At 46.8% G+C, this 138,368-nt stretch overlaps 2 protein-coding genes across 6 annotated transcripts; one reads left to right on the top strand and one right to left on the bottom strand.

The window, feature by feature from the left end:
* Positions 1-9,859: 9,859 nt before the first annotated feature.
* Positions 9,860-46,514, bottom strand: adar (adenosine deaminase RNA specific). Of its 5 annotated transcripts, none has more exons than XM_084336813.1 (17): positions 46,380-46,514; positions 40,541-42,239; positions 39,745-40,013; positions 36,682-36,877; positions 35,105-35,286; positions 31,443-31,578; positions 29,169-29,407; positions 28,878-29,034; positions 26,546-26,575; positions 23,788-23,956; positions 22,100-22,193; positions 21,827-21,943; positions 21,010-21,137; positions 20,355-20,537; positions 17,154-17,266; positions 14,315-14,442; positions 9,860-10,223 (listed from the first exon to the last, which is right to left on the bottom strand). In XM_084336813.1, the coding sequence occupies exons 2-17, from the start codon at positions 42,170-42,172 to the stop codon at positions 9,863-9,865; spliced, it is 4,134 nt and encodes a 1,377-aa protein (XP_084192939.1). In that variant the 5' UTR covers positions 42,173-42,239; positions 46,380-46,514; the 3' UTR covers positions 9,860-9,862. The 5 variants fall into 5 exon arrangements, with proteins under 5 accessions (XP_084192939.1, XP_084192936.1, XP_084192938.1 ...); XM_084336810.1 differs by having other exon boundaries at positions 40,541-42,311; positions 46,380-46,494; XM_084336812.1 differs by having other exon boundaries at positions 40,541-42,274; positions 46,380-46,469.
* A 13,812-nt stretch (positions 46,515-60,326) lies between these two features.
* LOC311246646 (neuronal acetylcholine receptor subunit alpha-7-like) lies at positions 60,327-130,566 on the top strand (the record flags this gene model as incomplete). Its single annotated transcript, XM_084336815.1, is given in 11 exon segments — positions 60,327-60,378; positions 66,590-66,729; positions 80,174-80,218; positions 80,447-80,556; positions 84,321-84,400; positions 85,278-85,445; positions 111,444-111,602; positions 111,605-111,637; positions 115,800-115,886; positions 119,073-119,182; positions 129,643-130,566. Coding segments are annotated over 11 exon segments (1,908 nt in total).
* Between the last annotated feature and the right edge of the window lie 7,802 nt (positions 130,567-138,368).

Genomic DNA, 138,368 nt, shown 5'->3' with positions numbered 1-138,368 from the left:
TGTTTGAGCCGAATCTGGGTTTAACATGATTTGTGGAGCTCCCTCTGGTGTTGTGATCGTGGTATTCTTGGTTCGTGGTATCTTGTAGACCAGGTCCATTGCAAGTTGCTGTACTCTGTCGTCTACTCTAAGCCATCCTAGGTTGTCAAAGTGTGCAGGGGTGAGGTGGGTTCTAGGAGTCAGGTCAAGCAGTAGTCTGACTAGTTTGTTTTGAGATGTTTGTAATTTGGTTTTTAGTGCCTTTGAGGTGCTTTGGTACCATGAGGTGCAAGCATAGTTGTAGTACCCTTGAATGAGTGCTCCTGCCAGAGTCTTCAGGGTATTCTTATTTACCAGAGAGGAGATCCGGTACAAGAATCGAGTTCGTTTGTTGACTTTTTTTTATTACATTGGATGCCATTTTGTCACAGGAAAGATTAGCCTCTAGGATGGAACCCAGGTAGGTAATTTCATCTTTCCTTGTGACAATATTGTCACCCACTGTAACTGAGAAGCCGTCGGTCTTGCTGAGTTTGTTATTTGAACCGAAGAGAATGGACTCTGTTTTGCCCATGTGTAATGATAGTTTGTTATCGGCGAGCCATATGCAGATTTTGCCTAGTTCCGAGCTGAGGGTTTTTTCAACCTGTAACTTGTTCTTGTCAGAGACCAGCAGGGCTGAGTCGTCCGCAAACAGGAACAAGTTGTAGTCACAAGCTGACGACATGTCATTTGCATAAATTAGGAACAGTAGCGGTCACAGTATGCTTCCTTGTGGAACACCACAGCTCACTGGGAGGGGGGGGATAGGGTACCGTTTACCTCCACCATCTGTTCTCTCCCCTCCAGGTAGGATTGTATCCAGCTCACTGATAGACTATCAAAACCAATTGCTTTTAGCTTGTCAATCAGAATGGTGTGATTGACAGTGTCGAAGGCCTTTTGTAGGTCCAGCATGACCATGCCGCAGTATTTGCCCGCATCCACCTCTTGTTTGATGTGGTCGTTCAAATAGAGAAGGCATGTGTCAATGGAGTGGGATGTTCTGAAGCCAGATTGGAATTCGTAGATTCGATTTTTTTCCGCGAGGTACTTTTCGACCTATTCGTCGAAGAGAGAGAAGAGCAGAGTTTCAAGTTCAAGTTTCTTTAATAGTTGTCATACAGAAGTACAGAATACTTTTATACAAAATGCTTCTTACTGTTTCGCTCCAGAGACTGTGTTAGACAAGATAGTATGAAATAAAATAGTATAGCATGTAAAATAGAAGTAAAAATAGAGGTCACAGTGTTCAGTATAGACATATGTACAATGTTCGATGCAGAATAGAAGTAACTGAGTTACCATACAATATACTATGCAATGTACTAATATACAATACTATATAGTGCAGAGCAGAAATGGGATGAGGTACAATTTACAGTAAGGTGGGCGAGTTGTAGTGCAAATCCTTTACCAATAAATATAAAGTGTAAAGTGTGTTTAGGTGTTCTAAAGTGTGTAAAGTGGGTGCTGCAGTGAGTTGCCCGTTTAAAGTGAGTGTGTGCGTGTGGTGTGTGCATTTGATGGTTGCTGCATAGTGTTTATTGTTCGTTGAGCAGCCTGATGGCCTGGGGATAGAAGCTCCTTCTGAGTCTTTCTGTGCTCGCCTTAAGACTCCGGTATCGCTTGCCTGACCGCAGCAGGCAAGGAAAAGAGATTGCATAAAGTACAATGGAACATCAATGCAAAGTGAAAGAAGGCAGAAGGGGGCCATCCTCAGAGGGGGATTTAGCATTGCAGTGTACTGTACATCTTCTACACTTAATGTTATACACATGGGGGCGGCATGAAAGATGACGAGGCCAAAGTGATGAAAGAGAAGAAAAGGCGACGGAGGGAAAGACTGATGGCTCCATTGTAATTGCAAAGGTTAGACCCATGGTCCTGGCCCCCGAGCGCCGACATCAGACGTATGGCATGTGAGAAAGATGTGAACGAGAAAGTGAATAGAACAGATTGAGGAATAATGACTAGGAAGGCAGTTGCTATGCCAACCTCAGAGTATACAGATGCAATCTCCCTCCATCCCGCCAATATCTCTCTCTCTCTCTCATGATTCAAGAGGTTTATTCATCACATACATACACAGGACATATCGTGAAATGAAGGTGGCCATGCGCGCCTTGATTGTGCAAAAAATACAATAATAGAATAAAATAGAATAGATAATAAAATAGACATGAAACAGAGTTCAAAAGGCACATAAACGCTTGATTGACACGTCCAACTTGGGAGCAACACCAACATGCGGGTGGGTGGAGGAGGGACGATATAGGTGGGCAGCTCTGGACAGAGTGAGATAGAAGAGATGATGACCTACCTGGGTTCCATCCTAGAGGCAAATCTTTCCTGTGACAAAATGGCATCCAATGTAATAAAAAAAGTCAACCAACGAACTAGATTCTTGTACCGGATCTCCTCTCTGGTAAACAAGAATACCATGAGGACTCTGGCAGGAGCACTCATTCAAGGGTACTATGACTATGCGTGCACCTCATGGTACCAAAGCACCTCAAAGGCGCTTAAAACAAAATTACAAACATCACAAAACAAACTGGTCAGACTACTACTTGACCTGAACCCCAGAACCCACCTCACCCCTGCCCACTTTGCCAACCTAGGATGGCTTAGAGTAGACGACAGAGTACAGCAACTTGCAATGGGCCTGGTCTACAAGATACACTATACGACCGGGGTGCCCATGTACATGTCAAAATACTTCCCAAAGGTCAGTGAATACCACAACCACTACACCAGAGGAAGCTCAACAAATCATGTTAAACCCAGATTCGGCTCAAACAAGGGACTAAACACGTTTCGCAATTATGCCACAACAATGTGGAACGCCCTACCCAAAGCTGTAAAGGAATGTGAATCCCTGCCCACATTCAAAACCGCCCTTAAAGAGCACCTACGGGAGGCTGCAATTCGAAACTGGCCACCGTAAATGCCCAAAACCCCCACCACCTCCTAATAGACAGTCTCCTCCCCACCGCATGTATATATTCCCTCCCCGCCGTATGTATATTCCCCTCCCACCCACCCACCCCCTCCTAATGTACAGTCCCCTCCCATCATATGTATATACTCTGTCAGGATCTAGGGGTAACAGTACTGTATATTTGAATACCGCCTATGTCACAAATGTATCAGTACTAAATACCTATATGTCCCTATGCCATAAATGTCATGTATGTTATGTATGTCATAAATGTCTATATGAATTGAAAATGGGGGACCCTGATGGAAACAAGACAAACGTCTTTCTCAGGTCTGCATCCCCTTAACAATTGTATGTATTGAGCCGTACTGTATTGTACCCATTCTGCAATCTGTTAAATAAAGTTTTCATTCATTCATGATGGCGCGAGTCATAGAGGGAGAGTGAGAGGAGAGCGATTGATTCAGATAATAAAACAATAAAACACCCTCACCCCCCCCACACTCACATCAATAGAAATCAATACATCTCCCAACATTTCTGCTTCCTCTCACTTCTTTTCCAAACCCATCCACTTGTTCAGTCTGCACTCCCTCAGAGTTAGAACTGTTCAGAAGCAACGGGTTAGCTATAGCATCACCCTCTTTTTCCCTCTCGTTCTCCCCTATACAACCTTTAATGACGACTCCCTCCTCCCAACACACACACACAGTGGCTCAGAAGGTAGAGCGGTCGTCTGGTAATGGGAAGGTTCCCAGTTCAATTCAGTGTGAGTGAATGTGAGGCATAAGTTGTAAAGCTCCTAAAAACGCGATAAACACGCAGTCCATCCATTTTATTTACACACACAACTGTATGAATTGTATGAGGAGTCATTCAGTCCTCCCCCCTTTTGTTTTTCTTCTTCAGAATCAGATGCACTTTATTCTCAAAATACAAGGAGTGTACAGGAATTTGTCCCGGTGACAACATGGTACAGACATCAATAACATGGTACAGAGACATCAATAACATGGTACATAACATCAATAACATGGTAAAAAGACATCAATAACATGGTACTACACACACAGGGAGAGCGCCACAAACAAGACCGTAGACCGCTCTCTCAGTGTGGCACTGTGCAATGCAGTAGTCTATGGTAGCAGCTGTGGACAGAAGAGAAGTTGAGTGTCCAGTAGTGCCATGAATGAATGAAAACTTTATTTAACAGATTGCAGAATGGGTACAATACAGTACGGCTCAATAATACACACAATTGTTAAGGGGATGCAGATCAGAGAAAGACGTTTGTCTTGTTTACATCAGGGTCCCCCATTTTCAATTCATAGTGAATTGTACCATATTTTTGCCATATAATTGCCAGTGGTAGTTATACTGAAGAGAAATAGTAGCCAAGCTCTACACTATACAGCACTGACTGACAGGTGGGCAACTTGGGTAGTAAGTATTGATTGATTGATTGATTGAAAACTTTATTAACAGATTGCAGAATGGGTACAATACAGTACAGCTCAATACACACAATTGTTAAGGGGATGCAGACCAAAGAAAGACTTTGGTCTTGTTTACATCAGGGTCCCCGATTTTCAATTCATCAGGACATACATGACATACAGATAGACAGTACTGCTACATCTATACATTTATGACATACCAGATTTACAAATACAGTACTGTTTGTGATACAAAAAGAGTCTAAAAAAAAGAGAGTATATACATTTGACGTAAAAACTACATTGGAGGAGGTTGGATAGGTGGGGTGGGGTTGTATATTGGAGGTGGTTGTGGTGGGGGTTGGGTAGGAGGGGTGGGTGGGGAACACTGTACAACTGTACAAGCAAAACTGTACATTGGAATATTGACAATATTGATTTTGAAAGTGGGTAGTGATTCACATTCCTTTACAGCTTTGGGTAGGGCGTTCCACATTGATGTGGCATAATTGCGAAACGTGTTTAGTCCCTTGTTTGAGCCAAATCTGGGTTTAACATGATTTGTGGAGCTCCCTCTGGTGTTGTGATCGTGGTATTCACTCCGGCAACCATCCAGAACCAGGTTGAAGGCAGGAGGCCTACAGTATGGAGGATAGTAGCAATTATTAACCTGGCACGGCGACTGGCTTCGCAAGATCAGCGAGAATCCATCTGATCAGGCTTCAAGTTATGCACTTGTGCCCCGAACACACGAGCAGTTCGAAAACCGAAATTTGACGAGCCACCGGCAGCCAGGTGGGTTGTACTGTAAGCATAAAGTTCAGCGCAAGCAGCATCCATGTGCCTCTGGCCTCGCAGCTCGAACGCACATAGGCTGGAGACGACGTGTTCAGTACAGAAACGATAGAAGAGAGGCCGGCGAGTTCAGTGCCCCTCGCATAACAAGACGGCCATCATCGTGGAACAGACTTGATGTAGTACACCAGATGAGAAGTGATGAGTGAGTGCATGGCGTAAGTCTGCACGGGCTCTCCTAAAGAGAACACTATGGCTGGTGCCTCACTCCATCAGATCAGACACTAGGTAATCTCTGCTCTACACCAAGGCTCCATCATATCCTGATGGCACAGATCACATTAGAGTACCGGGAGGAGCTGTGTGGGCTAACCCCACGGCCCTGAGAACCAACCGCTGTATGTAGATGGATCCCTCTGCCCGGTGCACAACGATCTGCTCTAACCATCGGAGAGAGACTAATCAAATAGAGGGAATGAGAGCCTGCGGGGGATACGGGGAGAGGCGGGAGGATGGAGGCGGGCAGGGAAAAGCTGGAGGTAATGTGTCCCCTCTCCCATTAAAGTAGCGAGCCAGCAGTGCAGAACAGCTCGCCTCCAAACAACTGTGCCCTTTTAATGAAAGGACACACACAAGTACACACACAAACTTCAAACCGTACCGTCATAGCTGTAGCTCAGCAAAATTCAATGCTCATGCGGCTTATATTGTTCATCAATGACGGCTAGTGAAATTACAAAAAAACTGGGGGGAAAATATTAATCTGATCAATTGGGATTGCGGATGACCTCCCGTGTCAGTTCAGGGCCGACGCCGAACATCAAACCGACGGCCGCTTCAAACATTTTGGATTTGCTTTTATAGTCAGTCAATACAATAAAACAGTGGGTGGTAGATAATTTGTTTCAGAGAAATAGGTTCTACAACAAATTCACAAGCTAAATAGTTTCCCCAAGAATGTTTTCCTGGGGCCCTCAAGCAGAACACGATATACACACACATACAGGAGGCACAGTAAAGCATGGGGGAAGGCAGCAGTAGTCCAACATTGACGTAAATTCAACCATTGAACCGAGGTCATGGGTCACCAAGTACTCACAGATACAGGTCAAGACCTTATAAAATGTAATCGGTCACTCCAGTATAGACTTTCGCTAATCATCACGCCGGTAAATATACTACCCCTCTACTTTTACGTACGAGTGTGTGTATGTATTAATGACAATCAGTGTATGTGTGCCAATATTACTGGGGGGGGGAGCATCTTCCATCTAATCAAGTTGACGGGGCAATTGGGAGAAAATGTGTTTGCAAGTGTGTGCAGCTGTCAAATTACCCACACTGTCAAGTGTTTGAGGAGTTCAGAGGCCAACTAGTTTCAGTGTCGGCGGGGTATAGGTGTGTGTGTGTGTGTACGTGTATCCGAGATGGTCTTCCTTAGTCAGCCGTCTGCTACCCATCGGATAACTGACACGGACAGATTTCCACTCATACACTTAACCATCTCACATTAACTCTTCATGCGCTCTTCTCACTCCTTGGCTTCTGTGGTCTCTCTCTCTTCCATCTCTCCCTCCCGAGCCGCCACAGATGAATTATAAACTTGTCCCGTACTTCTCATCCTCTTTGTTTGTTCAGTTTCTCTTCCAAACCCCCTCTCCACTCGGCCTCTGTGTATTCCCTCCCTCCCCCCCCCCCCCCCCCCCCCCCAGTCTCATTTATTTTTATCGGAGAACATCGATTGGCTCATTTAAGCCCTTTGCTCTGGTCTAATATTTCACTCGATCCCCCTAGCTCACCTCTCCCGGCCCTTTATTAGGCCTCCCCGCCATCGCTCTTCACCCCTCTCACTCCATCATTAGTCCCGCCCTCCAACCCTCTAAAGGTGACTGATTGGATTGGGAGTGATTGATTGACAGACTGAATCCAACTGACAAGTCAAGAGATGGTGATTGAAGCGGGGGGCCCCACTATTGCACACATACGACTAAGGTAGCCCGTGGCCCGCTCACACGGACCCACACACCTGCACTGTATAATAAGGAATAGAAAAGCTGCGGCGAGCAACATTTCATATGCGCCGAGAATATATTTCAATTTAGTGCAATTTGTGTAAATATCAGAGAAAGCCAAATAGCTGCATACTAATACGCTGTATTATTGACGACAAACTGAAGCTGTAAAGATCCCGATAAGACAATTTCCCAGAGGATTTTATTTGGCTTTACCGTGACTAACGGGTCACCTGGGGCTGATTTGCACACACACATTCTACCATCCTTGTAGGGACTTCCTGTTGATTTACACAAATTCCCAAACCCGTTACCTTGGACCATAACCACCACATGCCCAACCCTAACTGAACTCTGTGTCCAGTGTCCCCACAAGGATGGGAAAACAAAGACACATATACACGCACCCCCCCCCCCCCTCTGGGGCATCAAGTGTTGAGATGACTCCACCTGGTGGTGAGCTGGAGCATTGCATCACGCTCAGATGAGGGAGCCAGACGGAACACCCAATGACTTCTGATGTAGGGAAAAGATGAATGCAGCAGATATGAGACCACATCCAGCATACAAAACGTCTTTCTCGTTATTGCATCAGTATTGTAAGTGGACACCAGTGCTTCCACCATGAATACAAAAACATTCCTCTTGGAAGACAGAGGATGACTCCCCGTCTTCTGACTTGGGAATCCCTTAAAATGATGGACGTGCGCACGTAATTGAACATTAAAAGGAAGCTTTTGCCACAGTTTACAGTGAGAATGACACTTTCTTAATTCATGTGAACCGCACTACTTCCGGGAAAGGGCTATATAGAAAAATGGTGGGGAAATTATAATGGGCCCGTTTCAAACCCTGCCCTCTTTTCTTGATCCTCCAATCACAACTGTTGTTTCCCTCGGACAAAAGACAGGAGAGCGGGGCTTGAGATAGGTCAAAGGTGACTCAAATTCGTGCTGGTGTGCTCTCTGATGAGATTTCATCATTGCGCTCATTCATTGAGATGAAACGATCTCTGTTGAGAAGAAATTGCCACATACCCGTCGTTCAGGATGGTCTTTTAATCTTTATTCAACTTTCCAGACTCCCATCCGTAAAAAAAACATCAAATCTCTCCATCGCACTGTCATTAATACATTTTTGGAAAAAGAAGACACAATAGAAAATCAATCAATTCAGGTATGATTTACAAAATATATACATGAAATATATACATATACATACACACACAGACATATATACAGTGCACTCACGCAAACATTCATACTTGCATATACATCTGTGTGTTCATGTATTTGTATGTACATGATGTATATATTGCATCATCCGGGGGCTGTAGCCATGTCAATAAATGACTAAACTAACAAATCACCTTTGACAACCAAATTGTCCCCTTTGCCTGTGGTCCTCAGGACCTGGCCATGCGAGAGAGGACGAAAGCATGCCTTTTCAGCACAGAGCCAGTTTAAAACATAAATATAATGAAATGACTACATGGAACGCCCATGTAAGGAGTTCACAGGACTTTCTAGCATGGCCAGCTAGTGATTAACCTCAGCGAGGGAACCATAGATAAGAGGAAAAAATAGGAATAAAAGACAGGCAATAGGAACAGAAACATTGTACTCTAGCAGTTTTATGACATCAGCAACTCTATATAGTACAGAGAAATTATGGGATGACTGAGGGGGGGTGGTAACTGTGGGACCATAGCAACGACATGTGGACAGAGCAGTGGATTCTAGTCTTTGCACAGCTGGTTGAGTCCTGACAAGGGCCAGGGTCTGTCTGAAGGCTGAAAATATGGACAGCAGTTAATGGCTCAAATATTGGGACAGTGAACGCATGGCTAGGCATATGATCAAGAATGAAGGTTGGCATCGATGTGCTCCTTTGTGTACACTGAAAAGGCCGGGATTGTACTGGTTTAGGAGGACCGTTTTGCTTTCCACGTTTGCTTACTCATGACATCAAATCTAACTGGGGAGATTCTATAGTGCAATTTCAAACATCAATGCTTCAGCTCAGAGCCCACCCGTTCCAGAGTTCCTCTGTCCATCCTCACAAAAGGAGTTTGTTTGTGTCCTTAAAGGGATAAATTGGATTTTTGGACATTAAGTTGTATGAAATACTTGCCAGTAGTGTAGTGGATGCAAAGCTACTAGCTGAACTTATCGAGTCACGTGGTCGGGAGTTCTGGCCTGAATGCGAGCGAGAACCCGTTTTCTTTCCGGTTAGCTCGTAACCCGGCCAGACCTCCGACCACTCTGTACGTTCAGCTAATAGCTTGGCCTCAACAAACGCCACAAGTATTTCATACAACTTAACATCCAAAAATCCAAACTATTCCTTTAAGCAGCATCATTCTATCCCCCTCCCTGCCATTCTGTGTTGCTCTGGGACCCTTCAGGCGAACCCCCTCGCTCCTCTCTCCCGCCTCTCTTCCCGTCACTCCATCCATGTGGCCTCTAACCCCCCCCCCCCCCCCCTCTCTCTCTCTCTCACAGGAAAATACAGTAACGTCTGCTGGCTACTCTCTCATTGCCTCTCCCTCCCTTTTTACTCCTCTCCTCCTTCCCACCCGCTCCATCCACCCCAGCCTTGTGCTTTACTCCCTCCCCCCCCCCCCCCCCCCCCCCCCCCCATCACCCCCTCTGCCTCTACACGGGTTGTGTACCATACCAAGCCTCCGCCTGCTTGATATCCGGAACGGCTGAGCCGCCGTTCTTGTTGTTGGTGTATCGCATGGCGATCTTCCCTACGTCCGGCGTCAACGTCCCCGAGCTCTCCTTCTCCTCGAAGCTCTTCTCCTCCAGAGGCTTGCCGATCCAGGAGCCGTAGCCATGGACGTTGAGGGCCTGGAAGAACTGCTGCTTGGCCAGCTGGAAGGACATGGCCGACAACTTGGCCTGCGCGTAGGAGGGCAGGGAAAGGAGGTCCTGGCGGTCGCACCGCTCGCACAGCGAGTGGAACAGACGGAACAGGTTGGACTTGGACACCCGGGACACGTCGAGTTTAGGCCTGCCGGAGAGAAGGCGGTGTTGTTGTGAAGTGACTATATAACTAATGATAACTTGGTCATTATCTATATAACGTACAACGTACATCATGCCAGTTAGGGTACCTTGTGTATACTGCACCGGTGTATACTCCGTTTACTTTACTCATAGTATATATATTCAGATTCTAATTCTTTATTGCCCATATTTATTGTAACATAAAATAACTGATAAGAGCATACAGACCCTCATCTGCCCCTTTGATTACAGTTTACTTTCTCATATTCTTATATTCAGAGTTAAGATTGTTTACACCGTTTATCTTTTTTCCCCCTTCTCATTTATTTTATATTCAGATCAAATTTGATTGCCTATATTTATGTCTTCCACTATTACCACGCCCATACCTGTACCTCCCCTCCACCCTCCCGCTATGAGGCCTGAATTTCCCCAAGGGGATCAATAAAGGAATATCTTACCTGAAAAAGAGAGTCTGTGGATTTTTGTCAAGCTCTAACCTACCGAAGATCAACAGAGGATCCAAATATCGTTTGTAGCGTGTTTGTAGCGTGTTTGTAGCCGCGTGTTTAACCCTCAGCCCACACAGGTTATCATTTGAATCGCTATTCAGCAGACGACACCGCGACCGCATATCAAAACAAACGCTTTGCCGGATTTCCCTCGGGATAAATAAAGTACTTCTATTCTATTCTACAGAAAAGCACCAGAGTCAAGTACAACACAACAAAGCTGAAAGATGAAGCCATCCTGAAGACTTTTACCATCAACCTGAGAAACAGGTTTCAGGTGCTGGAAGATGAAGGGCGAGGAATAGAAGACAACGAAGAGGTGGAGCGTGACTCTCGGGTTCTGGAGAAAGCCTACACAAAAGTCGCTGAAGCAATCCTGGGTAGACCACGGAAGAATAAGAAGCCATGGATCAGTGAAAAATCATGGAACCTTGTAGACCAGCGGGAAACAATAAACAAGAGGATCCTTGGCACACACTCAGAAATAAATCAAGAAACAGCTAAAAGCAAAGTACACAGAGAAGGATGGAGAAACAAAGAGAAGTATAAAGACAGACAAAAAGAAATGGATGGAGAACATTGCAAGTGAAGCAGAAGAAGCTGCAAGGAAACAACAAATGAAGACACCGTACGGTCTTACGAAGGCACTGTGCAACGAGAGACCTAGACAGAGCACAGCAGTACTGGACAAGAATGGCAACCTCATCAGCGGAAAAGATGCAGTGCAGGCAAGGTGGACAGAACACTTCAAGGAAGTACTGAATAGGGATCCACCAGAAAACCCAATAACTGATGAGGAAGAATGTGAACTCACTAACATGATTGAAGAGATTCCTGTACATGAACCAACACTAAGTGAAGTAAAGGAAGTGATTAAAGGACTTCAGAATGGGAAAGCACCAGGAATCGACAACATCACAGCAGAGTTATTAACAGCAGACATCGAGTTTTCAGCAAAGAAGGTACATCAATTGTTGGAAAAAATATGGAGGCATGAGAAGATCCCGAAGAACTGGAAGAGGGGGCTTATCATCAAACTAGCAAAGACAGGAAACCTCAAAGAATGCAAGAACTCAAAAGGCATCACCCTACTTCCAGTCGTAGGCAAGATACTTGGCAGGATCATCATTGACCGAATCAGAATTGGAATCGACTCACGGCTAAGAAAAGAACAAGCCGGTTACAGAAGTGGAAGAGGAACAACAGAACAAGTCTTCATACTGCGGAACATCATTGAGCAAGTAAACGAGTGGCAAGCAACACTCCACCTGAACTTTGTGGATTTTGAAAAGGCTTTCGACTCAGTCCACCATGAAAGCCTATGGCTAATTATGAAGAAATATGGAATCCCAGAGAAGATTGTCCAGATAGTGAAAATATTCTATGAAGACTTCCAGTGTGCAGTAGAAGACCAAGAAGAAATATGCGAGTGGTTTAACATCAACAGCGGTGTCAAACAAGGATGCAACATGTCAGGTTTTTTATTCTTAATGATCATGGATTGGATAATGAGAAGAACAGTTGGACAAGGCGAGAATGGAATCAGATGGAAGTTGACATCAAAACTCGACAATCTGGATTTTGCAGATGATGTAGCATTACTCTCCTCTACCAAACACCAAATCCAGGAAAAAACGAGAAGAAGCCAGACGAGTGGGACTCAAGATTAACACCGGAAAGACAAAAACCATGAGAATGAATGCAAGAAACCATGACAAAATCAACATCAACGACCAAGAGATTGAGGATGTAGACCAATTCACATACTTGGGAGCCACCATCTGTAAAGAGGGAGGAGGTATGAAAGACCTAAAGAACAGACTCTCCAAAGCAAGAGGTGCATTCATCAAACTCAAAAAGATCTGGCACTCCAACAGCATCTCAAGAAGAACAAAGCTGAGATTGTACAAAACACTGGTTGTGCCAGTCCTACTGTATGGATGTGAAACATGGAAGATGAACAAGGGAGACAACAAATCAGTCGACGTGTTCCATAACAGATGCCTCAGAAGAATCCTCAGAATCCAGTGGCAAGACCGCATCAGCACCGTAGAGCTACTAGAAAGAGCCGACATGAAGCTGTTGAGCAAGGAAGTGAAGTGGCGAAGATGGAAGGTGATAGGACACATACTGAGGCAAGACCACAACAACGACTGCAACATAGCAATGATTTGGGCACCAGAAGGGAAAAGAAGAAAAGGAAGACCAAAGACTACCTGGAGACGCACAGTAGAGAAAGAAAGAAAAGAGGCAGGGTGGAGCTCATGGCCTGAAGCAAGAACGGCAGCTGACCGAGAGAAGTGGAAACGCTCTGTGAAGGCCTTATGTGCCACTAGGCACAAAGTGGATAGGTAACAGGTAGGGCTGGGCGATATGACCAAAAACGTTATCGCGATAAAATTATAAAATTATTTTCATATAATTCGATATCGATAATTATCGTCGATATAATGTCTGTCAAGTTTAATTAACTTCTTATGCTGCTGCGAATGTCTCAAGTCGAGTTGATGTCGTCATCAGTCCGCGCACGTTAGCCGACAAGCGGAGTATCTCATGACAATAAATATGACACTAAAATACTCTCTTCCGCCACAATATATTGAAACGAACTGTATACCCCACACTACTATAAACGTGGCCTCAGAATTCAAAACACACACATACTCGGCACGTAAATATATAAAACAGTGCCGTGCAAGCTAGTTATCCTAGCCAGCCTGTTGTATCTAAGCGGTGTATTCCATGACAATGTGCTAAATATGACACTAAAATACTCTCTTCCGCCACAATATATTGAAACGACGTCCACTGTATACCCCCACTACTATAAACGTGGCCTCAGAATTCACGCCACACACATACTCGGCACGTAAATATATAAAACATCGCCGTGCAAGCTAATTAGCCTAGCAAGCCTTGTTGTTGAGTGAGTCCTACCTCCTTCCGGGTCTACTTCGCTCTCGGCCATCTCCTTCACTGATTGGTTGTTAGCTGTTGTGCATAGCACGTCATCACGTAACGTTGGTTGTTGTTAGTGAGTGTGCTGAGCCGAGGCTGAACGGAGCCAAGCTTGGAAAATCGATATATCGAAACTTTGCGACCACGTTTCATGTTTATTTCGAGGAAATAATTTATCGCGATAGTTATCGTTATCGTTTTATCGCCCCCAGCCCTAGTAACAGGTAACATTCTATTCTATTTAAGGGACTGTGAGCAAGTTGGACGTGGTGTCTAGGCATGGCCTCAAGTCATGGGGTCTAGGCATGGCGTCTAGGCATGGCGTCTAGTCATGGGGTCTAGGCATGGCGTCTAGGCGTGGCGTCTAGTCATGGCGTCTAGGCGTGGCGTCTAGTCATGGCGTCTAGGCATGGCGTCTAGGCGTGGCGTCTAGTCATGGCGTCTAGTCATGGCGTCTAGTCATGGCATCTAGGCATTGCATCTAGTCATGGGGTCTAGGCATGGCGTCTAGGCGTGGCCTCTAGTCATGGGGTCTAGGCATGGCGTCTAGTCATGGCGTCTAGTCATGGCATCTAGGCATTGCATCTAGTCATGGCGTCTAGCCGCGGTCTGCGCTGCTAATTACCCGTCCATTTTGCCTTTGGTCCCGTCCAGCACCTCCACTCCGAATTGGTCTGCGTAACACCAGTTCACACTGGACTCCTTGGTTTTCCCCGTGTGGCGCGTGGAGTCGTAGACACTCACTCTGCCCACCTGCAGCACAATAAGCAGATTTAGGCCAATCAGGGTCATTTAGCTCAAGTGAGTCAGCCATTCCGAGCACGTAAAGGAAGATGGCTGTCAGAATGTTGCTGTGATTACAGGGGGGAATTTAGACACTAAAATGTAAAGACAGAAAACCGTTTCAACAACTGAACCCTTGCACTGAAAAACCATATACCGTAATTTTCGGACTATAAGCGGTGCCCCCCCCCCCCCCCCCCCCTCAGCTCTGTGACTGTCAGATCAGACTCCTAAATCTGCTGCAGCAGTGCACGCCTTGCCCCTCCTCCTCCCCCTCACAGACCCACGTCAACAAACCATTACGGCAAGAGTCTAGTGTATGAGCAGCTCAGAGCTCCTCTTTCAACATAACTGAAGCATTAAACAAAATGACCCAGTCAACGAACTATTCACTTTAGTTTATTAATGCATGAGGCGTTGTCTAATGTTATCTAGCTACTGATAGCTCCTGATATCATCAGTTTGGCATTGGATTTCGCAGGTGCTGGCTAACTGGCTATCGTTCTGTGAGCTGGCGTTAGTACCTAGCTGGCGCTGGCTAACTAACGTGGCTATCGTTCTGTGAGCTGGCGTTAGTACCTAGCTGGCGCTGGCTAACTAACGTGGCTATCGTTCTGTGAGCTGGCGCTGGCTAACTGGCTATCGTTCTGTGAGCTGGCGTTAGTGCCTGGCTGGCACTGGCTAACTGGCTATCGTTCTGTGAGCTGGCGTTAGTGCCTGGCTGGCACTGGCTAACTGGCTATCGTTCTGTGAGCTGGCGTTAGTGCCTGGCTGGCGCTGGCTAACTGGCTATCGTTTTGTGAGCTGGCGTTAGTACCTAGCTGGCGCTGGCTAACTAACGTAGCTATCGTTCTGTGAGCTGGCGTTAGTACCTAGCTGGCGCTGGCTAACTAACGTAGCTATCGGTCTGTGAGCTAACGTTAGTACCTAGCTGGCGCTGGCTAACTGGCCATCGTTCTGTGAGCTAACCTTAGTACCTAGCTGGCGCTGGCTAACTGGCTATCGTTTTGTGAGTCAACGTTAGTACCTGGCTGGCGCTGGCTAACTAACTGGCTATCGTTCTGTGAGCTAACGTTAGTACCTGGCTGGTGGTGGCTAACTAACTGGCTATCGTTCTGTGAGCTAACGTTAGTACCTAGCTGGCGCTGGCTAACTAACGTGGCTATCGTTCTGTGAGCTGGCGCTGGCTAACTGGCTATCGTTCTGTGAGCTGGCGTTAGTGCCTGGCTGGCACTGGCTAACTGGCTATCGTTCTGTGAGCTGGCGTTAGTGCCTGGCTGGCACTGGCTAACTGGCTATCGTTCTGTGAGCTGGCGTTAGTACCTAGCTGGCGCTGGCTAACTAACGTAGCTATCGTTCTGTGAGCTGGCGTTAGTACCTAGCTGGCGCTGGCTAACTAACGTAGCTATCGTTCTGTGAGCTAACGTTAGTACCTAGCTGGCGCTGGCTAACTAACGTGGCTATCGTTCTGTGAGCTAACGTTAGTACCTAGCTGGCGCTGACTAACTGGCCATCGTTCTGTGAGCTAACCTTAGTACCTAGCTGGCGCTGGCTAACTGGCTATCGTTTTGTGAGTCAACGTTAGTACCTGGCTGGCGCTGGCTAACTAACTGGCTATCGTTCTGTGAGCTAACGTTAGTACCTGGCTGGTGGTGGCTAACTAACTGGCTATCGTTCTGTGAGCTAACGTTAGTACATGGCTGGCGCTGGCTAACTAACTGGCTATCGTTCTGTGAGCTGGCATTAGTACCTAACTGGCGCTGGCTAACGTGGCTATCGTTCTGTGAGCTAACGTTTGTACCTAGCTACCGTTACTGTTTTAACAATGTTAATAAATGGGAGCTTCCTCAAACAGCCATCTCTTTCCCGACAATCCCCTCTGTGCACGAACCCTTACATATAGTAATTAAACATTAAAACACCTGCGGCTTAATAGTCCAGTGTGGCTTATATATGTACACAGTTTCAATTTAGCTGCTGCGGCTTATATTCAGGTGCGCCTTATAGTCCGAAAATTACGGTAAGTCTGTTTTGTCATTTCCTTTGTACAGCCCATGTATTTGCAGTTCTCAACCTCTACTGTCTTTAACTATGAGTGAACACAACACTAACTTACCATCTTTAGATAATAAAGTTTGAGATATCTCAATGTGATTTATCAAGAAATATCTACAGCAAGAATTCTGGGTCTCAATGAATCCAAAATGTCAATGTGGTTAGAAGTGGTGGAGAGAATAAAAGCTAGCTTATAATGGTAGTGTCTGGTTAGGAGCGAGGGATAATGGAGGTACTATCCAAAGAGGGGTCCGGGAGGGGGGGGTTCGAGCTGGAGCATATGTGTGTAGGTTTTTAGATAACAGGTATTAGGGGTATATCCTATATAAGACAATTAACTAAAATGTGATTTCATTGGATGTGCACTGACAACTAATGCTTGTATATCTTATCGTGTGTTGTCATGTTTGTTTATGTGTTTGTTTAAAAAAAAATAAAAAAAAAAAAAACAAAAAAAAAAATTGAAAAACAGATTTATATGGTTCTTTGTCTCAATTAGTGAAAGAATAAAGAAAAGGTAATTGTTTGACAATCCAAATCAACTTCTTCTTCAACCAAATCCATTTCTATTTCCATAGCTCTCTTGTTGACCCTAAAGCTCTCCCGTCACCACGTGTGGATGATACCTCTGGATGGTTGAGGGTGAAGGGAGGAGGAAGACTCTTGGAGAAGGCGTCTCCGTCTCTGGCCAGCCGGCAGCACACAGCTCGGGTCAGGTGCCCGTGACTATACAGGTAGCCTGATACAGCACAGTGAAAGACAAGACACCTTCAGTACAATCACTCCTGAATATTCACGCCAGTGTCTGTTCTATACATACATCTCAGGAGAGCGGAGGGGAGAGAATGGGGTTCATAGTCTCTACTAGTGACATCATGTCTAGATAAAAGATAACGGACTGAGGTTCATAGTCTCTACTAGTGACGTCATGTCTCGATAACGGACTGAGGTTCATAGTCTCTACTAGTGACATCATGTCTAGATAACAGACTGAGGTTCATAGTCTCTACTAGTAGTGACGTCATGTCTAGATAACAGACGGAGGTATATAGTCTACTAGTAGTGACATCATGTCTAGATAACAGCATGCAGGTCTCTAGTCTGTGGCCACATTTGTGAGAGTCCTTTGTATTATTGTGTGTGTGTGGAGGGGGGGGGGGGTGTCAGTGGTTATTTAGAACAAAGAAACTGTCATGTAATCTATTTTATTGCGAGTATATCTCTGACTGGAGAACTGTAGGCTACTGGATATGTGTAATCTTAAAAATAAAAGCTCATCCTCACTCGAGAAAACAATGCGGATCGGAGCTGAAACAACTCGCATTCATTGTTCAAGAGATTCAAGATTATTGCCTAACTCAACCCATTCAAGTGCCAAAAATAAAGCAGTCTACAGCCGATTCTTTTACAAAGCTAAATAAGGGGAGAGAAGAGAATGATGAGGGAGACACACTGAGCAACCGAAGGGTGTGGATGATGGAGAGAGCAAGCAGGTCTGACACACATGGGTTTAGAGACCCGTCTCTCATATCCTCCACTGAGGCACTCTCTCATCTTGTCCCAACCCAGTGGCTAATTTTGGCTCTTGCCTTGTTCTAATTCTGGTCGAAATTAATAAAATGACACCTATCCCGTGCATACGTCTAAAGGAACGCGTTGCTAGTGCAACAAACGCAAACCATGGCCTCCGTCTGGCAGGACGCCTGTTCAAGTGGCATCCTACAGGGAACAGCTGTATAGACAGCGAGACTCCATTGTAGGCAACTCTAAACGAAAAAGGGCAGCGGCACAACGGTCACAAACATAAACCTGTAGTGACAGATGCATCACTAATCACTGAAGCCCCAGACTACTGCTCAGTGCTTAAAGGGGAACTCCACTTTTTTTTGGAAATTAGCTTATTTAACATCTTCCCTGGAGTTAGACAAGAAGATGCATACCTTTTTTGTCTCTGTGCGTGCATTTTAGCTTTGGGAATAGACGCTCCGTTAGCATAGCTTAGCTTCATCACTGGAAGTGAGGCAGGACAGTAGCCTTACAGTGCCTTACAGTGTATTGCAAGGTCTGACATTGACCAAACTTGATATGCATGACCTTGGTGGGCTCTAGGTCAACTCCTGAAAAGGGGGTCAATGTCAGACCTTGCAATCAAAAGTTAGGGGGGCACTGAAATTATGGCAAGGGTTATTAGCCCCCTAACTTTTGATTGCAAAGTCTGACATTGACCCCCTTTTCAGGAGTTGACCTAGAGCCCACCAAGGTCATGCATATCAAGTTTGGTCAATGTCAGACCTTGCAATACACTGTAAGGCACTGTAAGGCTACTGTCCTGCCTCACTTCCAGTGATGAAGCTAAGCTATGCTAACGTAGCGTCTATTCCCAAAGCTAAAATGCACGCACAGAGACAAAAAAGGTATGCATCTTCTTGTCTAACTCCAGGGAAGATGTTAAATAAGCTAATTTCCAAAAAAAGTGGAGTTCCCCTTTAAGATTTAAATAATGACCCAAACCACTGAAGCCCCAGACTACTGCTCAGTGCTTAAGATTTAAATAATGACCCAAACCACTGAAGCACAGACTACTGCTCAGTGCTTAAGATTTAAATAATAGCTCAACGGAGGAGAATTAAATGGTTTTCCAGCTCAACACCGAAAGAGTCACTCCCCATTATTTCTCTAAAACGGTTCACCTGTAATATAAGTCACCACTCATGGCAGAACATAAAAGAACAGAAAATAAAGAAATAATGTGCAATTAAGGACCTGAATAACTGTGCAGCAAATAAAAAAGAAAGAAAGTTGGTTGCATCAGTGCTACTAGTGGAAAAGTTAGTCTAGAGCCCTGGCTAATAGGGATGGGACCGAATATTCGAATATTTAGGGCTGACCCCTATTAGTCGAATAGTCGACTAATCGATCGAAAGGAGCCGTAGTCGACTGATAACCTCTTAGTCGAATAAAAAAAAAAAAAAAAAAAAAAAAGTATAATTTTTTTCTTTTATCATGCTTTCCAAAAGAAAAGAGGCCTAGAAGCGTGGCTAACGCTAATGGCACGCATACCAGAGGCTAACTGCCTAAGAAAACAGGCACAGAGGCACTGAAAGAGGATTTCACCCATCTAATGAACACACTAGACTAGACAAATATCAAGATGTATCCATCAGTGGAACAATTGCATACTTTTGCAGAGGACAAGAAGCCTTCAGTCGACTCCTTCAGACATTAAGCACCCCCACAGCCCAAATGGAATGATAATTTTTTTTATTAAAAAATATTTTTCCTTTTCTTTTTTTTTCATAGTAGATAGTCGACTATCTGCTAATTTCGGCCAATCATAGTAGACTATCCAAATCCTTAGTCGGGGACAGCCCTACGAATATTCGATCCCATATCTACATTGGATTTTCATATCAGAAAATCTAAAAAGAAATTATTATTATATATTTTTTTTTAAGCAAACCATTCTTATTTAATTCCTTTTTATATTTAGAGGCAGCCTAATTTTCATAGCCTAATTGATCTAAAAGATGCACATGCTACGGTTTGTTTGTTTATTAAAACCGGTTGATAGAAGTGCCTATTTATGTGCAATACTCTTTGATTTTAATTATCCATTCTATTAAAAAGAATAACTGAATTTAACTGAAACTGAACATTTTAACTGAATTCAAACTGAAACAAAAATAATATACTTAAAAAAATAATATTCGATATTAAGAACCAGCAATTTTCGAATATCACCTTTGCTAGAAAGTCCCATCCCTACTGGCTAAGTAACCCAGAGTGATTGACTTCAGGTAGACATCGTGACATCGTGTCTAACTAACCCAGAGTAATGGACTTCAGGTAGATGGGATGCAGGAAGTGGGTGAGCAGCGCCCCCTGCAGGCCCAGGACATTCCAGCGCATGATCTTGTCGCTGCAGCTCATGGTGCGAAGCCTCTCCCCGTGCTGGATGCCGTCCCAGGTCGGCACGATGGCACTCGACTCCACTGGGATGGTGCCCTCGCCTGACGCAGCACCACGCGGACAAGCAAACAAACAATGCAGAACAAGCATACACACACACAGACAGATAGACATAAGAAGCGTACACATACACACAGACAGACATATGCGTAAACATACATACACACACACAGACAAGACATAATAAGCGTACACATAGTATACACACAAAGACAGACAAACTCAGGTTATTTCGTATAGCCACTAAGGTGGAGTCCCGTACAGCCACGCATAACGCTGATATGCGATTGTCTTTTGTGTATGTATGTATGTATGTATGTATGTATGTATGTATGTATGTATGTATGTATGTATGTATGTATGTATGTATGTGTGTGTGTGTGACAGACATACAGTATCTCAAATACACAGCACTAACATTTTAAGGAGAGAGGGGGGCGTTGGTCTGCATATTGGCACAAGCAGTTATTTAGCATTAAGAACACCCGTGTGAAAAACAAGCCGACGTCTCACCGTTCTCCACTTTGGTGCGGAGTTTGCCCTGCTTGGCGTTCTCAAAAAGAGGCTGGTGTCCGTCCATCTCGTCCCCTGTCTCGCTGCAGGACTTGTCGAACAGCGCCCCGTCCCCACACGGCGCAGTGCTGCGTGGGACAGACGGGAGAGAGGAAGAGGAGAGAGGAAAGATTATTGATATTTGATTTGGAAAAAGGACACGACCGAGGGGAACGGTGTGGCTGTGAGGTGTTCTGAATATATATTTTTATATTATTAAAAATGTGTTCCTCACATTTGACCCGTTCACTCACACACTACAGATGGCGGAGGCGACCATGCAAGGTGCCAACCTGCTCACCGGGAGAAGTTAGGGGTTAAAAGTGTCTTGCTCAAGGACACTTCGACATGCAGCCCGGGAGGAGCGGGAATCGAACCAGGAACCTCCGGATTACCAGACGACTGCTCTACCTCCCGAGCCACTTTTTATGCTAAAAACACATATTTTTGTATTTGATCCAATAGCACAATGTATATTATAAATCACATTGCAGCTGAATTATAAAAGGATGTGATGGCAATTTTGAATTAAGTAGCACAGTGACAATTGTATTATAACAGGACAAGGAATTTGCACTGAAAAATTAAATACAGTCCAGTGTGAAGAAAACGACACATTGATCCAAAAACATGACATCGATCCAAACGCGCAACATCGATCCAAACGCACAACATCGATCCAAACGCATGACACACAATCCGACAGAGGCAGGGGGAGTAGGAGACAGCGGGAGGGACAGAGGATAGGACACAGACGGGGGACATCCGATAGTCCCACCTGATGTAGAGGTGAAAGGTGATGTCCGATTTGACCCGGAGTTTGTTCTCCTCCCCGGCCTCAAATATACTGTCTTCCGCGCCGTCGCAGTGCTTCACCAGCTCGCTGTACAGGAACCTGAGACGGGGAGACGGAGAGACGGATGAATAATGTCCTGGCAGACACTGGAAGTCAGAGAAGCAAGGAGGGTATTTATAGAACTGTGGGGGAGGGGAAGGGGGGGGGGGGGGGGGGGTTTGGGAGAAAAAAGATGAATGAACGATCTGTTTCTACCGAACAAATCCCCGTCTGGAGATGATTTCTGCGTGGCAGTCGTTAACCGTATCCCCTTTAAGGCTCAGTTCCTCCCCTTTAACACAGCGATTCCCTGGATGAAGGGGAAAAAACAACAACAAAAGAAAAAAAACAAAAAAACAAGAAGACAAGATACAAACCATTCAATGTCAAATAAGAAACTCATTGCGTAAAATACCTCACGGCTCAACCAGGAGGGATGGGTGGGTGTGTTGGCGGGGGTTGGGGGGGGGGGGGTGGGTAAGAGGAGGGGCTGGGTGACCTAGTTGGGTTTACTGCGGTTTTCTGAGAGTGCCTTTATTCAATAACCTCTCTCACACTGTGTTGCAAACGTGCAGTATTAACAAATCCTCCCCGCCACCTCTAGCCTGGGCTTACAATAGAGGCCTTGCTTACTGAGAGTGTACTGAACGGTGTGTCTCACTGGGACTCTGTACTGAACGGTGTGTCTCACTGGGACTCTGTACTGAACGGTGTGTCTCACTGGGACTCTGTACTGAACGCTGTGTCTCACTGGGACTCTGTACTGAACGGTGTGTCTCACTGGGACTCTGTACTGAACGCTGTGTCTCACTGGGACTCTGTACTGAACGCTGTGTCTCACTGGGACTCTGTACTGAACGGTGTGTCTCACTGGGACTCTGTACTGAACGCTGTGTCTCACTGGGACTCTGTACTGAACGCTGTGTCTCACTGGGACTCTGTACTGAACGCTGTGTCTCACTGGGACTCTGTACTGAACGCTGTGTCTCACTGGGACTCTGTACTGAACGCTGTGTCTCACTGGGACTCTGTACTGAACGCTGTGTCTCACTGGGACTCTGTACTGAACGGTGTGTCTCACTGGGACTCTGTACTGAACGCTGTGTCTCACTGGGACTCTGTACTGAACGCTGTGTCTCACTGGGACTCTGTACTGAACGGTGTGTCTCACTGGGACTCTGTACTGAACGCTGTGTCTCACTGGGACTCTGTACTGAACGCTGTGTCTCACTGGGACTCTGTACTGAACGCTGTGTCTCACTGGGACTCTGTACTGAACGCTGTGTCTCACTGGGACTCTGTACTGAACGCTGTGTCTCACTGGGACTCTGTACTGAACGCTGTGTCTCACTGGGACTCTGTACTGAACGCTGTGTCTCACTGGGACTCTGTACTGAACGCTGTGTCTCACTGGGACTCTGTACTGAACGCTGTGTCTCACTGGGACTCTGTACTGAATGCTGTGTCTCACTGGGACTCTGTACTGAACGGTGTGTCTCACTGGGACTCTGTACTGAACGCTGTGTCTCACTGGGACTCTGTACTGAACGCTGTGTCTCACTGGGACTCTGTACTGAACGGTGTGTCTCACTGGGACTCTGTACTGAACGGTGTGTCTCACTGTACTGCACGGTGTGTCTCACTGGGACTGTACTGAACGGTGTGTCTCACTGGGACTCTGTACTGAACGGTGTGTCTCACTGTACTGCACGGTGTGTCTCACTGGGACTGTACTGAACGGTGTGTCTCACTGTACTGCACGGTGTGTCTCACTGGGACTGTACTGAACGGTGTGTCTCACTGTACTGAACGGTGTGTCTCACTGTACTGCACGGTGTGTCTCACTGGGAGCGATGGTGAATATCACTGGGAGTGTAATGAATGGTGTGGAAGCGACATTATACCGGTGCCCAGGCTGACAACCGTCCCCAGGCCCTCCCCTCTCCTCATGATGACGGTGGCCAGGATCTTGCGTCCCAGCAGGCTGTGCTGGATGCGTGTGGTCAGGGCATTGAAGCGCTGGTGGCTCAACATGGCAATTTGGTCGTGCAGAGTGCTGCCACTCACTGGTAGCTAGAGAGAGAAAAGGGGGGGGGGGGGGGGGGGAAGATGATCACTTTTATTTGCCTATACACATACACCCTTGTCCTAAGTGAGCCATGGCTTAAGAAAAGAATAGTTGATTCAGATATAGCTCTAATGGGCTACAATCTGTACAGGGTGGATGGAGCTGGGAGGGGGTGGTCGTATAAGTCGAAGCAAGTTTATCGGTATCCGTTTTAGATTCATTCAGATATTATGATTTGATATTGTTCAGTCCCATCTTACCCAGCTTAAGCTCATGTTAAATGCTAACAAGTCAAAGTTTATGCTCTTCTCAAATTGGAAGAGACTCTCAGCTGATCTTCCCACACTCGTTACTGCTGGAGGGACCGACATTGATAGGGTTGCCTCCTACAAGTATCTAGGCATTATAGTGGATGAGAACCTTACTTTTAAGTCTCACATAGACAAACTTGTATCTAAGCTGAAACTCGGTTTCTTTTTCAGAAACAGGTCCTGATTTTCACTTAAAGTGAGAAGTCTCGACCACCTTCTTACCACTACTCGATTATGGTGATTTACTCTACATGCATGCAACTGATCAGTACCTCAGAAAGCTGGATACTGTGTACCATTCTGCCTTACGCTTTGTCAGAATTACACACTGGGAAGTTGAGCGTCGTCTTTCGACACCCCGCCTCGGACTCCTATTCTTCGGCGCTACACTATGTTATTATTGATGCTAACGTTATTAGGTGGAGTTACGCGCCCTCTTGGGGTTTTGTTTTGGGGAAGAGTGGGCATTAAACCCATGCAGTGTGCAGTTACTGGTATCTAGAATGCTGGCTAAGAACAAATCATTCGGCTGAGGAAATGAATCAAAGCGCTTGCGCTGCACACATAGGAAACGGAAATGCTGCAAATGCTGCAATAATAATAACGAATTATTCTAAAAGTTTTAAAATTAAGAGATATTTCAGCAAGATTTTATTTTGTAAACTACATTTTGTGTCGTAGTTTTTAGTCAACGACATTTCATGAATCATTTAGTCACGTTAGTGTCACATAATTTCCATTAACGTGACGTCTCGTTGTCAGGGGAAAAAGCTTCATTGACGACCATATTTAGTCATCATTCTCGTTGACTAAATTAACACAGTTCACAAGTATTAGACACTCTCCAATCCATAGATCCCAGGACCTACTGGTGAGGATAATTCTGACTTTTTCCCCCCTCAAACTGGCTGCTCCTTTAATTGCAGAGCAATTGACGCATATTTTTTTTTATCTTTCTATCTCAACGGGAAGATGTCCTAGTGTCTGGAAATCTGCCCATGTGATCCTGTTGCATAAAGGTGGTGTTAATGAGAGATTTAAATAATTACTGTCCTATCTCCAAGTTACCCTCCTTAGCAAAAGTCACAGAGTCTTTAATGAATAATCAACTTAAGTCACTTACCGTAATTTTCGCACTATAAGCCGCACTGGACTATAAGCCGCAGATGTTTTAATGTTTAATTACCATATGTAATTAGCATTGGGACACAATACTGTCGGACAAATAACAAGAATTAACTCATTTACAAGTTGTATTAAGTTTAGCAAATAAGGGAACAGATATATAACATTTCAATGCAGTCAAAAAAGCAATATTTAGATTTTTACATTTTCGGGTTTGGTCACGTCGAGTCACATATAAGCCGCACCGTTATATAAGCCGCAGGGTCGAAAGATTTGGGGAAAAGGAGCGGCTTATAGTTATAGCGGCTCTTTAGTTACTAATAGCATAATCGGCTTTAGACAAGAAGAAACACTGTGCTGCCATCTTTATTTATCAGTCAAAAGCTTTTGATACAGTAAATCACCATTTACTCCTAAAATATCTCCAAGATACTATTGGCTTGGATAGAAATGCATGCAATTGATTCCAAGATCATCTGTCAGTGTGTAAAGTCTGGCTATGCCCAATCTGAATTTTTATAAATAACTAAAGGTTCAATTGACCCAGTGCCTTGGTGTAATAAGAGTGTGTGGTGTGTAATAAGAGTGTCAGTGTGTGGTGTGTAATAAGAGTGTGTGGTGTGTAATAAGAGTGTCAGTGTGTGGTGTGTAATAAGAGTGTCAGTGTGTGGTGTGTAATAAGAGTGTCAGTGTGTGGTGTGTAATAAGAGTGTCAGTGTGTGGTGTGTAATAAGAGTGTCAGTGTGTGGTGTGTAATAAGAGTGCCAGTGTGTGGTGTGTAATAAGAGTGCCAGTGTGTGGTGTGTAATAAGAGTGCCAGTGTGTGGTGTGTAATAAGAGTGTCAGTGTGTGGTGTGTAATAAGAGTGTCAGTGTGTGGTGTGTAATAAGAGTGTCAGTGTGTGGTGTGTAATAAGAGTGCCAGTGTGTGGTGTGTAATAAGAGTGTCAGTGTGTGGTGTGTAATAAGAGTGTCAGTGTGTGGTGTGTAATAAGAGTGTCAGTGTGTGGTGTGTAATAAGAGTGTCAGTGTGTGGTGTGTAATAAGAGTGTCAGTGTGTGGTGTGTAATAAGAGTGTCAGTGTGTGGTGTGTAATAAGAGTGTCAGTGTGTAATAAGAGTGTCAGTGTGTGGTGTGTAATAAGAGTGCCAGTGCCTACCTCTAGCTGGACAATGGAGCAGGGACCTGACTGTAGAAGAAGAGGACATTAACTGGGACAGTGTGGGAGAACATATTTCGCTTGTCAAAAAATCCGAACCACCAACTGATTCACTTTAAAATGTGTCAAAGAGCATACCATACTCCATTGTTGAGATACCATATGAAATATGTACCTAGCCCGAATTGTGATCTATGCACTCAGAATGTACCGGGCACATTTATGCACATGGTGTGGGACTGTCCAGAAGTAGGAGAATGTTGGCGAGTGTGGCCGTGGCTCTATCCAACCTCACTGGCAACACAATCCCCAAATGAGCTGCCGGGGGAGCGAGGGGGTTGGCCTGTGCAATATCTCTGCTTTTTACGCGTACCCTATGAGGTAGGTACCGATAGGCGGGATGCGGAGACATGCTTAATGTTATAATTGTACATGCCAACTTTACAATGAAACATTTTACATGTAATGTAATAAGTGTCGGTGTCTGAGTGTAATAAGAGTGTCAGTGCCTGGGTGTAATAAGAGTGTCTGTGCCTGGGTGTAATAAGTGTGTCTGTGCCTGGGTGTAATAAGTGTGTCTGTGCCTGGGTGTAATACGAGTGTCTGTGCCTGGGTGTAATAAGAGTGTCTGTGCCTGGGTGTAATAAGAGTGTCTGTGCCTGGGTGTAATAAGAGTGTCTGTGCCTGGGTGTAATAAGAGTGTCTGTGCCTGGGTGTAATAAGAGTGTCAGTGCCTGGGTGTAATAAGTGTGTCTGTGCCTGGGTGTAATAAGAGTGTCAGTGCCTGGGTGTAATAAGAGTGTCAGTGCCTGGGTGTAATAAGTGTGTCTGTGCCTGGGTGTAATAAGAGTGTCTGTGCCTGGGTGTAATAAGTGTGTCAGTGCCTGGGTGTAATAAGAGTGTCTGTGCCTGGGTGTAATAAGAGTGTCAGTGCCTGGGTGTAATAAGTGTGTCTGTGCCTGGGTGTAATAAGTGTGTCTGTGCCTGGGTGTAATAAGAGTGTCAGTGCCTGGGTGTAATAAGAGTGTCTGTGCCTGGGTGTAATAAGTGTGTCAGTGCCTGGGTGTAATAAGAGTGTCAGTGCCTGGGTGTAATAAGAGTGTCAGTGCCTGGGTGTAATAAGTGTGTCTGTGCCTGGGTGTAATAAGTGTGTCTGTGCCTGGGTGTAATAAGAGTGTCTGTGCCTGGGTGTAATAAGTGTGTCAGTGCCTGAGTGTAATAAGTGTCTGTGCCTGGGTGTAATAAGAGTGTCTGTGCCTGGGTGTAATAAGAGTGTCTGTGCCTGGGTGTAATAAGAGTGTCTGTGCCTGGGTGTAATAAGAGTGTCTGTGCCTGGGTGTAATAAGAGTGTCTGTGCCTGGGTGTAATAAGTGTGTCTGTGTCTGGGTGTAATAAGAGTGTCTGTGCCTGGGTGTAATAAGTGTGTCTGTGCCTGGGTGTAATAAGAGTGTCTGTGCCTGGGTGTAATAAGAGTGTCTGTGCCTGGGTGTAATAAGAGTGTCTGTGCCTGGGTGTAATAAGAGTGTCTGTGCCTGGGTGTAATAAGAGTGTCTGTGCCTGGGTGTAATAAGTGTGTCTGTGCCTGGGTGTAATAAGTGTGTCTGTGCCTGGGTGTAATAAGTGTGTCTGTGCCTGGGTGTAATAAGAGTGTCTGTGCCTGGGTGTAATAAGTGTGTCTGTGCCTGGGTGTAATAAGAGTGTCTGTGCCTGGGTGTAATAAGTGTGTCTGTGCCTGGGTGTAATAAGTGTGTCTGTGCCTGGGTGTAATAAGAGTGTCTGTGCCTGGGTGTAATAAGAGTGTCTGTGCCTGGGTGTAATAAGTGTGTCTGTGCCTGGGTGTAATAAGAGTGTCTGTGCCTGGGTGTAATAAGTGTGTCTGTGCCTGGGTGTAATAAGAGTGTCTGTGCCTGGGTGTAATAAGAGTGTCTGTGCCTGGGTGTAATAAGTGTGTCTGTGCCTGGGTGTAATAAGTGTGTCTGTGCCTGGGTGTAATAAGAGTGTCTGTGCCTGGGTGTAATAAGAGTGTCTGTGCCTGGGTGTAATAAGTGTGTCTGTGCCTGGGTGTAATAAGTGTGTCTGTGCCTGGGTGTAATAAGAGTGTCTGTGCCTGGGTGTAATAAGAGTGTCTGTGCCTGGGTGTAATAAGTGTGTCTGTGCCTGGGTGTAATAAGAGTGTCTGTGCCTGGGTGTAATAAGTGTGTCTGTGCCTGGGTGTAATAAGAGTGTCTGTGCCTGGGTGTAATAAGAGTGTCTGTGCCTGGGTGTAATAAGAGTGTCTGTGCCTGGGTGTAATAAGTGTGTCTGTGCCTGGGTGTAATAAGAGTGTCAGCACCTCTGCTGGAGTGAGCTCCCCCGTGCGCGCCGCCTTCTCAGCCTCTCCAATCAGAACCCTAAGGGCGGCATCTGCTGCTTCTTGTTTACCCTGCTTCTTATTGGACGCGCACACCGCAGGAAACCAGCGCCCACCGAGCTTGGCCTGGTATGTAAATCTGTGAGAGAGACGGAAAGTGACGGCGATCAGAAAGACACTACATATCCAGGGGACGGGACGTGAGAGGAGATGTTGATTCAGCAGCGCATGGCTAGAAAAGTATTTCTACGTTGGTGATCTCGACACACGTACTTGGGCTCGTGCGGAGGCCCGGACTGGCCCACGAGCCGGATCTCTGCGGCGAAGCCCCGGGCCCTGGCGTACTCCAACAGGCCCGACACGGCGTTGTTGTTCAGGTGGTTGATGAGGTCTCCCACCCCGGCCTCGTGGGCGGCGCGCAGCTCGTCTGCCGTCAGAGGGGGCAACGAGGGGCACATGGGCAACTCAGCACCCAGCTCGCCGTCAGCCGATGAGCCCAGGGGCAACTGCGGCTGTGGAAAGAGAGGAGAATGGAAGCAGGGTGTCTAAATGTATCGGCTAATTCTATTTATACCTTTTAATTCCAACGTTTCATTAAAAGCAAATGCAATAAAAATAATCAAATGTGAAAATATAGGCATAATCTTCTGAGTAAATACATATGTCAGTTCAAAATGAGCAGTAAGGTAAAATGACAATAACTGGTTGAGTTAAAGGGGACCTGCATTGCTATTCCTAGCACTATTTGGGCAACTTTACACAATTCCTGTGAGTCTATGGAAGACATCTGTAAGGTTTATTTAAAAAAAAAAAATCATTGTTTTATATTTCTAATGGAGTACTCAAAAGCATCATTTTCCAGCCTCAAGATTTCAGCCTGTTATTGGCCTGGCTCCGCCCATATCCACACAATGAGTGAGTGGCAGAGAGAGAGAGAGAGAGAGGCAGAGAGAGAGAGAGAGAGAGAGAGAGAGAGAGAGAGAGAGAGAGAGAGAGAGAGAGAGAGAGAGAGAGAGATGGAGGAGAGAAAGAGACATGTGGAGGAAGAGAAACAAAAGGTGGAGGAGAGAGAGAGAGAGAGAGAGAGAGAGAGAGAGAGAGAGAGAGAGAGAGAGGGAGAGAGAGAGGGGGAACTGTGTGTACGCTCTGCGTGCGACCCCTTCTCTGTCTCTCTCTCTCTCGGTTCGGGAGCATGGGCTGTGGCGCAGCGGTGGACTTCCTCGAGCGGGAGAGAGAGAGAGAGGGTGAGAGAGAACTCTGCGTGCGGGTCCCCTTCTCTCTCTCTCTCTCCCGTTCGGGGGGGGGGGGGGGGTCTGCCACTGTGCCGCGCTGCAGCTTGTGCTCCCAAATCGGGGGGGACCTGCGCGCGGAGTGTTTGCACAGTGGTCCCTCTCTCGATTCGGGAGCAGCTGTAGCGTGCGGCACAGTGTGTATGTGTGCTCTGTCACGAGGGTCTATCTGATTCTCTCTCTCTCTCCCCCCCCGTTTGGTGCGCTACAACCACAGAGCCAATCGGATCACTATCCGCTCCATCCTCGCCTCATTACGTCACGATGCGAGTCAAATCAGAATGACCTAATTAAATCGAGCAGGAAATGGTCTAAGCTGAATGAGAGCAATCCGCCTATATGGTATTTAGACACAAAAACATATTGATACTAACTCCTATTACTATAATACAATGCTAGAGACTCAAAAAAGACATTTATAATGCATGTCACCTTTAAAGAACATCTATGCTGAACGTAATTTAGACCACAGTTGTATTATTATGGTGGTTCTCCGTTTCATAGTTCATACATGGCTTTTAAATAAATAGGTAAATGTCTCTATTGTCATAATGAATCTAGTCAACATCTTCCTCAACTTGTGACTGCCCCACTATTTACAGCTAGTCTTTTGCCCAAATATAGGTGGAATTGGACAATTATTTACCAGGCAATGTTTCCCACACATTCTTTAGCCATTGTTCCTCACATTTATATTCTGAACATGGGAAGCATGATGCGAATGGCCAGTTCAAGTGGAGGAGAAGGAGGAGGAGGAGAAAGGGTTACAACTAGGTAGAAGATAAACCCAGAGGAACAGGAGTGTTTGCAGGTCAACTAACTAGCTAGCGCCTACATGCCACGCAGACAGACGCTGGTGGTCACGAACAGCACAGACCTAAAGACTGCAACGTGATAACGAGGCATTGTTAATTTCGTCAAAGATTTATTTTTTACAGGCACTTGACAATTGACAAGTTAATTTTGCATTCAATACATTTATATTTAAAGACCTTCCCAAACAGAACTATTTAATACTTTTTAAAATGCCTTTTATTAGTAAATATGAATTTAAGGCACTTAAGAGAAGACCCACGTCGGCCACCCTGTGGAGGTGAGAGGCCCCGGGGAGAGTGAGCAGAGTAGAGTCATGCAGCCTCAGGATCCTCTGGCTGCCCTCGGGCGCCACATCCTTCTCTCCTCTCCTTCCATCCCATTGGCTCGGCTTAATCCGTGTGTCTCTCCCTCCCTCCCTCCCTCTCTCAATCGCTCTCCTCACCTTGTTGAGCTGGAGTCTGCCATCAGCCATCAACTCTTTCACTGCCTCCTCAGCCGCTAGCTGGCGGGCAGCCTTCTTACTGGGCGCCGAGGCCTCTGCACACAGGCCCTCCCCCACCTTCACCCGAAACATGAACCTGGGGGAGAGGAAGGAGTGGTGGAGGGAGGGAGGGAGGGAGGGAGAGAGGGGAGGAGAGTCTTGAGTTTCCTAGAAACGCGCTGGGAGGTTATTTGAGGGATCAGAGGGAAACTCACTTAACACCAGTAGATTCCTCACCAGGAGGCACCGTTAAGATAATAATATAATGCAGGACTTTTTTAGAAGTCTTTATTCGGCATGCAACAACACACTTGCGTTGGGCGGCACACACACACACACACAGGAACACACACACACGCATTGTTTTATGGGTCGCCGATGCGATTGAGTCTCTGCGCTTGACCCATCCCGTCGTCCTTCCCCCCCAAAGGCAGCCGGGAGCAGATAGGGGCGTCGGCGTCGGCGAGGTACCGCGCCCGGGGACCAATCCAAGTGCTCCTGCCCGTCTTCGTCAGGGACGCGACAGCGGTCTGTTGTGCATGTTTTTCCATTGGATTTCTCTTATCGGGGGGGGGGGGGAGGGGGGGGGGCCTGCAAACTCCACACAGAAAGGCCTGGGAGATACCCCACCTGGGTACCTGGCAACGCGGAAACCTGGTCCCCAAGCAGGGGAATCGAACCCTGGACCAGGACCTTCTTGCTGTGAGGCGAAAGTGTTAACCACTACACCACCATGCCGCCTAATGATGGCCGTGGTTCCAGCAGTGTGTCACCTCTACAGAAATACAATAATGTACAGAACGGAGATTCCCAAACACACCCACTCTCTGAGCCGTGGGAAACATACACATCCACTCTCTGAGCCGTGGGAAACGCAAAAACAGGACATAATCAAACCACGGGACCCGTTTGATGCGTTGGTTTGACGCGGTACCCCGTTCGATTCAACATCCGTCTCTCGCGACAAGACACTCACTGGCTGTTCACATATATTGAATAATACAGCTAGTGGACTGGAATACATACAGTATATACATATATTATACAGGCTCTAACCTGTGTATACTGTTCCCTGTTTCCCCTGTGGTTCTATGTTCCTGTGTATACTGTTCCCTGTTTCCCCTGTGGTTCTATGTTCCTGTGTATACTGTTCCCTGTTTCCCCTGTGGTTCTATGTTCCTGTGTATACTGTTCCCTGTTTCCCCTGTGGTTCTACGTTCCTGTGTATACTGTTCCCTGTTTCCCCTGTGGTTCTACGTTCCTGTGTATACTGTTCCCTGTTTCCCCTGTGGTTCTATGTTCCTGTGTATACTGTTCCCTGTTTCCCCTGTGGTTCTACGTTCCTGTGTATACTGTTCCCTGTTTCCCCTGTGGTTCTACGTTCCTGTGTATACTGTTCCCTGTTTCCCCTGTGGTTCTACATTCCTGTGTATACTGTTCCCTGTTTCCCCTGTGGTTCTACGTTCCTGTGTATACTGTTCCCTGTTTCCCCTGTGGTTCTACGTTCCTGTGTATACTGTTCCCTGTTTCCCCTGTGGTTCTACGTTCCTGTGTATACTGTTCCCTGTTTCCCCTGTGGTTCTACGTTCCTGTGTATACTGTTCCCTGTTTCCCCTGTGGTTCTACGTTCCTGTGTATACTGTTCCCTGTTTCCCCTGTGGTTCTATGTTCCTGTGTATACTGTTCCCTGTTTCCCCTGTGGTTCTACGTTCCTGTGTATACTGTTCCCTGTTTCCCCTGTGGTTCTACGTTCCTGTGTATACTGTTCCCTGTTTCCCCTGTGGTTCTACGTTCCTGTGTATACTGTTCCCTGTTTCCCCTGTGGTTCTATGTTCCTGTGTATACTGTTCCCTGTTTCCCCTGTGGTTCTACGTTCCTGTGTATACTGTTCCCCGTTTCCCCTGTGGTTCTACGTTCCTGTGTATACTGTTCCCTGTTTCCCCTGTGGTTCTACGTTCCTGTGTATACTGTTCCCTGTTTCCCCTGTGGTTCTATGTTCCTGTGTATACTGTTCCCTGTTTCCCCTGTGGTTCTACGTTCCTGTGTATACTGTTCCCTGTTTCCCCTGTGGTTCTACGTTCCTGTGTATACTGTTCCCTGTTTCCCCTGTGGTTCTATGTTCCTGTGTATACTGTTCCCTGTTTCCCCTGTGGTTCTACGTTCCTGTGTATACTGTTCCCTGTTTCCCCTGTGGTTCTACGTTCCTGTGTATACTGTTCCCTGTTTCCCCTGTGGTTCTATGTTCCTGTGTATACTGTTCCCTGTTTCCCCTGTGGTTCTACGTTCCTGTGTATACTGTTCCCCGTTTCCCCTGTGGTTCTACGTTCCTGTGTATACTGTTCCCTGTTTCCCCTGTGGTTCTATGTTCCTGTGTATACTGTTCCCTGTTTCCCCTGTGGTTCTACGTTCCTGTGTATACTGTTCCCCGTTTCCCCTGTGGTTCTATGTTTCTTTTGTTTTTTCTTTCTGCCTACCGTCGGCGACTTCTGGTTACCGAGAAGCGCTCTATAAAATAAATGTATTATTATTATTATTACTCATCTATTAATTATTCTACAACGATGTTTCGCACCTATGGGGGGCGTGGGGACTAACAATCAACACTGATGGATAAAGGGAAGTGACGAGAGTAAAACAGACTTATTGTACAAGCAGACAGAGTGGGGCGGTCAGGTGGCGTAACGGAGATTGCGTTCGTCACCAAACCCCGGAGCGGCTAGATTCGCCTGTTCGAATCCAGCTCACAGCTCCGGGGTTGTCACCAGCTTGGCTGGCCGTTCACACTAATACAATTGGCAGTATTAGAGGGTGGGAGAAGCTGGCGGGGTGGGTCCGGGTCGTTGTAAACAGAGACTCCTACAGTTCGGTCGGGGCGTCTGCTAAGCGCGGATAGGACTTGAGTGGGGTAGTGTGATCCTTCCACATGCTACGCCCTCTCAATGAGAATCCGCGCTGCCAGGTGAAAAGAAGCGGTTGATTGGCTGGACGTGTGTCGGAGGAAGCATGTAGCCTCCACTCTCCCAGACAGACTGTGGGGGGTAAGTGCGCAGCGACCAGGAAGGGGATTGGGAATTGGCATAACGACTAACATTGGGATGGGAGAAAAATCAGAGGAAAATGGAGGGGAAAAAAGATCAATAATAAAAAATAAAAAAAACAAGCAGACAGAGTGGGGGGGGGGGGAGAGAGAGGGGGGGGGGGGAGAGAGAGACAGAGACAGAGAGAGAGAGAGAGAGAGAGAGGGGGGGTGAGGGATGGACAGAGATGGCATTGTGCCTTTGTCAGCAGCCTCATGGGTTGAGGCCAGCTTGGACCGAAATAGCTTATCAACCACGTCCCCTCGGGAGAGAGATACTGTATGGAGATGGATGGACAGATGAAAGCTGCTCCCACGACCTGGTGAAACACCAGCCAAACGCTGCCATGCTGCCGTCACGCTGTACAATTTGTCTACTCTTGCCAGCCACTTTGGCAGGTAACCAACCGCCCTTTTGAGGTTCTCTTCTAAAGATTTAACTCTGCTAGAAGAAGAAGGGGAAAAAAAGGTCCCAAGAGGCTGGTGGATTTGGGGAAGTGACCACCAGCTGTGTCCAATGGACAGGTCGGTGTAGGGCCGTGGGTACCGTGGGTCGTGCGGAGGGCCCTCCTGGCCGGTGTTGATGAACTCGATGGGGTTTCCGGTGCGCTGGCTGTACTCCATCAGCACGGAGACGGGGTTCTTCCCACCAGGCAGGGAGCGGGACAGGGGCTGACGAGGCACCATTCCAACGCCTTCCGGGCTCACAAACATGCCCCCCTCAGACCCCTGGCAGAGAACAGAGGAGGAACAGGATTTACTACAGGCTGCTTTCTTTTAGGGATTGTAACATAGTGTCTCTTAAGTCTTTCAGAGTAATAACACCAGGAAATGTAATAACACCAGGAAAAGTAATAACTTTTTCCTTTAGAATTACTTTAGAATGCAATAACACCAGGACATTTAATAACGTTTCCTTTAGAAGGACTTTAAAATGTAATAACACCAGGACATGTAATAACTTTTCCTTTAGAAGGATGTAATAACACCAGGAAATGTAATAACTTTTCCTTTAGGACTTTAAAATGTAATTACATCAGGAAATGTAATAACTTTCCTTTAGAAGGACTTTAAAATGTACGTAATAACACTGGGAAATGTAATAACAAAATAGATATGTGGAACGGATAATGCAAGAACTTTGTTACATTAGCCGGTGAGAAAAAGAATGTGGATGTATAATGTAATAACATTACCAGATAATGTAAGCCGAGTGTCCACTGATTAACGCATAAGTTACTTTGTTTATTATTTAATTTTATTCCTGGAAATAACTTGCAAATATCTAGCTGTTATCAATGACAGCAGCCAGCGCGCTCGCTTGATTATGTCACATTCACTGTCGAGCAAAAACAAAATCATGTTAGCAGGGGGGGTGATTTTCGATTAGTATTCGAATAGTTCCCAGTGACTATTGTATTGAATAGTAGTTTTGCCCATCCATAACAACTAGGACTTTCACTGGCAGAGCATCACGCGCCACGGTTCACTCCATCTCCCCCAGATACCCTCCCTTTTGAACAGGCGCCCTGACCGAACAGAAGGAGTAATACCAGGACTCATACCCCATTCATTTTTCATATCAGCAATGCACATTGAACATTAAAACCACTTACGAGTTTCCCCCCCCAAATGTGATCACTTTTCTGAAAGTATAATCACACACAATATTTTTTATGTAATTATGACATACAGTACTTGAATGTACTTGAGAAACAGACGTTTTATTTATTGTTTTGCTATTGTTTTGACAAGAGTACCTTGACATTAAACTAGGATTCATCAGATTCTGGAATTTGAATTGACGTATTAAGTCTTTCTAAAAGTATATTGGGAGTCTGCCTCCTCCTAGTCAATTAGTTGTCTTTATTGGCTCTTAGTCAATTACACACAACCCCCCCCCCCATGCTGAATGAATTATTAGTCATTAGTGAAAATGAAAAGCACATTTCTGGCATCGCAATAATATTCACAAATGCACTTTAGTCTCAACTAAGCACTCGATTTAAAGAGGTCCTTCTGTATAATTGCATTCTTTTGTGGGCCACCTAATTAACTATGCGATCCGCCTACAAAATGCTACTACGTCTAGGACAGCCGAGGCCACAGGGTCGATGCCCTCACCGTGGTCTCAGGAACATGATCCATGACTTGGTCCGTGCTGGCAGTGCTTCCCTCCTCCCCTGCACCCGCACCTCCCTCTGACCCCTCCAGGAGGAGGCGCAGGGTGGCTGCAGCGGCGTCCTTCTTCGCCACCTTCTTACTAGAGGCCTCGGCCACGGGGAACAACCTGCCGTCCAGCATCACCTGCATGCGGAACCTGTTGGGGAGTGAGAGAGTGGACAGATGGACCCGGTTCCCTCTTTTAAAAAAACAACGTTAATTTAACGACTAGATGGGTATGTAATTACTGTGCTGTGATCACAGCACTACTAGTTTAGAAGCTATGTTGCCCCGATAAGGTGCTATATAGATAACATTCAGCCTCTAGATGTTGCACATGAGCACCAGCATGTCATTTATCCAATCAGGTGCGTTCCACGCAGGGAAATGGGAAGTAGGGAGGGGATACATGCCTGCAATATGTATACCAGGGTTCGAAATTAACGGGGGCTTGGGGCAAAATGCCCTCGAAAATTGACCAAATGCCCTCGAATATCAGTTAAGGGGGGCAAAAAAAGCCCCAGACAGTTTACTAATTATATATATAATTATATATATGCTCTACAGTGCGAGCATTTCCCTCGTATTGCCCCTAATAATATGTGTGTGTGCAAACCGGAAAAATCATTTACTTGCAGTGTGCGAGACAGACGAGTGATTGTGAAGATTACAAAACAGCTCCGCTGTTAATAGTTCAGATTGAAACTGGACTGAAATTCAGTTTTTGGGTGGAATGTTTGTTCCAAGGAGGAGGGAGGCGGGGCCCGCTGCGTGTTACAGGCACTTGAGAGGTGCTGCGAACACAGAGAGAGCGCTCTGCTCTCATCAAGCATTACACTGCTATCTTAACGTTAGCAAGCTAAGCATCTGCATAGCGCGACCTGTGTAACGTTAAGTAACTTGTGTTCGGCGGGGAAAGACCATTCCATTTGTAACACAACTCCAAAAGAATAACATCCAAATCCGATCCCGATGCGCATTTCCTTCATTCCACAGCGCTGAGCGCGCAACGTATTTCATTGATCGATCTGGCCAGAGCCTATACTCACAAACGTTGCGTGTGTGGGGTTTTTCATCAATTTGAAACAAGCCTCTTGACTGTTGGAATTAGGGATGTTAAAAATAAAATATCTAATAATATTATTCAATATTAGACATTCATTGATCCAGAGGCAACCGGTTATTATATCAAGACAACAACACAACTTGCCCTCACTCAGGGACAATAATATTTAATCTATTTAGATAAGAGTATGTATGTATTATTTACAGATAATTGAAGGTACCTCAAAACATGAAACCAAGCCATGATGTCACACATCGTGTGCGTGTGTGTGTGTTACTTGAACAATTGTCACTGTGCTCCTAAATTTCTGTGTGCTCCTAAATTTGTATTTAGATTTTATTTATTAACATTTTATTTAGGAGCACATGTGCTCCTTGGGAAAAAGGTTAGCGTAGAGCCCTATATATGGAGACATTAACATTACGTTATCAAACATAGGGACGAAGACTGTAAAAAAAGTGTCAAGAATGTTTTATAATCTTTATGTTAATTTTCATTATAAAAATGTTGTGCCCCCGAAATACAAAAAAAAGCCCCCGAAAAGCAATTAAGGGGGGCAAAAAAAGCCCTTGAAAAAAAATGTTAATTTCTAACCCTGATGTATACAACAACATTCCTTTTGGACAATAAGCCAAAAAAATATATATATGATCAATTCATTAACCTCTTAAGCCCAATGGGTCCGGTACCGGACCCACAATGACATCACGCCATAAATCCTGTATGAATTAATGTTGTGTTTCCCCCCCCCAAATGTAGCCAAGAGTAAAGAACCTAACCCTGTCAAAACAGCAGTCAAATTGTATAATTTCAGCATTATGTTTGTTTACCAATTAGTTTAACTGTTATCAGTGAAATATACGATTATAGAAATCTCACGGCATTCGGTCGGAAACCCGGCGCATATTGACGGGAGGTGGCGCAGCCAAAAGTGAGTGTAGTCTTTTGAAGGAAGAGACCAAGGGCTTTCGAATTTCTAAACCCAGCTCATGCCAGCCCCTATCAATCATCCGACTTCTGGATTAACTTTTTTATTTCTGTTATTTTTCAGGATTATCTCCCACAAACCTGAACATTATTGCCATTAAACAGAACGTAATTCGTCTCGCTAACTTTCTGTGAAAAAAAACATCTAGCAAAAAACTGTTGCATCTGATGAAAAATGCCAGAGAAATGTACATTATAAAAAAGTAACTGTACTTACAGATTTCATTCATGGTTTTTGCTGCACGCCTGGGGATACTAAATCCAGATTGAACTCTGCCATTGGAAAGAGGAGATTTGGCCAGATCCATAGATGTGCGACTTGGCCACAATAGGGTAATTTATAGGCCTGATATTCTATATTCTATAATCATATTTCAAAATGTGTCCGGATGGCAGAATTCAGTACTGTATCTACAAAACCTTCTGTTTAATCATCTTCCCTTTATTAATTTGCTTAGATTTGTACACATCAAGAAGGTGCTGAACAAGCTCAGTGGCAGTTTTTCATGTCTGTTTTTTTGCATGGAAGACGAAAAATTATTATTATATATATTTTTTTAATATAATTGATATTCTCCTTTGGTTCATCACAATGAATTTACTCAAGCCTAGTAACAGACACACTATTTCTGACACTGGGGATACATTCCCTGAGATCCATAGATGTCCCTAGATACCAAGAACATGCAAATGGACCTTGTAGAAGTGGAGCAATCTTCCATTTACTAGGTTTATTTTTAGGCAGATTTTCAGAAAATAGGGCTAGGGCTCTAGAGGTGAATGAATACATTTCTGGGGGGCCGGGGGGGGGGGCAATACTTTTATTCCACATGTTTCTAAAAGCTCTGTGAATGTTTTTTTCTTTTATAAATGATTACTCTACATAAACATTTGTATCTATAGCACCAAGCATTTGGTGCAGAAACATTATTCACAACTGAATGTGCATGCGAGTTACCCTTGTGACTGACCTTGGATCATGGGAGGGCCCCGACTGGTCGAGGAGCTGGAACTCACAGTTGTGGCCCACGTACTGGGCATACTCCATGAGTCCACTGACGGGGTTCTTCACCCTCACCTCCTGGAGCTTGGCCCACAGGTTCTGAGGGGGCGGGGCAGCCAAAGACACAGCAATCGTTCCCATGGTAACATCTTTATCTGTATCGGTCTCCCGGCGGATGGCGTTGAGGAATTCTGGGATGTCATCCGTCGCCCATTGCCCTCCGTTGGTCTCGTCCTCCTGACAGTGAGACGAGGGATGGAGGGAAGAAAGAGGAGGAGGAGGAGAGGAAGGGGGCAGAGCAGGTGGTGGCAGAAGAGGTGGAAGGGTGAGTAGGATCAGTGATGAGCTCCAAGCCTATTTTATTTTATTATTCAATTTTATTATTTGTATTTTTTCACAATTGAGGCGGACATGGCCACCTTAATTTCACTACATGTCTCATGTATGTTATGTATGTGAGAAATAAAACTCTTGAATCGAAATTTTTAAGACTTGGGCAGTGAACTCTCCCATGGTCCTAGCTTGGACATCTGCCTAACTACACCACCGCTGTACATTGCCCTGAAGTTTAACCCCTTCACTGCCACACTACAGAAGGTCAACCTTTCCCTACCACACTACAGACGGGTAACCTTCTGTAGTGTGGTAGTGAAAGGGACCGGGTTAACCCTTTGGCATGTGGCTGTGAAAGGGTTAACAATTATGTATTGTCGCAGTGAAAGGGTTAACCATTTGGTAGTGAAAGGGTTAAAAGTCCACCTTACCATTGCACCCGGGGCCCGCGGTGGCTGCCGACCCTCCCGGAGGAGTGCACTCGGCTCGAACCCTGCGGCCGGCGGTGCCGGCAGGAAGGCAGCGGACCCTGTCATCCCGTCTCCGGCGCCGTCCTCCTCCGCCGTCTTCAGGCTCTCCACTGGGGCGCCCTGTGCGGCTTTGAGGCTCCGCTCCATCCTCTCTCTGCGGTGGTCGGACAGGTCCCAGAGGATAGGGGTGACGTCGCTGTTCTTCGTGACCTCGCCTTGCTTCTCCAGCGCATAGAGGGTTGGGTTGACCTGCTTGGCGCTCCTCAGGCCCAGGTTCTTGGCTATTACCAGGGATGTGGCCTCTTTTGACGCCAGGAGGTATTGCAGGACTGCGTCCTTCTGGTCCTTGCCTTCAGTCATGGTGGTGGGAGGTTTGAGTTCCTGGCTAGTAGGGCTGGTAGTGATGGGCTGTTGATTTGCTTCGTGTTGTTTGGCTGGTGATCGAGACTCTTCTTGGTCCGAGTCAGAGGATTCTAAGGAAGAAGAGGAAGAACTGGATTCAACTTCAGAATCTTCTTCGTGTGGTTGTCTGGCTTGTTCTGTCCCTGCCTTCAGCTCCAACCCAGCCTTTAGTTTCTGAACTGTGTTCTGAGAATGTGAGACTCCTGGCTTGGAGTTTTGATTTTCCTGGTCTCCGAGAGGTTCTCTGTACAGAGTCCACCCTGGAGGAAGCTGTCCTTCTTTGGAAGCTTTCCGCGAACGTTCGAGAGAGTAGAGTGCTTTGTTGACAATTTTTTTGGGCAGACGCAGCTTCTTAACCAACAACTTTGCAGGAATGCTTTCACTGGGGCTCAAAGCCTTCAAAACCAGTTCCTGGATGTCAGATGTGAGACTGAGGTGAACGTTACTGAAGTTCCTGCTGCCTGAGTCGCTGGAAACAGAGGCTCTGTTCACGTTATCTCCTCCTCTATAGGGCCTCTCTCTGTTTAGGGATAAACTCTGAACGCTGTCAGATAGACAGTCTGCTTGGACACACCACTGTGTATTGGAGAACTGGTTGTGGTTTCGAGCTTGTGACTGGTTCTGATTCCAGTATTGAGGGCCTGTGGTGCCTCTAGAGGCCCCTACGATGGGCGGCAATGCTAGGCTCTGGTCCCAGTTGCAGCCCCCTCTACCTCCAGAGCTGCTGTTTGGGTAGGGGTATCTGTTATACCCCGACAGGGGCTGCTGCTCCTGTGGTCCGCCGGGGGGCCTGTTGGGTGCTGCTCCAGATCCTTGGGGGCTGCCTCTGAACAGTGGGGCTTCACAACTCTGTCCTCTTAAGAACAGGGCCTGCTGCTGCTGAAAGGAGAGTGGACCGGAGCCGAGGTTCTGACAACCGGGTCCGTTTGAGGCCTCGGGCTTAGGGGTTCTAACTAGGCTGTGGCCTGGCACGGGTGGGGCCGAGGGGGTGAGAGGATGAGCTTGGGAATGGAAGGGCACTACAGGGTGGGGAGGGCTGGAGTAGTCGTTTGGATGTGGGGCGTGCTGCGGGGGAGCTCTGGATTGGAAGGTGGCAGGGCTGGGTCTATAGTGATACTGCTTGGGTTGTAGGTTGGGCGGTGGAGGCCTGTGGTAGTGCTCTTTGGGAGGCCCTCCTCTACCTCTGCTCATAGCGCAGGGGTCGGGCTGGAAGGGGGCCGGTCGGGCTGGCTCTGCCGCTTACGTCTGGGTGCGTCTCCTGTAGCACAGCAAAGAAGGCAGACCGTTGAGGAACTGCTGGTGCAAAGCGGGGGTTACACACTGACAGCACCTGAAGAACAGAAGTCAGAATTTAGAAATCTTAAGCAAACACAACTAAACTACAACGAGTATAAAAGAAAAACATAAACTAGATACACTGGCGAGAGTGCGCAGGTCACAAAGATAAAAATGCATGGATGGTGAAAGGGTGAGGAGTGCAGAGGAAAATCTCTATCAGATAGGCTAACAGAGCTAGGCACTGTCATTTGCATCTCTACATTGTGCGCTATATCCAGTCTACAATTATGTCACACAGGGTGACATACTGACTACCCTTGCAAAACTGAAACTCAATCCCAGGGTAAAAGGCTAGTGATAAATAATTCAGTCCCATCTTGTGACTATTCTGTTTTATTTCTGGCATTACGAATTATCACTGGATCTGGATCCATAGCAGAGGGGAAAGTGAGACATCGATGCAGATAGAAAGGAATATTCCAAGGACACAAATCAAGGACACGAGGGCTTCCTGGAACCGACTGCTGCTGAGAGACAGAAAATGATGCAGTAGCTAGTTGGATACTATACACCAGATAGCAAAACAGAATCTTTTTACAATACTATTTTTTACCCCTCCTGCTTTCCACAAATGATTAATTAGCTATTTGGGCTGGGCGATAAGCAAGAAATTCATATCAGGATGATCAAATAAAATTTCATCCGACATTGATATAAGATATCGATATATGCAAGAGATATCACAGTCATCTGCATTATAAGCTAAACAAATAATCCACACAAAAGTCCAATTGCTGTTCATTACATTGAACTGCATGTGTAGGTGTGATATCAAAACCGAAACTGAGTACTACATTTCAAATAACATTCTCAGTTACTCTCATTTTGAGATAAATGTGATGGAATATGTGGTTGTTATCATTCATTCAAATGACAGAATTGTGTGCAACAAGATCACAACATCATAATTTAAACAATATGATAATATTATTGACTGATCGCCCCAACCCCATTATCAATTGAACTTATAATTTTTTTTTTTTTTTTTATAAACAGACACAGGAAGGGGCAGTAAATTCATCAACTGTAACGGATTTCCAAATTCCATAAGCACTCCTCTGAAACAAAGAAGATTGATTAAAGCCTAGTGGGTCATATCTCTCAAGTCTCAACATAAACATTACACCCTAACACAAGCCATTCAACACTCACTCAATAATGTCTGTACCACTGAGACTGATGGGATGCAGACACCCCGTGCAGTGGTAGGTTTCAGCCCCCCTGGGCCAGTCTGTCACACAGTGCTCTGCCCACCACCATATTAATATAAAGAAGAACGATACGAGTGGACGGTGCCCGCAGCCCCCCTGGCTGAGTCACCTTGACCCGGCCTAATGCAAGGCAACACTTGACAGCCAAAATAACAACCCCAGGTTTTCTTGTGTGTCCTAATACAAAACGCCAGGGCAAATGGGTGGGTAAGAGATGACCCTTTTGACAAGTGAAGACTAATGCCTGACATGACAGTAGTATTGTTAAGTGTGTGTAAGCCTACTACTAATATGTTGCAGTCGTACGAATTGGATATCAGTGTCCTGTTTTTAGTGTCCAAACCAATCCCACTCATTACTCACTGAGAGAGCTTGTGGATTTAGCGGTGCACAAACAAACAGCACTAATAATGAGTTGCAAACATACAGTCCTAATCTGTGGCCTGTAAAGGCCTAAAAACTAAAGCATCTCACCTATTTTAAAAGCGATGACGGAGAGTGGTGGTGGATGGCGGAGGTTATTGCTCCCTTCACTTCGATGTCGTGAGGAGATGAATAATGCAGTTGTTTAGGCAGGTGGTGTCTCCGAATAATAAAAAAAAACGTCAACAAGACAACACTGTATTGCGCTGGTGTTTTGGAAATATAATTTACACGTTTTTAGAATAGCAAACCGGTCGTGTTGTTGTAGTGTCCTACGTCTTCCTCTTGTAATGAAACAGGTTCGTTCTAATATATACACCAAGCAAAACGTTACGTCTTCGTATCTATACTCGTCTCGTATTGTTAAAAACGTGTAAACGGAACACGATGCTATATAGACAGACTGCTGAACACACGTCACGGGAGCGAGTCGTGGTGGAGAACAGTTTCGTTTTCCTTTCTTCGGAAAGTTTAAGTTTCTATTGTGTCATCGTGTGACGTGACCCTCCGCTGCCATGAGAGCGGACAGATGGGATTGATTGAAAACTTTATTAACAGATTGCAGAATGGGTACAATACAGTAGTACAGCTCAATACACACAAATTGTTAAGGGGATGCAGACCAGAGAAAGACTTTCGTCTTGTTTACATCAGGGTCCCCCATTTTCAATTCATCATAACATATATGACGTACAGATAGACAGTACTGCTACATCTATACATTTATGACATACCACCAGATCTACAAATTATGTATTATCTATGAAGCATAATAATAACCGGTCATAAACTCTGAGGATCAGTCTGTTTTCCAGGGTCATGTTTCAAGTTCCAACAGATCCTAAACTAATATATCTCAGTTCAAGACCATTTATAAAGAAAGAACATTTAGACTTTATGAAGTTTGAGGGGTAATAGCTTTCCCTATGACTATTTTTATTTGTATATTTCAATTCTCCACTGTATTGTAAGCAGGGCATTGTTAAATATTCGTAATTGATAAGACCATCTATTTCTTATTTAACGCAATGACTGTAACGGGCAAAAAGAGACCAGCTTACCATAGATTTAAAACCAAAAAATATATCACTGCCTTTTTTTTCCAATTGATAAAACGTTTTGGTCAACGTTACGTACGTTTTACAAACGGAAGCACATACAGCAGTACACAAAAAAAACATTTCTTTACAGCACCCCTGCTGCCCTGACGAAGACCACTGAGCTGAAACACGTCTGCATTGTTGTTGTTTTCCTTACTTGTTCTCCCCTCCAAACAAGTGCACACTGGACCAGTTAAAGAGACCAAACAACGTTACCCTCACCAGGTAAAGTCTCTTCGACCATCTTTTGTCAAACGTGAAGCCACCAAGAGCACCGTGTCACTGCAAACGTAACATTCGACCCACACTGAGCACACTCAAGTTATTTATACAGTACGGCTCAATAGACACAATTGTTAAGGGGATGGAGACCAGAGAAAGATGCAATTACTGTATTATTATAGGGGACATATAATATAACAACTAGAATTGTAGGCTATATTGTGAACGCGGTTACTTATAATATCCCATGCTCAAATCCAACGTGCCCCCCAAACGTAGCTAAGATGAGAATGATAACAGCATATTTTCGTGCATCGATTCGTGATCAGGACACACAATCAATCACCAGGGGGAAAGAACAGGGACACACAGGAAAGTTAAATATGGGAAATGTTAACTTAGCTGATGTCCACAAAGACAAACCATAAACTCCTGTTAATGAAAACAGATCCTCGAGTGTTAGCAGCCAAATAGATCCCCGGTGGCTTCATAATGCTTTCCCGCCTTTGATGGATTTTCACATAAGTTACAAATGGCTAAACGAGATACGGCCAATTCGCTTCTTTTAATGGCATCGTTCTCAAATTACATTAATCAAAGTTAACGCTATATTTTCTTTTCGTACACACACACACACAAACAGAATCTTCTCTGGAGGGAGGGAGTGAGAAGAAGGGGGAGATAGATGTACGCTAACGTTAGCCAACCCACCGTTGACCTGACCATCAGCAGCACGTTTTACTTTAGAACCGCGCTGCTGCTGCTGACGCGAAAGAAGCGAAAACAACTCGCACGCTAGTAGAACCTGCTCGTCAACACGTTTATTATTTACGTGCAACAAGCATTATTAATAACGCAGGTCCACCGGCCAGGAGACGAGCCAGTGTGCAGCAGCGTGTGTTAGTTAGTTAGCCGAGTTAGCTTAGCTGTGCTCCCCATCATCACCGCACGGGTCTGGCAGCACTGCACCATTCCTGCAGTCCGAGCACAACCCGCACAAAAGTGGCTGCTAACCGCATGATAGCTAAGCTAGCTGCGCCCCCTATTTCGCTTCAAACGAAACAGCTTAATTAATTGACAGTGTTAATAATTCAATTCAATTACCTTCAATCGCAAATGTTTGATTCCAAACGCCGGTTCTGGTTAAAATGTGTTTTTTTTTATGCGGCGATACAAACAATCAAACGAACAACGGGGGCTAGAATGAGTGACGTCATGTACTCGCGACCGTCCTCCGCGACCCACAGGCAGCGCAGATATATGACGTGTACACGTGTTTACCACGTCGTTAGAATACTTTTTTGAGATCCATCCTTAACGCCGTAATTCATAGTGAGTGGGTGATGATGATGCTCACTCGCCTAAAATTGTCTTATTGCAACCTGTCACCAAATGTGGCTGTCACCAAACAAGAAGGTAATAACCATAGATATGGTTATTACCTTCGCCCGGATAATCATTCGTGGTCTTTTTGTTTGGTGACAGCCACATTTGGTGACAGGTTGCAATAAGACAATTTTAGGCGAGTGAGCATCATCATCACCCACTCACTATGAATTGAAAATGGGGGACCCTGATGTAAACAAGACAAACGTCTTTCTGAATGAATGAATGAAAACTTTATTTAATAGATTGCAGAATGGGTACAATACAGTACGGCTCAATACACACAATTGTTAAGGGGATGCAGACCTGAGAAAGACGTGTGTCTTGTTTACATCAGGGTCCCCCATTTTCAATTCATATAGACATTTATGACATACACAACATACATGACATTTATGGCATAGGGACATATAGGTATTTAGTACTGATACATTTGTGACAAACGGTATTCAAATATACAGTACTGTTACCCCTAGATCCTGACAGAGTATATACATATGATGGGGATGGGACTGGGAGGGGGTGGGAGAGGAATATATACATGCGGTCGAAAAGTACCTCGCGGATAAAAATCTAATCTACGAATTCCAATCTGGCTTCAGAACATCCCACTCCACTGACCCATGCCTTCTCTATTTGAACGACCACATCAAGCAAGAGGTGGACGCGGGCAAATACTGCGGCATGGTCATGCTAGACCTACAAAAGGCCTTCGACACTGTCAATCACACCATTCTGATTGACAAGATGAAAGCAATTGGTTTTGATACCCCTTCAGGGTATTCTTGTTTACCAGAGAGGAGATCCGGTACAAGAATCTAGTTCGTTGGTTGACTTTTTTTTATTACATTGGATGCCATTTTGTCACAGGAAAGATTTGCCTCTAGGATGGAACCCAGGTAGGTAATTTCGTCTTTCCTTGTGACAATATTGTCACCCACTGTAACTGAGAAGCCATCGGTCTTGCTGAGTTTGTTATTTGAACCGAAGAGAATGGACTCTGTTTTGCCCATGTGTAATGATAGTTTGTTATCAGCGAGCCATATGCAGATTTTGCCTAGTTCCGAGCTGAGGGTTTTTTCAACCTGCAACTTGTTCTTGTCAGAGACCAGCAGGGCTGAGTTGTCCGCAAACAGGAACAAGTTGCAGTCACATGCTGACGACATGTCATTTGCATAAATTAGGAAGAGTAGCGGTCCTAGTATGCTTCCTTGTGGAACACCACAGCTCACTGTGAGGGGGGGGGGATAGAGTACCGTTTACCTCTACCATCTGTTCTTTCCCCTCCAGGTAGGATTGTCTCTGGTCTGCATCCCCTTAACAATTGTGTGTATTGAGCCGTACTGTATTGTACCCATTCTGCAATCTGTTAAATAAAGTTTTCATTCATTCACTTTGAGGGCTATCTATCCAGCAATTAATGTCATACTGAATATTGATACTGAATGACGTGTTAGAAACGAGCTAAAACAGTACTGTATATTTGTATATCTTCTTTGATTGATTGAACACTTTATTAACATATTGCAGAATGAGTAGTTGGGTACAATACATAGTACGGCTCAATACACACACAATTGTTATGGGGTTGCAGACCAGAGAAAGACTTTCGTCTTGTTTACATCAGGGTCCTCCATTTTTAATTCATAATGACATTTATGACATACACAACATACAGATATACTGTATATCATGACATTTATGACATACAGGTATACAGTACTGTTACATTTGTGACATACAAGATATGCAAATATACAGTACTGTTAAACAGAGATCCATCCTTAACGCCGTAATTCATAGTGAGTGGGTGATGATGATGCTCACTCGCCTAAAATTGTCTTATTGCAACCTGTCACCAAATGTGGCTGTCACCAAACAAGAAGGTAATAACCATAGATATGGTTATTACCTTCGCCCGGATAATCATTCGTGGTCTTTTTGTTTGGTGACAGCCACATTTGGTGACAGGTTGCAATAAGACAATTTTAGGCGAGTGAGCATCATCATCACCCACTCACTATGAATTGAAAATGGGGGACCCTGATGTAAACAAGACAAACGTCTTTCTGAATGAATGAATGAAAACTTTATTTAATAGATTGCAGAATGGGTACAATACAGTACGGCTCAATACACACAATTGTTAAGGGGATGCAGACCTGAGAAAGACGTGTGTCTTGTTTACATCAGGGTCCCCCATTTTCAATTCATATAGACATTTATGACATACACAACATACATGACATTTATGGCATAGGGACATATAGGTATTTAGTACTGATACATTTGTGACAAACGGTATTCAAATATACAGTACTGTTACCCCTAGATCCTGACAGAGTATATACATATGATGGGGATGGGACTGGGAGGGGGTGGGAGAGGAATATATACATGCGGTCGAAAAGTACCTCGCGGATAAAAATCTAATCTACGAATTCCAATCTGGCTTCAGAACATCCCACTCCACTGACCCATGCCTTCTCTATTTGAACGACCACATCAAGCAAGAGGTGGACGCGGGCAAATACTGCGGCATGGTCATGCTAGACCTACAAAAGGCCTTCGACACTGTCAATCACACCATTCTGATTGACAAGATGAAAGCAATTGGTTTTGATACCCCTTCAGGGTATTCTTGTTTACCAGAGAGGAGATCCGGTACAAGAATCTAGTTCGTTGGTTGACTTTTTTTTATTACATTGGATGCCATTTTGTCACAGGAAAGATTTGCCTCTAGGATGGAACCCAGGTAGGTAATTTCGTCTTTCCTTGTGACAATATTGTCACCCACTGTAACTGAGAAGCCATCGGTCTTGCTGAGTTTGTTATTTGAACCGAAGAGAATGGACTCTGTTTTGCCCATGTGTAATGATAGTTTGTTATCAGCGAGCCATATGCAGATTTTGCCTAGTTCCGAGCTGAGGGTTTTTTCAACCTGCAACTTGTTCTTGTCAGAGACCAGCAGGGCTGAGTTGTCCGCAAACAGGAACAAGTTGCAGTCACATGCTGACGACATGTCATTTGCATAAATTAGGAAGAGTAGCGGTCCTAGTATGCTTCCTTGTGGAACACCACAGCTCACTGTGAGGGGGGGGGGATAGAGTACCGTTTACCTCTACCATCTGTTCTTTCCCCTCCAGGTAGGATTGTCTCTGGTCTGCATCCCCTTAACAATTGTGTGTATTGAGCCGTACTGTATTGTACCCATTCTGCAATCTGTTAAATAAAGTTTTCATTCATTCACTTTGAGGGCTATCTATCCAGCAATTAATGTCATACTGAATATTGATACTGAATGACGTGTTAGAAACGAGCTAAAACAGTACTGTATATTTGTATATCTTCTTTGATTGATTGAACACTTTATTAACATATTGCAGAATGAGTAGTTGGGTACAATACATAGTACGGCTCAATACACACACAATTGTTATGGGGTTGCAGACCAGAGAAAGACTTTCGTCTTGTTTACATCAGGGTCCTCCATTTTTAATTCATAATGACATTTATGACATACACAACATACAGATATACTGTATATCATGACATTTATGACATACAGGTATACAGTACTGTTACATTTGTGACATACAAGATATGCAAATATACAGTACTGTTAAACAGAGATCCTAACAGAAAATATATACATACGAGGGGGAGGAAACTGTACATGACAGAAATGTCTGGAAGTAACAGTACTGTATGTTGTGTATGTCATAAATGTTATGATGAATTGAAAATGGGGGACCCTGATGAAAACAAGACGAAAGTCTTTCTCTGGTCTGCATCCCCTTAACAATGGTGTGTATTGAGCCGTACTGTATTGTACGGTACCCATTCTGCAATCTGTTAATAACATTTTCAATCAATCAGGTTACACACAGTTGACCCATGATCACCATTACTAAAACTATCATGGTATTTCCAAAGAAGTATCATTGAATTTCCATTAATTCTTGGACGCTACCATGATGGCAGTGGATACAATGGCCAGTACCATTGCCATTGATTAAAGTATTTCTATTCTATACTATGGTAAAACTGAAACTACCATGATACTTCTTTTTAGGGTTTTGGCTATGTACCTCAGTTACCAGCGTTTTGGTAGGCTCCAGTATGTATGTTGTTTTTTATTGACTTGTGGCCACAGGGTGCTTGCAATAATAACATACTACACCGTTATTCCCAGTGCATCTAAGTGCAAATACTTGCAAGTGATTTCATGCACTTTACAGATACATCCAGTGGGTGTCAGCAGCACTCCATGCACTCATGGTGAATGCAACTTGCTGCATTGAGACACCAGATATACATTTAAACAGGGCTAAGGGAGACTGGAGATGAACCAATGGGTAAATTGACACCCCAGGTTGTATCTAGGCAAACATCTGTCATTTAGGATAGAAGAACAGATGCTACTCAGGTTTTGATGGAGGGAACCACATAAGGAAAGCATATTGTTAAGAATAAACTGTTAAAGCGGTTTTGTGAAAATAGCCTTTTCCTTGTTGCATTGTTTTGTTTTTTTACAGAATGACGGGGTGGCCCAACAATGCAACCCTTTCACTACCATACTACAGACGGTTAACCGTCTGTAGTGTGGTAGTGAAAGTTTAACCTTCTGTAGTGTGGTAGTGAAAGGGTTAATGAACTAACAACGTTTAAAAAATAAATAAGTAAAAAACGATGTGAACTAATTACCAAAACCCTGTGGGGTAAATGAGCCAAAATGAGTAAAGATGAGTTAAGACTGAGACACTAAGAGGATTAAAGAGGAATAGCTTGCTGGCCAAATTAAACTCTTGGCCTGACCGATTCATAAGAAATGCAGTGAAATTCATAAAGTCCTGCACATTAAAATGTGTAGATATGGTTTACATAAAAACCTTGGAAATCATTTTTCGTGCTAAGAGTAAAACCCGACCAGTTTGTATTCAATGTCTCTTTAAACCAAGAGAAGGAAAGTATAATTTAAGAGGGTTGTGTATTCTTAAAACATGTAAAAAGGTAAGAACTAATGTAAAAGCTAGATGTGTTTAAATTTTGGGATTATTATGGAATAGCCTTAGTGACGGGTTGAAGTTGTGTACTTCTCAGGGGAGATTTAAAAAAAGCCTTAAATGATAAAATACAGTTTTGAGTAAAACATCAATTTATTATTATTATTTTTTTATTTTATTATATCTTGTATTAAATATATTTCGTTTTTAAGAATTTGTAAAGGATAGGCAAAAATAAGCATGTGCTTCAGCCTATTCCTTTTTTTCTGTCATTGATTTTGGATTTTGTGTTTGAGCTTTCCTTGAATATGTACATTTGTGATTTTTTTCTTTTCTTTTTGTAAGTCCACACGGGTGTGTTTTTGATAATAAACTTCATTCATTCAAATGAGCAACATACTGTATTGTTGTTGTAAGTAGGCTATAAGACTGTTTCGAAAACAGGATAATGTGCCGTTCAATTGTATTTGATCGAGAAATGGATAATATTTTTATATTATCACGTCCATATTTTTACTTGGAAAAAATCAATTGTATACCAACAATGCCCTTTGGTGAGGATCAGCCTACCGCTAACGTTAGGTTATGACTATAACCAAGTTCTGTTAGTTAGGGGCGATGCTTGGCATCGCTACTGCACTATCTCGCGTACGTGCACGCGTACTGAATAAACCACAAATGTACCTCTAATACCAGTATTAGTCTGACCACACCCCTCATCAGCTTACCTTCATAAGCAGGTGTGTGGTCACCTGCTCTCCTCCTTCCCAAGCTTTCACCACAAGGTGAGGACAAGGGCTGCAGCGGCGTCCGATGCCAAGCATCGCCCCTAACTAACAGAACTTGGTTATAGTCATAACCTAACGTTCTGTATCGTTAGTGGCTTAGCTTGGCATCGCTACTGCACAAGGGAGGCCAAGCGGAGCCACTTGGCTGACAAATACACCCCGCTGACAGCCCCCCAAAACCATCAGAACAGGGAGGGCCGAGCCCCCCCGACCCCCCCTAATGGAGGGTAGCCCCCCTATTAGGGACGTCACGGGAGGGCGACGGACCCGACCGTGCGAAGAGGCACTCAAGCAACTCAACGCACAGGGTGAGCAGACCGTGGCCTGACCCCACGACTACACACACGCACAACCCGCATGCCACCCGGGAACGAACGGAGGAACAACCTCGTTACTGCCCCCAGAATCACGGGGTCAAGGGCAAACCCAACCCCGTGGCAAGGCCGTAGCAGCGGAGCACGAAGGAAGACCCAGACCCACCAAAAGGACTGGACTCCCTGGAATGGGGGCCCGGAGAAGTCCATGATGCCAGCATCAAGACCCCACCAGGTGGGCACGTAGTGCCCCGCCCCCCACATCGCCAGCGTATTCGGACAAAGGCCCCTCAGTTACTGCACCTGGTATTCCCAGGCGGAACCAACCAGGCCAGAACCTGCCCAGCTTCCGAGATCGGACGAGACCGGGCGTGTTCAGGTCGGTATGGCCGTAAGCCGAGCGGGCCCCGTCCCCCCAATAGTACACCGCCTGGCACACTGACCCTGCAGAATAGGCAGTCAGCATGGCCGTAAGCACACAAAAAAGGTTAACCAACGGAAGCAGGCAGCGCACCGGGGAAAAACCAGGCAACAGGCTGTTAACCCTAGCCTGGAGACTGCGGACGAGACAGGCGCCAGAGGGGACAGCTGAACACAGCCGCCCCGGCGGAAGGAGCGTAAGCTGGCGGTGTTGCATGACCAAGCCTCCATTTAACAACCCCCACCCCGAGGGGTCGAGGCAGAGAAGGCTGACACGATTGGCAGACGTCATGAACGTGCAGGGGCACCCTCAAACGGTGAACCCGGGAGTTGACACTGCTCCAACACACCAGGGAATCAACCACCTCGGTGTTACCCAATGCGGTGGTTGTTCCTATAACCCCTCAAGAAAAAACTCCAAAACACACCTGCGGGTATACACCGGCTATACCGCAGTACAAGTGTTTCAGTTTCCAAAAAGGGTTAACCCAGGCCTACGGGTCGCAAACATCACTTCGGACCGGGCCTGGCGGTACGGGAAGCACAGGGTCACCAGAGGAGGTCAAAAAACCACCCCCACAGGCCCCTCTTCGCCATGCGTGAGAGAGGAGCGAAAAATAATGGAGAACCAGCCCCTAAGCACACCGTACCTGGTATTCCCCGGCGGTCTCCCAACCAAGTACTAACCAGGACCAACCTGTGTAGCGGCCGAGATCCGACGAGATCGAGCGCGTACAGAATGGCATGGCTGTAAGCCATGACGACAGTGCTGAGTAAAAACATACCCAACCAGGGTCTCCATAGCGCTTAACCCTGTGACACCCAGACCGACCTGGCATTTTTCCCCCTGAAAAAAGCCCAAGTCCCTCAGGGTACCAGAACAGCAGATCTGCATCCCCGGCGGACAACGGGTTCAACTGATCTGGACCAGCGTGACCAGAACCAGTCCCGTGCCCTAACCACGCCGACATGCCTACTCCAGGAGAAGGGCAGATATGCGTGTTGATCTTAACATGAAAAGAAGGCGCCACCCAGACGTTGGGACGAACCGCGCCTGGTGGCCCACCCCAAGGGCGTGAGACCCCACTACATATGTTCAGATCCATCCCGTCATCATCCCCCAGACATGAACGAGAATCCGTCGACAACCCACCCAGGTCATGGGATGTGGTCGCCGGAAGAGGAAAAACCCCCATCTCAGTTGCTTTATAAAAACGCTGTTTCAACCACAAGCAACTAAGGCGTGCCAGTCAATCGCCTGTTTACAGCGAGCTAGCACTATACGTGCGTCGGGACACACCCCCATCAATGAACAGGCTATTTAGACCTGTCATTGAATCCCCAAGGCGCCCAGGGGAACGACAAGAGGGGTGTGACACTCCCTAACTCCAACACTTCTGGAATAGAAAGAAGGAAGCATCAACAGTATGTATCCCAGTCTACACAGCCGGGGTAAAAAATGTTCACATTTTTACATCCCACCACCCTCCCATAGGAAAGAGACGGGGATCCCCAGAGAGACTTCCCACGCGAGCTGTACAGATTGAAAAGAATATATTGCACCTTGAGCCATGTAAAAAACTGGTTTTAGGGCCTCCGGGAAGAGGCACCGAACCCATACACACTCAATAAACGAATTGAATCGAATATACATACAATAGAAAAGGACCCTTCTAGAGGGTCCACTCACTTTGACAATCTGAGGAGGAAGGCTCTGTACTCTGATGGAGGCTTCCTCACATGGAAGAAGGAGTCCGAACTCACAGAAGGCCTGAGTAGGCGCTTGGTGAGGAGGAGCCCTGACCACCCCCCCTGAAAACAGATCCATCACATGGACCTGAACAGCACACGGAAGTCCTACCAACAGAGACGCGCACGGTGACGTACTCTATGGCGGGGGAATTCCTGCGGTGCACACGCCCAATATACCAGGCCGTGGGACCAGGAACTCCCTCCCCCCCCCCCCCCCCCCCCCCCCCGTAACGTGCCGAACCGCCACGTGACGGGAACCTTGAAGGACAGGGGGTGTACCCCTGACCGACAGAACAATGGGGAGAGGAAAGGTTACCAGTTCACCCCTTTACGACCCCACACCCATGATACGACGTAACGACAAAAAGAGAATATGACACAGTCATAGTCAGCTCTATGAAGCGTTTCACAGCTCCACACAGCGCACGAGCTAACCTGCTATCTGATTTTTACTAAGGAAAAACACAGAATAGAGAGGGCTCTAAGAACCCCGGTCCAACATACACATGTGCTTCTGTGGCCAGTACAACCCAGTTGTAGGTCACATGACACACACAACCCATCATCACCTACAAAAAATGGCAAAAACACTCAACAGAGGAACGCCGTTTTTTTTCACAATGAGAGAATACATCATTCTTGATTAGTATCGACCACAGGCCTTGCTAAGCACACATGACAGCAACCAAACCAATTTCCCTTTAGGAAATAAGTTTCTCCAGCAGATTTAGCACAACCTCAGCAATCAAGCTGAGAGTTACATCGTATCCCTACCACACAAAAGACACAATTAATGCACAACATGTCTGATAGGAGGTGATAAAGTCCCCAGGGAACCGGGGGGGGAAACACAATCCTCCTATTTTACCCTCAATACGGCCAGTTAAAACAGGAAAACCTGTTAATGTGTGAACTCACTGTTCATTGTCATTACAGTCTGAGAAAGAACATTCTTTTACTCACTCGTCACCAAGCATAGCTTCATAGGTTAGTTGCCTTAGTAGTGAGTACACGGTACACATAAACACCATGATGTTTCTCACACAACAACCAGATCAATACATCACGATCTGCACGGAGAAGCTAACTGCCAGTGACAAAAACAGCTCACACACAACCCGCAACGTATCTCAAATGCATTGCAACAACACACGTTTTGGGAAAAAACACCGTTATTCACAATACATTTAGCAAGGTAAAACCAGAAGACGTGTTATGAGGTCTGGCCAACCCCGTACCTGCCCGGAACGCAGATCAGCGAAGTGCAGTCACAAGCCACCGTAGAACACAACCGTCCCGTGTTGTTCGATCCGGGCAGCGTCGCCGCTCCACCAGTCGCTACAGTCCTCTTTGTTGACGCAATCCCCGTCTAGGCTCAGGCAGGGTCGACGAACATCCCCTGTCAAGGATGACGTCGTGGTCAAGAGTGTAAAACATGTTAAAAATCAAAGCACGTTCAACAGAATAGCATCAAGCTAACGGCTGCTCCAACCGTTCGGGTGCTATTGCTTCCGCTCGCGAGACGCCGATCTACGACGCACGCGATCAGGAGCGAGCTCCCGGCGGCGCGCGAGAAGCCAAGCTACCCCGCGCCAGGCCACCGACCGGCTAACCGTAAGCTATGAACATGTAAACAATGACATAACACTCACCCAGACAGGCCGCCGTTCTGAACCCTCCTCACTTTTTAAGAGAAAAGAGAAAACAAGACGTCAACACCGCTTCACAACGGTGACATTAACACGTCCGGCGGAATCAGCACAGTACCAACTGGCCTGTATAGCTGACTTTGAACATGAATCTGCCGCTATCGCACATTACATGCACATATCCCCTCGTGAAGGAATACTCTCATTTGGATATGAAAGATGGGGTCTTAACACGGTGACAGAGAGAATCCACTCGTCCAGAACACACAGGGATCACCAGTGTCAATGGTCGCGGCCCACTAGTTAAAACTATAATGGTCGCCAGACCAAGGCCTTCTGTCGCCTAGACGGCTAAACAAAGGACCCTAGCCTGGGGCCGGTTTCCATAAACTTTGTCAAGTAGCCCCCATAGCACTAACAGACAAGTGGAGCCCGCCAGCAAACACTACTCACCCAACCTGGAACGCACCGCTCCTCACATGTCCGACAGTTCAGCTGTGGCCTGACAGGTTTCACCCCAACAAACACAGCAAGGAACTGCAGTTGAGAAGCATGCAGCGGCGTGCTCCCAATACGAAAACCGGTGGAGGGTTTGTAGAATGATCATCATCTTCTAGACACTCCAGTACGAAGACAATATCGCCGTATTTTCTCGAAAATAGTGAGAGAGAAAATAAAGATATGATGTCAACGTATCCTTGTTTCCCAAGCTGTTCCTAATCCAATTTCTTCCATCATGGTGTCAAGTGTGGGGATCTACCGAGGCACCTCTTCCTTGTGGTGAAAGCGAGAAGGAGGAGAGCAGGTGACCACACACCTGCTTATGAAGGTAAGCTGATGAGGGGTGTGGTCAGACTAATACTGGTATTAGAGGTACATTTGTGGTTTATTCAGTACGCGTGCACGTACGCGAGATAGTGCAGTAGCGATGCCAAGCTAAGCCACTAACGATACAGAACCTGGAGCCTTTTTATACTTTTCTATTCTCAAATATTAGTATACAGTACTGTATGTCCTCGTTTTACTTCGGATTACATTTTGTATCACTTTATATAAATATTAGCTCATCTTACCCCACCCTCACATATTTAAATAGGGATATTGCGCATGAACTGACTGTGTATAACCAGAAAGAAGATGAGTACAATTATCCTTTAATTTCATGTGATGTCATTATGCCGCTTTGGAGACATTATCCGTGGCCATTTTGTGTTCCTCCTAGTAAAGCACACAGTTTGAGTTTGATTGAATTTTGGACGAACGATGGCGGATGTGAAAACAGCCCAGGGAAAGTGAAACGACTGGTGGTTTATCGTTACTGTAACTTCTCTCTATAACTGAGGTTGAACGGCTCAGCAGCTTCAAGTTCCTTGGTGTGCACATCAATTGGTCAAGAAAGCATTACTTCCTGAGGAGACTGCGTTCGGCATGAACACCAGCATCCTCACAAACCTCTAGGTGCACCATGGAGAACTCGCTGGTGGGCTGCATCACGGCCTGGTACAGGACTCGCTGGTGGGTTCTGCCCACAGCCGCACATCAGAGAGGAGTGGAGGCGGAACAGCACATCACTGGCAACAGACTCCCAGCCATCCAGGATGTCTTTCATCAGCGGTACTTTGCGGAAGGCACACGGCATCAACAAGGACCACAGCCACCCAGCACGCAGACTGTTCTCCTTGTTACTGTCTGGCAGACAAAACCGGAGCAGGGCTGCGCATACCTCCAGACTCGAGGACAGTTTTTAACCACCAGGCCACCAGGCTTCTCAACTCAAAAACCTAAATATAGGCCTATTACTTTGCATACCTGCTTACCTGCTGTCTGCACTGTTAACATCAACCGTCGCTGCTGCTCTTGAGCCTGGACTGCTACATACAAGTCAAGTCAAGTCAAGTCAAGAGTTTTATTTGTCACGGCATACAAGTATACAATGAAATGCGGGTGGTCTTGCCCGCAACGATGTGCAATACAGTGGTACAACATATAATAGAATCCAATAAAAACAACATTGTGCAATAACAGGTAACAGGTAACATGGTGTGACATCTCGGTATCTGTACATAGTTATTTACAGAGCATATAGGACATGCTAGGTCCTTTGGTAGTGCAATACACTGTTCCTGTTGCTATACTAATTTAAAGTGGCCTTTCCTTTTGGCAATAAGTGTGGGTGAGTGCGGCATGAGTGTGTGCCCGCTCATGTTAAAGTGTTAAAGTGGCTGCTAGTGCACAGCGTGCGTGTCGTGTGTGTGCTCATGTGTGCTTGTGTGTGGATAGTTCAGTGTTCTGTGGCACTCAATGTTCATTGTTCAAGGCTCTGATGGCCTGGGGGAAGAAGCTGAGCCTAAGCCTCTCTGTCCTAGTAGCTGGGGTTCGCAGGCGTCTGCCTGACCTCAGCAGCTGGAACAGGCTGTTATTGGGGTGGTGGGGGTCAGTACTGTTGTATACAATTTTTACACACAAATCCTCATCGTCATACTAGTGCAGCGTCTCATTCAAAACATGCCCGTTCGGAGCGTGTGCCTATGTGGAATGCGTTTATAGTTCATTGTTATTGGCACCACATTTGACACTGCACTCCCTTCGGTCCTCAGTAATAAACCCGCCAAGTGTGAGGTCGAACGAACAGTTCTCGAGATATGCATAAAGTTCGTTGTTATATGGCACCAAATTCGACACTGTGCTTCCCTGTTTCGTCAGCAATACACCTGCCAAGTGTGAAGTCGATCGGATGAACGGTTCTCGAGATATGTGTAAAGTTCATTCTTATACCACCACCATTTGGCCAAATGGCACCAAATCTGACACTGCACTCCCCTGGGTCCTCGGCAACACACCTTGTCGAGCATGAAGTTGATTGATGAGCGGGTTTTGAGATATGTGCACCACAGACATGCAGAGGTTCGTTCCTTTTATAGTTAGATATATATAGTGTCATATTTTATTTTTTCTCATTCCATTCTCTCATATCTCATTCCATTTGTGCAAAACTGTATACACTTGTCACTTTCACACACATCTTACTTTATTCTACTTTTTTATATGGCTAGTGCTCTAATGCCTCTTGTGCTCCTACTGCCGAGCTGACCTGTTCTCTCGTCCAACACATTTCATTATACCGTTGACCATATAAATATAATGATCATAATACATATGACCAATCAAAGAAAGTTGAACTTGAACCTAGCTCTGGTGCCTCAGTCTAGATCTGTATGTCTTTTCTCAACCGCTGTATTTTCTTCTCCACCAAGAAGTGCTAATCTACATACCTCATCTAATACCCCCTCTCCCAACCCCATTGAGTGTTTGACCCACAGAGCAACCTAGAAAGAAGGACTGTAGTTAATGAAGGGAGAGACCGAGGGGGTGAGACTGGGATGAGGTCACTGTTGAGTGTCTGATCCACTTCCATCAATTCTCTCTCCCTGTTCACATGTCTCTTCCTTTTCATTGAAACATGCTCAATGCATTTTTATCACCCCCTCTCTCTCTCTCTCTCTCTCTCTCTCTCTCTCTCTCTCTCTCTCTCTCTCTCTCTCTCTCTCTCTCTCTCTCTCTTCCTTGCTCCACTCTCTCCCCCACCCTGCTCACCCTTTGTCTGTATCACACTCTCTCTACAGTACGTCCTCCTCTCTACCCTCTCTCTCTCTCTCTCTCTCCACCTCTCCGCTCCCCCTCATCTCTCTCCTCCTCCCTCTCTCCCCATCTCTCTGTTGATGTTGAGGAGTGCAGCATGAGGCAGGCTGTGGCTCTATGGCTGGTGACACTCGCAGCTTTGCTCCACGGTGAGTCAATTTCTTTATTGACGCGTTGAGTGAGTGCGTGTTTTCGAGCGGGTCATTGTTTTAACCGTGTCACATCTATGTTGAGCGTGTGCATGGTAAAGGACCACTGTGTGTATTCTAATCTACACAGCGACACACACACACACACACACACACACACACACACACACACACACACACACACACACACACACACACACACACACACACACACACACACACACACACACACACACACACACACACACACACACACACACACACACACACACACACACACACACACACACTGTAGAGTGGATGTTTGTGTGTGTGTGTGTTGGTTTATAGCCAAAGATTGATTGGCAGCACGATGAGCAAGCAGCAGTATGAAATATAATAGTGTTTACTACTGAGTGCATTTGGATGTAGATGATGAAGGAATGCAATGTACCATTAGAGTTAGAGTAGAATGCGATAGATGGTTACATAAATAAATGGATTGATAAAGAGAGAGGTGAGAAATGTATTAAGCCGGATGTTTTTCATTTTCAAGGCAAACGGTATAGTTGGGAATCTTTCTTTTGCAGTCAGCTACAGTAACGGGTCATTTACTGTGACATCAGGGACTATTAGTCGGTTACAGACTCACTATCTATAGACCTGGGGAGTCGCAATATATTCCGAAGACCTGCCTGATTCCGGACTAACTTAACTTACCATAGGAGTTTCTCAAGGCTATACGGTTCCACCTATTCAATTGGTCTGACATTTGACGAGAGCAGAGTTGAGCATAATTAAATGAGATTTGCATTTTTTTTTACATTTGAGGAAAAATGGACAAAACAACAGATGGAATACACTATTGGAATTATATACTCATTATTACCTATGCTCTTGCGATTGGTCAAAGTTTGGCAAGGCTTCTGGGGAGTGGACTGTAGTAGTTGCCATGGAAACGAGTAAAGATTACGATATAAAACACATTTTTACCTTTCATTTGTAACGGTATAATAATTAAACAATATATACCTCCGTCAAGGATTATAAGGATTATGAACCTATAATACGGGTTGGCTGCAATACTTACAATTTGATCTTCAATGGGTGGCTGTAACGGGGGGAAATCACAGTGGAACCTCACTCCCCAGGTCTATAGCTGCTCTAACCGTATTGTAGTAGCCTACTTCATCCATTCACATTATGTATTATTCAATAATAGTAAATAGTGATTTGACACTGTTCAATGTGTGTATTCATTTTTTTATTATGAGTTTTTATGTACTATACAGATTTTGTAAAGTGATGATGGTGCATTATATGGATACTGGCACAGTACTATTCATTGTACAGCACACACTACAGCACAGCTCAGCAGTAGTAACCTACAGTATAACACAATGCTCCATGAAACAATGTCTGATTCACCTTCACAAACATTCGATTGCTTGTAAATACAGCACACATGGTATTAGGTCATAGGACTTTAGATACACCACAAGTAAAAATGGAGTTTGTAAAAAAAAAAAAAAAATTATGTGTTAATAATAATAAATAGCTCTACATTCCAACAACCATCACTGACATAGAGTGTTTGGTCAGTAACATGGGTCTCCCAGTCCCTCCACTCTGCAGTAAACAGATAATACATTTATGTAGTGTGGAGATCTCTCTCCTGATAGGATAAAGTGGGAACGGGATGCCAGAAAATTTATTTTGTGTTTACTGCAGAGTGGAGGGACTGGGAGACCCATATTACTGACCCAAACACTTTTTTAACAACAAAATAATACCACCTACTGTTAGGGTTTGAAACCGACCTCAAACGCACGGCACAGACAGGTAGTTCAGAGTTAGCCAAATACTAGGCGTATTTATTTACAGAGTCAAAAAGGAGTCAAGTAACAATTTCGAAACAACAAAAAAGGAGACTGCCTTCGGCAGAGTATCTGCGGCTCTGCAGATCCTCTTGGTGTTAGAGGTGGGGAATCGGCGTTGACGCCGTAGCGGCTCTGCAGATACTCCCAGCTTCAACTCGAGGTGGAAACGGAGAGAGAGAGAGATCAACAACAGTCCAACAGTACACAGAGGCAGTGCAGTTCCCTCCTCCCTTAGCTGAGTCCAGAACAAACAAAAACGATAATCTTCAGTGTTCTCCACAACACACAATTTAGCTGAGTCCAGTGCAAACAAAAACGATACTCTTCAGTGTCTCTTTTAAACACACAATTTAGCTGAGTCCAGTGCAAACAAAAAATGATACTCTTCAGTGTTCTTCAGTGTTCCAACTCACCAAAGCGCAAACGCGTAAAGCGGGCAATGTATATGTGTGATTTTCCATTCTAAACCAATAAACTATTCAATCAATCAATCAAAGCTCCAAACGGGGGAACAAGGTATTCACCAGCGGCAATCCAAAGATGTCCTGGAGGGAAAGTAGACGAGGCACAGCAACGGGGGGAAAGCAGGCAGAAGCAGAAATATTCAAAGCAGTAATACTCAAAACGACCCGACAACGATTGAAAGGAGGTCCCAGTATATGAAGCCTCTGGAGCGCTGATTAGAACACACATCAGGTGCGTGATGGTAATTGATACTTGACCTAGAAGTGTGCGTTCGGCAACGGGCCAATCCTCACAGAATCCTCACAGTACCCCCCCCTCCACGGGAGCCACCCGGCGACCCACTCGGCCCCGGCCTGCCCGGATGGGACCGAAGGAAGCCGGTAATCAGGGGCACTGGAGAGGGGGACAGAGACAGAGGCCCGGAGAGGGGGACCGGAGACGGGGACAGAGGATCGGTGAGAGGGGCTGGAGACGGGGACACGGGCCCGGTGAGGGGGCTGGAGACCGGGACACAAGGGGAACCCCGGGGCGAAGGACTGGACGGCACCTGAAGACACTGGGCATGACAGGAGGGGCTCCACCCCCTGATGGCGTCGGAGGACCAGGCGATGTGGGGCTCATGCAGCGCGAGCCAGTCCCGACCCAGGACTACCGGGACAAGAGGGGAGCTGGTAATAAAAAACTGGAGTCTCTCAACGTGGTTACCAGCCACGGTGAGGAGGACAGGACAGGTGCGTTGAGTGATGTCAGCCAGGCGGCGATGATCCAGCGCGAAGACCTCCAAGGGCCTCTCGAGGTCCTCAAGCGGAATGTTGGCCCGGGTGACAAACTCAACGTCCAGGAAACTCCCATCAGCACCAGAGTCAATGAGTGCACCCACCGTCACCCGCTGGTCCGCCCAGGCTAGGGTGACGCTCGTCAGACAGTCAGGTGGTGCACGGGTGTGGGAACAGGAAAAACGGCTCACCAGGATCTCCCGGGGTCCCGGCGAGCCTGGTCTTCTTGGCCGGGTAGGGCAATTGGAGACACGGTGTCCATCCCGGCCGCAGTAGAGGCAAAGGCCGGACCTGAGCCTGGACTCCCGTTCGGCCGGGCTAAGGCGGGTGCGTCCCAGCTGCATGGGTTCCTCCTCGGTCACAGCTCGGGAGGGAAAAAACCCACCAGTCACGGAGGGGGCAGGACGGTCAGCAGAACGGTCCCGAGGACGGGGGGTCTGGGGAACGTCCGCGGGTCCTAGTCGTGCTCGCTCACGCCTTCTCTCCCGGAGGCGTCCGTCGATGCGGATAGCGAGGCTGATCAGGCCCTCGAGAGAATCGGGCTCCTCTTGGGTCGCGAGCTGGTCCCTTACTGCGTCGTGGAGCCCCCTCATGAAGGTGAGACGAAGCGCTTGATCGTTCCAACCGCTCTCCGTTGCGGCCAGTCTGAACTCCAGCGCGTAGTCTCTGACACTGCCACTGCCCTGCCGGAAGGTGCCCAACCGAGCTCCTGGGTCCTGGCCACGAGCTGGGTGGTGGAAAACCCTTCGGAGCTCTGCCACGAAGTCTGGGTAGGAGAAACAAAAATCGGCCCTCATAGCCCAGGAAGCAGTGACCCACTGTGCTGCTCGGCCCGTGAGCAGGTTAGTCATGTAGGCTACTCGGGCTCCCTCTGACGAAAAACGGCTAGGTTGATGAAGGAAGACCAACTCACACTGCATGATGAATGTGGCACAATCCTCGAAGTTACCCTCGAACAGACGTGGTTCGGAGAGACGGGGCTCCCGAGGTGCGAGGTCTGCCGCGGCTGCGGGTGGTGATCTGGCTGAGACTCCTGGGACAGGTGGGTTTAAAAGCAGAGTGTTTAATGCAGTACTGAGAGCCTGTAGCTGGTGCAGAATAACAGCCTGCTGATTTCCCTGGGTAGTCTGCTGGGTGGCCAGAGTGTCAAGGGCATCCAGAATGAGCTGGACCTGGGCCCGGAGGTCCTGTAAAGCAGCCGCAGCCGCACCCAACTGTTGGGTGTGGTCGTTGACCACCTCGATCTGGACCGCCAAGGCTGCCCTGACCCTGTCTGTGTCGGCTGAGGTCGTCATGGTCGGGTCGTAATGTTAGGGTTTGAAACCGACCTCAAACGCACGGCACAGACAGGTAGTTCAGAGTTAGCCAAATACTAGGCGTATTTATTTACAGAGTCAAAAAGGAGTCAAGTAACAATTTCGAAACAACAAAAAATGATACTCTTCAGTGTTCTTCAAACACACAAAACAGATAATCCAAAAAGGGTTTGGTTCCAACTCACCAAAGCGCAAACGCGTAAAGCGGGCAACGAGGCGCAGCTCCAAACGGGGGAACAAGGTATTCACCAGCGGCAATCCAAAGATGTCCTGGAGGGAAAGTAGACGAGGCACAGCAACGGGGGGAAAGCAGGCAGAAGCAGAAGTATTCAAAGCAGTAATACTCAAAACGACCCGACAACGTTTGAAACGAGGTCCCAGTATATGAAGCCTCTGGAGCGCTGATTAGAACACACATCAGGTGCGTGATGGTAATTGATACTTGACCTAGAAGTGTGCGTTCGGCAACGGGCCAATCCTCACAGAATCCTCACACCTACAGCACCTTTTAAATACTATGCTCCGTACAAATGGAATGGACTACAGAAAACCTTAACATTTGAAAATGTCATTCCGTTAGAATAATTGAACTAGTGTTGAACTAGATGTTGATTGTAATAATTTCCTTTGATTTCCTTTTGATCTACTCGTTTGTCTGTTGTTCGACTACTGTATGGTAATCTATGTCTGAACTGCACTTGCTTGTCCAATGTGGTTGTATATGTATTTTGTATACAGGTCTCTTGGGAAAAGAGATCTCAAATCACAATGAGACAACCTGGTTAAATAAAGGACAAGAATATATAGCCCAATGATGGCTTTATGGAGAGACTGAGTGGAGAACCAGAGAGAGGAGTTGAGGCGGACAGAGAAAGTTCTTTCCTCATCTAGGGGAGTGCTGTGCGTGTTTGCTTCGAGTGTTTCAGTGTTTAACAGCCTCAGTATTTCCTGTGCGGAATGAAACTGACATTTTTACGGCTGCAGAAAGACTTGACTGTCTGTCGGCGATCGATCAGAGAGACGTAATTGATTAGGTCAGATGGATTCTTTCCTTCCACTCTCTTTATTCCCACCCCCTTTTTCCCGCCACTTCTCTCCCTCTCTCTCTTTTTCTCTATCTCTCTCACACACACCTCTATATCTCTCAGTCCCCCTCGCTCCCTCTCTCGCGCTCCTATCCTATTCACACATCAATATATCTTTGTTCTCCTTTAGAGACCCACTCCATCTGAAACCCATCCTCTCTCTGCCCCTTTCTCTTCGTTATGTCCTCCGTTGGCCCTCCCGTCCTCAGTCATGGCGTTGGTCCTCTAACTGTCCCTAACCCCTAATCACCCCTCGTTCCTTTCCCCGTCTTCCTGAATCTAGCTGTCTTGTTTGTAACTTGTCACTTTTTCTCTTGTTGTCTCCACCCCCCCGGAGAGGCTGTCCTCTTCATTCCCTTCTCCACTTCACTTCTCCTGACCCCCCCCCCCCTGCCACATCTCCTCCTCTCCTCTGTCACACCCCTCCCCTCTCTCCCCACAATTCCTCTCCCCTGCGTCCCCCCCTCTCCCTCTCTCTCTCTCTCTCTCTCTCTCTCTCTCTCTCTCTCTCTCTCTCTCTCTCTCTCTCTCTCTCTCTCTCTCTCTCTCTCTCTCTCTTCCCCCCTCCTCTCTCTCTCACCCCCTTCTTACACTTTCCATCTCTCCCCCATCACTCCTCTCCTTTTCCCCCTTCACTGTCTCACTCCTCATGCCCCGTAATCTCTCGCCCTCCTGCGTCTCCCCCCCCCCCCTCTCTCTCTTTCTGTCAGTGTCGGAGCAGGGTCCTCATCAGCGCTCTCTGCTGAGGGAGCTCCTGAGGGACTACAACCGCATGGAGAGGCCCGTGGCCAACGACTCCCTGCCACTCACTGTGCGCTTCTCCTTCACCCTCATGCAGGTCATGGATGTGGTAGGTTCTCTAGACGGGCTACATATATGTATGTATACAGAAGATGTGAACATGCGTCACATTTGAACACTGCTTTATTATTATTATATATATATTTTTTTTTTTACATCTGACCTGCAAGCATGTGATTATTTATTATAGTAGTTAGTAGTTAGTATTTATTTATTTATTATTATACCTCGAGCCGCGGCTTTGTGTGTGTAGGAGACGGAGCCTGGAAAGGGTCCTTTGATCTTGGTCGACAAATCCACAATAAAAAAGTGACTGTGAGCATTGGGAATTAATACACATTTCACTTTTAGAAGCATATGTCACATAAATCGATACAGCCTGAATAGAGAATATTACGGCAAACGTTGCAAAGAGATTCTAATATGGAAGGTGGAAGCCAGACAAAAAGTACTGTTTGGTGGACACAGTGTCGGTACAGGTGCATCACCAATGCCAGAAAGGCGTCAGAGTGGCAGAATATTACATACAGTAGCTCAGAGGTGCGACTGTGGCAGTGCCCAGTTCGGCACAGAGGTCCAACAGAACAGCCCTGGGTAGTCTGAAGCATCTCATGAGCCACTCGTCGTCATTGGCCAGTAGGTCTTGTCAGTAGGTCATTGGTTAGTAGGTCTTGTCAGTAGGTAATTTGTCAGTAGGTCTTGTCAGTAGGTCATTGGCCAGTAGGTCTCGTCAGTAGGTCATTGGCCAGTAGGTCTTGTCAGTAGGTCATTGGCCAGTAGGTCTCGTCAGTAGGTCATTGGCCAGTAGGTCTTGTCAGTAGATCATTGGCCAGTAGGTCTTGTCAGTAGGTCATTGGCCAGTAGGTCTTGTCAGTAGGTCATTGGCCAGTAGGTCTTGTCAGTAGGTCATTGGCCAGTAGGTCTTGCTGGTCCCTGAAGATTCGCTCTCTCCAAACTCCTTCATCCGCCACATCATCCAACATTAGTACCAATAAAGCGGCAATTGTGCGTCATTACGCATTGGAACTGTATGCCTTTTTATACCAAACCACGAACATGACATATGGAACATGTGCGAAGCTCAATGACATTATATGGAACAGGTGCGAAGCTCGATGACACTATATGAACCATGATTGATTGATCGATTTAATTTAAAATCAATATAAACTATGCCCAACTGAGGCATCGATCAAGGCATCCGTTTAAATGGAGCCCTAAATGGAGGATGTAGCCTACCATCCAGAATGTCACAGTATTTTATTGATCAATTATACACAGTGATTTATAGATGGCCTATAGCCTTTAATAATGTACACGTCCTATGCAGTTGGATTCCTACATCAAACAATGAGGCAATTCTCTTTCGATTGCACAAAATTGTGCCATTGATTTTCTGATTTAGACACAAACACCACCACCACCAACAACCTATTTCTGTGTAGCACAGCTTATGGTGAATCATATTATCCATAAAAATATATTAGCCTACACATAGCCTAAGTAATCATGTCATGCACAACAGTCAACACATTTCAGAGATTGCTTTGAGCAATTACGCTGTTGCATCGCTCCTATCAAGTATCACAGAGAGGCACCCTATCGGCCCCCCGCCCCCTACAGATGGGTGTCCCCCAGGGCTCGGTCCTTAGACCCCTCCTCTTCTCTCTCTACACCAAATCTCTGGGTAACATCACGTCTCATGCCTTCTCATATCACTGCTATCCCGATGACACTCAACTCTTCCTCTCCTTTCCTCCCTCAGATACCCAAGTATCTGAGCGGATCTTGGCCTGCCTGACATTTGGATGGATGACGACCAATCACCTCAAACTGAACCTAAGCAAAACTGAGCTAATTCACCTGCTGGTCGGATCCTCCCTGCTGACCAACCTTTCGATCACAGTGGATAATGTAGCCGGTGCTCCCTCCCCGACTGCCAAGAACCTAGGTGTAGTCCTTGACGAAAGGCTGAACTTCTCTGCTCACATCGCCTCAACAACCAGAACCACTGCTTACAACCTGGGCAGAGAGACAGGAAACATGGAAGAGTACAAGGCAACAGTCTATACTCTGCGCAAGGCTGTTAAACTTGCTAAGAGGACGTATGCTGACAAGATGGAGGCACAAATGGCACAGAATGACACAAGAGGCTTATGGCGGGGACTGCGGACGATAACTGACTACAAAGTCAGCGGCCCCTCAATGGGGAGCGACGACGCCTCTCTCGCGGACAAACTCAACTCCTTCTACGCACGGTTTGGGGCAAACAGTGGCGACGCTAGCTCACCAGCTAGTGACGTCACTGGCGCGCCGGCTGTCGTGGAGGGGGGGGGGGGGGGCATCCGCAGGGGGGCGCGGACGCTCTCTCATTGACGGAACACAGTGTGAGAAGAGAATTTATGCGGATGAACACCAGGAAGGCTGCTGGCCCAGATGGGATAACAGGATGCATACTTAAGTCCTGTGCTAACCAGCTAGCCCCTGTGTTCACCACCATATTTAATCTATCCCTGGTGGAGTCAGTGGTCCCTGCCTGCTTCAAGATGTCTACCATTATCCCAGTACCAAAGAAATCCTCCCCAACAGGTCTCAATGACTACAGACCGGTGGCACTCACCTCTGTGGCCATAAAATGTTTCGAGAGGCTGGTTAAGGATCACATTTGTGCCTCCCTCCCCAGTGATATGGACCCTATGCAATTTGCATACAGGCCAAACAGGTCCACTGAATGATGATGCGGTCTCCCAAGTACTGCACAGCACCCTCTCTCACCTAGACCGCCAGAAGGGGGGCTATGTGAGACTGTTGTTCATTGACTACAGCTCAGCGTTCAACACCATAGTCCCCACCAGACTGGTGGACAAGCTGATCAAGCTGGGTCTGAGCTCCGCTCTGAGCGCCTGGATACTGGACTTTCTGAGTGAAAGGCCCCAGGCGGTCAGGGTGGGGGGTCAGACCTCCAACACCATCACCCTGAGCATGGGGTCCCCCCAGGGCTGTGTTCTGAGCCCCCTGCTGTACTCACTATACACACATGACTGTGTGGCCAAGTTCAGCTCCAACTCCATAGTGAAATTTGCGGACGACACAGTGGTGGTGGGGCTGATCTCGGACAACGACGAGAAGGCCTACCGGGAGGAGGTTGAGATACTGGAACGCTGGTGCCAGGACAACAGCCTGCTCCTGAACATTGGTAAAACCAAGGAGCTGATAGTGGATTTTAGGAGAAGACAGCAGGGGACACACACACCACTGAGGATAAACAGGACAGGGACAGGGTGAGCAGCTTCAAGTACCTGGGGGTCCACATCTCAGAGGACCTGACATGGACAACACACATAGACTCAGTAGTAAAAAAGGCGAAGCAGCGCCTCTACCACCTGAGACAGTTAAGGAAGTTCAGAGTATCTGGGAAGATACTCCAGTCCTTCTACTCCGGAGCTGTAGAGAGCATCTTGACTGGAAACATCACTGCCTGGTATGGAAACAGCACGGCACAGGACAAGAAAGCTTTACGTTTCCCTGAAACCTAACAACCAGTCTCTACTTAACAGTCTCATGTCCTGCCTGGATGACGTTAAATGTTGGATGGCACAAAACATTCTACAACTAAATAAAAAAAAATGCGAAATAATCCTCTTCGGTCCCCCAGACGCTGTCACCACCCTTACCAACAGCCTTGGCAACCTGTCCTCCCTGGTCAAGCCTTATGTCAAGAACCTAGGTGTCATTTTTGATCCACAATTTAAATTCGACAGACAAGTGAAATCAGTGGTAAAGGCATGTTTTTTCCAACTACACACCATTGCCAAACTCAAAGCCCTTCTCTCCCCTGCAGACCGGGTCCCCCCAGGGCTGTGTTCTGAGCCCCCTGCTGTACTCACTTTACACACACGACTGTGTGGCCACGTTCAGCTCCAACTCCATAGTGAAGTTTGCGGACGACACGGTGGTGGTGGGGCTGATCTCGGACAACGACGAGAAGGCCTACCAGGAGGAGGTTGAGGTACTGGATTGCTGGTGCTAGGACAACAGCCTGCTCCTGAACATTGGTAAAACCAAGGAGCTGATCGTGGATTTTAGGAGGAGACAGCAGGAGACACACACACCACTGAGGATAAACGGGGCTACCGTGGACAGGGTGAGCAGCTTCAAGTACCTGGGGGTCCACATTTCAGAGGACCTGACATGGACAACACACATACTGTAGACTCAGTCGTAAAAAAGGCGAAGCAGCGCCTCTACCACCTGAGACAGTTAAGGAAGTTCAGAGTATCTGGGAAGATACTCCAGTCCTTCTACTCCGGAGCTGTAGAGAGCATCTTGACTGGAAACATCACTGCCTGGTATGGCAACAGCACGGCACAGGACAAGAAGGCCCTACAGAGAGTGGTGCGCTCAGCCGAGCGTACCACGGGTATTGCACTTCCAACCCTGCAGGTCCTATACAACAAGAGGTGCAAATCCAGAGCCTGCAGGATAATGAAAGACCCTCACCACTCATGCTGCTGCGGTCAGGCAAACGCTTGCGAGCACCAGTAACGAGGACAGAGAGACTTAGGCTCAGCTTCTTCCCACGGGCCATCAGAGCCTTGAACACTGAACTCTCCACGCACAAGCACACATGAGCACACACACAACACACACACTGTACACGCTCACACACTAGCAGCCACTTTAACATGAGCACACACACACTCATGCTGCACACGCTCACACTATGGACACTTTACAGAAGGAAAGATCACTTTAAGAATAGTATAGCTTGAGATCGTATAATATAGCATTGTATAGCAGTGTACATAAAGACCCAATGCCTCATCCGAAGCTAACAGTGTACTGCACTGCCACAGGACCTGTGGCATGCTCTGTAAAGAGGTCATGTACAGATACCGATATGCCTACTTTGTTTACTTGTTTATTGCACTATGTCGCTCTATTGGTTGGACTCTTATATTATATTATTACTGTATTATGCACATCGTTGCGGGCGAGACCCCCCGCATTTCACTGTATACCTGTATGCCGTGACAAATAAAACTCTTGTATCTTGACCTTCAGAGAGTCATCCACACCTTCATTTCATCTAGATTAGACTACTGCAACTCCCTCTATATAGGCATTAACCAGTCTTCCCTGTCCCGCTTACAACTGGTACAAAACGCTGCTGCCAGACTGTTGACCGGAACCCGCAAGACCACATCACCCCTGTCCTTGCCTCCCTTCATTGGCTTCCAGTATGCTACAGGATAGATTTTAAGGTTCTCCTATTTGTTTTTAAAGCCCTTAACACATTGACGACCAGCATGTAGCGCCGATTTATAGGCCAGAGGACAGAGGTTTGTTTACAAACCGATGTACTTTCTAACAGCTATATATATAATTTATAGTATTGCTATCTGTCCATTCTCATTGTCACTTGAGTGCATAAACCGTGCCTTCATAATGGCTTAAAGAAAATAAAAATCCATCGGTTGGTTGTCATTTTATAGCTCCATGAATATAAGGTTTATCGCGATTTTCGCCTCGTCTTTTTTCTGGGAAGCTAGATATGAGGCTAAAAGCTAGTCACGTTATATCAAACGCCATTTCTGCTGTATATATACGAATGAAATAAAACAAACTGCATAGCATCCGGACTATTACAGAGCATCTATGGATGAAATGGGGGCGGCGGGGAATTAGTATTATTATTGATTAGCAATACAGTGTGCGTTCAGGTAGCCATTTTCACTGATCGATCACGTTAGGTCTTAAAACAATGTCCAATCCAGCTGTAATTTGGGGGAATAGTATCCTACCGTCAGGCCATGTGATCGCCGGCAGCATTTCATCATTAGTCATCGGAATCTGGTAGATCGATATGTCCATTGGCTAATCATAAATCCCATTATTCCAGGCTGAAATATGCCGATCGGTAACGTGATCAAAGATGGAGGGTGTTCGTTTGGAACCGAGGCTCATATGAAACGCCCACATACAGTGAAAATAAATTTTTTTCCAAATGCCCTCAATGATACTGCAGTGGAGCGATGGAGCCCCTAAGTGGATCTGGCCGGTATTGCATGTTTCGAAAATCAAATATGTGGGTAGGTCATGCAAGTCGATTGCGGACGTTAATAGTGTTATTAATATGGAATAAAACAATAACAACTCGCCACGAGTTAACTCGTGGCTCTGGTCCTCAACGGGTGGAATCGAAACACGTATATATACGTGGACGGTCCACATAGTGTTAATGGTCACCCCCCCTCCTACATCTCAGACCTCCTATCCCCCTATTCCAACACTAGGTCCCTCATGTCAGCCGATCAGAGGCTCCTGACAGTCCGGAGGTCTAACCTCAAGCTCAGGGGGGGCCGTGCCTTTGCTATCGCAGCCCCTGAACTGTGGAACAGAATCCCCACCTCCATTAGGCTCGCCCCCTCGATAGATGCCTTCAAATCGAGGCTCAAAACCCACTTCTACCTACTAGCCTTTCCCGTTCACTGACTCATGCCCTGTTTTCCTATGTGTTTGCCTGTGTGCCCTCCCATAAAACGGAGTGTGATTGTTGTCAATATGTATCTATGTGTATCTACCTTCTGTACAGCACTTTGGTTGACACGTGTCATGTTAAATGTGCTATATAAATGAATCTGATTGATTGATTGATTGATTGATTGATTGATTCACGTGACCTCACTGACTCACGTGACCTTGCTGACTCTCTGCCAGGCACTGGGTATGCTAGGTATGCTAGTCAACCTAGTTACCTGTGTCCTGTACAGCAGGAGCAGTCTTCACAACCTAGTCTAATGAGTGGCAACCATTTTGATCGTGACGAAGTTGATGTGTGTGCCACCATTTTGTGTCATGACGATGTTGCTGTGTGTGCCACCATTTTGGCTCGTGACGGTACAGATTTTTCGGACACTATTTTGTTTCATGACGAGGTTATTCTGACTGACACCATTTTGGATCCTGACCATGTTATTTTTTGTGACGCCATTTTGAATGGTGATCCAAGTGCTTTTGTGACCGATGTGTTGCTATGTTCCAGGGACGGTGAAGATGTACCTGAGGCGGTACATCCTGCTCTGGATGTTCGTGAATCGCAGTCTCCTGTACAGCTAACGGGGGTACAGCCCTCAGTACAGTCTCCTGTACTGACAGTGCAGGGAGGGAAGGAGATGGGCGCTGTGATGGTACCAGGGAAATGTGCTGATTTTTGTTTCCCTGTTTGCTGTCCTGGGCCCCGTTCCCCGTACCTGGATAACTGAGTTAGCCGGATAATTTCCAGTCTAGCCTGACTTAATCCGGACCTTCCTGTTCCCCGACGCTCGATTGTCTAAATCACCATGACAACAGATCAAAAAGTTTGAGCCTGGTCGAGAGCAGGGTTAACTTCAGTTAGCCGGATGAACCATGGCCACGCCCCCGCAAATAAATGACAGCTCGCTTCCTGAAATGATTCTCACAGTCTAGAGATCCCATTTATACCATTCTGAATTATGTTTCTGTGCTTCGTTTTCCTAGAGGGGGCTTTTGAAATGTATAATAATAGAACTAAATGCTGATAATAAATCATATTCAGCCTATAGATTTACTTTGTCCTAAATAAAATAATGCACGTCATATACGGCGCTCGGAGTCGCGATACATGCTGCATGTGGTTATTTTAATAACGGCGCATTGCAAATGTGAATCCCGGGGGGATATTTTTAATGAATGAAACCTATCGGCCGTTTGGCTCTGATTAGTTTCATATATTCTCCGCTGTAGATTTGCTTAACGGAGCGCCCGGATTGTGTTTCATTCAAGCATAAAATTGAAGTGTCTATGCGTGGATTGTGGTTTTTGTGTGATATTGTAACTGGGATTAAAATGTCTGATGAGATGCGCTGTTTGACGGATTTGAGAAATTGAATGAGCCGTTGACGTCACATTAATGCATTTGAGAATAAAGAGATAAAACTTCATTCAAAAGAAAAATATTCTAAACACGGGTCTCTCGTCCATTAATGGATAAACAATGAATATATCCCGTCTGGCACAGTGGCGCAGCGGCTAGTTCTCAATCCTGGCAACCGGGCGACTGGAGTTCGAAACCCTGCGTTTCCAATATAATTCTTTTGGAATATAATATTAATGATTATACGCAAAAGTAGCCTAGTTTTAAGTTAAAATATTATAAATCTACATGCATTGAGGATGTCATTCTTTATATAGCTCTCAACATGCACCAAATTGAATTATTCCTACATTGCAAAAAGAAGAAAAAGACTAGGAGAAGTGGGATTCGAACCCGGGCCGTCTGCGTGAAAGTCAAAACCACAAACCGTCACACCACAGTGCAGATAAGTAAAAAATCCACCATACATCAATCAATGGGTAAGAGAGCCGTATCCTTATTCTGTATAACAGTTGAACTAATTATTTTCGCTAGCAAGATCTCATTTGATTATTCAATCCATAAACCTACTGCCAGCAGGCAAGTTTAAAGAAATATAATCTGATTGATTAGGGTAATGAGGGACTTAAAATTAGCCTATAGATTATGCATTTAACTTGTCTGCGAGGCTATTGAGCCGTACTGCAATCTGTTAATAAAGTTTTAAATCAATTAATCAATCAATGCCGTTAGAAAATCAGGATTTCTGCTATCGATACGTGCTGGCTTTTCAACTGAAGCGGCCGCGCGCACTTATCCTGGGTCTCAAGTCTGGTTCGAGTTAACGAGACTGAATCCACCTTCGAGGAACAGGAAAATCCCGGCTTCAAACATCGGGTTAATTGAATCTGGATAATGGGACTCTTGATCGACTTAGTTGAACCAGGTACGGGGAATAGGGCCCTGTTAAGCGCAATGAGTTTAATTTTTTTCAGGGGAATACTTCCAGTTTGCTGTCTCCTTTTGACAGGTCGGTATCGGTGGAGCGGCCTGTTAAAGTGAGGCCTATGTTTTGTTTTCCTATTGTCTGTCCTGAGCGCAGTGAGCTTAGCTCTCATGCTGATTCCAGTTTATTGTCTCTGTTTTACAGGTCTGTATCGGCGGAGAGGCCTGTTAAAATTAAGCGTTTGTTTTGTGATGATCTGTTCGTGGGTGGGTTGGCTTTTAGGCCTTGCGCCTCAGTGGAGCAGGTGGTGGGGAAACCAGGTTGGGTGTTTCCACCAGCTCCACTCCATCCGGGCCCAGCGGTATGTGTTTTGGAGGAGGCTCGCTTAAGCGGGTATCGGTACAGTGTTTTTTGTCTCAAACAACATTGTCGAATGTTCTCGAGTAGGGAGCATTCGGCAGGGTTAAAGGTTGTGTTCGACAGGGGCCGACCCATTATCACTTTGTGGTAGTGACTCACGTAATTCCAGATTCGTGGGTCACAGTATTTCTGTTGGTGTACAGTTGAGTGTGACTCTTGACCGGGGCTCACACTCAACACAGTACAGGCACTACGCATGTTAGTATGTGTAGTTGCATTTTTGATAGGTAAGGTTGGTAAGTATCCCCTTATTTATTTATGTTCATTCTCTTGGTGGTGGTTTCTTTGGGCTATAGTTGGGAGAAGAACATACATTTTCGGTGTGGCGGTGTTACGTATTACTTTCACACAGTGGAGGGATACTTACTGTCTGTGGTGCATATTCACATTGTGGTAGTAGTGTGTTGTCACTAATTGGTGGTTTTATTGACACACTGTTTTCTTTCTGTTGTCATTTTGCTTGTGTTTAAAATGGCCGCTTTCTAATTTATCACAGGTGTGGTGATGAGGCACCACGCCCTACAAATGCAGTGCAGAGTGCAGGGAGCAGTTGTCAAGTCCCCACTACACAGAGCTCAGTTCTAACTCGTTCTCTCTCGCAGCTGATGCTCGTCACTGGTTCTCCAGAGGCCTAACCTGAAGACCTCATTTTGCTCACTGCTTCACTTGTACTGTTGGCTTGTTCTCTTTTGCCTATGTGCATTAGTTTTGTTATTGAACTTTGGAGTCTGGAACACCCAGCTCCCACTCTTTTTGTCCATTTAGATAGCTGTTCAAATAAATATTGTTATTTTTGATAAACTCCTGTCTTGTCCTGTGTCCACCACTTTGCATTCAAGGCCTACACGAGCCATATTTTAGGCTTGAATGTAACACTGAGCAACATCAGAAGGATCCGCCCCTTCCTGACAAAAGAAGCCACCCAACTCCTCCTGCAATCAACAGTCACGTCTTGCCTCGACTACTGCAATGCACTACAGAACGCAGCGGCCCACCTGATCTCCAACCTACCAAAGTCAGCCCAGTGAGCCCACATTACCCCACTTAGAGCTGCTGTTGGGGATAGTGGTGGCAGGACCCAATCGCAAACAGGAACGGTGGAGAAAGTAGGCAGGACACAGAGGGTGGAGATTCAACAAGGGCTTTACTAAAACAAGAGACTAAGGCACCAAAAAACGGGAGCAAGAACAGGAGCACGGAACAAACACCTAACAGGAAATCTACTAACAGCAATACAAAGTATGAACCGACCAGGACACAAGGAAACACAGAACGAAGGTTATCCTATAACCCTAGTTATATGAATTATGGCGAGCGCTCTGCCTACTGGAACTATCCCTTTAATCATATACTATCATGAAAACTTTTACCCACGTGTACGCACCCACCTGCCTGACCACGACCACATCTGCTCACATATAAGCGGGGTCATTGCCATACTACCAGCTCCTTCCCCAGTCTTTCACCGCCGAAACGGAAGACCGTGGGGTCCTCAGTGAGTCAAAGCAGAGCGCTTGCCATAATTCATATAACTAGGGTTATAGGATAACCTTCGTTATATTTCATTTATGGCTTTGCGCTCTGCCTACTGGAACACAAGAGTGGAGCAGAGCGGAAAGCTCGACAGATGTACCCGCTGAGGCACCCTACAACCATCAGAATACCGGGGAGGACCCCCTAGTGAGGGACGGGAGGGAGACCAGACACGACTGTGCGAAGAGGGTTTAGCACCTCAAACGCACAGGGTGAGCAGACCGTGGGACTTACCTTCGTATAGAAGGGCCCGCGACTACTTGGACGCGCATCCCGCACGCCACCAGGGAACGGACGTGAAGCAAAAAAAAACATCACAGCCCCCAACATCACGGGGTCGGGGTCAAAAAGCAAGGCCGTAGCAGCGGGGGGCGGAGGAGGTCCCAGCCCCAAGCCACATCCCGGGGGCTAGCACCCCCTGAAAAAGGGGCCTGGTGAGGTCAATGAGGCCGTGGCATCGAGACCCCACCAGACGGTCACTGGTGACACCACCCCCCCACATCGCCAGCGTATCGGACAGGGCCCAAAATAGGTGAAGGCCCTTCTCCCCCTGGCACGCCGCTCCGAAGCGCTTCAAAGGAGGCTTCCCCCCCACAATGTCGTGGGGGCCAGCTGGCACGCCGGGGAGACAACCCTCCAAGGAGGTTGATCCCTCAATCCAGGTCGAAAGGTCTTAAGAGCAGAACTCGACCTGCGCCCGGAGCACTGCGGACTAGACAGGCGCCTAAGGAAGTGGCCTATTGCAAAAAGGTTGCAGCTATTGTTTTTCTCTCTCTCTCTCTCTCTCTCTCTCTCTCTCTCTCTCTCTCTCTCTCTCTCTCTCTCTCTCTCTCTCTCTCTCTCTCTCTCTCTCTTTCTCTCTCTCTCTCTCTCTCTCTCTCTCTCTCTCTCTCTCAATGTGTGTATGTGTGTGGGTGTGTATGTCTGTGTCTAACCACACACTGGGGCATTTCTTTAGTTGTAATCAAATTAATTATACATTACAGAAAAAGAGGTGACTATGCTAGGTTGACTATCAAGTGCTGTCAATAGATAAACAAAAAGTAACTAATTAATCTCACAATGTTCTGTAATTAATCTAGATTAATCTAGATTAAAAATAGCATTTTTCTACTTAAGACCAAGAGATATTTACTTGAGTAAAATCATGGAATTAATGTAAAATCAACACAAAGAAAGTATATTTAGATTCAAATACTATTTTAATAGCTTTCTTTGAATACAGTTTCTCTCTGTGAAATACAAATGTTCAACAAAAACATCAACATTGACTCAGCTAGACCTCTTTCTTATATCCGCGGCGCTAAGATTGAAGATTTTTCACTCTATAGATTAATCTAGATAAATTTATTTGAATGCTTTAAAGGGGAACTATCTTATAAATGGCCTTTTTGAGTGTTTAGCATTGTTTCCTAGCTATGTGAACTTATATTAATATGATCTATGTCTCAAAATTCTCATATTGGCGCATTCTTCCAATTCTCCTCTCACAATATTCACCCTCACTGAACTGAGTCATTTGAAAATGTGCGCGATTTGTGATGTCAGAGAGACACCGCTGCATGATAATGTTCAGGCGAACCAGAACCATTACCATTGTGGCTGGAGCCCAGGCTCAAAACGGCTTAAGATCTTGAGGTAGAAAAATGCTGTTTTTGAGGACTTGATTAGAAATACAAAACAATGAATAAAATATATATATATATTACAGAGGTGTTCCATAGACTCACAGGAATTGTGTAAAAGTGCCCAAATAGTGAAAGAAATAGTAAAATAGTTCCCCTTTAAATAATTTTAATTAATCTCCAAAGTTAAAGCATTAACTTTGACAGCCCTACTATCAACATTTCCAGTCTAAGGAGTTTTGACATTGTGCTACTCAAACTTGTATCCATGCCCAGTTTTGGGAGACTGTCTGTATACCAATAGCTGCCTTGTCAGAGTCGTCAGCCCAGTGATGGAACGGCCCTTTTTGATGTACTGCTGGAAGCCAGGAAATGAAATCAGTATGCATACATGCTTAGGCCTAACAAAATTAATAGTTGGTTTCAGGTTGGTTGTCAGTTTGGCCATGGGTAGGTAGGGAATTTTTTTTTTATTTTTTATTTTTTTTTATTCTTTCCCACGGCGACTATGGATAGGGAATTTCTTTATTTAATTAACCCTTTCACTGCCACACGACAGAAGGTTAGCCCTTTACTATCACACAACCGACGGCGATGCTCCATCATTAGCATCATTAGCTCCGCGGATGCGGAGCTAATGATGCTAATGATGGAGCATCGCCGTCGGTTGTGTGATAGTAAAGGGCTAACCTTCTGTATTGTCACAGTGAAAGGGTTAACCGGCTGTCGTGTGGCAGTGAAAGGGTTAAAATGTTCACAACAACATGGATGCATGTACTCTGCCAGCATGTTTAATATCCATAATACTAAATGTTTGACTAAGATTTCTATGAAACTTTATTCTAAATTTTTTTTAATATATAATTTTTTTTTAAAACTCATAAAATATATTGGGTCGCACCTAAATCGGCAGGGTCGGTCGGCAACCTGAAACCAACCATTATTTTTGTTAGGCCTTATGTAAATCTGACTTGTGTCTACAAGTGCACACGCATAATGCTTCAAGCATCCAAGTATGCACGCACATGCACACACACACGCATGCACACGCACACACCTATCCTCTGCTAACTCTTTTCTTATGTCTTTCCAGGATGAGAAAAACCAGATTCTTACCACCAATGCCTGGCTGCAAATGGTGAGTTGTGTGTGTGTGTGCGTCTCTCTCTCTCTCTCTCTCTCTCTCTCTCTCTCTCTCTCTCTCTCTCTCTCTCTCTCTCTCGTTTCTTTCCCTCTCTCTCTCTCGTTTCTTTCCCTCTCTCTCACTGTTTCTTTCCCTCTCTCCCGTGTATCACTCTCTCTCTTTCCTGTGTGTCTCTATGTAAGCCGTGTTGTATATGTAATTCATGCTGTGTGTGTCTCTCAGCAGTGGTATGATCACTACCTCCAGTGGAACCAGTCTGAGTATCCTGGAGTAAAGAACCTTCGCTTCACCACTGACCAGGTCTGGACTCCTGACATACTGCTCTACAACAGGTGGGGCACACACACACACACACACACACACACACACACACACACACACACACACACACACACACACACACACACACACACACACACACACACACGCACACGCACACACACACACACACACACACACACGCACACGCACACACACACACACACACGCACGCACGCACGCCCGCGCGCACGCATGCACACACGCACGCACGCACTAGGGGTGTAACCATCTCAATACAGTTTTAATTATTATTATAATTTTTTTAATGTACGTTCAATACAATGTATTAAAATTTAAAACTGTATTGGCAATTTTCTTTGTTGTAGTAGAGGACCAGTGGTTTGGTTACTGCTATTAACATAATGTTTATGGCTCATTTCCATTGTTTCAAATTTTAAAATGTTTATTTTTCTAAACTGTGTAGTATATTGTGGTATATTCTAAGCACATACCTAAGGTTATTTACAGTACAATGAGGTTGTTATCTGGAAAGGAAGAAAGATCATAAGTGATAGAATGGTCTCCTTATCTGACTTCAAATATAGCCAGCAAGGAATAAACGTGCAGTCAAGACCACAGAGTTCTAATTCAAACTCATATATTTATTGCAGAGAGGCCCAAAGGTGGAAATGCAGCAGTTACATACAGGGATTATTCAACATTTTACATAAGACATGATGTACAAAAGGATTGATGAGGTTTACATAATTATAGCCCATTCACGGTGGCTCTCACATCAAAACAGGTCTGCACATAAAAGTAGTCATGTTTATCAATGGAATAGATTACTCCTTTTGCCACCACATAGTTAAACCTGGTCTAAGATAGGCATCTTACTCTATATCACAACAAACAGTGATTATTCCATACAGTTTACTTACGTCATGGCAAGAGTACAGTCTGTGGAGCTGGTGGAGGCCAGAAAACCCCTGGGGTTGGGTATATCTGTCTGGCCTCCTCTCTTTCATCAATACATTCTTATTTATACTCTGATTTCCACCAATAGTAGCACATTCTAATAATACGTTGGTCCAATTAGGTTTCTATATATGGAGTCTCCTCTGTTCCAATTGGTTCTGGATTCTAAAAACAGGCATTCTTCTGTGGGGGCTGTCTGCCCCAAAGATCTCCTTGTCGTGTATGGCCTGGTTCCTGCATCCCCCGTCGTGCTGTGGCTTCTTGATGACTTGGCATCTTCTTCCCCCCAAAAAGAATGGATTTGCAGTTCTCTTTTTCTTTGGTTTTGCCAGTTGAATACTAGAACCTTTTCTAATTTGTAGCTTTAATGTAATGAGTTACATATATATTCAGCATTAAACCAATGTGGCGTTGTCTATATTTTAATACCAGATTCCCTATATAAAGTATACTGAATTAATAGTTCTAATGGTTTAGGTTCTAGTACTTTACAACCAGAGTGAACTGACCCTCCATTACCTTCATAACCAGATTGACATTCTAAATGACATTTAACTCTAATGAGTCAGTTACCTTTTATCTTATTCTGTAATTGTATGGATTTAAACAGTTTTACACATTGGTCTTGTTTCACAGAGGCATATCAGCTTCATTTAGCCTCTTGCTCCCCGGTTCAACCGTCACACCCTAGAAGGTGTTTGTTGTTCTATAGATTAGCAGTTGCTTGAGTGGGGGGTTTGGAATGGCTGTCTTCTAAATACAGTTGAGTAATCTGTTTGTGTAGAATCAGATACCAAGAACATGCAAATGGACCATATTAAAAAAAAAAATCTGTAAATGTGTATTCTACATTCTTATGGAATGAATGAGATAAAAAAAATATTATTAATTTTTATTTTTTTATTAATGTTGAGTTAATTTTCATAACGCGATCATTTGCTGTGTAATGAATTCATCTAATTAACGCGATCAACTGACAGCCCTAATGTTAACACAAGGTCAACGGTACAATGAAATGTGCTGCACCAGAAAACGGGTCAGCATTGGATGCATTAGAGAGCAGCGCACTAGTCATATGACGTGCAGAGTGTATACAACAGTATTGCACGAGTGGAATGAGATAATGAGAGAATGGAATGAGATAAATAAAATTGAATGCTATTATACGACAACGAGGATTTGTGTGTAAAAGTGACACGCGTGTATACAACATGTATTGCACATTGGGTATGTAGCAGTCCAGGTTCAATAGCAGCCGGCATCGTTATGCAAAGTGGAATAGTTTAGGTTTATGACTTTGAGAAGCCTGATAGCGTCTCTGCCAGAAATTCTATTCAGTCTTGGTGGGCGGCTGTGGTTCTTGATGACGCGGTGTGCCTCAGCACCGCTGATGAAAGATATCCTGAAGGGCTGGCAGTCTGTTGCCAGGGCTGTGCCGTGCCACCTCTGTGCCAGGGCTGTGCCGTGCCACCTCCACTACTGTCTGTATTCGTGTATAGAATCAGATAATGTGTGTATCGTTACACACACACACACACACACACACACACGCACACTGCATCTATACCTAATCCATTTGTCTATACCTAATCTTTTTATTTATTTTTTATTATATTTTTCCTCCTTCTTTTTCCGTTTTTCTCCCATCCCAATGTTAGTCGTTATGCCAATTCCCAATCCCCTTTCCTGGTCGTTGCACACTCTACCCCCTACTGTGGGTCCAGGAGGGCGGAGACTATCACATGCTTCCTCCGACACATGTGTAGCCAGCCCACCGCTTCTTTTCACCTGCCAGCGCGGACTCTCACTGGGAGAGTGTAACGTGTGGAAGGTCACACTACCTCTCTTAGATCCTTCCCTTGCTGTGCAGGCGCCCCGACCGAACTGTAGGAGTCGCTGTTTACAACGACCAGGACCCACCCTTACCGGGTTTCCCATCCTCTAACACTGCCAATTGTGTTAGTATGGACGGTCGGCCAACCCGGAAGCACCACAGCTGGATTCGATCCCACTGTCTTTGTGGTGGTAGACAAACGCTTAGTCCGCTGCACTACCCGGCCGCCTGTCTATACCTAATCTTATGCATTGTTTTTTATTCTGTCAAATTGTGTGCTGATTGTATGCCTATGTTCATTTTATACTAATTGCTGTGGGGCACTCTGGACTGCGGTCTGTGTGTGAAAAGTGCTATATAGATAGTTATTCATATTTATTATTATTATATTGTAAAAATGTATGCATTGAAATGTCTGTAAAGTCTTGACGACATTGAAAATGAGGGTGACCTGAATTGTCTTTTCGAGAATAAAGTTTTGAATGAATTAATGAATACAGCGGCTGGGTGGCGCAGCGGACATTGCGCTCCTCACCAATGCAAGATACACCGGGTTTGACTCCGGCTGTCGGCGTTGCCTCCGGCTTGGGCCAGTCGTCATACTAACTCAATTGGCAGAGTTAGCGGGTGGAAGTCGATGGGTGGTAATCTGGACGTTGTGGACAGCGACTCCTACAGGTCGGTTGGGGACGCCTGCACCGCCGAGACAGGAAATGGCCGGGGTAGTGTGAGCCTCCCACATGTTACACCTCGCCAATGAGAGTCCGCGCTGGCAGGTGAAAAGATGTGACAGGCTGCCTCCTCGTGTATCGGAGGGGACACGTGATGCAAGGCTTCAAGTTCTATCCTCCCTACAACCGGCCAGTGGGAGGCATATGCGAGCAACGTTCAAGACAGCGGAGGGGAGAATTGGCACAGCGGGTAATTCGGATGGGAGAAAAATAGAAAAAGAGGAGAAAAAGTGGATAAAAAAAAAGAATGGACGAATTAATAAATGTCTGTGTTAATTGCGTTCCCCTCCAGTGCTCATGACAAGTTTGACGCTACCTTCAAGACCAATGTGCTGGTGAACTCCAGTGGCTTCTGTGAGTATCTGCCTCCAGGTGAGTCGGCGCAGGGAGCAGCAGCACGTTTCACTTTGGGCCACACAGAGTGTGCGAGTCCCATGTCTCCGGCCTCTGCCGCTCGATTCCAAGGCAATTTTCTGGAGAAGTAATGAGTTTCTATTCATCCCAGACTGCCTCCAGATGGCTACTCATCAGAAACGGTAGTTGGTTTATTTCTTCTGAACTCGGCCCCTGGAGACTAACCAACCAACACACCATGGGGAGAATTCTGAGTGTTTCTTTTTAAACTTTTTTTTTCAAAAATGTTTTACTTTGAAGCTATTTCATCATCTTCCTTCTCTTATTTATTATTTAATTCATCAGATTTATTACCGGTGATCATTTTGGTACTCATTATTGCATCCTGTATGATGTGGTTGGTTGGTTCTTCCCTAGCTGAGAGACGTAACAGACGGCAGTAGTTATCTATGAAGCCCTTGTTGGAAACTATTTTGCATCACAACTATGCTCGATTGGATCTTTGGACCCTGCTATCTACTGTAACCCTATCTAAACCTATCTAACCTGCTCAAATGTCCGGCTTCAGGTCCCCTGAGTCTGCTCTAAATTTGGAAGGTCTGCGTATAGTTTTTATGCCCCAAACACATGGAACGATCTGCAACACATAATAAAAATGAATTCTCTCATAACCTTCGGACAGTTTAGAACCATGATCATAAATCACTCACACTAATTGTTTTAACTGAGTGTTTAATTGTTTTCATTTATATTCTTTTCTTAAAAATATATACAGTATATTTTTGTGTTTTGTCTTTATCTCGACATCACTGCTGCAAATGAGGGTAACCTCAATGATCCCTCGAGACATAAATATAAGTTTGAATGAATTAATGATTTTTCCCCCCTTTCCTAGGGATTTTCGTCAGTTCATGTAACGTGGATGTCCGCTGGTTTCCGTTTGACATCCAGCGCTGCGAGATGAAGTTCGGCTCCTGGACGTTTGACGGATGGCTGCTCGACCTCCAGATGAAGGAGGCTGACGTGTCTGGATACATGCCCAATGGGGAGTGGGATTTGCTGGGTAAGATGGGGTGTTTAGGTCCTGGCCTGGAAGATGAAGCAATCGAGGGTCTTGTGGTGGAACCAAATTCATCAATTATGCTTGTGGACGGATCTTTATGTTCAATATAGATTTAATAGTGAAACGCATGGTTCAAACTATAATGTAAGTCAAATGAACTTGGCTAAGAGGAGTGCTTCCACCCTGGCTAACTAGGAGAACACAGAGGGAGAGAAGGGGACACTTAAGAGTAGGGAGGGGTGGGGTCTGTAGACTCGGTGGGACAATTTCACCCTTTTTAAAATGATGTATTTCATGGAAAAATCTAAAGATTTTAAACATTATTTACATTATCCAGTGTTACAGGGTAGTTATAGTGTGAGAACAAGGTAAGCATAATTATAGGAAATAAAAACAGAAAACAAATGGCAAAAAATACATTTCAATCTACATAACTCTGGTACACCCTGTAACATTATATTCATTAGGATAATGATATTGCCCCAACTATATTTGTAATTTATGTAAATATAAAGCGAATATAAATATAACCCGGTAAGGACAATAAGAGGAGGGAAACAGCACAAAGTGTTTGGGTTGATTTAGTTAAAAGGAAAGAAGAGAGAAGGTAACAGAGTTTCATGTAGGTTTTTTCCCTTCATCAGCAATCTTCCATTTTGGACATTTCTAACCAGAAGCGTCTGAATTGAATCAGCTTTTTTCCCCTCAAACCAGCTTTTGGCTTGTGATTAGACCCGGTGAGAGGCAAGTGGAAGCGGCTAAGGTTCCCATGTCAGTACTGGGGGACCTCGCCCTCTGGGGAGGGCCTGGGGCCCTCACCAGCGGGGTCCCCATGGGCAGCAGGCTGTCACACGTCACGGTCTTCACCGACGCCTCCCTCACTGGGGGGGGGGACGCGTCGGGCCAACGCAGTAGGGGGCAGCTGGCAAGACCATGCTGCCCTGTCTGCGCTACATTCAATGTGTTGGAATTGAAGGCAGTCCTTCTGGTCCTCAAACGGTGTTTTGATCAGGACGGACAACACGACGTCAGTGTCGTATATCGACAGACAGGGAGGAGTACGCTCCCCCGGTCTGCACCGGGCGGCGGTCGGCTGGCTATGGGCGTTTCTCCATCTGCGCAGCCGGAGGACTCTCCACATCCCCGGCAGGGTGAATGTGGGTGCAGGTGTGATGTCGCGGGGCGGTCCTCACCCTGACGAGTGGGGATTACGTCCAGACATAGGTCTGGGACCGATTCCGTGGCCGTCCGGGATTCTGTACGCTCCCCCCCCCCTTACACCTGATAGCTCAGCTGTTGGGGCGGGTACGTCGGGAGCGCAGGACTTGGTCCTGGTCGTGCCGGGCCGGGGCTCAGCTGTTTGGTCCCCGGCCCTGATTCAGCTCTGTGTGGCCCCGCTGTGGCCTGTTCTGTGGTCACCGCGGGCCCTCTCTCAGGCACGCGGAACTCTGTTCTGCCTTCCTGTTCTGGGGCAGCCTCTAGGCTTGGCTGCTATCAGTGTGAATTGGTGGGGATGCGTCTTGGCTATTCTGTGGTTAACACTATCCGGCACGCGCGCGCTCCGTCCTCTACCACGGCTTACGCGGGTAGGTGGCGTATTTTCCAAGAGTGGTGTAGAGTGGGGGGCTTGGACCCGGTGTCCTGCCCCCTGGACGCTGTCCTTTCCTTCCTTCAGTCTATTTTGGGTAGACTGTCGGCTTCGACGGTGAGGGTATATGCCGCAGCTATATCCTCTTGTCATGTGGGGTTTGAGGGCGTTATGTTGTTCAGCCACCCTCTTGTGAAGCGTTTCCTGCTTGGCGCTCGGCGTCTTAAGCCGGTGGAACGTTCTCTGTCTCCGAGTTGGGACCTCCAACTGGTCCTCGGCCGGTTGTCTGAGGCCCCGTTTGAGCCTCTTGAGCAGGCGTCTTTGGAACAGCTGTCTTCAAGACTGCATTCCTGCTGGCCATCACCTCCGCTAAGTGCGTGGGTGAGCTGTGTGCTCTCTCGGTGCGGCCTGAGTACCTGTCTATTCGTGTCAATAGCGGTGCAACTCTGAGGCCTAATCCAGTCTTTGTGCCAAAAAATATCCGGAGCTCTTTTCGCTCCAGGGATATTGTGGTTCAGGCGTTTCATTCGCCTCCTCACGCTGGTGAGTTAGAGGCGAGCCTTCACCTGTTGTGTCCCGTCCGGGCTTTGGGGGTTTACCTCAGTCGGACTCAGGACTTCAGGGCTACCGATCAGCTCTTTGTTTGTTACGGTGGCTCTCGCGCTGGTAAGGCACTGTCCAAGCAGCGCCTGTCACATTGGTTGTGCAAGGGCATTGCCCTTTGCTACACGTTGGCTGGGCTGGCCCCCCCTGGGGGTGTCAGGGCGCACTCCACTCGGGGCCTCGGTGGAGGACATCTGTGCTGCGGCCTCCTGGTCCTCCCCGGGTCCCTTCGTTAGGTTTTACCTCATGGACATGACTGGGGGTTCTGTCTCCCAGGCGGTTCTGAGGTCTGGGACCTCCCCTGCGTCCCGCCCTTCGGTGGGTTAGCAGGGGTGTGTGGGTGTGTGCCACGGGGTGATGTGTCACACGTGGTCCCGCCTGTACTGTGCGTTTTTAGGGGTCTCTAGTTCCCTCTTTTTTTGCACTTTGGTGGAGTTGACTGCCGCCCCCTCTTCACTAGGAAGGGCAGGTGGACGGGACTCCCCTCCCCCCTGGTGGTAGGGCTTGCGGGTCCTTAGCGGGAACATTTGTCGGGCCACGCGTCTGCTCTGCCCCATATCTCAGTATGGCGAAGAGCGAGACGCGAGGCCAGTAGGATATATAACAAAAGGTTATGACTATAACCTAGTTATATGAGTACTGGCTGAGCGTCTCGCTCTTAGCGCACTCTGAGGTCCCTTGGTTGGGTTTTCTGTGATGGAAACTTTTTCCCGAGGAAGGGCGAGTATGACCATGTCCGGTGTCTTATAGGGGGACACTGGGGCGGGGCCTGGTCAAGTGCATGGGTGCATTGTTTTCGTTAATGAAGTACAGTAGGTACTGGAGATAAGGATATATCTCAGTATGGCGAAGAGCGAGACGCTCAGCCAGTACTCATATAACTAGGTTATAGTCATACCCTTTCGTTCCTTGTCACTCATTCGTTCTTCCAGCATTGTGATGTGACTGCAATTGTCCTCGCTGGCCAATGGCCACACTAGAAATGTCTCGGGCTTGGTTATTTGATTTTGGACGAATCTATTCCATCACATCACCCGATGATGAGCTAAAAATCATGAACACAAAGCTTCAATCATCACGCATGTGTGAGAACAGAGATGATGAAGATAACCGGTTACTTACAAGGTTAGTAAGAGAATGAGGGAAAAGCAATCCATGACTGTTTCAACGTAGCATAGTATTGATGTTTGATGCAATATTTGAAACCCCACTGACAAAACAAATCTAGTTTGCATGAGCAAGTTCAAAATAAATACATTCGAACATACCTTGAAATCAATAGACATAAACCACTACAAATATTTCCCCACCTACATAAATGGAAAATCGCTATTTGGAAAAATGAAAGTCATGCTAAATTTGAAATCGTGAACATGCCTGCGATATTCTCAATGAAACATCCTGTTCTCCAAAGTGTCTGTGCCTGTCCGGTTGCTTCCATCGTCTCACATTGTGTGAGTCCAGGGCTCGTTCAATGAGGCTTGCTGACGAGACTTGTGTTTCCCACCTAACTGTGCCTTGTCAAATATCAACTGTCCTTTAGGTTTAAAGGTGCTGAAAGTGGTATTTGTTTAGTTTGTTAAAATAATAGCTCTACACTCCGACAGCCATCACTGATATAGAGTGTTTGGTCAGTAACATGGGTCTCCCAGTCCCTCCGCTCTGCAGTAAACAGAAAATACATTTTCTGGTATCCCGTTTCTCTCACTTTATCCAATCAGGAGAGAAAACGCCACACTGCAAAAATGATCTGGCAAGTTTAAGAAAAAAAAATAGTTTTGAGCAAATATGTGCTTGAAACAAATAAAATAATCTACCAGTGCAGAAAGCTAATTTGGCTTGGCAAGATTTCTTGTCTTGGAGAATGTCACTATAAGCAGTCTTTTCCCGGCCCCGTTTTCGCCATTTAATTTTTTGGCTGGCACACCTCTGAACACTGCCTCGAATTATAGGATAACCTTTGTTACATTTAGTTTTTGCTTATGTTCTGCTCTGCTGGCGCACAGGAAAGGAGCAGGATGTGGAGAGCCCGACAAATGTACCCGCTGAGGTCCCCTTTACAACCATCAGAACACTGGGGAGGGTCCGGGCCCCCCCACCCTTCCTAGTGAGGGGTGGGGGGGGGACAGGTAACAGCACCCAAAAAACGCACAAGTTTGTGAGTAGACCGTGGGAAAAAAAGACCCGTGTCTACCCCACCGCGCGTCCCACTTCCTACAAGGGAAACGTACTCGAAGCACATGTTCGTGTTACCATTCCCACACCTTGTGGGGTCGGGGTCGTCAAACCCCGACTCTGCCCGCGAGACGTCTCGTGGGGTCGGGGTTCCGAACCCTGACTCTGCCAGCGAAGCCTTAGCAGCGGGGCGCGGACGGGCTCCCAGCCCAATGGACCACTCGAAGGGCAGGGCCTTCCGCCGAGTCCAGGAGCTAGGACCTGACCAAAGTGACTTGGTGAGGTCTATGAAGCCATGGCATCGAGACCTCTCCAGGCGTTTACTCGTGATACCACTCTTTACACTGCCAGCGCACGGACAGGACACAACAGGTGAAGGCCCTTCTCCACCTGGTACGCCGCGAAGACCCTCTGAGGAGGAGGCTCTGAAAAACTCTCTGAGGAGGAGGCTCTGAAACTCTCTGAGGAGGCTCTCTCACTGAGGGAGAGGCTCCGAAAACTCCCTGAGGAGGCTCTGAAACTCCCTGAGGAGGAGTCTCTGAAGCTCTCTGAGGAGGCTCTCCCTCATAATCTTGTGGGGTCAGCTGGCATACCGGGGAGACAACCACTCCAAAAGGGGGTTGATCCTTTAACCCAGGCCGACAGGTAACAAGAGCAAGGCTCGACTTGTGCCTGGAGGACCGTGAACTACACAGGAGCGCTTAGAAGGGCTGACTGCTAAAAAACAGCGTCTGGTCCGCCCTGGCATTTCCCCCCGAAAACGCACAGGGCCCTTCGGGTTAACAGAATATATTGTACGAGCAGTGCTCGCCTGGCGGACACCGGGTTGAACTGATCCGGTCCGGCGCGACCAGGATGAGTCCCGGGTCATCCAACGCTGCCACCCCTCTTCAAAAAAGAGGTGGAAGGTACACGTTTTGATAAAAAAAACACAGGAGGCGCCACCGAGACGGTCTGTAGAACAGCTCACGGTGGCCCACCCATCGGGCGTGAAGCCCCCCTGTGATGCTTGATCTGCCCCGTCATTTCCCCCCGGAAATGCATGCGAGCCTTCGAGCTGGCAGATACATTTTCACGAGCAGCGCTCGCCTGGCGCTCGGCAGAGGTAAACTCCCTCCCGGCTGACCGCATAAACGCCACTATGCCTTTCGGACAGACCAGGGCGCGCCGGTCCCTAAGAAGGCCATTTCAAATAAATATTTGAGAACATGCCCGGGACCAGGCCAGGGGCGGATTTAGGATTGTAGGAGATCCGGGGCTTAGCCCAGATGGGCCCCCCCCCCCCCCCCTTTTTTTATTTATTTTTTTTGTATTTTGTTTTGGGGCAGGCAAGGGGTGGTTTGGAGGGGGTCATGCACGACCCCCTCCACAACATTTTTTTTTTAATTTAATGAACCTGTACGTGCAATTTCCTGCAATATAGAGCCTTCAATCTTGACCAATAAAGCTGCTCTTTTCACTATAAAACTCAGTTAACCATAACGTAGTTATGGTTGATTTATATATTGGGGGGGGATATATCATATTTTTCATATAATCAAAAAGTGGTGGAGCAAGATCATACCTTTGCTCCCCCAAGTTCAATAGTGGGAGAGCAGAGATGCTCCGAATGCTCTTATGGCCAGGCGTCTATGATTCACTGATACAAAGTAAAATAGTGCAGTGCAATAAAATAGTTAGTAAAATAGAATAAAATAATGCAATAGTGCATTGCAATAAAATAGTTATCATCGTATTTTTTTGGGAGGCCGGTAAGGAGTGCATTACAGTAGTCGAGTTGGCTTGAGATAAATGCATGGATCTGGTTTTCAGCGTCCTTTTGATTTATAAATGGCCGTACTTTAGCTATGTTTCTAAGGTGGAAGAATTAAGTTTTTGTCAACTTGTTGATTGTGATTTAAAGCTTGGGTCTGAGTCTACCATAACACCAAGACTTAACTCACTCAAATACAGTTAGCAGCTGGATAGACCACAGATGGAAATTAGCTTCTGCTAAATCTGGTGCAAACATATTTTCATGTAACAATGATGAATTGTAAAAAAAAAAAAAAAAAAAAAAAAAAAAAAAAATTTTTTTAAATAGATTCGGGGCTTTTCAGAATACATCCGGGGCTTGAGCCCAGGTAGCCACCCCCTAGCTCCGCCCCTGGACCAGGCACTGACATCGGTCCCTTAGGACCAAGCACTGATATTGAAGAACAGGGAACAGACATTTATGCCTATTTAAATGTGCTGTAACTGTCCCGGTTCGAAAAAAGAGAAATGCTCTCTGCTTGGCCGGGGCTCTTCGTAGCCCCGGCCCCGATAACAGCGCTTGTTTTAAGCTACCTCCTCATCGCCCGCCATCAGCATTTCACCAAATGGATACAACACACCCAAAGGGAAGGGTTTATCCCCCCCCCCCACTAACCTCACGTAAAGTGAAAACATACGAGGTGAAAACAAGGAGCAGTATTACTAGCTGTGTTTTGATTTACAAGCGAAAAACATACACAAGCATATGCCCGCTTCATTGCTTTGAAAAAGCCAAACATGATAGCTAACCACCAAACCGTGGGCTCTGGGACTACGCTTGTTTAAAAACGCATCCGCATGAGTCCCCGCAGCTCCATTTCATAAGCAAAAATTGCCGCCCGTCATATTTTACCTTACCATGTAAAGTGAAAACATACGAGGTGAAAAGAGAGCGGTGCCCTTAGCCGTGTGTTGATGTACAAGCGAACATATACGCAAGCATATGCCCGCTTCATTGCTTTGAAAAGCCAAAACATAGTCACCAACCGTGAGTTCAAGGTCTACGTTTGTTTAAAAAATGCGTCCACATGAATCCCAGTGGCTCTATTTCACAAGCAAGAATTGCCGCCCCCGCCATACTCTAACTGTACCAGAAAAAGGTAGCGGGCCCTCATTGTTATTCCGTACGGGACATACACAAAATACATTAGTGAAATGATTACACGTTATTCCAACAAAACTTGCCACTCTCACAGAGGGTCTTTTTATTCGAAAACATAGTATTTGGGGGGGGGGGGGGGGGGGGGGGAGAGAACGGGGTTAGGTGAAAAAGGAAAAGCAACACGGCCCAACGCCAGAGGGGGAACAGAGCCCCTATTTTTGCATTGCGTACGAGCAGGGGATGTCAATGGCTGCTCGACGCTGAGGATGCTGCGTCTGACAAGAGCAGAATCCCACGTACGTGCGTCATCACGCTGGTGCGTACAGGGGATCCCTAGTGATGGGAGCGCTTGTTTTACGCCACCTCCTCATCACACGCACCGTCATTATTTCACCAAATTGATACAACACACCCAAAGGAATGGTTTATACCCCCCCCCCCCCCCCCCCCCCCAACTAACCTCACGTAAAGTGAAAAAAAGGGGTGTCTCTAGCCGTGTGTTGTTTTTAAAAGTGAAAACATACGCAAGCATATGACCATATGCGCGCGGCATCGCTTAGAAAAACCAAAAGACGAAAGCTAGCTACCAACCGTGAGCCCTGGGTCCACGACGTTTGTTTAAAATTTGGCCACACGATTCCCTGGGGCTCCATTCACAAGCAAGAATTGTCGCCGTTACACTTTTACTCTACGTTCGAGGTATACACAAAACACATTTAGTGAAATGATTACACGCTACTTCAACAAAAACCTGCCACTCTTAACTCATTCTGTGCCGGGCCTAAATGACCAAATTAGGGCTAGCACGCCAGTGCTTTAATCAATGGGAGGACGGGGAAATTTGCGAGTGCTTAAAATATATCTTAAATTATGGCTATGGGTCTAATACACCCGTCGCTTATCAATGACTTGCTTGCAGTCAACATGTACGAAACGGATTGTTTTTTCATCGGTACATTTTCGTTTTATACCGTTTTGAATACGAGTATAGTTTTGGAGATTTCTAGTAATTCCAGAGAAATACTCGATAATAGCCCTTTAGTGGAATACACAAAACACTTTGTAATTTTTCGGCTGATTTATGAATAGTTTTCAAATAAACGCTAGATTATCGATAGTATATGTGTCCTTATGCACGATACAAAAGCAGGCTGAAAAATAGATTATCCGTGCCTTGCTCAGCGCCAACGACACGCACACACACACACACACACACACACACACACACACACACACACACACACACACACACACACACACACACACACACACACACACACACACACACACACACACACACACACACACACGTTGTGATCGCTAAGAAAAAAACATCTGATTAACCCAAGACTGCATAGAGTCCTTACCTCACATCAGATGTTCTGCAAAAAGATGAATCCAATTCCTGATCGCCATTCCAAATATGGATCGCGTCCATTGACACGGCGCCATCAATAGACGGTCAACTTCTAAATCACGTTACTTGTCGTCTTAAACTTCTTAAACTTGACTCAAACATCACCTCATTGGGTCCTCGACATTGCCTGTATCCTTGTTAACCTTTATGTGTGTTTTGTAATGTATTACCCACCTATGAAACAGGTTGTAGTTAGTCATTGGACAAAGGAAGGCGCAGACATGGTGTTACTGGTTCTGAGTCCTCTCGGTTGTGAGGCTCAGCTCGCCTTGTGTGCCCGTAGGTAGCAAAGTACGGTTCCCTAGAAGGCGAAGCCACTGAACACAAGTCCTATACTGCCACCTATTGACCAAATTATGTTATATATTCGTACTGGCATCGCGTCCCGCTCTTAAGCCATACCGAGATATACCTCATCTCATGTACCTAGTGTTCTCCATCAACGAATAAACCAATACACCCAGCACCTGCCAGGCCCCGCCCTACTGCCGTACTATATAGTACTGGGCGTGGCCACCACTCACTCTTCCTCTTTTTTCGTTTCCATCATAGCGGATGCATGAGACACCCTATGCAACTAGTTGATATGAAAAGTTTAGATAATATTGAGTGCTTACGGAGATTTGCTTACCCCTGGAATCTTCTGGGTATGTTCCAACGACACGTCGGGTCTATTCTGATGTTCCCTCGTCTTGTGGCAGCAGATCGAGGGACAGCGTGCAAGGTTGGCTATAGGGCCGGCTCGCACACAGGTAGGCCCTGTGTCATCAGGCATTGATGCTAGTGTTAGTAATGCTGGTTGTTTTGTTACACAACCGAGTTGTGTGTCGGCGCCAGGGGCGGGATGGTTTGGTGAACGTTCCCCTGAAGTGGACGGTTTCCAAGCGATCCTGGAGCGTGCTGCTAAACACTAATGCTGACGCTAATGCTGAAATGCTGCGCACTGTTCTAATGTTCCCCGCCGTGGGATGTTGCCGCTTTTCCCTCCTCTTAACCGGTTCATTGATGAAGGTCAGTCGGTAGCTAATGTGGGGGGTTTTGCTGAGTCCTATATTACCCTTTTTACGGGTAAATGGGTTGACAACAGGGTGCAGGGCGGGTGTGCCGTGGCTAGGTAGCCAGGTAGCATCGATCCTGTGCCCCGGCGGGGTTGGACGGTGTCCCACCCGGAAGCCGATGCTTGAGAGCGAGTCGGCCCGGCGGGTGGCAGTATGGACTGATGAGAGCTATACTGCTGCAGGATGGAATTTAGCATCGGCCAGTGTTGTGGCTCAGCTGACTGTTTTTCTGTCTACATTAGCGTCGAACGCTATGCTATATTGGGCTACTGTTTCTGTTCTGTCTCTCTGCTACGGGAATGTCTGTCTATACTACAGTCTTCCCTCCTCTCAACCATTCATGCTGACGGTCAATCGGTGTCTACTGGGGGAGTAGTGCGGGGGGGGCTTTGTTTACCTTCATGGGTAAAGGGCTGAGGTCATGAGGTGGGTCGGCCCGGCGAGTGGCTGGTGGGCTGCTAAAGCCTGTACCGCCACGGTATGGAATTGGCAGCGATTAGTAACTGTGTTCGAATTGCTGTTTTTTCTATCAAAAAATGGTGTCTGGTGGCGGGGCCTTGAGGGCCAGCCGATGTCGACACATCGCGCGAGGTTGTTGACGTTATTAGCTTTGACCTAGCCGCAAGCTATAACCGCTCAGGGCTCCCCTCTCCGCAGAGGATCTTGGTCTTCTGCTGGAGCGCGGGCGGTATTGTCCTAGTCCCCACACCGCCTCACACCGCGCAGCCAGAAGAAGAGAGAGCACGGCCTCTTCAGCGGCGATGACGAGGCCCTCGACAGGCGGCCATGTTTTCCCCCGCCAGAGGTATCCTGGGCGTTGAATCAGGTGTCCACAAGGCCGACAGCCTTGGCGGCCGAGGGATCGGCCATGTTGGATGAGCTCGGCTTGGAATATACAAGCCGTCGCCGTCCTGCCGCGAGCAGCCCGCTCTCCGATCACTCCCTCCCCCAACACCAGCGGAAAAGGGGCTCTGATTGTTTCCTTTGGCTGCGGGCCGCGTGCCTTCGTTGAAGCGCGTGCGGCCCCACTTTTCGCTTCTCATGGGGACAGGGGCTGACACCCAGTTGATGGCTGAGCCTGGGTCTGTCCGTGAGAATGTTGTGCTGTCAAGCGGCTCCCACACCATAAGCTGTGTTGGTTGAGCCTGGTGTTACGTCTGTCAACTATAAGTGTTGTCAGCAGGGGGGCTCGAAACCTTTTTGAGGCACACAGTGCGGGCTTCCCCGACCTCGCCTTCGCCAGGCCAGGTATCATTTTGGTGCCTCCCACTCCTGAAAGATTGGCAGTGGTCTCGCAGGCGCGCGTGATTTGGGTGGTAGTAATATCACTGCAGGGCTACGGTGTGTAGGAACGCATGGGGGCCTCACACCTTGCATGTCCGGCTGCAGAACAACTCCTCAGCATGTTCTGGAGGGGTGTTCAGTGGGGGAGCTTTTGTCACCTAGAACTGATGTCAGCTTCACCCGTATCAAACCGGCCCTTTCTGTCGGGGTCCCCCCTTGGGTGCGATTGCCTCGTAGGTAGTGTCAGGGTCAGATGTCCCGACACGGAACGCTCTGCTCGCACGGGTCCAGGGTTGGCTACGCACAGTGGGTGGGACCGGGCCGCCTATCTACAGTTCCTAGCGGACCTGCGCCACAGGGGCGTCAGACCCATGTTGGACCTGTCCCATGGGAAGGTTCAGCATTTTTTGGATCGTCTCCTACCTGTTGAACACTGTCAGGTGGGGGTCTGGTTCTCCTCCATAGACCTGTAGGATGCGTGTTCGTATCCCCGATCTTCCGTCCTAGGGCTTACCTACGCTTCCTTTGCAGGGTTAGCGTATGAGTACCAGGGGCTGCCGTTCGGCTTTTCTCTGGCTCCCCGCGTCTTCACCAAGCGTCGTCAGGGGTTACGAAGTGTATTCTGCCCTGCCGACGTTCTGGTCCTTGGCGGTCAAGGTGGATCGTCAGGTCTCATGCCAGGCTGGTTTCCTACCAGCCTGGGGTTGCTGTAGACTGGAAGTAGAGTACTCCTCTTCCCAGTCAACGGGTGGAGTGCTATGGGCATCCTTCTCAGAGCGTGTTGCGACATGCTCGGGAGGTTCCGTCCTAGGACGGTTACGGCGCTGTCCGTGATACGCCTGCTCGGTATGAGGGCATCTGCTCATTCCGTGGTCCCTCTTGGCCTCCTCTTCACCCCAGGAGGAGGTTACGGAGGTGGTTTTTTTCCAGTATGGAAATAGACCCGGTGAGAGGCAAGTCAGGACGGACAATATGACGTCAGTGTTGTATATCGACAGACAGCGAGGAGTACGCTCCCCTCGTCTGCACCGGGCGGCGGGCGGCTGGCTATGGGCGTTCTCCATCTACGCGGCCTGAGGGCTCTCCACATTCCCGGCAGGGTGAATGTGGGTACAGGTGTAATGTCGCGGGGCGGTCCTCACCCTGACGGGTGGGGATTACGTCCGGACATAGTCAGGCAGGTCTGGGACCGATGCCGTGCCGCCTGGGATTCTTTCCCCCATACATCTGTTAGGTCAGTTGTTGGGGCGGGTACGTTGAGGAGCGCAGGTCCTTGATCCTGATTGCAGCTGTGTGGTTCCCGGTCCTGATCCAGCTCTTGGTATCCCGTCATGGCCTGTTCCTTGGTCATCGTGGGCCCTCTCTCAAGCGCACGGGTCTCTGTGTTAGTTCCCTGTGCTGGGCCAGCTGCTGGTGGGTTGGCTGGTGAGAGGGTGAGTCTGGAGAGGATGGATCCTTCTGTGGTTGGTACCATCCGGAACGCGCATGCTCCCTCCACTATCGCGGGTTACGCGGGTAGGTGGCGTATTTTCCAAGAGTGGTGTAAGGCCACCCTCTTGTGAAGCGTTTCCTGCTTGGCGTTGACGCCTTAAGCCGGTGAAACGCTCTTTGGCTCCGAGCTGGGATCTTCAATTGGTCCTCGTCGGTTGTCCTTGGCCCCGTTTGAGCCTCTTGAGCAAGCGCTGTTGGAACGGCTGTCATTCAAGACTGCGTTCTTGCTGGCCATCACCTCCGCTAAAACGCGTGGGTGTGCTTTGTGCTCTCTCGGTACGGCCAGAGTGCCTGTCTTTTCGTTCCGATAGCGGTGCCACTCTGCGGCCTAATCCAGCCTTCATGCCTAAAAATATCCGGAGTGCTTTCCGCTCCAGGGATATTATGGTTCAGGCGTTTCATCCACCTCCTCACGCTAGTGAGTTGGAGGCGGGCCTTCACCTGTCATGTCCAGTCTGGGCTTGGGGGTTACCTCAGCCGTACTCAGGGCCTCAGGGCTACCGATCAGCTCTTTGTCTGTTACGGTGGCTCTCGTGCTGGTAAGGCACTGTCGAAACAGCGCCTGTCCCATTGGTTGTGCGAGGGCATTGCCCTTTGCTTTACGTTGGCCGGGCTGGCTCCCCCTGGGGGCGTCAGGGCGCACTCCACTCGCGGGGTGGCGGCCTCTGCCGCTCTCCTGGGTGGGGCCTCGGTGGAGGACATCTGTGCTGCGGCTTCATGGTCCTCACCGGGTCCCTTCGTAAGGTTTTACCTCATGGACATGACCGGGGGTTCTGTCTCCCAGGCGGTTCTGAGGTCTGTGGCCTCTCCTGCTTCCTGTCCTTTGGTAGGGTAGCAGGCGTGTGTGGGTGTGGGCCACAATGTGTTGTGTCACACGTGGTTCCGCCTGTGCTGTGCGTTCAAGAGGTTCTAGTTCCATCTTGTTCGCACTCGGGTGGAGTTGACTGCCGTCCCCTCTTCATTAGGAAGGGTGGGGTGACGGGACTCCCCTCCCCCCTGATGTGGGCTTACGGGTCCTCAGGGGGTGCATCTGTCGGGCCTCGCGTCCGCTCTACCCCATATCTCGGTATGGCTTAAGAGCGGGACGCGATGCCAGTACGAATATATAATGAGTTATATGAGTACTGGCTAAGCGTCCCGCTCTTAGCGTGCCCTGAGTTCCCTTGGGGAAACTTTTCTTTGGAAACGATTTTCCGAGGAAGAGTGAGTGGTGGCCACGCCCAGTACTATATAGTATGGCAGTAGGGCGGGGCCTGGCAGGTGCTGGGTGTATTGGTTTATTCGTTGATGGAGTACACTAGGTACATGAGATGAGGTATATCTCGGTATGGCTTAAGAGCGGGACGCTTAGCCAGTACTCATATAACTTAGTCGTTAATGTCACCCATTAAATATAACATGACTGTTCTACCTTGTTTCTGATGGAGGTAATCCTGTACCAGTATGTTCACACCGTTTTGACACATAATCTAATGATATTACATGATACCACTTCTAATGGGCATCACACACTCCCTGACCTTAAAAAAATGGCTCCTGACATTTCCGAAAATCACCAAACACAACCATTTAATTTCACCCTCAGGCTCAGGCACGTGCACACATAGAGGCCAAGGGGTGCTTGAGCACCTGCCTTTTTGAGCCTCATCAAAAAAGTGCCCTTTCTGAAAAAATAAATAAAAATAAAATATTTTTTACCGTTACGCATATAGACTGCCCTTCCAACTGAAAAATGTCAGGATGGAATCAAAATATTAGGTAAAGAGAGAGAGATGCCCCATATTCCATTGCAGTTTGCACGGCCTCCTCAGCGTGCCTCTCCGCGGACCTATATATTTTATGCATAGCATGGGTGGTGATGATGATGATGATAGAAACCGCTGTGGCGCATACAGTTGAATGCTGGTATTACACTCATTGAGGGACACGAAGAAGTCAAGTCCGATGGGATTTGGGAATCTCAAATACAAATCGGGGTTGGAATAAAAAATGCATTTATATTAAACAATACAGAATATACAGCACTTCTTGGGGTCTGTAGGGTAAGCACTTATTCCCTCCCCCCTGAACATTTATGGAGATGTATGGGCCTTTTAAGTTAGTGATAAAAGTGTCTTTCAAGGATAAGTGAGCTCCTGCACTGATTATTATAGTTCAATATTCAATATTTGATCACCAAAACCCCCCAAAAAGCATAAAAAGGGCCCCCCCCGCCCGAAAAGGGCCCTTAAAAATTGTGCTTGCGCGCTACGCGCTCGGTTAATATATACACACAAGTGTAGTCCCCTTTTCAGCCTTTGAGCACCTGCCCCTCTAAAGTCCTGTGCACGTCCCTGCTCAGGCTTGAACCCCTAACAAACTCCCAATGTGGGTGGACCGTGGGTGTCGGTTGGACGGTAAGCATACTGGGCATGTTGTGGAAGGCTGTAAAAAAATTGGATGCAACCATGGCATTACGAAGGGTATCAATGGATGTGGTAGTGGACTGTGGTGCGGTGCGGGCACTATCGGTGGGCATTGTACTGTGTATCCTACTGCTGAATTCACAGTCACCTTGTTCTGCACTGACGGTTCACCTAGCATATCATATGTGAGACATTGTCTAGGCCTTCTGTCACGGGCAGACCTAACCTCTGACTGGACCTGCTCCACCGGGGAGAGTGGAGGGGTTCGGAGATTGAACTGGGCTACAGGGGAGTGAGCTTGGGGATGGGGTTGGGTTATTGGAGAGTGAGCTTGGGGAAGGGGTTGGGTTATTGGAGAGTGAGCTTGGGGATGGGGTTGGGTTATTGGAGAGTGAGCTTGGGGATGGGGTTGGGTTATCGAAGAGTTAGCTTGGGGGGCCTCCCTTTCCTCTTCTTCCTCAGATTCGCTAACATCTTCATCAGGTCTGGCCAAGACAGGTAAGTTTCCATCCGTGTTTCCTCCCCTGTCGTCTTCACTCTCAGGGCACAGGCCTGGCACGACTTCAGGTCACCGTTCACGGTGTCCAAGTGATCTTTCCTCTGTCCTTTCAACAGGTATCCTTAGCCAGTATCCTCTGTTACTGTCATCATCCGAATCACTGTCAGTGCTGTCCCTTGTCTCTACTTGTCTTTGTGTGTCTGACATTCTTCCTTGTCCTGGTCTGTCATTCGTTTTCTTCACAGGGACAGTTCTTTCCACGGGTAAATCATTTACCAGCAATAAGAGATTGCGGTGTAATGTTCTGGTCTTCTTCTGGTCTCCGTGTTCAGGGCAGACAATGTATACTGGACTCTCAGCGAGCTGGCTTTTGACCACGTAGATCGCCTTCTCCCAGTACGACCTCAACTTGCCTGGTCAGACCCGCTGACTGAGGTTTCTTACCAGAACTCTGTCTCCTGACTGCAGTACTACTCCTTTTGTTTTCTTGTCATAAGCCACTTTTCCCCTTGCACTGGACTTTTTGCTATGCTCACAAGCAATCCGGTAGGCTTCAGACATCTTCTCAGCCCATTGCTCCGCGTATCCTCTGGGTGAGTACGGTTCCTCTTTCTTCGTTAACCCAAACAACAGGTCAACGGGGAGGTGTGGATGACGACCGTAGAGGAGGAAAAAGGGTGAGTAACCAGTCGATTTATGTTTGGTACAGTTGTACGCGTGTAACACATGCAGGATGTGATCCTTCCACCGCAATTTCTCATTTTCAGTCAATGTCCTCAACATCTGGAGTATGGTCCGATTGAGCCGCTCCGCTGGGTTGCTCTGTGGGTGGTAGGGTGATGTTCTAGAGTGGCCGATCCCAAACAGCCGTTGCAGTGCTTGGAACAGTTTATTCTCAAATTCTCGACCCTGGCCGTGATGTAGTTTCGAGGGATAACCGAATTTGGGTATAAAGTCATTAAAGATATGCTCTGCAGCTGTTTTCCCACTCTTGTTCTTGGTGGGGTACGCCTGGGCGAACCTAGTGAAATGGCCGATCACCACTAGGATATATTCATACCCTCCAGGACTGGTTTCCAGATGTAGATAGTCGATACACACAAGTTCTAATGGGAAGTTGGAGGTAATGCTGCCCATGGGAGCTCGGACATGTGTGACTGGCTTCTTAGACTTGATACAAGGACATCTTCGGGTCACATATTCTTCAATCTCTCTGGACATAAAAGGCCAGTAGAATCTTTCTCTTGCGAGGTGGATCACTCTTTCCGTTCCAACATGACCCATCTCATTATGTAGATGTTTCAGGGCAAGTGTTCTGTATTTTACAGGGAGGACCAACTGTTGGTATTGATTGGTCTTTCTGTAAAGGAGATCATTGTCAATATGTAATCTGCTCCATTCATGAAGTAGCTTTCGGGTCGCTGCGCTTACGGTTCTTCGTACGTCGTCTGACAATTTCGTGTTCGACTCTTTCAATTCCCTGATCGTGTTGATGGCTTGGTCCTCTTTTTGGGCCTTCACCAGTTCATCGTGACTGATTGTTTGTAGGTGTGGGTGAGACTGCTGGTTTGAGTCTGGGGACGCAATGTTAAGCGCTGCAACCCATGCCACGTCTTTCCTTTCAGCTGCTTGGCTTCCTTCCCACGTTGCTCGCACTGCTTCATTGGAGAGCTCTTCTGTGCAGGTTCTTTCATATCTCTCCATATCCAGGGGAAGGCGGGAAAGAGTGTCTGCATCTATGTTGGACTTTCCAGGTCTGTATTTGACGTCAAACCGGAAGTCTGCAAGTTCCCCAACCCACGATGACCGACTGCATTGAGCTTGGCAGTACTCATTACATAGGTCAACGGGTTGTTGTCGGTGTAGATTGTTGTAGACGGGTTGTTGTCGCGGAATTTCACACACACAGCCCATTTCAATGCAAGGAACTCCAATTTTCCACTGTGCATATGGTAATTACGTTCGGCTGATGACAATGTTCTTGACCCGTACCCGATGACTCTCAGTTTTCCATCTTGATGTTGATACAGAACAGCTCCCAGGCCTTGGTCGGAGGCATCAGTGTGCAGCCTGAAGGGTAGGTTGAAATCGGGATATGCCAAGACAGGGGGGTTTGTGAGAAGGTCAATCAGTTGTTCAAGTGCTCTCTGCTGTTCCGTGGTCCACTCTATGGGCTCTCGGGAGGGCAACTGGGGGCGTCTGATGTTCTTACTCCGCGCTGGGGCTGGGATCTTTCCTGGCTTGATTTGGAGTAGCTCGTAGATGGGTCTGGCAATCCGGGAAAAATCCTGAATGTATGAACGGAAATATCCCAGGAATCCTATTATTTTCCTCACTTTGCCGACAGTTCTGGGCATCTTACTTGACAGGGCTTTCACGGCTTCAATGTCTCGTGGGTCTATCTTGACCCCTTCTGCTGAAACAAGGCGACCCACGTATCTGACTTCTTGCTTGAAGAGGTCACACTTCTCAGGTCTCAATTTCACTCTGTGACGTTGAAGGGCTTGGAGAACCTTGCGGAGGGTCTCTACATGTTCTTCAAATGTCTTTGCGTAACAGAGTACCTCGTCAAGATACGGGATACAGCATTCGTCCCTGAGGGGACCTAGCATCTCCTCCATGCTCCGTTGGAATGTTGCAGGGGCATTTGAGAGTCCAAATGGGATGCGAACCCACTCGTAGAGACCCCACGGAGTGATGAAGGCGGTGAAGGGTCGTGAACCCTCTGCGACGAAGCCCTGGTGGTGGTAAGCTTTCCCTTGGTCTAGGATACTAAACCAGGTATAGCCTCCAAGAGTGTCAGTCAGGTCTTGTATTCTAGGTAATGGGTGGCGATCGGGCACAGTCTTTTTGTTCAGGAGGCGTCGATGCATAGCCGTAGGCTGCCGTCCTTCTTTCTGACGCAGACTACTGGGGCAGAATATGGAGACTTGGACTTGACTATCCAACCTTTCATTAACAGTTCCTGTATGTACTCTTTTATTTCTTTAAACAGTGGCTTTGGTACTGATGAGTACGTCTTCTGGACCGGGACAGTATCATGGAGAGCAATTGTCATCTGCAGGCTCGGGATGCACCCAATGTCGCTACTGTCTTGTGCAAAGGATCAAGCCTCTTCACAAAGCATCCTGTGGACTATTGTCTGTTGTTCGTCATCGAGGTGACTGAGATCGATGGGGGGTTGGAACGGGATGGAGCTGGGAACAGCTGACGTTGTAGCAGCACGGTTGGGAGGCACCGTGGGCTAGGAGATTTCAGGTGAGTAAGTTGGGATGGGGGTTTGCCATGGGGACGGCCCAGTGACGACGGGGGTGGTGACGGCGCTGCTGACAGTCGCTAGCGGTCGGGGGTTCTCCGGGGAGTCTGTTGTGATGACTTTCCCAACACAATGGATGCTGCCCAGAGCTGTCTCCCTGGGGAGAGTGACGGTATGCTTTGTGTTGTTTCCCACAGGCACGGTGACATACGGCTTCCTGGGGTTTTGCGCCTGCAGCAGGCCTTCTCCAACATCCAGTTCTGCCAGCGATAAACTGTTGTCATCTGGTTCGAAGAGGAAGGTGGGGTCAGACAGTTCCACGTGGGGTGGGATTTGGCACCTGACCCAGGCCACTTGACCTGCGGGATGACAGTGGCTTGTTTACCTGTTCGTAGGCGACCAACCTGCACAGGGGGTCTGTCAGTCTGGATATAATTCACCAGGAGTTCTGCCTTCTCGGCTGGTATCACCATGGCGTTACAGAGCAGGCTGGTGAGAGTTGGGATCAGTCTTCCAGGTTGTTCCTGTATCATCACTTCCAGCACATTGAAACCCAGTAGGGGTCTCTCAAGAACAAGGCTGCTTACAAGGAAAGGCACAGTGATTGACAAGTTAGGATCTTCATTCTCCTTTAAGTTCACTGTAAGGGCCACCCAGCCATCAAATGGGATGACCTCACCGTTTACCGCATAGACTTTCAACTCCTCTTCTTCTTCGATGATTTCGCTAAGAGGTCTGACTGGCATGTCAGGTAAGTATCTATTCTTCCAAGCACGGTCAATCATGCTTACTTGGGCCCCTGTATCAAGCAGGGCTTGGACTGCTAAACCGTTTAGGTTACAATGGGTGAGAGCTCTTCTCCCTACGAGCTTGGCGAGGCATTCACTCTTGGTGTTCGGTAAATCAGGCGGGTCTGTGTGCTTCTGTATCTGGTTTACCATCTTGGTTCCTGTTCTAGGTGCAGTCTTCTCCTCTCTTACTCTTTCCTTCTCAGGCTCACCAGTATGACGGTTGTCAGTTTGGGACAGTAAAGGGGAACCGGTCAATGTTTGTCCCCCTGCAGGGATCGGTCCCAGTTTCCCTGATGTGGTGGTCTCTTTTGGCAGCCTAACAGGGGTGTCAAACTCATTTTCACAGAGGGCCACATCAGCATTATGGTTGCCCTCAAAGGGCCAAAGACCGTATAAATGTTAATGTAATGTAAAATAAATGTAGCTACTCATTTACATATTGTTAAACATGTTGTTTCTGTATTTATTACTTATTCAAGTTATACATATTGCATATGCATTTGCATAGATGTAAAAATATATGTTAGCTTATGTTATTTTAACAAATTATTTTTGTTTATCAGAACCCCATATTACTCCATCAATCAATGATCAAACCATTCAAGTAAATGACAAAGAAGAATATCATCAAATACAAGCTATGACATTAAGTTGGTTCAAAACCTTTTTGTCACAGTCAAGAGGGGCAGAACTAACAACTGTGAGCTGCAAAGAACACGTGGGACAGATGTAGCAGATGTTACAAAAACAAATGGCTGCACACAACCTTGCAGAGGCCATACATCCAACTAATGGAAGATAGTTTAATTAACTTTAATTAACAGATTGCAGAATGGGTACAGTACAGTACAGCTCAATACACACAATTGTTAAGGGGATGCAGACCAGAGAAAGACTTTCAACTTGTTTACATCAGGGTCCCCCATTTTCAATTTGTAATGAAATTGCTATTATGTGTCTGCATGAACACACAACTGTAACTGTACTCAAAAATAACAAAATAAGGGTTGTCTCAGTTCACAACTATATTGGTAAAGTTTTGGGTGGGACTTGTTTGCATCCCTACAGCTTCTTATTCAATTGAGCGAGATGCTCGGTTATGTCACACAGCCAGTTTGCATCTGACATTTCAGACAATATTTCTTCAACCCTTTGTTACCTATTCCACATGGATCTTTTTTGTATTTTGGGCTGTAAAATTGTCAAAGAATGTCTGAGGAATAAGTGCTTTTGGCTTTTTTCCTTTGTTACTTCATCAATACCTCAGATGTTCAACATACATGTATGTGTAAGAATGTGTAATAACCAAGGCTGTCAAAGTTAAAGCTTTATTAACGCATTAACCCACAATTATTTTAACGCCGCTATTTTTTAACCCAAGATTAATGTTTATAAAAAAAAAAAAAAAAAAAAAATTACCAGAGCTCTTGGGGGCCACATCAAATGACGTGGCGGGCCACATTTGGCCCACGGGCCATGAGTTTGACACCTATGCTCTATGGCCTTCGTCACCACAATGGAAACAGTGGGGGCAGTTAGGTAAATTCTGTTCTACACATCTGCTACAGCTATATGGCCTGTCTCTCTGCCTATTTATCCTCCCTGTTCTGACCTGGGGCTGCTGTTGCAGGAGCTCAACTAGATTGGTAAGTTTCTCTACTTTCTCTGCTAACTGTTGGATCGGGTCTACTTTAAGTTTCTTTCCTGTATTTTCTTCCCTAATGGGGGGTGGGGGGGGACACTGTGCTCCCTTCACCTCAGCACCTGCGCTATGTACATGGGGGGGTCTATTGTGGTTGGTAGGCCCTAACCGTCGCTGTCTTTCACTCTCATCGCGCATTACCTTTTTCATCTGTCTGAGAATGGCCTCATCAGGTACTCTGTTTTAAAGTAAGGGTTTGAGTTCCCTACGAATGTCATCATGTTTGTGTCCTAAACCTTGGTACACAGTGTGGAGAAATACATCCTGAACGGTGCGTTCGTTGTACTTAACGTCAGTATCAGCATATTTTGATGCTAGTAAAATCTTCTGCTTGAGTCCTATGACTCTATATAAAAACTGTTGTGGTGTTTCACTATCCTTTTGCTTCGTACACATAAGTTCTTGAAACAACTCGGTGTTACTTTGTTCACCGAGGTGAGAATGGAGAAAACCCTTCAGCTCATCGCTAGTTAAATCATCTTTTACCATTAACATATCCTTAAAGCTGCCAGCTTTGATCACTCTCAAGACTGCTCTAACAACCTCTGCCTCGCTGAATTGTTCCTTCAGACCTTCGTCGATCTGTTTGCAGACACTGTTGTAACTAATGTCCGATCCCTGGTCTCCAATCTGACCTCCCTGGAGCTTAAACTCCCTGCGGTGAAGGTACGACAGTTCTCTTAAAGAGACTAGTTTATCTGGAGACACACCAGGGGGTTCCTGTTTACTTTTGGTGTCTGGTACACTCTCATTCAATGGCACAGCCTGAGCTATGGGTGGTGGCACACTTGGCAGGCACTGTAAAACCTGGTTGCTTAATTTTGAAGTGGGCACACTCTCAATTGTTTCACTTACATCATAAAAAACGCTAATTGGGTCGACTGGTACTACATCACTTTGACTGGTGGACCGTAGGCCCTCGGTTATACCCTCTTCTGGACCCACCACCTTATTCTGCATAAGCCCATCAGTCACATCTTTTATCTGCAATAAATAAGACAACCCTGTATCCTCTAACTCCAGTAAAACCTTACTGTACAGGTAGTCGTTGATAAAGTTGAAGCACCCCTCTGCGTCATCTACGGTAAGGTGGGTTCGGTCAGATGCCTCCAGTCCTGTTACTAGCTCCAATGCCTCGGCGATGCGAAACAGTTCATCCGCAGGTAGAGTGAGCAGGCTCTTCTTGATGTCCCACACCAAGCTTTTCCTCTCACTGTCTCCCATGGTTGCTTCCTGATTCCTCGCACTTGGCTCTCAGTTCAGGATCACTGTGGCGACTTTCCGTGGTGGGTGGTTCTCCTATACACGACTCCGGTCTTCCTTCTCGTCAGGTGGAGTAGTGGACACAGCTCTCGTTGTCGTCTGGCATCAGATGAGGCACTTCACTGCTGTCGATCAGTCCCTCATTCGGCGGACCTTTACACCGGGCGTTGCTTCCTGGTTCATCGGGTCGCGGTTGGTCCAAGTGTCAAGATCTCTGGATCAGCTCCCATCCAGCAGGTGGTGCTGATCCCGGACGAGCCCCCAATAAACTGTTACAGGTACCAGGATATGGCACCTGATAGCAGAGATATGTTTAACCTATGAAACAGGTTGTAGTTAGTCATTGGACAAAGGAAGGCGCAGACATGGTGTTACTGGTTCTGAGTCCTCTCGGTTGTTTATTACAACAGCATTTGTTTATTCATGAGAATCTTCAATCAATCATCATCATAACATTATACCATCATTTAGTTCAATTATTTACATTACCTTTAATACATTCAATTATAGTTCCATTCTTGTCATCAATTCAAAAGCATATTCATCATTGCAACACACATTCTACCCTTTTAGGATACCCTGGTTCACTTCAATAGCATTTTCCTTTCAAATGTAGTTATCCAGCATTATATACTGTACATTGTAATTAATTATGTCTTTATACATATTTGACGTCTTAAGTATAAGCACGTGAAAAGGGAGCATTCTCCTGTTAACCTCTGTCTAGGCATAGTGGAAGAGAACATCGTATGTCTTCTTTTAACAACACTGTCATTCTAATTGTCTGTCAAACAATTCCTTACATCATCATTCGTTTATCATCAGTCATAGCCACTATTCTCTAGTGTACAGGAATACCTCAACACCTCTGTGTCACTCATATTTGTGTTCCAGCTCAAGTTCGGTTGAACCTCAAATGTGCATCGAAAGTGCATTTATATATATATATGTATCTGGCCGATCTCAGCCTTACCAGGAATTTGCTATACCGTGACCATGGTGTAACCCAAGGGAATAGATTTATATTTACATTTAACGGAGAGCGGGATAGAGAGAGAGAGAGAGAGAGAGAGAGAGAGAGAGAGAGAGAGAGAGATAGAGAGAGAGAGAGAGAGAGAGAGAGAGAGAGAGAGAGAGAGAGAGAGAGAGAGAGAGAGAGAGAGAGAGCATGTGGGACAGCTCCGGTGTTTAGCTAACGTCTAGCTAGTGTGAGCTAAAGTAATTTCCCTCTAACAGTCTTTAACACTTGTACACAATATATACATTTACTAAACAGCAATTCAACCCAAACAGTATGTATTTCAAAACATAAACCTTTATAATCCCCTTGGAGACACTTAACTCCGACACGTTAATGATTAAATGGGCAATTGTATTTCAACACTCTATGTTTTTTTTTTTTTTTTTTATATATCTTTCTTCCCCTCCTTTTTCCCGATTTTTCTCCCATCCCACCCTTCCTGGTTGTTGCATACTTTCCCCTACTGTTGGTCCGGGAGACCGGAGACTGTCACATGCTTTCCTCCAACGCATGTGCAGCCTGGGGCAGGCCAACCTGGCCGCGCAGGTTCTCACCGGGGAGAGTGTAGCGTGTGGGAGGCCACACTATCTCTCCTCAGTTCCAACCCTCGCTGAGCAGGCGCCCCGACCGAACTGTAGGGGTCGCTGTCCACAACGCCCAGGACCCACCCTTCAGCTTTCCCACCCCCTGATACAGCCAATTGTATCAGTGTGAGAGGCCAGCCAAGCTGATAGCAACGCCGGGAGCTGGATTCGAACAGGCGAATCCTAGTGTCTCCCGGTGTTGGTGACGAACGTAATCTCCGTGCGCCACCTGCCCCCCCCTCAACACTCTATGTTAATGTACCACGAGACACGGCGCCATCAATAGACGGTCAACTTCTAAATCACGTTACTTGTCGTCTTAAACTTCTTAAACTTGACTCAAACATCACCTCATTGGGTCATCGACATTGCCTGTATCCTTGTTAACCTTTATGTGTGTTTTGTAATGTATTACCCACCTATGAAACAGGTTGTAGTTAGTCATTGGACAAAGGAAGGCGCAGACATGGTGTTACTGGTTCTGAGTCCTCTCGGTTGTGAGGCTCAGCTCGCCTTGTGTGCCCGTAGGTAGCAAAGTACGGTTCCCTAGAAGGCGAAACCACTGAACACAAGTCCTATACTGCCACCTATTGACCAAATTATGTTAATGTCTCCCATTAAATATAACATGACTGTTCTACCTTGTTTCTGATGGAGGTAATCCTGTACCAGTATGTTCACACCGTTTTGACACATAATCTAATGATATTAACGTGATACCACTTCTAGTGGGCATCACACATGCATTCGGTGCCGCACGCCGCCGGGGCGAACGGCGGAGGTTGGAAGGAGGGAGCGCTGGTGGAGCCCCAAGAAAGGCTTCTCGGGTTTTGGTGGCGATGCCATCACGAAGAAACAGCAACAAGAAAAAAACTATAAGAGAAAAAAGCTAATATTTCCACTGTTAAAGTGCGCCTGTAGCAAAACACTTCCGAATGAAAGATGAGAGGAAGGCCGTGCCCCTCGCTTATGTACATGGCCGGAAATGGGCGTGGCCGGGCAAATGTAGGTGCATGTGGCAAAAGCTTTCAGTGATACAATAAGTATTGATGAGTTGTCCCAGCAGAGCAGAACGTAAGCAAAAACTAAATGTAACTTTTTAACTTTTTAGAAGGACTTTAAAGGGGAACTATTTTACTATTTCTTTCACTATTTGGGCACTTTTACACAATTCCTGTGAGTCTATGGAACACCTCTGTAATATTCTTTATTTTTTTATTCATTGTTTTGTATTTCTAATCAAGTCCTCAAAAACAGCATTTTTCTACCTCAAGATCTCGAGCCGTTTTGAGCCTGGGCTCCAACCACTGTGTGCAGCTCATCTTGTACCTCGCCATTAACATGCAGCAGTGTCTCTCTGACATCACAAATCAGCACATTTTCAGATGACTCAGTTCAGTGAGGGTGAATATTGTGAGAGGAGAATTGGAAGAATGCGCCAATATGAGAATTAGAGACATAGATCATATTAATATAAGTTCACATAGCTAGGAAACAATGCTAAACACTCAAAAAGGCCATTTATAAGATAGTTCCCCTTTAAAATGTAATAAAACCGGATAATGTAATAACTTGCCGGATAATGTAACAAATAAGTCTCTTCTGTGGTCCATTCATCCACATTCTATTGCATCTCTTTCTCCTCCCATCATTCTTCTTCCTCTTCTCGTCTTATTTAACCTTTTCTGTACTTTTACCCTTCATTACATCTCTCTCTCTCTCTCTCTCTCTCTCTCTCTCTCTCTCTCTCTCTCTCTCTCTCTCTCTCTCTCTCTCAGGAATACCTAATGGCTGTAATGAAATGTTCTCCATCAGCTATAAAGAGTCTCAGTACCCTGCATATTCCTCTTTTATTTTTGTATCCCGATCTCTTTCAATTTTCAAAGTTTGCCCCGGGGGGAATGTTCGACTTTAATGTCTCCCCCTCTGTCTCCTCCCCTCCGTCTCCCCCTCCATCTCCCACAGAGGTGCCTGGAGGTCGTCACGAGGTCTTCTACGACTGCTGTGTGGAGCCCTACCCTGACGTGACCTTTGTGGTGACCCTGCGGCGGAGGACGCTGTACTACGCTCTGAACCTCCTCATCCCCTGTGTCCTCCTCTCCTCCATGACCATCCTGGTCTTCGTGCTCCTGCCAGCTCAGGGGAGAAGATCAGCCTCGGTGAGGAGAGGGAGGGAGGGAGGGAGGGAGGGAGGGAGGGAGGGAGGGAGGGAGGGAGGGAGGGAGGGAGGGAGGGAGGGAGGGAGGGAGGAGGGGAGGGAGGGAGGAGGGAGGGAGGGAGGAGGGGAGGGAGGAGGGAGGGAGGGAGGGAGGGAGGGAGGGAGGGAGGAGGGAGTGAGGGAGGGAGGGAGGGAGGGAGGGAGGGAGGGAGGGAGGGAGGGAGGGAGGGAGGGAGGGAGGGAGGGAGGGAGGGAGGGAGGGAGGAGGGGAGGGAGGAGGGGAGGGAGGGAGGAGGGGAGGGAGGGAGGAGGGGAGGGAGGGAGGGAGGGAGGGAGGGAGGGAGGGAGGGAGGGAGGGAGGGAGGGAGGGAGGGAGGAGGGGAGGGAGGGAGGAGGGAGGGAGGGAGGGAGGAGGGAGGAGGGAGGGAGGGAGGGAGGGAGGGAGGGAGGGAGGGAGGAGGGAGTGAGGGAGGGAGGGAGGGAGGGAGGGAGGGAGGGAGGGAGGGAGGGAGGGAGGGAGGGAGGAGGAGGAGGGGAGGGAGGGAGGAGGGAGGGAGGGAGGGAGGGAGGGAGGAGGGGAGGGAGGGAGGAGGGGAGGGAGGAGGGAGGGAGGAGGGGTTCCTGTGTAGCTCAATGGATAGAACGCAGCACTAGCGATGCCAGGGTTAGGGGTTCCATTCCCTGTATAGGTCAGTTCATAAACTGCCAGGGTTAAAGTAAATTTGTGCTTCATGCGATGATTAGTGCACACAGTGACGGTGGTGTGATTGCGACTGAAATGACTGTCCACACTGGGTGAGTGTGTCTGTCCGTGTGCCACTGTGGCCATCACTAAACATAGACACTCATGTCACCAGACCCCCATGGGAAGTATCCAGGGGTCAGCCGACCTACCACCACGAATTTCCCCAAGACCACAAACAGACACGGGAGAATGCTCCGAGAATCAGTAAGAAAGCTTTTATTGTAGGAAAAATAGATATCTAATACAATGGTTATACTTTACATAAATAATTAGTAGTTAGCCTATTTAAAATACCCAGGCCTCCTAGGCCTAGGGTAGTTAAAAGGAGGAAGCGCTCAATGCCCTGTCAACCCACCCCCAGGCTGTTGCTCCCACCCACGCTACCTATCCCCGCCCCTGAGGCACTACACGCGTGAATAAAAGGGTTTGCCCTGCACACGGGTCTATGACTATCACACACTAGTCTAGAATCACACCACACCTCAAAACACGGTTCACTGCAAATAGCCTAAAATAGGTATCGATATCACACCATCTCTCGGGGAGCCACGGCAAATGATTATAGGGAACATAGGTTATGTAAATACACACTAAGTGTCACACAGCAACTAAGGGGGCTGGGATAAAATAGTGGGGGCTGCTCACCGCTAGGGGTGGTGACTAGGCCTAGAATACTCCTCTCATATCCTAACCTAGGTTTGGGCAGTGGAAGCGCTGAGTTTACAAACACTACAAAAAAAGGTTTAGTTATGACCGGGGCCCGAAGGTGAGGGCCGGAAGGACGCCACCCCCTTCCGCTCCCGTAGCCCCTCACGCCTTCGGGCTAAAACCGTTCTGTCCGTACTGGGGTGTTTTAGTATACTCCAAGCACCAGGCGTATAATAATGTCCTCCCGCCTGTAATGGAAGGCAAAGTCAGTAATAGCAAGGTCCCCCCGTTCCCGGGTTCGTCACAATGCACAAATTAGATATTCTCCATATGATACAACAAAGAGAGAGAGGTAGTTCACAGAGGATGGAGTGTCCAAAATACTGGGTTCAAATCTTCTACAGCAGTGGTCACCAACCCGTCGATCTTGATCGACTGGTCGATCTTTGAGACTGTCCCTGTAGATCTTTCCATGAAAATTTTTAATTTTTAAAAAAATTTAAATTTAAAATGTAGATCTTACCCTGAGAGTCCACATTACAGTTCTACCTTTGTTTTGATGTGAAAAGTGATGCTGCACTTAGCACTGACTGAGAAAGTACACATACAGTTCTACTTTTGTTTTGATGTGAAAATGATGCTGCACTTAGCACTGACTGAGAAAGTACACATTACAGTTCTACTTTATAAAATGCTGATTGTAAATATGTTTGTCAATGTTAATAATATGAGAAAGTCCACATTACAGTTCTACTTTTGTTCTGATGTGAAAAGTGATGCTGCACTTAGCACTGACTGCACTTAGCACTGACTGCACTTAGCACTGACTGAGAACGTACACATTACAGTTCTACTTTATAAAATGCTAATTGTACATATGTTTGTCAATGTTAATAATATGAGAAAGTCCACATTACAGTTCTACTTTTGTTTTGATGTGAAAAGTGATGCTGCATAAGATGACTGCACTTAGCACTGACTGAGAAAGTACATAATAGTTCTACTTTGACGTTTTAATGTTGGACCAAAGCATTGCATGTAATTAGAATACAGGCAAATAAAAGTCATTTAGTTTAAAGTACAATCTTGGCTGTCTTTTTCTCTCAACGCTTCAATAGGTAGATCTTGCCTTCACCAAAACAAAAAAAAGTGATCTTGGGCTTAAAAAGGTTGGTGACCACTGTTCTACAGTTTTACTGGCTTACTGCATGCCGTTCTGATAATCTTCAGCTCCACGCTACTAATAATATTCCTAATTCCAATGCAGTCACTGTTCTTCTATTTCTTCATTTACCACTCGGGAAACAGTTCGCTTGTCAGGCGCGTATTCTTATATCTTGTATCCATTTACTCACGGCGTGCAGTGCTGCGACAATGTCTCTCCTGTCTGAGGCTCCACCCGTTCCACAGCGGGGGGAACACTGCAGTCGGCAATAGGAAAATGTTCCACTGGAGAAAAGCACAAGACAAAAAGAGTCGCGTGTCCTCGTACTCTTGCAGCTCCGCGTCCTCTGGTGTCGTCCTCTCGACTCCCGTTTCGTTCTGCTACTGTCCACCATTGATCCTCCTTTCAACAGCGCCAGTACTTCCGGACACCGCCCCGCCACGCCAGCCAGCCAATCCACTTCTTGCTCCCTCCAACGACGCTCCCCAGCTGCGTAAGAAAGAGGGCACACATGTGTAGACTGCATTACGTTAAGTAAGCTACCCCCCCCTGGTGGTCCTGCACTCGCCGGCTGTAGCTGTCTTCTGCACAAAATCACCATCCTCCCAAGACGGCTCTCCACTCTCCCACCGGGACTTCCTGGACTCCGTCTAGACAAGAAAGCAGGGACAGCATGGTGCAGTACAGTGACGGTGATTAGAATACCCATCATAGGCCGATATACACTTGCCTGTTATATCAGCCAGGTAAGCCTTTAGGTCCTCTTCCAGACCATCCCGGGACACGTCCTCCTCTTGGGATCCCGCAGGTACATCCACACCCCCATACAGACACCCATATACCCCCACCCGCGACACTCATAGCACTGTTAGGCACTTTGGATACAAGTGAGTGTCCACCAAATCACCTCGGTTACTGAGAGTAGGGGGGGCGGGGAGGAGGATGGGCAGCTGGAGAAAGGATGAGGGGAGGACTGTTGAAGATGATATATGCCACTTATCACCCACTTGATGCAGCTGCTGCACCTGTTAGAGTTGGGGAGGGGAATTGTTTTCAGTAGAGAAACAAAGTGATGTGAGCAGGGGAGGGAGAGGGGGGGGGGATGAGAGCATGGGGAGGGAGAAAGGAGGAGAATAATAATTAATTCATGGAGGGAGGGAGGGGGGAGGAAGCTAAATTGTTTCACATCCTCACCTTCTTTCTCTCTTTCTGTGCCCACTGCAAGATGACATAGCAAGGCAACCGGTGTTAACACTTCACAGTGAGGAATATGAAGGGCTGGGGGAGAGGGCTGAGAGGGAGGGAAGGAGAGACAGTGGAGGCAGAGAGAATGTGAGAGAGGGAGGGAAGGGGAGAGAGAGAGAGAGAGAGTGAGGGAGATAGAAAGGGAGGGAAGGAGAGAGCATAGAGGGAGAGAAAGAAAGGGAGGGAAGGAGAGAGATTAGAGGGAGAGGGACAGAGAGGAAGGGAGAGCAGGGTGAAATAGTGAGTAACCCTGGGAGCATTAGAGAGATAGAGGTATGATGCCAAGTTAGGTGTAGCATACGTAATGCCCTTTCTTTCTCTAAACCTTCTATCTCGTCTTTCTCTCCTCTCTGCCTCCAGGTATCACAGTGCTGCTCTCACTAACGGTCTTCATGTTGATGGTTGCAGAGATTATGCCCGCCACTTCAGATTCTGTACCACTGATAGGTCAGTCTCCCAGCGTGTGTTTGTGAGTGTGTGAAGTGCTGGTCCTCAGGATGGGTTGGACCTGTGTAATGGACAGTATACGCCATTTGGCCACACAAATCGGAGGCATTGGCTATGGCTGCAGCAGGCTGCCCTGATTCTGATATTCTTTAGTCTTCTTGGACATGTCCATAGACTCACACTCATTTGAGGACTGCAGGCTTGTCGGGGAAGAGGGACGAGTCGCCGGCAAGAGTTTTATTTGATCTCCTCTGTAACTAGGCAGTGTGGTGGAGATGGTGCGTCTCATCTGTAATGGCTACTAGTGTGTGTGTGTGTGTGTGTGTGTGTGTGTGTGTGTGTGTGTGTGTGTGTGTGTGTGTGTGTGTGTGTGTGTGTGTGTGTGTGTGTGTGTGTGTGTGTGTGTTATCATGCTGTCTGTCTAATTTTGTTGTACGTACCAACCTGATTTTCAATTGAACGTATACACAGTATGTAACCAAAAGGTCTCTGAATATCTGACTCTATCTACAACCCTTACAAAAAGGTCATTATGGTATCAGTGTTGGGGAGAAGTGAACTACATGTAGTTCAATTACTAGTTTAAAGGGCCACTTCACCAAAAAACAAAGCTGATGTATTTTGCACTTCATCTCACACGCTTCCAAAAACTCTAAATAGTTTTGCACACATTCATTAACTTTTTCATTTACGGTTATTGAGAGTAAATAGGTTGGATATAGCCACCATGCAGTGAGTCCTTGTGTTCTGTTAATTACAGCACCATTAAATGATAAGGTAGCAGTCTCTATAAATTAGGGATTGCTATTTTTTCCCATCTACAATTCATGGTGCTGTAATTGACACAACACAAGGATTCAGTGTCCTCAATGACAGCACTGGTGGCCATATCCAAACTTGATTACTCTCAATAACTGTTAAACTATTTAGAGTTTTTGGAAGTGTGTGAGATTAAGGCCATGGTTACACTGCGGGGAAACAGCAACGTTGTATTTTCGGATGATTACGTTTGCATGTCCAAGTTAAAAGGAAACACCGTTTTGGCAGGAAAATGCGTTTTCCTAGCGGCAACGCTGAAAGGGTGTTTTCGTTTTGGAAACCTCGCCGACAACAGTGCCATGTAATTTGCGCGAGCCAGATACGGAGCCGGTCTTGCCCAACGCCCATGCGCAGTAGTAGACACCGACGCCAAATTCTCCCCTGGCTGGACCTATACAGGATATCAGCTGCGTCCTCCTCAGATTGCCTGTAGCTGCGGCTAAACTAAGCTCATGTGTTGTCAAGTTATTGTTATAAGGAACCCAGTCCAAACTACAACAGTCTGCATCCCCTTAACAATTGTTTGTATTGAGCCGTATTGTATTGTACCCATTCTGCAATCTGTTAAATAACTTTTTCATCCATTCATTCTGCTAGCATTAACGTTACTAGGTTAATGTACGATAGCCACAATCCTATACTGTTATAATGGCATATCCCAATCACATTAGCACATAAGCTAACAAAATCAGCGATCTTTTTGTGAGACTAAACTCCGCTCTTGGTGGTCAATTGTGTTCATGTTAGTTTTGTTTCATCAACAAATCATCAACAAATGAGGCAGAACACACAGTGAATGTATCAGTTTTTGTTTATTGCACTTTGTTTCTTGCTGAAAAATAAATGCTATGTTGCGAGGTATTTAAAGATGGTGGCTTTCTGAGATTTTGAGCAGGATGTGGAGTGACTCGTTCAACCTTTCTGATTGGTTGAAAATGGCCTCCATGTTTGAACTACATCGCCACCTACTGCTTTGGCATTGTACTACATGTATATACATCACTCGGTGCTCACGAGACAAAACGACGTCTAACTTGCCTGCCATTACGCAGCGTTCTGAAAAGCTAAATGAAACGCTTCGTTTTTGGCAATAGTGTAAACGCAGCCCAAGTGCAAAATAAATCAGCAGTGAAGTGTCCCTTTAACTACATTTTCAGTAAATGTTTGGCAGTATTAACAACAACATTCAAATCGTAGTCATTTTCAGTAGTTAACACTTTAAATTAAGGTGGTTAATTACAAACAAATTTTTTTTGGTGTGCATTTTTCCTATTCCACCTTAAAACACCCTCCCTGTCCTCCTTAAACACACACAAGTGAGGAGTGGCTACGCTGGCCGCGTGAATACTTTCCCTAAGGGGGTTGTCGGTTTGCGCGATCTGATTGGCCACTGACGTTTCTGGTCATGTGACATGTGCGCCAATCGTGTGACGGCAAGTTCTTTCGCCGGTTAAGCTTAGGCACTCTTTCGAAGTTGGTTAAGGTTAGAGTTTGTCTTAGAGAAGGGCAATAGAACACCAGCCCTGATTCCAAACTCTAACCTTAACCAACTTCGAAAGAGTCGCCTAAGCTTAACCAGTGATAAACTAGGCGTTAGGTAGTTTGCAGGCTGTTAGACCCGGAAATAGGCGCAGAACTTGCCGTCACACAATTGGCGCACATGTCACATGACCAGAAACGTCAGTGGCCAATCAGATCGCGCAAACCGAACGCGGAAGTGCAACCACCTTAGGGAAAGTATTCACGCGCACTGGCCACTAAATCAATCGATCAACCTTGGCAATCAATCAAGTCTGTCAGTTCAGTTGTTGCTCCATATCTATCATATCAAGTAGTGTTAGTTTGACAATTTTTTTTTAGAGTAGTTGAGATTTACTTTAACTTTTACATTTTTTTTATATTATTATTTGTTTTGGTTGCATAGTATTTCCATATTTCTTTGGTCACTACCACCATGGCTGTACCATGGTAAATTATTTACACAATGGTCAGTACCATATTAAAACTGAAAATGCCATCAAACTACCATAATAAATTGTATTTTGTAAGGGACTGTACATCCCTATGGGTGACAGTAGCTCAGTAGGTACAGCGGTTGTCTGGTAATCTAAAGGTTCCCGGTTCGATTCCGACTCCTCCCGGCAGTGTCCTGGAGCAAGACATTTAGTCCCCTAACTGCTCCCAATGAGCAGGTGTGTGAATGTGAAGCATAAGCTGCTAAACGCTTTTTATAAATGCAGTCCATTTATATCCCTTGCCTGTTTGTAAGGCATGTGGACTTTTGGAATAAATTGTTAATTCAGTGATTATTATTATTACCATTCCAAGGTTGTTAAGTCATGTACCCTCCTCTCCTATGTGCTGCAGGCCAGTACTTTGCCAGCACCATGGTGATAGTAGGGATGTCTGTTGTAGCCACTGTCATCGTGCTTCAGTTCCATCACCATGACCCCAACAGTGGAAACATGCCTCGCTGGGTGAGTCATAGCTACTCTTCTTCTCTGCTTCTGTTTTATTAGACAGGGCGGTGTCATAGCTACCGCTGCTCTTCTTCTCTGCTTCTGTTTTATTAGACAGGGCGGTGTCATAGCTACCGCTGCTCTTCTTCTCTGCTTCTGTTTTATTAGACAGGGCGGTGTCATAGCTACCGCTGCTCTTCTTCTCTGCTTCTGTTTTATTAGACAGGGCGGTGTCATAGCTACCGCTGCTCTTCTTCTCTGCTTCTGTTTTATTAGACAGGACGGTGAGCGACTGGGGGGGGGGTTCATAGATATCTATAGAACACTAGATAGCTTAAGGCGGAGTCACCAGCGTCACTGAACCGCCGCCATCTTGCTCCAGTTAGCCTTGAGTGAGAGTGAGTGAGCTGCACAGACAAAAATACTCATAACTCGCTGAAATATTGACGGATTTACAAACGGGTTGGTTTGCTATAAACATCAAATATGTAGTTATATTTCGTATTTGCATCGCGTCCCGCTCTGAGCCTTACGAGATACTCTGTGATACATATTGTATCTCCCACGAATAAAAAACACATGCACCCCACCTGTATGGGGCCCCGCCCCTAATGGTGGCCACCACCCATATAACCATGACTCTGGTCATGAAACACCCTTCCTCTGTTTTCGTCCCAGCGTATTGGATGCGTGCACCATACGAGTCTAGCGGAATGAAAAGATTAAGGAAGATTAATAATGTTGGAAGCTTACCGGAGGTTGCTGGCCCCTGGCATCTTGGATGCATGTTTTCGGCGACACGACGGGCCTGTGTTGATGTTCCTCGTTTGATGACTGCACATCGAGGTTCAGCTGTACAAGGCTGGCTGTCGGGCCAGCTTGTACTCAGGTAGGCCCTGTGTCTTCAGGCATGGGTATTAGTGTTAGTAATGCTGGTTTGTTTTGTTAACACAACCATGTTGTGTGTTGGCGCCGGGGGCAGGATGGTTTGGTGAACGTTCTCTGCAGGGAACGGTTTCCAAGCTGTCTTGGGCGTGCTGCTAAAACATCTGAAGCTATGCTACATGCTATCGCTACTGCCGCATGCTATTACTACTGCTAATTGCTATGCTGTTTTAATGTCTCCGCCGTGAGATGTTGTCACTCTCCCGCCTCTTGCCCGGTTCATCAATGAAGGTCAGTCGGTAGCTGTTGTGGGGTTTTTGAGTTCTATTTACCTTTTTCGGGTAAATGGGTTGACAACGGGGTAGGTCGTGGCTAGGTTCCTAGCCAGGTATTTTACCTTGTGTTCCGGCGGGGTTTGTTGAACGGTGTTCCCATCTGGGTTGGCGTCGGGTAGTGGGGCTATGGGTCCAGCCGACATGATAAACATGTTGCGTGTCTGTGCACAGGCAATTGTTGTCTTGGGTCCCACATTGCCTGGCGTTAGGCTGCAGTAGTATAAGGGCAGGGCCGCCTGGGAGAAATGTGAGGCCCTGTGCGTTTTTAGACGCGAGGCCCCCCATCTCCTGGGGCGGCCCTGTGTAGGGGGCTATTGTTTCGTTTTGTCACTCTGCTATGAGAAGGTCTGTCTTGCTACAGCTTTCTCTCCTCTCAAACCATTCATACTGACGGTCAATCGGTATACTGGGATTTTGGTCTTCTGCTGGAGCGCGGGCGGTATTGTCCTAGGCCCTACACCGCCTCACACCGCGCAGCCAGAAGAAGAGAGAGCACGGCCTCGTCAGCGGCGATGACGGGGCCCTCGACAGGCGGCCATGTTTTTCCCCTGCCAGAGGTATCCTGGGCGTTGATTTGACAGGTGTCCACAAGGCCGACAGCCTTGGCGGCCGAGGGATCGGCCATGTAGGATGGGTTCGGCTTGAACAAACAAGCCGTCACCGTCCTGCCGCGAGCAGCCCGCTCTCCGATCACTCCCTTCCCCAACACCAGCGGGAGAAGTGGGCTCTGATTGTTTCCTTTGGCTGCGGGCCGCGTGCCTTCGTTGATGCGCGGGCGGCCCCACTTTTCGCTTCTCATGGGGACGGGGGCTGACACCCAGTTGATGGCTGAGCCTGGGTCTGTCCGTGAGAATGTTGTGCTGTCAAGCGGCTCCCACACCTTGAACTGTGTTGGTTGAGCCTGGTGTTACGTCTGTCAACTTAAGTGTTGTCAGCAGGGGGGCTCGAAACCTTTTGAGGCACACAGTGCGGGCTTCCCCGGCCTCGCCTTCGCCAGGCCAGGTATCATGTTGGTGCCTCCCACTCCTGAAATATTGGCAAGTGGTCGCAGCTCACATGGTTTGGGGTGGTAGTAATATCACTGCAGGGCTACGGTGTGTAGGAACCCATGGGGGCCTTACACCTTGCATGTCCGGCTGCAGAACAACTCCTTCAGCATGTTCTGGAGGGGTGTTCAGTGGGGGGGCTTTTTTCATCGGAAGCCCCCCGTATCAGATCGGCCCTTTCTGTCGGGGTTCCCCCTTGGGTGCGATTGCCTCGTGGGTGTGTCAGGGTCAGGTGTTCCGACACGGAACGCGCTCCTCGCACGGTTCCGGGGTTGTCTACGCACAGCGGGGGGACCGGGCCAACTATCTACAGTTCCTGGCGGACCTGCGCCACGTGACGGCGGGTGCGTTGGGAGTGTCGTCACATATGACTACGGCAGTACCATATGTCGAGGTAGATGGAGAGAACGGTGAGGCAGGGACTTGTGTTTACACAACCCCACCCGTTTTCAGGTTTGGTACAGACCCTGTTGTCGGGGTCTCCAGCAGGGACAGCTCTGGTCGACGAGATCCAATCTCTGTGGACGAAGCAAGCCATCGTCGTGGCGTTCTCCTCCCGGTGTTCTCAGCCCGAGAAGTCGGGAGGGAGGGGTGTAAGACCCAGGCTGGACCTGTCCCATGGGAAGGTTCAGCATTTTTTGGATCGTCTCCTACCTGTTGAACACTGTCAGGTGGGGGTCTGGTTCTCCTCCATAGACCTGTAGGATGCGTATGCGCATCCCCGATCTTCCATCCTAGGGCTTACCTACGCTTCCTTTGCAGGGTTAGCGTATGAGTACCAGAGGCTGCCGTTCGGTTTTCTCTGGCTCCCCGCATCTTCACCAAGTGCGTGGAGGCCGCACTGGGGCCTTTGCGTCGTCCGGGGTTACGGAGTGTTCTGCCCTGATGACGTTCTGGTCCTTCGCGGTCAAGGTGGATCGTCAGGTCTCATACCAGGCAGGTCTCTACCAGCCTGGGGTTGCTGTAGACTGGATGTAGAGTATTCCTCTTCCCAGTCAACGGTTGGAGGGCTATGGGCATCCATTTCAGAGCGTGTTGTCAACACGCTCGGGAGGTTCCGTCCTAGGACGGTTACGGCGCTGTCTCACGTCGCGTTTTCGCCGACGCCTCCCTCGCTGGTGATGCGTCGGGCCAACGCAGTAGGGGGCAGCTGGCAAACCATGCTGCCCGGTCTGCGCTACGTTCAATGTGTTGGTGTTGAAAGCGGTCCTTCTGGTCCACAAATGGTGTTGATCAGGACGGACGTTACGACGTCAGTGTCGTGTATCGACAGACAGGGAGGAGTACGCTCCCCCTGTCTGCACCAGGCGGCGGGCGGCTGGCTATGGGCGTCCTCCATCTGCGCGGCCTGAGGGCTCCCCACATCCCCGGCAGGGAGAATGTGGGTGCAGGTGTACTGTCGCGGGGCGGCCCTCATCCTGACGGGTGAGGATTGCGTCTGGACATGGCCAGGCGGGTCTGGGACCGATGCCGTGCCGCCAGGGATTCTTCCCCATACATCTGTTAGGTCAGTTGTTGGGACGGGTACGTTGAGGGGCGCAGGTTCTTGATCCTGATGGTGTTACCATCTGGAATGCGCATGCTCCCTCCACTGTCGCGCTTACGCGGGCAGATGACATATGTTCCAAGTGTGGTGTAAGGTGGGGGGCCGGGACTCAGTCTCCTGCCCCCTGGATGCTGTCCTTAGTTACCTCCAGTCTCTCCTTGATAGACTGTCGGCTTCGACGGTGAGGGTATATGCAGCAGCTATATCCTCCTATCATGAGGGGTTTGAGGGGATGTCTTGTTCAGCCACCCTCTTGTGAAGCGTTTCCTGCTTGGCGCTCGACGCGTTAAGCCGGTGCAACGCTCCTTGGCTCCGACTTGGGATCTTCAATTGGTCCTCGGTCGGTTGTCCTTGGCCCCGTTTGAGCCGCTAGAGCGGGCGCCGTTGGGACAGCTGTCCTTCAGGACCGCGTTCCTTCTGGCTGTCACTTCCGCTAAACGCGTAGGTGAGCTCTGTGCTCTCTCGGTACGTCCAGAGTGCCTGTCTTTTCGGACCGATTGCGGTGTCACTCTGCGACCTGATCCTGCTTTCGTGCCTGAGAATATCCGGAGTTCCTTCCGCTCCCGGGATATTGTGGTTCAGGCGTTTCGTCCTCCTCCTCACACTAGTGAGTTAGATGCGGGCCTTCACCTGTCATGTCCAGTCCGTGCTTGGGGATTTACCTCAGCCGTACTCAGGATTTCAGGGTTACCGACCAGCTTTTTGTCTGTTACGGTGGGGCTCGTGCTGGTAAGGCACTGTCGGAGCAGCGTCTGTCCCATTGGTTGTGCGAGGGTGTTGCCCTCTGCTACACGCTGGCTGGGCAGGATCCCCCTGGGGGCGTCAGGGCGCACTCCACTCGTGGGGTGGCTGCCTCTGCCGCTCTCCTGGGTGGGGCCTCGGTGGAGGCCATCTGTGCTGCAGCTTCATGGTCCTCCCCGGGCTCCTTTGTAAGGTTTTACCTCATGGACATGACCGGGGGTTCTGTCTCCCAGGCGGTTCTGGGGTCTGTGGCCTTTCCTGCTTCCCGTCCTTTGGTCGGGTAGCGGGAGTGTGTGGGTATGGGCCACAGTGTGTTGGGTCACACGTGGTTCCGCCTGTACGGTGTGTTCAAGGGGTTCTAGCTCTCTCTTGTTCGCATTCAGGTGGAGTTGACTGCGCCCCCCCTTCATTAGGAAGGATGGGGTGACAGGGCTCCCCGCACCCCTTGATGTGGGCTTACGGGTCCTCAGGGGGTACATCTGTCGGGTCTCGCGCCCGCTCTTCCCCATTATCTCGTAAGGCTCAGAGCGGGACGCGATGCAAATACGAAATATAACGAAAGGTTATGTAGATAACCTAGTTATATTAGTATTGGCTGAGCGTCCCGCTCTGCGCGCCCTGAGTTCCCTCTTGAGGGATCTTTTCCTGGGACGGGTTTTTGGCGAGGAAGGGTGTTTCATGACCAGAGTCATGGTTATATGGGTGGTGGCCACCATTAGGGGCGGGGCCCCATACAGGTGGGGTGCATGTGTTTTTTATTCGTGGGAGATACAATATGTATCACAGAGTATCTCGTAAGGCTCAGAGCGGGACGCTCAGCCAATACTAATATAACTAGGTTATCTACATAACCTTTCGTTATGATACTGCATACTTATAAAAAGAAAATCTTTTAAAGATGTTTTTTTTTTTACAAACCGCTTGAATCATAGCCACGTTAATAATGCTTGTAATAAACCAAACCGTTTGTAAATCCGTCAATATTTCAGCGAGTTATGAGTATTTTTGTCTGTGCAGCTCACTCACTCTCACTCAAGGCTAACTGGAGCAAGATGGCGGCAGTTCAGTGACGTCGCTCTCCATTGGCCGGCAGCGCGGGCAAGCTATCTAGTGTTCTATATATATCTATGGGGGGGTTGGTGACATGCAGCAGATAGTGTCCCAGGCTCGATTCCGCATTGCAATGCATCCTGGTGTGTCGAGCCACCAGGACACCGCCGCAATCATCTGGCTCTTACGCACGCACGCACGCACGCACGCACGCACGCACGCACGCACGCACACACACACACACACACACACACACACACACACACACACACACACACACACACACACACACACACACACGCACGCACGCACACACACACACACGCACACACGCGCACGCACGCACGCACACGCATGCACGCGCACACACACACACACACACGCAGCGCCACACAGTATTATCCTCAGTGCCTTCTGCCTACATCAGTGTTGGGCTTAGAGTTGCAGTTGTGACAGACATTACAAGAGAAGTGAATGAACCTACAACAGGCTGCTCAAGCTTTGTGTGCAACACCTGTGAACCTGCATATAACGTCATGTCACTATCAAAGACGTCATGACTGCTTATCATTGCACAATGATATGTAGACAGGCATTATCTCCTGTTCTGTCTCTGTGTCTGGTGGTTAAACATTCACCTGGTCAGACACATGTCTCTGAGAGCTGGCCCTCTGTGGTCTTCAGGTTGCTACAGTATGCAACATGACATTTTCACCACATCAACGGACTCCTGCAGAGCTCACTATAGCTGCCAGCAAGACCAGCAGGCAGCCAGGCACTATGGTCTCATTAAGCTGGGGTTAACTGATCCTAAAGGGACTGATTATGGATAAACTGAGTGTAACTGATCCTAAAGGGACTGATGATGGATAAGCTGAGTTTAACTGATCCTAAAGGGACTGATGATGGATAAGCTGAGTTTAACTGATCCTAAAGGGACTGATTATGGATAAGCTGAGTTTAACTGATCCTAAAGGGACTGATGATGGATAAACTGAGTTTAACTGATCCTAAAGGGACTGATTATGGATAAGCTAAGTTTAACTGATCCTAAAGGGACTGATTATGGATAAACTGAGTGTAACTGATCCTAAAGGGACTGATTATGGATAAGCTAAGTTTAACTGATCCTAAAGGGACTGACGATGTATACGCTGAGTTTAACTGATCCTAAAGGGACTGATTATGGATAAACTGAGTGTAACTGATCCTAAAGGGACTGATTATGGATAAGCTAAGTTTAACTGATCCTAAAGGGACTGACGATGTATACGCTGAGTTTAACTGATCCTAAAGGGACTGATTATGGATCAGCTGAGTTTAACTGATCCTAAAAGGACTGATTATGGATAAGCTAAGTTTAACTGATCCTAAAGGGACTGATGATGGATACGCTAAGTTTAACTGATCCTAAAGGGACTGACGATGTATAAGCTAAGTTTAACTGATCCTAAAGGGACTGATTATGGATCAGCTGAGTTTAACTGATCCTAAAAGGACTGATTATGGATAAGCTAAGTTTAACTGATCCTAAAGGGACTGATGATGGATAAACTGAGTTTAACTGATCCTAAAGGGACTGATGATGGATACGCTAAGTTTAACTGATCCTAAAGGGACTGATGATGGATAAACTGAGTTTAACTGATCCTAAAGGGACTGATGATGGATACGCTGAGTTTAACTGATCCTAAAGGGACTGATTATTAATAAGCTAAGTTTAACTGATCCTAAAGGGACTGATTATGGATAAGCTGAGTTTAACTGATCCTAAAGGGACTGATGATGGATAAACTGAGTCTAACTGATCCTAAAGGGACTGATTATTAATAAGCTGAGTTTAACTGATCCTAAAGGGTTGGTGATGGATAAGCTACGTTTAACTGATCCTAAAGGGACTGATTATTAATAAGCTGAGTTTAACTGATCCTAAAGGGACTGATGATGGATAAACTGAGTTTAACTGATCCTAAAGGGACTGATGATGGATAAGCTGAGTTTAACTGATCCTAAAGGGACTGATGATGGATAAGCTAAGTTTAACTGATCCTAAAGGGCCTGATTATTAATAAGCTAAGTTTAAGTTAAACAGGTTGTACAAAGGAAAATAAGAGGAGAAGAAAAAAACACATCGCTGCATTTGGAAGAAACTACACCAAAGATATTAAAGTTATTATAGTTTTGTATTTTTTTGTATTTCCTTTTCCTTTAAATTTTGTTTTGTTTTCAGTTTAGTTTCAGTTAGATTCCAGAGTGGGGTTCGCTAGTTTTAGTTTTTATTAGTTTCCGTAGTAATATGGAGGGTATTTGCAGACGACACAGCGGTGGTGGGCCTAATCAAAAGCAACGATAAGTCGGCCTACAGGGAGGAGGTCCAGCACCTGGTGGCGTGGTGCACCGACAACAACCTGGCCCTCAACACCAAGAAAACCAAGCAGGTCATTGTGAACTTCAGGAAGACTAGAGCCAGCGTAATAGTGTGTATATGTATATATCAAATCTGTCTGTACATCTGTACATACCTCCTGCATATATCTGTAGATACTATCTGTACATAACTGATGGAGGGCCCGTCCGAGGACGACCTAGATAGATATATAGATATCTGTACATATCTCTTACCTACGGCCGCTGGCCAGTATGACTTACTACCATTGTGTCTTTATACCTATATCACTGTACATATTAATACTACAACTCTGTACAAACATCTGATTAGCACTATTACTCAGTAGTACTAATTTATATATTTGATATCCAGTTTAATCACCTGTACATTGTATATTACTATTGCACTTTACTGTTACATTTGCACTTTGGTTGGATGCCAAACTTCTTTTTGTTGTACTGTACTTGTGCTGTATAATGACAATACATTTGAATGTAATCTATTTGTGTGCATCAAGTCACTGGTAAGCATTGAAAGATAAATCAGAAAGTTATAGCCTATAGTATTGGGTATTAGTTTGTGCGCTTGCTAACACATGGCTTGCTAATACATGGCTTGCTAACACACATGGCTTGCTAACACATAGCTTGCTAACAGCTAACTTGCCCCCTAAACTATTTTTGCCATAAACACTACTTTTCCTCCCTCCTGTGTCCTGGATATATCGACAGTATATTGTTTGTCAATATATTTTGACACAGGGTGCTAAAAAAATAATCCTTTGATATGCTGATATTTCATGTTTTTAACTAGCTAGACATTTTGTTAGGTTTTCCCCCTGGGTTGCATATTACTGCACCAAATATTTTCCCCTTTGGAGGGTGTGGTTTTCGGAGTATAACTTGTCTCTATGTGGTACACACACACACTCCAATTATAGACTCAGGGGAGTATGAGTGTAAGACACCTGTATTTGAACTGCAGTCTATTGCATCATGGGACGCTACATTTCCAACATTGTGGACTGCCCCCACCCCACCCCAACTGATGAAAACAGAAATAGGTTTACCATTCTTCAGGCAGGGTTACTCTTCTGCAGAATTAGGTCTATACCTACGTACATGGCGGCTGGCTGCAGTATAGCCTGAGGGGCAGGTATAGGCTGCAGTATAGACCCAAGTCCAAGAAGTCCAACGTCAAACAAAATGAACAAGACAAAACAAGAAAGGGAGGGAAGTGTGTGTGTGCGTGCGTGTGCAGGGGTACTTCAACAAACATTGTTATTTGTGATCTATGAACCATAAAATCTAGCTCTATGATGCTGCCAGATAAAGAGAGGGATCTCAGTGGCTGCCTCTTCTATTGTAATAAATGTTGAGGAGGCAAATAGCTGCTGTAGACAATTCTTTAAACCCGTGGGATGGGATGAGAAAGGCCACTGATTTCCCAATACGAGTTACACATTTTACTGCAGCTAGAGAGGCAAGCGTGAAGCAATGTTTTTTCCAGAAACGTATTTCCAGAGAGTGTCACATTGAATGAGGGATAGAAATACCAGCATGTCTCGGATGCTTTATTAAAGGGGAATACCACCCATTTTAAGAATTCACATAATTTATATGCCAATGGCTATCCTTGGTGTGAGATTTAAGCTATTGTCTTACTTACAGTAGGACAACCAAAAAAGGGATCCTTCCACACAATGAATGGGGCTCTGACGTTATGAATATGAATATATTTGTGTGGGCTCTTATGCCCCAAATGAGGTTTATATTCATGCATTGCTAGACGGTCTGAACTGGAATTAACATCTCATTTGCAGTGCAAGAGCATGTACGACTGAATAAGCGGGTGAGTGTGTATCGTGTATCATGGGATCCCTGCGCGTGTGTGGCCTGTGTGTGGGGGGTGAGGCTGGCACGGCATACACACGAGACAAACCACACCGCCAGTGAAATGGAGGCGAGCAGCAACTGCCGTGCCGCCGCCATGTTAATCAATAATCAATAGAGCAGCCAGTGCTGTGAGTGAAGTGACACTGCACGCTCAAATACGCTCCAACCTCATTTATTTGGTGTGTGTGTAACGGGGAAGCCCGTGGGTATGTCCACAGTCACGGAAACAGGTGTGTTGACGAGTGACTGTGGCAGTGCGGGCTGGTAAATTAAACTCACTTCCTCATATAACAGGGTTAACAGACGCATAGGTACGGTAGTTAGGAGTGAATTCACTTCTTAGTGCAGCGGCCTGTGTCGTCGCCCGCGGACGCGGGAGCTCCCCTGTTCGACTCCCCCTCGGGACATTAACATTTAACATCAAACACAACGCAGACCAATATGATCCGTCGTGTGTGTGTGTGTGTGTGTGTGTGTGTGTGTGTGTGTGTGTGTGTGTGTGTGTGTGTGTGTGTGTGTGTGTGTGTGTGTGTGTGTGCGCGCGCGCGTGCGTGCGTTCTTCCCTCTTATCAGCGTCTCTCTGTCCTTCAGGTGGAGCTGGTTCTGCTCCAGTGGGTTCCCTGGTTCCTGCGGATGAAGTGTCCAGGAGAAGGGGCGGACCCCTCACACCCCCACAGCCAGTTAGACTTTCAGAGCAAGACCCTGTCCTCCCCCACCACCACCCCTACCACCACCACCAGCCCCACCCCAGCCCCCTCCATCCTGCCACAGAGCCTCACCTCCTTACAGGCTAACCTGGTCCAGCTCAGCCATCCGCTACCACATCCGACGCCTAACTGCTCCAACTCCCAGCCAGTTGCGTTGCCTAATCCAAGCCACAGAGAGCCAAGCCTTCCTGCCAACCCCAGCCCCAACCCCAACCCCCCCCAGCCGAACGGCCATCTGCCTTACATGGGCTTCCAGACCTTTCAGAGCCCTCCAGAGGCAGATCCGGCTCAGAGGTGCAGAACCAGCAACCGTGGGAGAGGAGGTGTAGGTGGTGGAGGAGGATCTGGAGGTGGAGGGGGAGCAGCAGCAGCAGGAGGAGGAGGAGGAGGAGGGGGAGGGGCCGGAGGCACCCCCACCCATCACCACCTTCCACCCACCAGGTTTGGGAGCTCCCACCAGCAAACTCCAATGTCCCCAGACCTCGACCCCTCAACCTCAGTCTCCGGTCCCGGCAGCGTGGAGGCCGGAGCTGGAGCAGGGGGAGCGGTTGCGATGCATACGCAAAGTGGTGCGAGCCGGGGGGTCGACATCCAGCTGCAGGCCCTTCTGGTGGAAGTGCAGTTCTTAGTGGACCGCGTTCGCGAGCAGGACCTGCAGGTGAGCGCGGCGGAGCGGTGGCAGTTTGCCGCCGCGGTCATCGACAGGCTGTGTCTGGTCGGATTCAGCGTCTTCAACATCATCTGCACCATCGCCATCCTCATGGCCGCGCCCAACTTCGTGGAGGCGGTGTCAAAGGACTTCCTCTGAGAAAGAGAGAGAATAGATATTAAACGATGATGCAGAGTGGAAGTAGGCAGAAGCACAGATGCTGTTGATAATAAGACACCTAATAGCACATGAACTCCTCTCCACTGATGTAGAATGGACTGCGGCACACTCAGACACTTAACTCGGCGCTGAGGACTTCATATAATTTCACAAAACATTAAGCTTAATGTTAATTCTTTAATTAATTTAAGTTTTTTTGTTTTTTTTCTCTCCCTCCACTCCCCCCTGGGTCTTTTCATTCTCCATGATGGAACAGCCTTTAAAATTATTCAACCACTGTGCATAATTCACTGTCCAGATGGTTGTTTCATTAACTGAGGGCTTGTGGGGAGATTTACCGAAACCGGGTTGGGGGTTTAAATGTGTTAAATGTGCTAATGTGGAACGTGCTAAAACAAAGTCAACGAAAATATATGTATTTTTTCACCCGGCCTCAGAGCTATTTATAAAAGAGAGTCAGTACTTGTGAACAACACAAACTCTCTTATTAATATTTAGAAATATGAATTACATTCCCCTGGCCGTCTTCAATTTCATGGTGCATGTTCTTACCTGATGACATCACCGGTCTGTCTTATGCTCTCTTATGTCGTAACTAGCTCATAAATCTACAATCAACTATCCCTGATCATAGGCATAAGTCCCCAAGGACTTTAAAATTGCGAGAGTGACCCCTCTGCACAAAAAGGGCAGTAAATTAGACCCAGGCAACTACCGCCCTGTTTCTATTCTTACCTCCATCTCGAAAGTCATGGAAAAAATTGTCTACGAACAGATTGAAAAGTACCTAGCGGAAAAAAATCTAATCTACGAATTCCAATCTGGCTTCAGAACATCCCACTCCACTGACACATGCCTTCTCTATTTGAACGACCACATCAAACAAGAGGTGGACGCGGGCAAATACTGCGGCATGGTCATGCTGGACCTACAAAAAGCCTTCGACACTGTCAATCACTCCATTCTGATTGACAAGCTAAAAGCAATGGGTTTTGATAGTTTATCAGTGAGATGGATGCAATCCTACCTAGAGGGGAGAGAACAGATGGTGGAGGTAAACGGTACCCTACCCCCCCCCCCCCTCACAGTGAGCTGTGGTGTTCCACAAGGGAGCATATTAGGACCGCTACTGTTCCTAATTTATGCAAATGACATGTCGTCAGCTTGTGACTGTAACTTGTTCTTGTTCGCAGACGACTCAGCCCTGCTGGTCTCTGACAAGAACAAGTTACAGGTTGAAAAAACCCTCAGCTCGGAAATAGGCAAAATCTGCATATGGCTCGCTGATAACAAACTATCATTACACATGGGCAAAACAGAGTCCATTCTCTTCGGTTCAAATAACAAACTCAGCAAAACCGACGGCTTCTCAGTTACAGTGGGTGACAATATTGTCACAAGGAAAGATGAAATTACCTACCTGGGCTCCATCCTAGAGGCTAATATTTCCTGTGACAAAATGGCATCCAATGTAATAAAAAAAGTCAACCAACAAACTCGATTCTTGTACCGGATCTCCTCTCTGGTAAACAAGAACACCCTGAAGACTCTGGCAGGAGCACTCATACAAGGGTACTACGACTATGCTTGCACCTCATGGTACCAAAGCACCTCAAAGGCGCTAAAAACTAAATTACAAACATCTCAAAACTAACTGGTCAGACTACTGCTTGACCTTACTCCTAGAACCCACCTCACCCCTGCCCACTTTGACAACCTAGGATGGCTTAGAGTAGACGACAGAGTACAGCAACTTGCAATGGGCCTGGTCTACAAGATACACTACACGACCAAGGTACCCATGTTCATGTCAAAAATTCCAAAATACTTCCCAAAGGTCAGTGAATATCACGATCACAACACCAGAGGGAGCTCCACAAATCATGTTAAACCCAGATTCAGCTCAAACAAGGGACTAAACAAGTTTCGCAATTATGCCACATCAATGTGGAACGCCCTACCCAAAGCTGTAAAGGAATGTGAATCACTACCAACTTTCAAAAACACTCTCAAAGAACACCTACGGGAGACTGCAATTCGAAACTGGCCCATGTAAATGTCCAAACCCAACCCCCTCCAATGTACAGTAAATTACCAAGTATGGTTGTCAATATTCCAATGTACAGTTTTGCTTGTACAGTTGTACAGTGTTCCCCACCCCTCCTGCCCAACCCCCCCCCCCCCCCCCCCCCCACCGAACCACCTCCAATGTACAGCCCCCCCCCCCCCCACCCCCCCCCCCCCCCCACCCACCCCACCTACCCAACCTCCCCCAATGTACAGTTTTTACATCAAATGTATATACTCTTTTCTGGACTCTTTTTGTATCACAAACGGTACTGTATTTGCAAATCTGGTATGTCATAAATGTATAGATGTAGCAGTACTGTATATCTGTATGTCATGTATGTCATATATGTCCTGATGAATTGAAAATGGGGGACCCTGTATTTCTCTGGTCTGCATCCCCTTAACAATTGTGTGTATTGAGCTGTACTGTATTGTACCCATTCTGCAATCTGTTAATAAAGTTTTCAATCAATCAATCAATCAATCAATCACATGCATTATTTTCTAGGGAGTGTCGGCTATATTCTCTTTGAAAAAAGGGGGAAAACCTCTCAATTCAAGAATCTGCGAATCCTTCAGACAGAAGGATTGTTTTCAAAGCTCATTATCTAAACACTGGACGTTGTGTGCTCAGGATGTACCGGTATAACATTCACACTCCAGATGATTTGGATCGACGGTATAGGACATGCAAATACAGGATGTTCCAAAAACAAACAAAACTTCAAATTTTTCGGGCTGAAGGCTGCAAAAGTTGTTCTTATGGCCTAGGACACTCCAATAACTAATGATTGATAAACAGTTGCAACCCTGTACCAAAGCAACATTCCATCTTATCTTAAATGAAGATCCATTTTATCTTATACAATATAACCAACGCTCCGGTATGTGATGATTGACTGGAAGGCTGACCATCTTGAGCCTTATTCCAGGGTAGTGCCCTAAAAGTGCCCTAAAAATGAAGTCAAACCATTGTGGATGTTTATACGGTCACCTTTGTACTATTTTATAATTCATTCTGGGGGGCGAGCAGTCGTCTGGTAATCCGTAGGTTCCCGGTTAGATTCCCGCTCCTCCCAGGCAGCGTGTCGAAGTGTCCTTGAGCAAGACACTTAACCCCTAACTGCTGCCGATGTGCAGGTTGGCACCTTGCGTGGTCGCCTCTGCCATCGGTGAGTGAATGGGTAAAAATGGATAAAAGCGCTATATATAAATGCAGCCATTTACCATTTATTTATTATTCTCTATGAAGCTGTATTAGACTGAAATGAATGAATGAATGAAAACTTTATTTAACAGATTGCAGAATGGGTACAATACAGTACGGCTCAATACATACAATTGTTAAGGGGATGCAGACCTGAGAAAGACGTTTGTCTTGTTTCCATCAGGGTCCCCCATTTTCAATTCATATAGACATATATGACATACATGACATACAGATAGTCAGTACTGCTACATCTATACATTTATGACATACCAGATTTGCAAATACAGTACTGTTTGTGATACAGAAGGAGTCAAGAAAAGGGAGTATATACATTTGACGTAGAAACTGTACATTGGAGGAGGTTGGGTGGGGGGGGGTTGGGTACATTGGGATATTGACAACCATACTGGGTAATTTACATTGGAGGTGGTTGGGGGGGGGGGGGGGGGGGGGCGGGGGGCACACTGTATAAACAAGTAACACTGTACATTGAGGGGGGGGGGGGGGAGGAGACACTGTACAAACAAACACAATTGTACATTGAACTATTGACAAAACCATACTAGGTAAATGACTGTACATTGGAGGGGGTTGGGTTAGGATATTTACAGGGGCCAGTGTTGAATTGCAGTCTCCCGTAGGTGTCCCTTGAGAGAGGTTTTGAAAGTGGGTAGTGATCCACATTCCTTTACAGCTTTGGGTAGGGCGTTCCACATTGATGTGGCATAATTGCGAAACGTGTTTAGTCCCTTATTTGAGCCGAATCTGGGTTTAACATGATTTGTGGAGCTCCCTCTGGTGTTGTGATCGTGGTATTCACTGACCTTTGGGAAGTATTTTGACATGTACCTGGGTACCTTGGTCGTGTAGTGTATCTTGTAGACCAGGCCCATTGCAAGTTGTTGTACTCTGTCGTCTACTCTAAGCCATCCTAGGTTGTCAAAGTGGGCAGGGGTGAGGTGGGTTCTAGGAGTAAGGTCAAGCAGTAGTCTGACCAGTTTGTTTTGAGATGTTTGTAATTTTGTTTTTAGCGCCTTTGAGGTGCTTTGGTACCATGAGGTGCAAGCATAGTCGTAGTACCCCTGAATGAGTGCTCCTGCCAGAGTCTTCAGGGTGTTCTTGTTTACCAGAGAGGAGATCCGGTACAAGAATCGAGTTCGTTGGTTGACTTTTTTTATTACATTGGATGCCATTTTGTCACAGGAGAGATTAGCCTCTAGGATGGAACCCAGGTAGGTAATTTCATCTTTCCTTGTGACAATATTGTCACCCACTGTAACTGAGAAGCCGTCGGTCTTGCTGAGTTTGTTATTTGAACCGAAGAGAATGGACTGGTATCACAGACTTGGTGGTAAGGCAAAGGAAGAAGGGCATCTTGTTTCTGAATAGTGAAGAATGTACACTATTACAGACTATACTTCTTCATGTCAAGGACCAGCTAATCTACTGTGTCTGTATGCATTCGACCACAGAATCATATGGTATGGTATGATCTGCGTACCGTTCTGTACTATGGGTAGGGAGATGACAGTGGAGAGGGTGAAACCAATGATTCAAATAATCCATACATTCTCCTCTTCTTACTTAGACGTTATCTTTTTGTACTATAAGGGTCAATGGAATAATTGTGGAATTAAACTATTCCACATGCTCCGTATTGCTGGTTGACCCTCCGGAGCCCCTCTCGAGGACCCCATTTAGGAGCCAATATCTTAAAAAGTACATGGCGTATTTCAAAGATGAAATTCAGCACTATTCCGCTATTAAGTGTCCTATTACTCATTCACAACATTGACCCCTTAGAATTGGACTGAGTATGATGGAGTGGAGGGGGGAGAACAGGTCACGGTGCTGCAGGCTGCCAAGAATTCTGGTGAATAGTATCATCTCAAAATTAAAGCGTCCACACACACACACGCACGCACGCACGCACACAAAAATCATGTATATTTATCTCATTTAAATGGATTTAATTTGATTCATGTTTACACAATCTTCCAGCCTAGTCTTCTTGTTTACATTCTAACATTGGCCAAACGACTCCAGCGGGTCCCAGGAGTGTCTGATGTGTAATAAGACAGTGACAGACGTTTTGCATCCCCACATAATAAAACCTCTCTTTTTACTCTCTCGTCATGTATGATATACATGTACTTTCTTCTCTGACCAGCCTACCCCCGTCCATTGAATTATGAATTATAAAGGACAGAGGGAGAGGGGGGGGGGGGGGGGGGTAGAAGCAATGACGCAGAGAAATGAAGAGGAAGTCTTGGAAGAGGAAGAGGAGAAAGTGGTGGAGATGGAAGATAGAGAGTTATGCAGAGGGGGAGGGAGACGAGGAGCACAGATGTTACACTGGAGAGATGCAGAAAGAACAAGAGCTGCATTGGATGAGAGAAATAAAAAGAGGGAGAGGAGGGGGACAGTGCTGACGACGTGCATGTGGACTAGTAAGGTTTTTAACTGATTGGTCATTAATGGAGAGAGAGGTGAAGAGAGAGGGGTAGAGAGAGAGGTGGAGAGAGAGGGGGTAGAGAGAGAGGTGGAGAGATAAAAGATAGGTGGAGAGTGTGTGGTGTGTGTGTGTGTGTGTGTGTGTGTGTGTGTGTGTGTGTGTGTGTGTGTGTGTTGGGGGGGTCTGTCTCCTCCAGCATAGCTGCCGCTGCCAAACTGTCCTTAAATCAGCATTTAAGGATGACTAGACATATTCTGGCTTGTCAGAGGGTGTTTCCGTTAAAATCAATGTGACACCGCGAGACATAACGCTCTGGGTCAAAGGGGGGGGGGGGGGTGTTCATGATGCACAGCTTAGTATGATTGAATGTGGCCAGTGTGGTTTGGAAAGGGCGGGGGTGGGGAGGACCAACTCCAGCCTTGTCACATTATCATTGTGTGTGTGTGTGTGTGTGTGTTGTGTGTGTGTGTGTGTGTGTGTGTGTGTGTGTGTGTGCGTGTGTGTGTGTGTGTGTGTGTGTGTGTGCGTGTGGTGTGTGTATGTGTGTGTGTGTGTGTGTGTGCAGACAGAGAGAGAGAGAGAGAGAGAGAGAGTTCTCAGTTCACTATGTTTGATTGATTGATTGATTGATTGATTGATTGATTGATTGAAAACTTTATTAACAGATTGCAGAATGGGTACAGTACAGTACAGCTCAATACAGACAATTGTTAAGGGGATGCAGACCAGAGAAATACTTTCGTCTTGTTTACATCAAGGTCCCCCATTTTCAATTCATCAGGACATATATGACATACATGACATACAGATAGACAGTACTGCTACAATCTATACATTTATGACATACCAGATTTGCAAATACAGTACTGTTTGTGATACAAAAAGAGTCCAGAAAAGAAGTATATACATTTTATGTAAAAACTGTACATTAGAGGAGGTTGGGTGGGGTTGGGTGGGGGGGGGGGGGGGGGGTTGGGTAGGAGGGGGTTGGGGGGGGGGGGGGGGGGGGGGGGGGGACAGACACTGTACAACTGTACAAGCAAAAACTGTACATTGGAATATTGACAACCATACTAGGTAATTTACTGTACATTGGAGGGGGTTGGGGGGGGGGGGAAACACTGTACAAACAAGCAAAACTGTACATTGGAATATTGACAAAACCATACTAGGTAATTTATTGTACATTGGAGGGGGGTTGTGTTAGGGACATTTACAGGGGCCAGTTTCGAATTGCAGTCTCCCGTAGGTGTTCTTTGAGAGTGGTTTTGAAAGTGGGTAGTGATTCACATTCCTTTACAGCTTTAGGTAGGGCGTTCCACATTGATGTGGCATAATTGCGAAACGTGTTTAGTCCCTTGTTTGAGCCGAATCTGGGTTTAACATGATTTGTGGAGCTCCCTCTGGTGTTGTGATCGTGGTATTCACTGACCTTTGGGAAGTATTTTGACATGTACATGGGTACCTTGGTCTTGCTGTACTCTGTTGTCTACTCTAAGCCATCCTAGGTTGTCAAAGTGGGCAGGGGTGAGGTGGGTTCTAGGGAGTAAGGTCAAGCAGTAGTCTGACCAGTTTGTTTTGAGATGTTTGTAATTTTGTTTTTTAGCGCCTTTGAGGTGCTTTGGTACCATGAGGTGCAAGCATAGTCGTAGTACCCTTGAATGAGTGCTCCTGCCAGAGTCTTCAGGGTATTCTTGTTTACCAGAGAGGAGATCCGGTACAAGAATCGAGTTCGTTGGTTGACTTTTTTTATTACATTGGATGCCATTTTGTCACAGGAAAGATTTGCCTCTAGGATGGAACCCAGGTAGGTAATTTCATCTTTCCTTGTGACAATATTGTCACCCACTGTAACTGAGAAGCCGTCGGTCTTGCTGAGTTTGTTATTTGAACCGAAGAGAATGGACTCTGTTTTGCCCATGTGTAATGATAGTTTGTTATCAGCGAGCCATATGCAGATTTTTGCCTAGTTCCGAGCTGAGGGTTTTTTCAACCTGTAACTTGTTCTTGTCAGAGACCAGCAGGGCTGAGGTCGTCCGCAAACAG

This window comes from Notolepis coatsorum, assembly GCF_963971535.1.
Source record: "Notolepis coatsorum genome assembly, chromosome: 19".
Classification (NCBI taxonomy): Eukaryota; Metazoa; Chordata; class Actinopteri; order Aulopiformes; family Paralepididae; genus Notolepis; species Notolepis coatsorum.
Note: the sequence above shows the minus strand (reverse complement) of the source record. Positions and strands in the feature narration are given on the sequence as shown.

Coding starts and splice junctions, on each gene's coding strand:
- adar (XM_084336813.1), bottom strand. CDS start 42,172: ATGAGCAGAGGTAGAGGAGGGCCTCCCAAAGAGCACTACCACAGGCCT. Junction 40,014..40,540: donor CGCGGGCCCCGGGTGCAATG/GTAAGGTGGACT, acceptor TCTCACTGTCAG/GAGGACGAGACCAACGGAGG. Junction 36,878..39,744: donor GGGCCCTCCCATGATCCAAG/GTCAGTCACAAG, acceptor ACTCCCCAACAG/GTTCCGCATGCAGGTGATGC.